Raw genomic sequence first — 135724 nt, 5'->3', positions numbered from 1 at the left:
CAAAACTAAAGGAAAGGTGACGGTGAAGGATGGAGCTCGATAGGTTCCCAGCTACCACCCGTCAGCTGCATTGCAGTACATGACTGTGCACCAACTTCTAGCCTAGCCCAGTGGTGAAGCCAAACCCCAGGTAGGTTAGTGCTCATCTCTGAAATGAGGATGAGCTAGAGCATGCACACAAGCAGCTGCTGTCTGACTGGAGGTAACTTTGTGTATCATGGTAACTGCATTGGTAACTGGATTCCTCTCAAACATGCCTGTCTTCTTGAGATGGAATCAAAATCACTTCAGTTATGAATATGAGTTTAACCTTTCTCCATAAGGCTAAATGTGCTTTAAATCATTCTAAATTTGCATTGTTAGTTCTTTATGATCAACATTTTTAAACTTCTCTGCAGTTTAAAGGAAACCCAGGAGAGGGAAAGTCCCACTAGTTCATGTATCGGAAAGGAGTGTCTTCTGTTGAACATAGGTGTTTTTTTTTTTAACATGTAGTTTAATATTTTGTTGTCTGTTGCTACTCTGAGCTTATTGATAGGGACAAAATATAACATGAAGAAAATAAGGAAGAAAACCAGTAGAATATTTTGGGTCTTCCATACAGCAGGCTGAGATTTGGGCTTGTCTGGGTCCTGTATAAACCTGATAGCTGGTTCTCGTTTTAGCTGGGGTTTACAAGCCAGCTCTGGATTCTGCCTCTCCCACTGTGGGCTCTATCAATGTGAGTACAGTCGAGTTTGACATTCCCAGAGCTGTCACCTCTGCAAAGCAGCTGCCTCAGCCCCAAGCTGTTTGATGCTGGGCTGCTGCCAGTGCCATTCCGCAGTATGTGTGGAGCACTCTGCGGAATGGTAATTTGGGCAACGCTCTCATCCTCCTTCTCTGACAGTCCAGGGAGCAGTCTCGGAGCTGCCCCTCTCTACACGGGAGCTAATCTTTCCCTGCTAAATTCCAGAAATGCCATCTACTTGGAGCTTGTGGTTTTACCTCAGTAGAAAATTACAACAACTCTCAGGGCCGCATTAGTTACAGTGAATTCGCTTTGGTAACACTACTAGAGAAACACTCACTCACACAGATGTGGAGGGAGGTTAGCTGCCACTCGCCGACTAAATCGGGATGGAGCGTCGTGTGGATTCCCAGCTCTCCGTGCAGTAACAGAGGGTCTTGTTTCAGCTCAGGCACCTGCAGTGCTTGGGCTGATCCAATAAAAGGCATTATTCACAATGGAAAATTATGGTGCAGTCAACTCAGTAATATTTGAAGGAAAGGAATTGAAAACTGGAAGAGTAGGTCTCTGTCTCTTTTGCAGCAATATATAGGAGCTCATTTTGAGCTATTACGAAATGTGTCAGTCAGGAAGAGTGCGTGGCACAAGCTGTGTTGAGCCATATCATCTTTCTGTTAAGAAATGCCATCTAGCATTTGTTAAGCAGTGCCTCAATGGCATAGACATGTCCCTGCCGCAGGAGATTGCTGAGGGTGTGATTGAGACCATCTTCTGGTAACGTGGGTTCCCATCAACTCTCCGTCAAGCTTTCCAAGTATTAGGGAGGCTTTAGTCTTTATTAGTCTTGTATGCTGAATGGTTCCAAACATATGCTTATGCCTTGCTTACCAAGAAGTTTAGAACTGAAAAAAAAGCTTTACAAAGGTGGATTGAATTGATACCACAAGCATTTGGGAGCCAGGACAGTCATTTCCGCTTGTCTTTGCAGCATAATTTTCTTATGTCTCCAGGCAGTGCCATAATAAATACAATTAATAACATCAGGAGAGGCAGGCAGAGCTAGAGCACAGGTGCTGCCTTGGGTCAGCACTGAGGGGCAGCAGCAGAGCTAGGAAGAAAAAACTTTCCTTGCTTGAATAACCGTCTGATGTGTGTTTGTTACTTAGTCCTGTAGAGAAATAGTACATTAAATATCATTGATACCACTGAGTCAAAGCCACTGTGCTTGAAACTGAATGCTAAATGCCAAACATAATTTTGTGTCTAGAACCTAAGGTGCTGTATACACATGTCAAAAGAAATGACTCTAATGAAATTGTCCCCAAGAGCGTAATTCATAATTCAGTATTCATTAACCTCGTTGCTTTTATGATTACACCAGTCCAAAGGAGGAGGCAGGAAAAGAAGGCTGAAGTAATCTTAGAAGAGACTGCAAGTGGTCCTTAATGAAAATAATCTTTTATTATTTTGGCCTAAAATGGAACCTAGGTATTAAACACAGCAAACAATCCCAAAGCAAAACTGAAATATAGGCATTTTTTGAATTTGCTCCTTTTTTCCCTTTTAAATCTAACAGTTCCTCTGATACTTTTGTTGCAAATACAGGTACACAAGAAGGGTTCCAAAAAGAGTCTATACTGTTTGATCTCTTGGCACGTTTGGAACAGACAGTGAAGTATAAGGTAATTATACAGTCAAATGCAGAGGCAAATGAGTAGTTTTTTCTATAGGTATGAAGTGTGAAAGGGTTTTGGCCATCAGCTGTTTATGGACACACAGATAATTCTCATCAGTTTCATAACAGCTTAGCAGGAAGAATGCCTGGGCCTGACAGTTCATCCTGGAAAGCTTGTGACATGGCACAAGGCCCCCTCCTGGGATCAGCTGGGATTTAGGGAGCTCAACTAGAGGGAGACTTGGAGCTGGAGGGAGGATTCTGCGAGCATGTTGCAGAATCGAGTTTCCTTCATTAAGCTGCTCTTGCTAATCAGGGTTTTCACAGAAACCTGAGCTGGCCTCCTCGTGTGGGGATGCTGCACACCAACGGGGTTTCATTCTTCTCTCGTTTAAATCACTCCAGGCTCCTAGGTAGGAAACTCATCTTTAAGACTTAAAACAGGCAAGAGCAAATAGCTACAGAAAGTTTACTCAGTGCAGGCTTATTGGAATGTAGCTTGTAAGGGTAGGCAGGAGATGCAACGTCTCCAAAGGGATTTATAGCATTGCCAGTTTTTGTGATTTGGTCAGTAAAAGGCTGTCAATATTTACTGTTTTTTCTTAAGGCTGCATTTGTTGCAGACGTGATTACATGTGAATCTCTACATTGTGTTTCCTTAAAGTATGTTTCTAACCCATGTAGTTAGTGAAGAAAATGGAAAATATGCCTTGCCTGTACCCTGGGGCGAGTGGAAAGAAATCTGAACTCCTTGTTTAAAGATATCCTGTAAGTTTGCCCAAAATATGTCTGACTGATTAATGCCTTTGACACGATGGCATTCGCTGAGCTGTGTGCTGGCTCTGCATCTCCATTTCCCCATCTCCATCATGCCTGTGGCTGATTGGTGTCCTGATAGCACTGTGACTACTAATGTTTATAGTTCTGTAATGGGAATATAATTCATAAACTTCAGAACTTGCAGTTTACTTGTCAGCTATGGTGGGGTAGGGATGCAGCAATGCAATATCCTGCCAGAACCACAACTGCACTTGTGCACAAGCGTGTGCCCTTAGTCCATGTTTCCACTATCTCGTGGCCAAAAAAGGTCCCCTTCCTGGCTGCTACTCCCCAGCCTAGTAGTGTGCTAAGCCACAGATCTTCTCTTACCCTCTGGCAGTCTATCTTCTCTAATGTAATTAAAATGATAATTATTCCCGTCCAGAACATTTCGCTTACTTATGGTGTGTGGAAGTATTAAAGTTGATTAAACACATATGCTGCTGGTAGATAGCTCCTCCAATCACATATGGAGTGATAAAGGGCTAGCTGAGGGAGAACAAAATAAAACACAGTACGGTGCTATGTGAAAGACGGGGTGACTGAAAAGCGCTGAGCCTGGGACAGTGGGAGGGAGACCTGTGCTCCCCCGCAAGACCAACTTGTGGAGACCTTTAGTCTTCAAGGCTTTCAGGACCTTCTTTAAGTAGTACGAAGCCTAATACAAAGCTGAACTGTTTCCTCCTTCACAGATCTGCTAGCCGAGGCAAAAACTGCTGAAGGTGGCCATCTTCACCCCAAACAAATGTATCTTTATGTATCTTAAAAGCATTAGTTAGGCTGTAGAGTGAAAGGGACGGAAATAGCACTTGCTTTCACAGTGTAATTGCCTATATTCCATCTGGGGAAAAAGTGTGAGTTTTCTAATTTGCAGAAGTCGCAATCTAAAGTGCTTTAAAATGTCCTTTTTTTCTTGTCTTTCTGCCTCCCATGGAAAAAGTGCTGAGGTAGGTTTTTCTACCCCCATAAACAGGATGCATTTTATCGTTGTGGTAGGTACAGCAAACCATTACAAAGAAAAGAGGGGGAGTTGGTGAGAGAATGACAAAAGCTTCACAGATTGAATTTTCTCCCCTATACAACAGAGGGAAAGAATAGGAGTGTGTTGGTATGGGATGAGGTCTTTGATCATATGGAAAAGTAGAGGAAGCTGCAGAGGCAAGGGCAGATCTTGAATAACTAGCAGCTAATGAAAAAACCTGTTTAGTGCACACTCTTTGCTCAGAGTTTGTTCCCTCCTAATCGCCACCTCTGCATACTTGCTTTTTTTCCTGCTCCTGTCAGCAGTCTTGCAGAAAACCCAGGTTACTTTTCCTGCTTCCTTGGGGACAAGGACACTTACTCGGTGTATTCTGGAGCATTATCGAGCGCCAAAGGACAGGTTTGGGTTTGCCTACCTTTATCCACATGCTTTCTGTAGGTAAAGCTGTTAGCCTGCTGGTAGCTCAGGGCTGTTTTTAATATATTCCTGCATGGTACTAGTGTAAGGGTTAGGTTTGGGGTCTACAGCTGGGGCTGTGAATAACAGCAGGACCTGACTCGCAGCAATAGCCTACATGAGCGTTCCCTTCTGCAGGGTACTTTGCAGAAAAGCCATGCAAGATGTTTTCCGTAGGGGAGGCCATGGCCATTTGTGAGAAGCGAGCAGTCTAGAGCATAAGGATCCAAGCTCTCCAGCCCTGAGATGTAGATTAGCAGAGAGGGGCTTCTGAGCCAGTCCTGCACCCAGCTGCCCCCTTGGAGGCTTTGCCCATCTGTGACTGCAAATTAACATTCTCCTCTTGGAGACAGCCCCTTCCAGGGCACATGATGCAGCTTTCTGACTCAGCCCTTGGAGAAATGGAAGGCTCTTCATGACCATCTATCTTGTTCCAGTGCACGAATGGATGATGAGTAGACCCTACTGCAGCTCATCCCCCACCCATCCATCATCTGCTCTGCCACCTGCAGTCCTCGTAATGAAGGAAACAGAGAGAGATGAGAGAGGCTAGACAGACAAATGGACAAGAGTGGCAGAGGCATCAACCCTGCGTTTCACAGCATTCCGGCAGTGAATAAGGGATATGCAGAATTGTTCCAGCTAGCTCCCTTTGAGATAAACAAATCCAAATCTGTATTTTTATATATTTTTTCGCTGTCAAATGACTCTGCAGGTAGAGTTAACTTGGGAGTGGTGTCTACACCAAGAGACACATTTTGGAGAAGATGTGGATAAAACTGGAATCATTAGCCAAAACATAGAGGTGTAAATGACTGCGTAGAAGACCACTGTATTTTTGTGTTCTAACAGAATGAGTGGAGGCTCTTAACATTTATCCTGGCTTGGAAAGTTTCAGTAGGAAGCCCAGCTTGTCCCCATCATGTAGCGTCTGGTCTGTTCTCCCGTGGAGTTATTTCAGGTCAGCTCATGCTGAGAGTTCTCTGCTGAAGACTGCTGCTGTCCTCCTCATCACTAATGCATATTGACATGCTGCAGAATCTGCACCCGCATTTAACTTGGCACAGAATATTACTCTGGTGTAAGCACTGCTCAGGCAAGGAGTTTGCCTGTAAGCTCATCCCTTGCCTTCCAAGGGGTGGGAAGGGATCAAGATTCACAGTCTCTGGAGTCTGTTTGCTCAGTGGATTTCTGAATGAGGCAGAGGAGTGATATATTTTCCTTTTGCTCAATCTATTTTTTGTTGGAATAAAGTTACATAACAAATTGAATTACATTACCTGGCAGCACTTTGAATTGGGGTCAAATAACAGCTTAAGGTCACTTTGACAAAATCAAGTCAGATTATGAGGGAAATGCACACCAAGAGAGAACTGGTCAGCTATATTTGACACAAAGGTTATGTTCTAAAACTTATTTCTTTGAAAATAATGGGTTCCTGGAAACAGTGGGGTCTTTTTTTTTTTTCCTTCAATTTTAAACCAGACCAGTTTAGTGAAAACTATTGCATTCAAGCTGTGTTGTGCTCATTACGGAGAGGTTAGTGACTCCTGGGATGGCAGCGAGTGCCCAGTTAGCTTTGGCATGGAGTTGTGCCCCTCTTCAGAGCCCTGGAGTACAACAAAAAGACAGAGGGATCCATAACCAATAATTAATTGCTGTCCTCAGTGGTTTATTAAGGCCTGATTTCTCTGTTCCAAAACTGCCTTTCTTTTTGTCTGCTTACTCAAGCTCTTTCAAGCTTTCGATCCATCAAACCCTTTTCAAGCGGGTTTCTTGGCGATGGCTGCGTTTCCACTCCTGCGTGGCTACCAGTGCTCTAATGAACACAAATTCCTTCCAGCCTGTGATCCCGTCCGGCACAGGAGCCTCCTGAACACTAATTGTTTCCCAGCACGCGTCTCCTGGATGCCGAACACAGGCTGCGATGAACTTACCAGCTTGTTTGGCACCATCCACGTGAAGCAAGGGCTCTGCCAGTTATTCTTGTGTGCCTCCTATGCCAGCAGGCAATTAGACCTGTGTGAGATGGTTCTGGCACCTCACCTGGTGAAGCAGGAGATGGGGGTTATGTTCATTGCAAGATCCATGAACTTTTCAACCTGTTCTGATTCCCTGCTGGTTTTGGTGAGGGTAATGTCTGAGCTGCCTTCTGCTTTATTCTGGTTGTACTGCCACTAGTCGAAGGAGGATTACTCCCATCTTGTAGGGATAAGAACTGAATCATAGATCAAATGACTTATCACAGAGAGTAGGTAGTGCAAGCAGGAAATGAATGTATTCCTTCTGATGCCTATGGACTATTGTGATTATCCTCTCTGAATCTGGCTGCACTGGTATTTTGGTGACCTTTTAGTGGCTTTGCCTCAAAATCAAGTGAACTTGGCAGTTTTCAGTATTTAAAGGTAAAATCAGGTACTATATGTCATTCAGTCCCTTTGTTTAGTCACACAATAGGGCTTTATCAGCATTTAAGGATATTAAATTCCTTGTACATAACGTCCCGTGAACACAGGCAAGGGAAAGAAGCTAATTTCTATTGTCATGAGCTGAATTTCTCTGCCTGCCCATTTCTCAGCAGAAGAGTATTTGAAGAGAATTGAAAGCTTGTTTAGAACAAAAGGAAGCAAGTGTAGATAATGATAGGAAAGGCTGCAGTGATTTAATGCCTTCTTAGGAAGAAGGAAGGAGAAAGGTCTTTCTGGCTCAGCTGAAGGGAGAATGGGCAAAGATAGCTCTCCCCTTCTGTAAACGAACCCAGTTGCAATACTTCCAATTTGATTCCAAATAATATTTGAGATTTGGGATTCAGCAGCAAACTAGCTTTGGGTCTCTAATCCCAGCACCTGATGTTTGGGGATGTTGGGATTTGAAGCTAATTAATTCAGCCACCTGTAATTTTCACTCAGATGTGCTGTCTGCCTCTTCCTTAGATATATCATATGCTTTGGAAGGCTGCACACGATACTGGCCTGAATCCTAATCCCTTTTTCTGCGGGTTTTCACTCAGTCTTTTTTTTTATGCCTGTTTTCACCTTTCTCCTGCTGCCATCTTCCTATTCCAGGTCCTTCCTCAGAAGCAGCGAATCTGGCCCGCGGGCCGCGCGCTCAGGCGGGAACATGACTGTGTTCCCTTCAGGGCTGCCTGCAGGACGGTCCCAGTCTCCCAGCTAGTTCTGTCTCGGCACAAAAGCTTCACCACTGCCTGTGCCTGTTGGGAAGAAGGCTTCAGGTGATAAATATTGCAAGATCTAGAAAACCCAGGAGCTCTGTCCTGATTTCTTTCCCTTGGCAGCAAAAGGATGGGAGAAGAATAGCAAGATAATTAGTTTGGAGTTTTCAGAAATGAAATGGAAAAGGTTAGTTCATTCCCTTCTATTGCCAAGTGAAAGCCTGGACTTAAATTATCCAGGCTGCAAGGTTCTGTAGCCAGGGAATGTGTTGCCTTGCTTGTTCAGAAAACACCCTGTGCTCTTTTGTTCCTGTAGAAATAATGCCTTGCAATAACTGAAGCTGGAGTCGGTTTTCCCGCATCTGTAGAGCCTGGAGCTGTTATTTTTTATGACTGCTTTTCATATTACATTAGCGCCAAGCGAGCCAGGGAGCCTGATTCTACTGGGTGCCGCACGGAGGCAGCTGCAGCCCGAGCAGCTCGGAGCCGCCAGCGAGCGCCGCGCCGGCTCCCCTGGGGTCTGTGCAGGGGCCTAGTGCCTCCCTGGGTGCTGAGGAGGAGGGTGTCCCAGCAGGTCCTGCTGGGCCGGGGGCTGGTGGATGTGTGAAAGGAGGGATGGATGTCAGTGCAGCAGGAACAACATAGTGTTACTGCACTGGTTAATGCATTACCTTTGCCCTCAGTCTGTAGTGGTTAAACAGATGCTCTAAAGCAATAAACAGCACAAGGGTCATCTTTCCCCCTGCCCAGGCAGTGTCAGGATTTGATAGCTTCTAGAGCTGCAGCTTCTGGTCCTGGCAGCTGGTCATTAATGCTGTCACCCACGCTTGGATCTGTCCTGAGAAAATTCAGGAGAAGCATTTGGATGCTGGTCTGGGCAGCCTGCTAATTCCTGGTGCCGCATTTCTCTCAGCATCCTTCTCTTGAAGGTACAGAGAGGCCCTGCAGGTTTTTTCAGTTGAAGGTCAAGGGCCACCTGCAGTGGTGGCAATAAACAGGCCAAATGCCTCTGGAGGGCATGGGCTGGTGCTGTTTGAATGAGATAAAGTTATAACTATATAACATGCCTGGGAGTGAAATTAGAATGATCACATAATCTGCTTAGTCTCTGATGGCCGGTCTGGCATGGGAATATGAATCTTAATTGGTATTTTCTTATCAATACACTCAAGATGAAGGATTAAGGATAAGACACTTAATACAACCTGAATTTTTGGGAGATGCTTATGATTTTAGCGTGATCAAGAAGCATCACTGGCCCAATGAGAGTCTGGAGAGAGGACTTAGGAGCAAGAACTTCAATTTTCAACAAACTCTATATGCATGATCACTGCACTGCTTCACCTAATGCACAGGCTGCGTAAAATGCCTTAATCGCTAAAACAAGCAGGTACAAAATGCAGATGTATTGTCACTTCTCTAGGTAGTTTTCTCAGGCTTTCTATTGTTACGGTGGTGCTTTAAAAGATGTTTTATAAAATAGATACGTGGCCATGTGTGTATATACCCCAAGGAGTCCTGTCTGTTGCTGTATTTTAATTTGCTATTTAAAGTTAAGGGCACGGTTGAAAATTTGACTGACCAGCGTTGTTAAGATGAATCCCATTAATGTCTACCCCACGTTACATTGCAGCCACATATTGCAGCTCCTCTGTCGTCCCCCAGACTCAGCCTCACAACTTGCTGTGCTAATACAGAGCTCTTGCCATCCTCGGAATGAAGAATGGCACATGCAACACCCCGTCAGCCCCCTCGCCCGGCGCCAGCTGCCGCCTTTGTTAGGGAGACCTGAAGCCACAGCAGGAGCTGTGGATCTGTGTATTTTTTCACCCATTAAGCACAAGCTCGGGGCTCCTTGGAGTACATTAGCGTGCTGGAATGTCCTCAGCACGAGCCTGCCTGCCAGCTTGTATCCTGTGTCCATCTTCATTTACAGAGGTTTATACCTTCGCTGCTAGTAAATGGGCAAAGATGACTGTAATAACCCAATCTGCAATTCTTTTCATTTGGGTGAGCCCTTCCTATTTGTTCCCTCACTGTCAGCTCCAAGCTGCATTTCTCACTTGGCTATGTCAGCTGTAACAATATATCTCAACCCTCCTTTCCTGCTAGCCCTTGTTCCTTAGAGCCTTTCTGTAAAGTTCTTGTATTTTGTTCTTAACTGCAGTTATGTCCTCTGCCTGACTCTCAACCTGAGGAGCTGACTGCTTACAAGGGAATGCTGCTGTACGGGGGGCTGCTTCCATCAGTGTCTCTGCAGACCCCTCGCGTGGTCTGGAGACACAGTCCTCTTGTGAGCAGTTCAGAGCCAGGCCTGGCTTAGCAGCAGCGGCAGCTGTGGGCTGCGAAGGAGCAGACGGTATCGGTTTAATCATCATCCCTTGGCGAGTGAGAACTTCTGTGCAGACAATCCGTGAGTACAAAGATGATAAGCCAAGCAGCCCCACTTGTTTTCATTTTTCGTTGCTGTCAAGCAAGAAGATAGCAAGATTTGGCAATTATCTCGTACCATATATGCACAGCGAGGCCGTGTCTTCTCTTTAATCGCTCAGTGTTGAAGGCGGTTAGAGACAGACAGAGCCACAGCCGAGATGGAGGCCTGATCCAATCTGTGCAGTGGGTCCTGCATTAATGTGCATCAGGCCTGAGTTTCTCTCAGATCACTGTATAAAAAGTATTTACAACCTGTGTATTCCTGCCCAGTAAGCAGCTGAAGAGCTGTGTTTTCTTATCTTAGCTTCAGGGGCTGAAAGGTTAGGAAGTGAAGAGAAGATTTTATCCCTGGAACTCGGAGCATTTGCCATTATCCTCGTGTTACAGAGCGGGCTGAGACAGAGGGGCAGGATTGCATATATTAAGGATGTCATATTAGCTCAGTGGCAAAGTGGGAAATTCTTTCCCAACTCCCAAGACCAAACAGTATTAGAGAGCAGATGGCTGGCAGCAGTTTCTGTTGAGTTTTATTTATTAAAATAGATATGTAATTGAGCAAGGAGACCTCTTTTACCTGGAGTGGCCTTCTTCTTGCTCTTTTGGGATTGCTGCATATTTTTGTATAGTTCCTGTTGTTATTTCATTGCCCTGCAGATTAATTACTCTTTCCCAACAAGAACTTTGAAAAAATCCCTCAAAACAAAACCCCTTTTCCAGATAGCCAAAACACACCTTGTTATATTTGCACTGGTATACTGACAATATTCTCAAGGTAACTCATCCTCTGTGCTTCCCACCAGAATAAACACCTTGCAGAAGGCTACAAATACCTCCTTTCCAGGGAGTTACCATCACATCCAACTCGGGCACCACTACTGTTCTTGGCACCATAGTGTCAAGTCTCCTCAAAGTGCCCTGCTGCTTAATCCTTCATGCCTAGCAAAGCATGTTGCATAACTAAATGTACCATTCCCTTTTCCAAGTCAGATTTTAGGCATAAATGGAACCGTTGGCCTCAATGAACGGGCCATTCCGTGTGTGGTTATTGGAGTCAGCTTGTGGCAGAGCTTGCTGTGCTGCGGAGATGGTTATTCTAATGCAGCTGTCAAAGAGGAAGCCCTCGGATCGCCCGGGGCCAGGGTGAGGCTGCCCAGCACGGCTGATGTGCCAGCTGCACTGGAGCATGATGTGGTGGGACCTTGCCTGTTACTAGTGAGGTTAGTAATGAGCCACGTAATAGCACTGTGCAAGTTGCCTGAGACCCGTCGGCCCCCTAGGCTACGCTGTGGTCAACTTGCTTTAAACTAACTTTCCTCTGGGGCAGAGCATCAAACTCCTGATCTTAGGAGCCTCATGATACCTGTTCCTGAGTAGGAAATACCTGGTTTTGGAGCATCACTGACATAAGAGGAGTGTGCAGTTGATGAAACCTGGACATGCATGAACAGAGATCTCTTGTGTCCACAGCTGTAAGTGCTTTGTCCCTGTGCAGGGCCAGCTGGACATGAGCCAGGTCTTGAGTGGAGGCAGTACAGAAGTGCCAGCATGAGGCCAGCGGGCTCTCCAGGAGGTGCTCTCCATTGCAGTGGAACCATTCCACCTCTCCTGGCCCAGAGCTGGCTCCAGGGCTGGGGCTGACCCTTAGACTCTCTCCAAAAGGCATTGTCCACATTCTAGCTTCATGCAGGGTGGCGACTTGCACCCGATGCTGCTGTCCAGCTGCCCTCCCTAAGGTCGCAGGCAGTTAAAAGCTCATCCAGGAAACGGGGTGTATCGGGTTTGCCCGAGCTCAGACGGTATCTGGAGTAGTTCAGTTCAGGAGGCTGCACTTAATTAAAACTGCAAAATGGAGCAATTAGCTGAGGCTGAAAATTTCCTACAGCCTCAACCGAGTGTGACGGGTGTTTTCTAATCTCTCTATTTATCTTATTGTCAATCTGTAGCTATCAATTAAAACAATTCTCAAAACTCTATTTTGATGGGTCCATTTGGAAACTGTTCAGATAACAGTAGAATAATTTAAGTTTTCTTTTGTGAAGCTTAATTTGCCTGCACCGTCTTACTACCGCTTGCCATGACAAAAGGGAGTTTGTGCTCTCACCTGGCCTGAGGATGCAGTTGGGGCTGCTGAGACTGCCTCAAACCGCAGGGGATGCTGCAGTATCTTCCTGTCATGCTCATGTTTTTAGGCAGTTGAGGACAAACATGCGGCAGAATTTTAGGCCAGGAAAAGGCAGTTGAAGCACGGAGCCTTTGAAGTCTGAAAATTGGTTTTCTTCAAAAGGGGAAAAAGCTCCATATCGGGAAGCGGCAGTGGCTTTCTTCTGTAGTCACAGTTCAAATTCAGCCTAAGAGGTAAAGAATAAGAAGTGTGTAATGCGTAGCCAGTCCCAAGGCTTTACTTTAGGTCCTTTTTCCCCTGGTCAGGGTAGGGACCTGTAATTGAATTAGCCCTGGTGAGAAGCTCCTGCCATGCGGGCATCCCAGTTCTGCTGCTGAATGTCACCCTGCCTTGCAGGGAGGCTCTGTAAGGCCTGGAGACCTCAGTCTCCCTGTTCTGTCTTGGATCCCCTGCTTCACTGACCCAAGGCTGGCAGTTCTGGTACATGTGCCTTTTATTTTATTTAATCCAGACCCTGTTCTTTGAGGCTGTTTCACACAAGCTGCTGGGCAGGCAGAAAAAAGCGTGTCCTGTGTGCTGGCCTCGGGCAGCGCTCGGGGCTGTGGTGCGGGGACGGCGGCTCTCCTTCCCTGCCCCTTGTCAGTGCAGTCCTCTGGTTCTGCTGGAACATTTGATTCAATAATCCCGAATAAACTGTGCAAAAAGGCAACCTGTGCAGTGACCTTTCCTGCTCGAGGCCTGTATTCTAGCTGAGAGCTGCATTTCTGTTTTTAGCATGAATTTTAGGCACTCTAATTAAATCAGGGGTCTGGTTTAATAATCCTGGTTGGCTCAGGCAGTCGAGACACTTCGCTCACAGTTGCTTTATTAATGCAACAGTAATCTCCAGGTTGGGAGTTCACCTCCTTACTCATTCATCCAATTCTTTGGGAATGGGAAATGAGCTCGAAAGCAGCAGCTTCACTCCTGTTCCACATGTGCTCTGGCTGTCAGGAGCTGCAGCCCAGTGCACAGAACTGCAGCTCTTAGCCAGAGGGAGGGTGGAGGCAGAAAACAGCCCTGAAATTTTCCACCAGGCTTTTCTGCTATGTCCCTTTTGCATTTCTGCAGCATCCAGCGTAGTCCAGGCTCCTGTCTAAGCTCCTGGCACTGTCCTGCTAAAAACAGTGGGTATTGTCACCTGTCCATAGTTCAGAGTCCATGTGCCTGGAATTACACTGGAAATAACCTGGGCAACTGCAGGAGACCCTTGGACAGAGTGTGAAATTCTGACCCCTTTGGAAACAGACAGAACTCCTGGCCAGGGCTTCCACCTGGGAATGATACTTTTTGGTAAGTCCTAAGTACATCTCTGACTATTTAATGTCCTCTGTGTGGCTTGGCTTATAATTTGTGGTAGTATCTTCCCTGAAAAGCTGATCTGTTCATCGTGTGGCTGATGCCTTCTGAAATCTCAACGGCTGCAGATCAGTGTTGTTGTGTTGACCCAAGCAAAGCTACAGTGATTTGCAGCAACCCACGTTTTAGCTTTTATTCATTATTATGGCCTCAAATTAATTCTTCTGGAGAGAAAAGCTAAAATAAAAACCATTCCCAAGCCACAGAAGTTTGGAAGTTAGGCTAGTTTGTTGTGCGTGTGTGTTCAGTCAAGACAACTTCCCGAAACTCAGATAAAGAAAAACATTCGAATGAGGCAAAGATGAGTAATTGATGATCATAGCTGTGATTATAAGGTATAATTACAATTAGCTGCACAAGAGTGTTAATCATGAAAATAATTACATGTCAGCTTTTTCCAAAATAAAAAGGAATGTAATTAAGTGGCCCAAATGGGTGATGAAACACATATAATTGGAGCGACAGGGATGGTGTTGGCAGAAAGAGGGAGTTATTAGAGGCAAAGTCCGCTCGATAGTTGCTATTGCTTCTCCAAAGTAAGAGAAGCAGCAGGTCAAGTTCTTCCCTCTTGCAAAGGGCTGTTGATTGAGCCAATTTTGAACCATCAGAAAATAAGGAGAAAAGAAATTCCAGGGATACAGCTACTGAATGTCTAGACTTCTGAAGTCAGGACTCTTTATTTGTATTGCAATGGGATTGAAGTCAGACCAGTGCACAGGCCACCTCTCCTCTACTCCACTCCTAGATAAACCAGTTTTCGCTTTGCCCCCCAACATAAGGCTGGGGGAGGCCATATTTTAGAAGGCATGTGTGCAGCCATCTTATCTTTATTTCTCCTGGAAATTTGTTTTTGCTGGCTGCACTGGAAGTCTTTGCCTTTTTTCCAGTGCTCTTCTGCTTTTCCTTGACCATCCCCTGTTGCTGCAGCTGGTGTTGGTGTTGCCGCCTCCGGAGCAGGTCAGTGGGCCACAGGATCTGTCAGAAAATCCACCCGCCTGTTGCCTTGCACACACACCATGAATTATAAAACATTCTCTTCAGGGAGTGAGGGTGGCAGGGTCCTGTAATTTATCTTGCATGAAATGAGCTTGTTTGAATGGACTGGAAAAAAGCAAGCCATTAATTCAGAATAGCTTCTGGACTCTGCAGAGCTGCAATTCCATTCTACACATCCACTGCAGTAAAAGTTATGGGGGCTTAATGCCTTTTCTCTCTCTCTTTCTCTCTCTTTTTTTTTCCTTTTTTTTTTTCTTTTTTCTTTTTTTTTTCCTTTTTTTGGTCCTGCTGTAGGCTCTGTGTTGGATGCTTCTGAATGCTTCTTCACCTCACTGCTGGCGTGTGAATGGTTGAGTAAGTTCACTCAATGTAATTCCTCTTCTTTTAACTTATTAAATTGTGCCTAGCCTCTCCAAGAGCCATTTGACAAATTCCCCTGAGTGGCAAAGTAGTGTTTATTATGATTATTATTACTATTATTATTTTTCTCTCAGCTCCATCTGTAATGTAAACACCATTATGTTTTAATTATCTGTTTGAAAAGGAGATTTAAAATTGAATGCTGCAGGAACCTGGCCAGCATGCACAATAGAAATCCCCCTGAGAATGACTCTGGTAGGTGAGATCTGATGTAGGGAGCATCAAAGATGCCCGAGGAGGAAAGGAGCTTAATGCCACAGTAGTCCTGCACCCCCAGAGTCTTTTGGCCCTCTTTGCACACTTATTCTAAATTCCAGCCCCACAGAAGAGGGACTAAAAGCTGATAGGTGACCCACTCCCAGAGGGTCTTTTCCAGGCCTACTCTCTGCTCTGTGGAGGAAGGAGGCTGCTACCAAAAGGATGGTTTTTCCCTTGGGCAAAGGGATTGGCAGCCATTCAGCAGAGAGAACTGTGGAGCCGAGGAAGCGTCACCGCAGGGACGAGGGCAGTGCGATGGCCTGGGTTGCCCTGGTGCCTCCCCTCCGATGGTGATAACGAGCTCAGGGCTTCCCGGGCCCCACAGGCATCTCCAGCAGGTCCCCTTTGTCCTTCCCTCCTGCAGCAGCTCTGCCCCACCACCTGCCTACCCTGTGAAGGGGTTCCCGATCCTGCATTGGATTTGTATAGGTAGGACTTGGGGGGGACAGGAGAGATACGGTGTTAGGAGTGATGTCCGAATGCAGCTGTGACTCAAAGGTGCTGCCCAAAGGAAAGGCACGCTGAGGGAGTGAGGCCAGCCCCAAGACAAGACAGGAGTGAGTTGCTGCAAAGCCCGTCTCTCTAGCTTGCTTTGGGAAAAGGTCCTGCCACAGCAGGACTCCCATGGGACTCCAGCACTTCACACGCGTTCCCAGACACACAGGAGGGAGGCCCTCCTGTGTCTAGCACATCCACAGAGCTCTTCAGGCTCCTCTGGGAGGAGTGACATTGTGAAGATGTGATATAAGAATATTAACACCTCCAGGGTTACCAAATAAAAAGAAATGATTTTTAATAGCGCTTACAATTTCTTTAGCTTTCATTAGTCTCCTCTTCGGCTTTATAGTGCTGGGCATGAAGAATATGAGGATTTAAAGAATTAACTGAGTTAATGAGGGCTGATTATTAATGTTCAGAGCTCAATAAAAAGAAGAAATAAAACACCCAAAATGGAGCTGAAAATAAGGGTAATCTTTCACTGCTCTAAAATGAGATACACTGAATTATTGCCATACTTATAAGGGTAGGACCAAAGAAATGGAAATAAATACCTCCCATTAGCTATTGGAGGACCTGTGAAATTTGCAGCAAGGAAATAATCCACGTCAGGGGAAGAGGATTAGAGCGGAGCAAACGTAGCCGTGGCTCTGCTGTGCGAGTTGGGTTCCCCCTTGGGCCAGGCTTTGTAAAGAACTTGGCTTCTGCACTGCGGCCTGATCGCCAGGAACCTGGGGCCATTTGTGCCCCTTCCCGAGGATCCTGAGGAGGAATCCTGGGCTCTGGAAAACCTGGCCCTTTATTGGAAGGGGTCTAGGAGCTCTGCTCCTCTAAAGGTTCTGTGAAAGGCCTGTTCTGAGCACCTTGGAATATCCGACCGCTAATTGCTCACCTCTCATGGGCTGCACAGACAGCACCATAAGTTCTTGCATGTGTTTAGGTCACCAGGTCTTCAGGACAGGGGCGGTCTGCGGGCTTGTGAACTCAGCCTGGGCCTGGAGTCGTAAGTGTGGCACAGACATGACCAACAGCAGTCCCTGCCTCCTCCCCAGCCCAGAGTCCTTACCAGCTTTGCCCTTACAAGAAAAGCAAACACTTAATTATCTGCATAGCAAGAACTACAGAATTGACTGCCATGGCTGCCTCTCCATGGGTGGGATCGGCCAGGATTGTCAGGGCTAATGGTAATTGATGTTTCCTTTCACACCTGCTCTCCTTCCTGCTTTATTAAGCCTCTGCAAACACTGCTGTCTCTGGGGAAACAGTGGGAGTGGAGGAGGAAGCCTGTGGAAGAGAACAATTCCGGTTGTTCGGCACAGCGCTTTGCTAAATTGCATTCAGCCTCTTTTGCAGAGTAATAAACTGTTGTCTGAAAGGCAGCATGGAGTTTTAATTTTCTCATTGTCAATGGATGCTGTAATCACGTAATTAACAAAGTGCGGGAGACAGTCATTTAAAGCAAGCTGAGAACAGCAGCGCATGAAGCAGATGCTTGGGGGAGTGGAACAACTTTTATTTGCTCTCTTCTAGATCTGGAGACCTTTTTAGCACTTGAAAGATAGAGGAATCACGTTTGGGTAACAGGAGCGGTTACAAGGAGGAGTGTGCTTTGGTTTGCTGCTTTATCCCTTGTTAACTTTCACATGGGCCCTCCAACTTCCAGCATTTCCTGGCTTCAGTTTTTCCTCTGCAACCTCAGGATTTCTCATACTCCTCCATCTGTGTTTTACAGCCACTGCGTCAGTGTTCCACCAGCAGCGTTTATTACAGCCTGGACAGAGCCCTGACTGCTTAAGTTGTGGTGATGCTGGTGCTTCACTTTGCCGTGCCTTTGTGCTGTTCTCGGAAGTGCTGACTGGACCCAACGGTAGCGGCGTGGAGAGAGGGTGCCGCGTTGTCACAGCAGCCGCGCGGGCACAGCCTGCGCGGGTCGCTCGGAGCCATCCCGAGCCACCAAGAGGCGCCAGGCTGTGCCGCGCAACCAGGAACTGCAGCTGGGCGCTCAGCAAGAGGCAGCTCGTGGCTTTCTCAAAGCAGCTCCAATAACCCGGTGCCCGGACTGCGGGCAGGAGTCCTGCATGGCACAGGCTGGCCTCACGGAGAGGAAAGGTTGGCAGGATCTCCTGTGCCCAGGCCTGCAGCTGGGTTTTCCGGAGCTGCAGAGGTGAGTGCTGTGGTGTCTCCTGCTCCGCACAAGGATGCTGGGTTGGTCCATGCTGAGCATCCCCCCAGCTGAGCTGAATCTCCCTGAGTTTTAGGACTGTTCCATGTCTTTGCAATTTGTACGTACTTTATGGTGAGGTAATACCTGTCTGCAAAGAAAACTCTTCCTCAGCAATTACTGACCAAGAAAAAGACTGTAGGGGAAGGAGAAGAAAGGTGCTATTTTTTTATGCAGGAAATGCCTGCCTTAGTCTGGGAATGCAGTAAACAGTTACAGCAGTGGAAGGATCCTGGAGTTTTAGAGATGGAAGAGTGCTGACAAAGGCTACATTTGACCCATTTATCTCTCAGCCCCTCTTGGCATATTTAGCAGCAGTTAAGAAGCACCTTGCAAAAATGAAACCAGTGAATTTAAATGATGGCCTCTTCTGCCTTGGCTTTTTAATTTCACATCCCTTGGATACTGTCCTCCCCACCTCCCTGAATTCTACCATCCTCTTCATCTCCAGTGATGTATTACGCATCCCTCCCCACCTCTGCGCTGCTGAACTGGAAATTGTTTACTTAATGGACGTTACAGCTCTGTTGACTTTAATTAGGAGGAGATACCGGTTTAGGAGTTGGCGGCAGCCAATGCAGACGTTGGGAGGAGGTGGCCTTTGCAGGGTGCTTTATGGACCAAAGGGAGCTCAAGGAAATGTTCCACATAATCAAAGGTCACAGTGTTCTTGCAGGTGTCTCTTGCTGTAAAGCTCTTTGGGATCTCAGGTGCCTTTTAAAGCACTTGTTGGCTTCACACCTCATTAGCTGAGGAAGAAGTCACCTAACAGAGCACATAATTTTGTGCTCCTGGCCTGTCAGTGCACCGTGTTTATATGGCTATGAGGGAAGCATCAAGATTTGCAGTAGTATCTGTAGAATAATGCAGTATTTTACAGAAAGATGTGTGAGGTGCAAGCTAATGGGTTTAAAAGTTGAGGGGACAGCCTGCAAGGTCGCACAGGAGGACAGTGCTGGAGAGCAGTTCAGGCCTGACATCTGCAGTCTCCCTTTGGAAGGGAGCAGAGGAAACTTCCCTGGTAGGGGCCCTGCTGGCAGCAGTACCAGGCTTGTCTCGTCTGCAGGTCCCTGCTCACGCAGTCCGCAGCCACCCACAACAGCAAATTACTCACAGCTCTTTACATTCTTTTGTACTTCTCTACTGCCATCTTAAATCACTCCATCAGTCGTGACAGTTTATGAGAGCTGATGTGGCTCATTCTCTGGAACAGATAAGCTGTGCATAGGAGTGATTATTCCATAAACTTCATTTTATTTTTCACCTTGCATCTTCCTTGATCTTTGAGCCGTTAAATCTCAACTATTTTTTTTTCTTCCCCCGAGCATCTCTTGTCAACAGAGCTGGAGCCCAAGTTATTTTTGTATAACACCCCAGTGTGTGTTCACAGCTGCACTACTCCCCCACAAATGACAAGCCGCATGCTGTGCCAGGGAAAGGTAAATTAAGTGCATTTACTTTTGTTAACGCAGTAGTCGACACGGAGCCGTCTCCTGTTTGAGCTGCCAGGCGTCCACATGATTTTTAAGCAGCTATCACTTGGGTACCTTGGAAGGATAAACTGCACTCTGAAAACTCTAAGGTACAGGGAAAGGTGCTTGCTTATGTAGCTCCTGTGAAATAATGAGCCCTATTAATTAATCACTCCCCTTCCAGGATAGATGTCGGAATGAGACAAAAGCCAATCAGTAAACATGGGAGAAGGAGGGTCGTGCAGAACGGGGCTGGCAGCAGCAGGAGGCACTGCGAGGAGCAGCCCGAGGTGGAGGAGCGCTGGGACTGCTGCTGTCACCCCTGCAGATGGGCAAGTTGACCAGGGCCTCACAGGTAAGTGGTAACCACTGTCTTTTATGTGTCTACAGTTTTACCAGCTGTCTAGGTCAAGGGAGGGACTCAAAAATCCCTGGGCCATTTTATAGTCTAATTTAATTTCTCAAGTGTGTCACTCTGTGGGTCATATAGCCCCTGACATATGTATTTGCCCAAAATCTAGAAATGAGAGTATGTGGGTGGCTGAATTAACTGTGGATGAGACAGGAATATAGACTCTGTCAGCAGAATAAAACCTTTATTGGTTTGAATTGCTTACCTGTACTTTCCTGTGGAGTCAGATCTCTACCTGGTGTATATCAGCTGAAGGATCTTTCCCATTGCAGCGTTATCAAGGAAGCAGAAACTCTTTCCATATGTGTATTAATCATCCAGGAGGAAATGTTTGCAGCTACATGCACGGTTGAGTTGTGTCAGCTTGGTCTCCATTTAATATGGGAGCTGTATCAGCACAGCCAAAGGCAGATTCATGGCAGCATGGTTTGGAATAGCAAACTAGCAAAACCGAGGTGTCAGTGAGGCCAGTTCCCGCTCTCACATTCAGAACCAGCCAGGGTGAGTCTGCATTTTGTTTGATGCCATCATTGCTTTTAGATGCACAGAGATAATTCCAGGCTTTGAGTTAAGGGCTAGAGTCCCCTTCTGACCCAGACAGCAGCTGGTATGAGGCCACCCAAGTTCCTGGGGAGAGAAATGAAGCTGCAAGGTGGCTAGGGAGGTCATGTCATACCATGAAAGCAGTAATTTTCCTGCAATTGATTTCCTGAAGATGACTCGTGCTTTGTGTGCAGTGAAAGCTAATTTAAACAAGAAAGATGAGTCTCTCCAACACACCTTGATTGGCAATTGTGATAAATTCCTATAATTACTATTGACTCCGCAGAAGGTTTTCATTTGTTAAAAATGTTGCTGAAGTGACAGCCCAGAAATGTAATGCAGCAGGCAAAGGGGAAAGTTGCACAGAATGCCTGTCTTTGCAGAGTTCTCTGTGCAGATCAGTGCTCAGCCACCAGACCTTCTTCCTTCCTCAACAGCATCTTGCTTCTCATAGTCAGATAATGCATATTGAGGAAGTTTTCAGTATGTTCATTTATTATTCACTCCTTGTACTAGAACATGCTGCAGTGTATGCATAAATCACATGGGCTTTAGTCATAGGAATAAAATATTTACAGATTTGAACCATTTTGCAAGTCTCTGTGGCCTCTCCCAAGCCTTGAGAAATTATGAATCCCATCCAGAAATATCTTGATTTTTTTTTTTAAGTCACAAGTTTAACAGTGCTATAATACATCACGTTTCACTTCTGATCTGTGATTCTTCTCATCACTTTTATTCCATCTTTTCAAGCTTTTGTCATTCAGTCTTTTTGTAAGGAAAGTTGAAATTATGATGTTCTTGCCATGATTCAGCTACTGAAATTTTAAGAAAAACATCACAGCTGAGCTCCGTGATAAAATAGCAAAATGAGGCACTACTGCTGCACCACCCCAGATTAATTTAGAAGTTTTGCAAAGCCCCAATCTCCAAGGAGTCTGGCCAGCTCAGTTTGAAAGTTTTTCTTTCCTCACTGCGTCCAGGACCAGAAGAACAAGGCAAAACTGCGGATGCATTCGGAGTTAACTCAGCAGTGGCTGCGAGGAGGCCTGGGTTCTGATCCAGTGACTTCAGTGGGAATTGGAACAAGCCCATGAGGGAAAGAGCTCCAGAGCTGTTTTGTTCCCATTAAGGAATCAAAGAGACCAGGTCACTAAAGAGCTCACGTTGGTTACTGAGCTGCTTTAACAACCAGATCACACGTCCTTTAACTTGATTATTCCCTTCTCTACTCTTTGAAGACAGCCCAGAGCCCACGCTGTTTTGTAACCCCTCAAGGATTAAGAAACACAGGCCTGTAGTTACAAAGAATGCTAGTCTGCCTGACCAAACCCAAAGGGGTTGGAGATTTTTTCTCCTCTGAAAAGAAAATTCTATGTTTACATCAGCCATTTGTTTCCAAAAGAAAAATGGCTAATGACAGGCAGAGGCCTTGTCTTCCATTTGAAGTGCTCAAAAGCAGGCAGGATCGTACTGGCGACGCATAAAACAGCCTCTCTGCATATAAATTGTCATACCCTAAATTTGGCCAATTGTGTGGGTGTAGAGAACTCAGCCAGAAACACTGTTTCTGTAGTGAAGAAGTGAGTGAATACAAAGCATCAGAAAGGGGAAAGAACAGCAGGTAAAATGAGTGCCTTGCAGGAGACCTCCTTTTGTTACGGCAATGATCATTTGGCTCGTGTGCTTTTGCTGTGGGATTTTGTTGTTGTTGTTATCATTTTCTCTCTCTCCTTGGAGATAGAACACTTAAAAACAAAATACTGCCTTTTTTAAAGCAGAGCTAATACTTAACAGCTGCAAAGCAACTGGTTTACACTAGAGCCAGCTTCTTAAGTGTAGAAGGAAGGGGGAGAATGTTAAGGGCATAGCAAGTGCTGCAGCTTCTGGCTCTTACCTGTGTTTAAGGGCAGTTTTATAAATTGTTCATGCCCAGGTACATAGACAAACTGTTACCCAGTGCTACATACTCGTAACTGGCTGTGTGTACATGCAAAACATTGCTGAGCTGTCAGACAAAAGGAAAATTCAAGTACCCATGAAAATGTATGATGTGACTCTGGAAAATTTTGAGGCAGAAAAGTTACTGCTGTGTTGTGTTATGTAGGAAGTCAGTTAGCAGTGAAGGAGTGATCTGCTGGCACTAAGGGGTGTTTCTGAATCAGCTCTTCCCAGAGTTGCTGGGATGGATGGACACCTCCACGCAGGTATTTCACCCACTGAGTTTTTGCAGTGGCTTCCTGTTAACCCGGGCTCAGTACAGGTCTGTGTTTCAGCACTGCAACCTCTCTGCTGGCCAGCAGAAGGAAGCAGTTGTTCATTTGGCTTCTCTCTGGTTTCAGTGCGAATCTGGCAACCACAAAGGACAGTGGAGGCAGAACCAGGCCTTGGAACTTGCCTTGCCCACTGCCAGCGAAGAGGCAGGCTCCGATTTCAGAGAGGTGCCTTGACTGTATATTGTCAAATTGTCTGTCATCGGGGAAGCTGCTCTGAACTTGCTTCCAGCAGAGTGTTTTAGAAACAAGCCCACAAGAAAGCTCAAACAGGAATCTGTGTTAGTGAGAGAGATGTAGGTGGAAAAATGGGTCCTGCATCTGTGCTGAGGAGAGGCAGGTCCCAGCAGGTCCCGAGTCTGGCGCTGTTCATTTCTGGGTAGCACCTCAGCTGTTCCCGGTTCTTTCTTCCAGCACCCCCACGCCAGCGCAGCCCCGCGAGGCCCAACACTTCCTTTGCAGACACCCTCCCACAGAACAGCAGGGTTTGACCTGCCTTGGTGCTGAGACTAAACCTGCCTTTCCTTTCCGTCGTTCTTATGCAGTTACAACAGCTCACTGCTACTGTGAGACATATATTATTGGCTTAATTCCCCTCCTTCCCTGGAATTCCAGGAATATATATGCATTCCAGATATATTCTGAGTTCTAGCCAGAGCTTGGCAAGTGCAATATGTTTATCACACCGGTTACTGTTCGAGCATGAGTAATTTTAGGGAGGAGGAAAGCAAGGGAGTAGAAAAAGAAAAAGCTTCTGCAAATCCTTCAGCTCTTCACTTGGACACTGTGAATGAGGTATTTAAATACGTTGCCGTGGAAACAGTCAAAGAGGGGGCCCGTGTGTGTGTTTTAGTAATCCCAAAGGGGGGATTTAATTGGAATCAACCACAGCTTTTTAACTGTGTTTTAAATTGGAGAGAAAGAAAAAGAAGAAGCTGCCAGAAAAGGAACATAAAATAAAAAGGAAAAAAGAAACAAGATGGGGGGAGAAAAAGAAATCAAAAGAATAAATTTACTGTAACCACCCAAGGATTCATTAGGGTTACAACAAAGCTCTGCTCAATTTCCCTCCTATTGACATTAACAGGTTTGATGTAGGTCCAGCCTGAAAGGCGGCGGGCCTCGTCCTGGGGCCCAGGCAGCTGCCTGGGAATGGCTCCGCGTTGGGGAACGATGTTCCTCTCTTCTCTCCTCTCCTCTCCTCTCCTGTCCTTTCCTGCTGGCAGTTTGCTCTGTCCAGCCCTGCCCTAGGAACCTGCCCCACCACTTCGCACTCGTTCCTGTGTCTCTCCACCCTGCTGGACTCTTGGACAGCCTGCTTTATTGCAGATGAACCTGAAGATGTTATTTATTACCATTCCCCTGCTTAAAGACTTTGGGCTATTGCCAGGGTTATATTTGATCCCTCAACAGCCCCTCTGAGCTCATAATTAACCGTTATTGTTAGTGTTTGCATTGAAGATGCTATTTAACCTAAAGGACACGTTTAGTACAAATGTGTATAACCTCACCGTGAATAAACTTAGGCTGGAAATTGGAGAGATTTCTAACCCTTGAAAAGACTAATCCTGGGCTAGTGGCACAGGGAGAGAAAGCCTAATAGAGAATAGAGCCTAAGAGAGAATTTGATAAGGATAGGGATATTTTTTCCTCAAAAGAGCTGAACTGCCTGGTCCACAAGGCCTCTTTTAGTCTCTTCCTTCCATTTCATTCTTATTGTATTAAAATGAGATGTCAAAAGGTCTGGATTGCAATGCACTGTGTATGCAGTCATGCACACACAGAGAGGAGCCAGTTCCTGACCCTTGTGTAAAGAGACAAGATTTCATTTGAGATTAATTCTACACGGATGGAGGTGCCAGTCCTCGCACATTAAAGAAGGGGCATTGATCCCAGATGCCACAATCAGGATCTGATGTTCTGTTCCAGGCGGAGACAGCACAAGATTAGCTCACGAGGCTGGCTGGGAGGCTGCCAGAGGCACAGCAAAAGGAACAGCTGATTCAAGGTCCAGTTTCAGTGTTATTTTGGGTATAGCACATTTTCACCACTCTGGAGAGAAGCTGGGAGAAAGCTGTGATGCTACTGCCTTTTGTAAAGGACTCAGCGCTCTGCTGACACATGAAGTTACCCTTTTTGTCATTATTAAGAAGCACCTATTGGACTCACCAGTGCTGTAACTAGGTTCTGGGAATGTGCAGGGAAATCAGGGATTCAGCAGTACCCAGTTAATTCAGCTTCAAGCTGGTGGATCCTTGCAGACTCACTCTGTACACCGAGATCTCTAGTTTTCACCCAAAAAAGCTCCCATCATCCAAATGCAGAAACCTCCACTTGCTTCTGTCTCCTTTTTGCCATAAACCAAACCTCTCCTGCCACCCTCTCCCGCTCCATTCCTCCCGCTCTCTGCAACCAGCACCTTGCTTGAAGAGGAATAGCAAGAAAGAAAATGTATAGCTGTAATAGATTTTCCCCACTGGAGTGTACATTAAATTTAAAGCTTCGCTGTGGACACTGAATGGTTGGTCATTAACGCGCCTCGAATCAGCAGCATAAAACAATCCTCATAAGTGCTACCATGAAAAATGGTGGCAGAGATCAGAAGTGATCAGAATGCAGACGGGAGCTGCAGCTCTCGGCGTAAAAATGATTAATGAAAAATCCCTTTCTCCTCCTTGCAAGGGAGGAAGCGAGCGAGCTTGACAGGAACAGCCGCTCCTCGTGTGAGGAGGATAATAGCAGGAATGATCTGTCTCCAGGAGATTCCCAAGGCCATGTGCGCATATTATAAATTGCCCTTGTCACTTTGGGGAAACTTATGAAGAAAGATCACCAAAGCCAGCAAAAGCAGCAAGGAAAAAGAACAAAAGATTCACCCAAAAGGAGTTTGGCTGGGGCGATGCACTGGCGCTGCCCACCCTTGCCTGCATCTGCTCAGCAAAGGGGTTTTGCAGTGAGCAGGAGCTGGATGCCCGGGCTCGTGGAACAGCCCCGTGGAGGTGGCAGCAGGAAAGGGGACGGGGCTGCATGGGGACCCGGCTCACCGGGGCGTCTTGGCAGGGACGGGCTTCGCTGTGGGACAGCAGCTTCTCCCTTAATTCTGCTGGATTTCTGATGTGGACTCTGCAGATCTTGTAATCTCTTCATGTCTGAGTTCCCTGCCTGCAAGACAGAAATGCTGCTTTTCTCTTCTCTCCTGCCTACCAAATGTGGCAGGGCTCAGGATGCTGCAGGTCAGGGGGGATGTGTGTGTCTGTGTGTGTAAAATCCTTCCTTATCCCGTGCAAAGCAGCTGCACAGAGCTGGAGACAAGGGACAGTGCTGCAAACAGCAGCACTGAGTTACCTTCATCCCTGCCAGCCTGGGTGAGCCACCGGTGGAGTGAAAAGGGATTCACAGATTGGCTTGCACTGGGAAATCTACTTTAATTTCCCCTTCTGTCTCATGCTTCTCCGTGACGGTGTGATTGAAAGCGCGCAGCACGAGGGGAGGTGGACATTGCAGTGCTCGACTGGCAGGGCCCAGCGTGCCCAGGAACCATCCGGGGAGGCCCTCGTGGGCGCTGCCCCTCGGGATCACCCGGGAGCACTTGGATCCTGCACGCGGTCCTTGTGGCGCTGCCCCTGGGGTCTCCGTTCCTTGCAGAGGGCAGCCCCTGGCCTCGGCTCCCAGCCCCGGGCGCTGCAGCTGCTTCCAGGCCTTTTCCTTGCAGCCAGCAGCAGGGTCGGTCGTTCGGCCTTTCATGCTACAACGTGATGGACGAGGATGCTGCGGAACTGCTGCCCCTGGGGGAAAGGCTGGCGTTGGTGCTTAGCTCTCAGCTGTGACTGTACGAGCTGTCTTCCTGCTCACCTGCTTCGTGAATAAGCTGCTAAGGACTTCTGGGGCTCCCGATGTGCCCGGGGTTGGAGCCTGGGGATTGCCTGCTCCTCTGCTGTAAATGAAAGTGAGTTTCTTGCCTGTGCTTGCAGTCAGGTCTGCACGGCGAGGCCTGCCGTGGAGCCCCGCGGCTGCCCCGCTGGGAATGCCAGGGATTCTCCTTGCGGCTGCGTCGGATCTTCGGGGGTTTTGCAGCCCATTAAGAGCCCAATCCCTTGACATTCCCCAGCTCCCAAGGCACTCGGCTCCCCAAAGGCTCAGAGCTGCTGCAAGGGATCCGAGCTCCCAAATCCTGCAGGAAAAAAAGGCAGACGAGGAAAATGGGGAAGGATCTTCAGCACTTAAAAGTTAAGGAAAAACGAAGGCAGGACAGGTTTGGGAGTGGTGCACAGGGGTTGGAGCATGGGGCTTCCTTCTGCTCCAGTTTTCTGCACGACTTTGCAGCAGTCACTGTGCGAAAGTCTGTGCTTTAATCTTCTCTCTCATTCCTCAGCGTATTTTCCATTATTTTGTCTTGTCTATGCAAGACAGAACTCGGAATAGATTTAGATACCTGCATTCTGTGACTGTACATTTCCTAGTGCCATGGGACACTGATTTCATTGGGTTTCTAATTTATTTCACAATACTGTGGAATAATTAGAATTATTAAAACCAAAACTGTTCTTTGCTGCCTGTTTCCATTAGGCAAAGCAGCTCAGACTGTCAGGTCTTTTGGGAGAGAGGAGGAGACTTGTTTCTTACCACCTCCCAGTCTTTTGTCCTTCATGACCTTAGTTCTCTTGCTAAAATTAACATTTATAAAAGAAAAACAAAGGTGGAAATTGGACCCTCTTCCCATTTCATCAAACATTCCTGCAAGAGAAAGGTTATTCCATTCATAGCCTTCCTATATGGCATATCAGAGGGTATGACCTGTCCTTTCTCAGTCTAAGTTATCAGCTCTGATGTTTTCCTCCTTTCATTATTACTATCCTCTCCTTGAACCATGAGTATTTTCCATGTCGACGATAACGTTGTTGTCTCTGTTGGGAGCAGGTGGAAAGCCAAGCTGGAGGTACAAGTCCTGTCCCCATTGCAGCCAGCAGCACAACGGAATGGTTTCCAGCATAACCTTCAGGACGTGGAGGGAGCTGCCCTGCACGTACAGGAGCTAAACGTCATGATCACATCTTTGTGATGGTGAGAGTTTTACGGCTGGCTTTGAGAGAACTGGATTGTCTTTCTGTTGGAGTAAATCAGAACTTGGGGGGGGCCCTTTCTCCCTGGTGCCGAATCCCGCTCCCCACGAGCCTCCTCGTTTCCGTTCAAGGAGCCGCCGGCGCCTTTGTGCTCCGCACGCCCAGCAGCCACCGCTGCCGCTCCGTCCCCGGCAAAGAGAAACCGTATCCTTTGATGGACACATACAGCGCATTCTCTGTGACATTTAAATCTCTCTTTGTAGCCAACTCGGATATTTTTGCTGTTAAAATAAGACCATATAGACGGGTGATTTCATTACTGCAAATGTTATTACACTGAAAGCCTGTTTAAGACATAATGTCACTGAAGGGAAAATATGATCTAGCAGCAAGTGTGGTCTGGTAGAGGGTGCTGGGATTCATCACAGGCTGAAAGAAACCTCTCAAACATCAGACCTGCTAATGGAACAGCTCTTTTCCTTCATCAGATCAAACCAGTCACTTCCTCAAAGCCCTAAGGCTAGGAATTACAAAGAAGATTGAAAGGAATTAGGCACCCAACTCTCGTTGACTTTGTATTTGAGCTCCTGAACTGCTCTTGGTGCTTTGGAAATTATAGGCGTGCTGTTGGGGTGCTTAGTGAATGCGAATGGAAGTGTATTGTGTTAATAGTAGTTACAGGCAATGCTGCTGCCTGTCCACATTGGTAATGATTGGTTCTTGGTCCAGAAATACTGAGGAAGAGAAATAATCGCAGACATGTCCTGTCGTCTCTAACTCAGTGCAAATTTGCTTGTGATCTGGCCCCAGCTCCTACCGTGATGCAGATGTAATCCCTTTTTATTTTTTTTCTTTCCCCAAAACAGATTTTTTTAAGGATTTGGGATCTGCAAGAGTGAAGTTCATGAGCATCTGGAGGCAGAAGTGTCCCACAGCTCAGCAGTCCTCAGTCCTTCACATGTGTGGCTTTGAGGTTAGTTGTAGCAGAGGGACCTACCTTTTGTTCCCAACCCTCTGCCTTTGAGGTACTGGTTTCTGGTGTGGGTTAGCTCTTTTCCGAGGATCATTTGCTCTCCAAGATAGACCTGCCCTTCATCTTAAAATATTAGCCTTTAAAATGTGCAAGTAGCTCAGGTTGTCTGCTAATGGGGATGGTGAATGTCCTAGCGCTGCTCCTCTCCAGAGGTGGGAAGTTCTCTCCCCTTTGACATCTTTCTGAGTGTTTAAACTCAGTGAGCACCAGGTCCACAGCAAGCCTCCCACCGGCCTCAGGAAGCTTTGGGCTGTGCCACAGCCTGCTCTGCTAACAACATGTGACAAACTGAAGTGAACAGCTAGACAGAAAGCATCAGGATTTCACAGCATATTTTGCCAGGAACTTGTTTTTTTCAGCTTTTTTTTTCTGTGCATGTGTGTGGTTTTGGGTTTTTTTGTTGTTGGTTTTTTCCCTCCTAGCACTCTAGCAACTCAAATCTCTCCCAGGCTTCTCCTGACATTATCAAGACAGTGGATGACAGGCAAAACGTGTCCACAAGCGATTCAGCCTCTCCCCGCTAAGCAATCATAAACACTGCAAGGCTGCAGCGACGCGGGCAGCTGTCTCTCTGTCTCCACAAGGCTGCTGCCTCACAAACAGGGGCTCTGCAGGTTTTACAGCTGTCGGACGATGACTCTCGTGGCTGTTTTCTCCTTCTGTCTCTCTCTCTCTTTTGTTTTTTCCTCCCTTCTTTTCTTTCTTTTAATGGAAAATGTCTCAGCGTTGCCAGGACTGAAGTGCCCCCCTCCAGCAGCCGATCAATACAGCCAAGTGACTGGGCTGCAGCTCCTCTTCAGGCTGATGCTTCTGGGCTTGGCACAGAGAGGTTGTGTTACCCTCACATCCTCCTTGCCAAGGGTTTATTACCTTCGATCACATTTCTTACAGGAAAGCACTGTTTTATCTGGGAGGCAAGGGGAAGGATTTAGTAGCCCCAAACTCAGACGCAGAGGTGTTGAGAACAGAGAGGCAAGGGAGCGTGGGCTGGATTTGGGAGAGCTCCAGGGATGGTGGTAACCTTGAGCTTTGTGGTTTCCTTCCAGACTGCTAGAACGTGTGTGGAGCCCCAGCAGAAACTTCATCCCTGACCAAAATATGGGTAAGAGGAGAGTGACGATTAGTGTGTTACTTCACTCTGATAGAGCTGGTGCTGCCTTGGCTTGCCTTGCCCCGGGAGCACCTAGGAGCCTTTCAGGTCTCTTTTCTATGATACTTCCTGAGGCTGCAGCAGATGCCCCCTCTGCAAAGACAGCTTCAGGCTGTGGTTGGAGAGGCACCTGCAACGCGGCCTGAGGGTGAATTTCCCTCCCGACAGCTGCAGTTACTGCCCCTCAGCAACATGTTGCTCCCAGGCTGTTTCAGTGCCATGGAAATGGTGTTTCTCAAATCTCTTTTTCTGTGCTGCCAAAATACTGCTCTTTGACCATGCTGTGAAGCTGCCTGCTTCGACAGTGCCACCTTCTCACCCTGCTCTTAACATAGAGCAAGTTTAATTTTACCTTGCTCTGCTACAGCCATCTGTGCCCTCTGCACTCCCTTCCTGTGTGACCCTCCTCTTCAGTGGGTCCATCGAACAGCACATGTTGGATGAAAGACATAAATTCTTTCTGTTTTGACTGAGTATAATAAAGTCTGGCAACTGTGCAGCCCAGGTGGCTTTTGGACATGCAGCATTTAGTGCACAAAGTGATTGATCTCTGATCTTTAAAATGGGGCTGTGAAAGCCATGGTGAATTTGCATGCATGTGGAGTGCTAAGCTAGGAAATAGCAACTCTGAAACTCTGTAGCCCCTGCCCTTTATTTCCTTGTGTGGAGCTTTCCATGTTTGGCAATGCAGAATAGTGATTTATGTATAACCAGAGCAGCCTCCAGTGGTTGCATCTGTGAACTCTTCCAGGCTGCCCTTTGTCTGGGCTCACTTCTGGGTTTCACAGCCCCCTGGTGCTGATTCCCACCTGCTCTGAGCTCCCTTTGGGAGAAGGCAGGAGAGCCGGGAGCAGCGCGTTCCCTGGTGCTGCTGCAGCAGGTTCTGTTGCCAATGGAGCTGCTGGGCATGGGGGAGCTGGAACAGACTGTGGAGGGGAAGATGCCGTGGGGCCCGGAGGCCTCTTCTCATCCACGGGACGGGCATCAGTGGCTGCTCCTGGCTGCAGGGCAGGATTTCCTGGGGGCAGGAGCGTTGGGAGCCCACGGCAGGAGGTGGGAAGGTGGCTCCTGGCCAAGAGCCTCCCATTTAGCTACATTTAGGTCCCATTTAGGACCTCGTCCTCCCATTGAGCCACACTCCACAGTGCTGGGACGGGCTGTGAGCTATTGAGAAGGTTGTGCTCGAGGGATCTGTGCTGTCCATGGCATGTGTTGAAAATGCCCATGGAAATGGCGTTGCATGTATGTACTCATGTGTGCATCTCCTCATGTATATCCTCAGGGAGAGAGAGGGTGGGTGTTTGGGAATGCTGAGTTCATCCTTCCAGCTTCTGGGGGTGCATCCATGGCTGGTCAACATTGAGCTGAGATAAAACAGGCCGGCTGCACAATCTTTAGTCGAAGAGGAGGGAGGGAAGGAATGCCACAAATGTCATTTTGGGTCTCCTTAGGATTTGTTGTTTGCCCTGGCACAGGAGGTTTGGATTCTTCCTCAGTTATTATCACCGTTGCACACTCCTTCCTAATGGGTGTCAAACTTCTGAAGTGAAAGACAGCACTTCAAAGGGAAAAGGGAAAAATGCTGCCTGGAAAATATTTAACCGAAATATTTCAGCTTTTCTGAAATAAATGGTGTCATTTAGAATACGTCAAAACAAAAAGCTCCGGTCTTTTGAGCATTTCCTCTTTTTCTTTCCAGGTAAAAGTATTCCCTTCAACATACATTGGTGAGTGGTATTACATCCCCCCTGCTCCTCACAAAGGCATACTAGCAAACGATGAAGAAAATACCATCAAACCGTGGCTCTGCCAGACAGGCCCTAGCAAGGGGGCTGGACAAGGTCAACTGTAAAAAAAGAAATGAAGGAGCATCCTCTAGAGACAGCTGCAGACCTGTGAGACAGGTAACGGTGTTACCAGAACCACTTCATTGGCTTTTTCTGGTCTCTCTCTGCGTGCCTGTGGCTTCTGTTTTGTTGGGGGAGGAGGAGTGAGAGCAAATCTGGCAGGAGAATTTTGTTGTTGAATTTTGTGGAATCTTGTTTATTTGTCTGCACAGTAACGTGAATTTGTGTGTGTGTCTGCGCGTGCCTGCCTGCGATCGCTGCATTTGTGTCCCTCTCCGTCCCCCCGCGTCTCTCCGTGCGCGGCATGATATAAACAAACCTGCCTCTGGACATGCCATGGCTTAAAATAGATGTTCATACATCAGCCTGGCGGCGGCGGCGGCAAGACATGGCCGACTGGATGTGACTGCAGCCCTGAGCCGGAGCCGGGCGCCGCGGCCCGCGCGCAGGTAGTGGGACGGGGCGGCTCCTTCCCGCGCGTCCGGCGGCGGCGCGGGGCGGTGCGGGGCTGGCGCGGCGGCCTCGGCCCCGCGCTGCCCTCCCAGCGCTGCCCCGGGGGCTCCGGGGCCGGTGCACGGGGCCGTTTCGTGGCCCTCGCAGCGCTGTGGGGGCAGCTTGGTGGCCGGGGTGCCGCAGCGGCAGCCGGGCTGCGTGTGCTCACTGCTGTGCCGGCAGCGCGGGGCCCTGCTCTCCCCATTCGCCGGTCCTCAGCCCCGGTGCTGCTGCCTCCCGGCGCTGCCCCGGGCGCTGCTGGCGTGGGGCTGGGCGGCCACCAAGGTCACCCCGCTTTGAGGGCCTGTCCCCGCGCAGGGCCCCGGCGCTCGGCCGCGCTCCGTGCCCTTTCCAGGTGCCTCTGCCAGGCCTTAATTCCCAGCATTAAGGAGCGCAGAGCTCCTGCGGGCAGGGCAGCGTGTTGAGGGCGGCGGCAGCTGGTGGCCCTGCTGGGGATGCTTGTGTCACGCAGTGCCACTGCCACCTGTCCTGGCAGGGCAGCGGTGTCCTGTGGGGGCCTCTGCGCGCCCCCCCGCCTCCCCCATGCCCTGGCCACATTTCCCTTGGTGTGCGCTGCCAGGAAGGTGCCCGGAGGCTGCTGCCTCCTGCGCTCCTGGCCGCTGCCGCAGGCAGAACGGCAGAGCAGAGGGAGCAGCGCTCTGATCCTGCCCAAGGTCAGCGCTTTCCTCTTGCCCAGCGCCCGGACAAGCGGCTCGTGCCGAGATGCTGCCAAGGACAGGGCCCCTCTGCGCTGCTTCCCAGCCCTCCTGGGGCTCCGTGTGGCTCCAAGGAGAATTGTGTCCTGGCAGGGGGGCAGCAAGCGAGCAAACAGGCGCTGCCGTGCCTGGTGTTTGCCTGCAGGGCCGTGGGACTGTCCAGGGAGGGTTTCTGTGCAGGGCTGACGAGCATCAGGATGATCCAAGCGTTGGAGAGCTGCAGCCTAAAGAACCTGCTCTGTAAAAGGAGTTTTCTCATCCCCTGAAATTAACTCTTCCCAGCCCGCTGATGTAGTCCCAGATGTCCAAAGGCAGCAGGAGGGCTGCTGGACTGGGGGTGAATCCAGCTTCTGTGCTGGGTCCTGCCCAGGCTGCTCGTGGAGCCGGCTGGGATCCCGCAGCCACCGGGGCTCTCTCCTCCCCGCCGTGCTGCTGGTGCCTTGCCCGGAGCCCTGGCCGCCTCTCGCCGCTCGTGGCGGCAGCTTGGCAGCCCTGGAGCTGGCTCTGCCTCGCTGGCAGGCAGAGCCCGCGCCGGCCCAGCAGGAAGGTGCTCCTGGGTAGGGCTGCTTTTGCCAACGTGGCCTCCACCCAAACACACGAGGCTGGAGCAGTAGCTCAGCCCACGGAGACGCAGCGGGCTGGCTGCTCGCCAGGTTGACTCACCGGCCCTGGCATCGGGTACTGCTTGGAGGGGAGGACAGGGGATACTCTGTTTCACGCTGCGATGGTTGGGTGGTGGCTTTACACGGCCGCCTCCCCGAGATCAGCACTGGCCGCTTTGGGCCAGCGTTTCTACACAGAGGATGGAGCGCGAGGTCCCCAGCCCTTCTAACGGCATCTCCCCTGCTTCTGTGACAGGACCGTGGGTGGCAGCAGCAGCAGAAGCGACCTGCAGGCCGCGCTCCGGCCTCCCCGGACCCAGCGGTATGCCGTGTGGGTCTCGGCAGCTCCCATGGCTTTCCTGTCCAGGTTCTCCAGGAATGGCACCAGGTCGCCGAGCCGGGGCGCGCGGGACGAGCGCGGCCACCAGCCCATCCTCAGCGTCTTCGAGCTCGAAAGGCTGCTGTACACGGGAAAGACGGCCTGTAACCACGCCGATGAGGTCTGGCCAGGCCTCTACCTGGGAGACCAGTAGGTAGCGGCCGGCCCTGAGAACGTGGGGCTAGGGAATGTGGGAGAGGAGGGACGGGAAGTGTGAGCGGGGGAAAGGGTGTGAGGGGGCTCCTGGACGTGACGGGTTCGATGTGGAGAGGAGGATGAGGATGGAGCACTGGGAGTGCCTCTTGGTAGGGTGAGTGGAGGTGGTGCATCTGAGAGACAGACCTGGAGACTGAATTCAAAGGCAAGAATCTCTGCCATAAATATTTGCCCAGGACAGCCCTTCCAGTCATTGGAAACATTTCTTTAATGAAACCAAGTTTCTTGCACGATAACTGGATTTTTCCATAGCTTTGTCTGTTGTTGAAGCAGTGCCAGTGCCACTGTGCAGTACAAGGGGTCCCTGGCGCGCCAGCAGGTAAAGCAGGAGCCTGTCTGCTGTGCTTAGGCCTTTAGTTTTCCTCTCTTGCTCCTCGGTGGCAGGGATATAGCAGCGAACCGCCGCGAGCTGGCACACCTGCGCATCACCCACGTGCTCAACGCCTCGCACAGCAAGTGGAGAGGCGGCGCCGAGTACTACGAGGGCACCGGCATCCGCTACCTGGGCATCGAGGCCCACGACTCGCCCTCCTTCGACATGAGCCCCTACTTCTACCCTGCTGCTGACTTCATCCACCAGGCGCTCCATGAAGGTTGGTGCAGGGAGGGCCAGGAGAGACGTGCGGAGCAGGGAGGGCAGGGACTCAGCAGCTGGGAGGCTGCTTTGGGACCCTGCTGTGAGAATCCCTTAGAAAAAGGGGGTTCTGTCTTGGGTGGTGTTTCCTGCACAGGATCAGCCCTTCCAAAGAGGAATTGGGCTGGGTCAGGTTGCCGTCCCTGCCAGTGTCCTTGGCTGTGACTGCCCCGTTCAGGTCGTTTTGGGAGGCAGTGATGCTGTGATACCCCATGCCGAGGTAGGGACCTCAGCGCATCACAGAGCCAGTCTCACCAAGGCCCAGTGTTTAGGCCAGGAGGGCAGCACCCCTGGGCCCCAGCTCCACCATGCACCACAGCAAATAGTCGGGTTCTTAGTATTTTTTGTTTTCACTGGGACATTTGGCCTGCCATGACAGCCGCTGTGCTTCCCTCCGCCCCAGGAAGGATCCTGGTGCACTGTGCCGTCGGGGTGAGCAGGTCGGCCACCTTGGTGCTCGCCTACCTCATGATCCGCCACCACATGCCCCTGGTCGAAGCCATAAAGACGGTCAAGGACCACCGCGGGATCATCCCCAATCGGGGCTTCCTGCGCCAGCTGGTCGCGCTGGACAACGCGCTGAGGCTGAAGAGGAGCATGTGAAGGAGGGCGAGCGGCTGTGCAGGTGCTTGGCAGCTAATGGGTTAAACGTGCAGTGGCCTCCCGCCTCCCCAGCTAAGAGGTGTCCCAGACCCATGAGCTGTTCCTCGGTGTAAAACAGAAACCCTCAACCTGTGATCTTGCCACCTCGGTAGGCCTAACATGAGCTCCCTCCCAGCCCGCTCGCGCAAAGACATATTCAGAGGGGATATCTTAGACCCACGTTCCAGGTTGTTCCCTAGCCCTGCTGGCTCTGCGCAGCCTTCGAGGGCTGGTTCTCCCACCAGGTCTGTCCCATCCCTCTCTCCAGGCAACCCAAGCTCTGCCTGTTCCTTGTTTTCCATTTGTTCTTCGGTCCGCGTGTGCCTGTGTCCAACAGGCCTTTTGTCGTGGTGTTTGGGTGTCCTCAGTGCCTAGTGTTAACGTGTAAGAATAAAGACACTGCTCAAGAAAAAAATCCGGCCGTATCTCCTCTGCTTCGAGACACAATCCGGGTTTCCCAGCCGCAGGTGCCTGCTCCAGTGGCTCGAGGGCAAGATGTGTCCCATGTGCAACAAGGCTATGGCGGGTGGCACGGAGCCATCGCTCTCCCCCTGCCTTTCTCTGTAAATTGTATTTTTGTACACAATTTGTGTACAGAATATTCCCTGCATGTTCTGAGGCTCCTGACATGCCTGTCACAGTGGAGGATGTGCAGTTTTGTGTAAAACACGGATGAAACGGAAGATTTCCTCACCCCGTGGCAGCGTTTGGAGAAAACGCGAAAAGTGACGTGGAAATTGCTCTCCCTGCGGGGAGCCACAGGGTGGCTTTCGAAAGTGCCCAAAATGGCCTCAAATAGCCCCAAGGGGGAAATGGCGACGCCCCCCTATTCATAAATAGCTTTTTTCGCAATAAAAAAAAACGCGCGTGACGCGGGGGCAGACCCGCCCCCCACTCGCAGCGCTGTAACGCGGCGCCGCGCGCTCCCGCCGGCCGTTCAGAAGGGGCTGTGCCCTGTCGTAACCAGGTCGGCACATTTCACGCATGCGCGTGACGCTCCCATTCATCATTCGCAATGAACCGGAAGGATCGCCGCGCGCCGCCCCGCGCGCCCCTCACCCCGCCGCGCCGCCCGCCTTGCGCTCACGGCGAGGAGGGACCCCCGGCCCCGCCGAACCCACCGAATGCGCCGACACCCCCCGCGCCGTCCCGGTGCCGCAGCGCCCCCGCCATCCCCGCGCTGCCCCCGCGCCGCCGGCGAGACCGCCCTTATTAAGCATGCTAATGTATGCAGCGGACGCCACGCCCCGCAGCGCGCTCCGCCCTCGGCGCGTTCCCGCCGCGGCGATGGCGGAGCCCGCGGCCGCCCCGGCGCTGGCGGCGCTGCTGGAGCCGCTGCTCGCGGAGGGCCCGGGCCCGGCCGCGCGGGACGCGGCGCTGCGGGCGCTGCTCGAGCGCCTCGAGGCGGCCGAGGAGGCCGAGGCCGCCGCGTTCCTGGGCGCCGCCACGCGGCTCCTGCGGCCCGAGCTCACGAGGTGCGCGCGCCCGCCGCCCCCCGCGGCGCGGAGCTGCCCCCGCGCCCGTGCTGACCCGGCCGCCCCGCAGGGACGCGTGGAAGCGGCGCCCGGCCACCAAGCTCGTGTTCTCCCGCGCGCTGCTCCGCGTCGGGCGGCCCGCGCTCGGCCCGCACCTCGAGGCCGTCCTGCCCGCGGCGCTGCTCTTCTCGGACGACCACGAGGAGCAGAACAAGCTGCTGGGCGTGCGCTGCCTGCACCACATCGTCCGCAACGTGGTGAGCGCGGCCGGGCGAGCCGCGAGGGCTGCGCTGCGGCGTGCGGCGCGTTCGAATAGCATTGCGGTGCACGCGAATAACCGCGTGTCCTTGCAGCCGGCCGCTGACCTGTGCCAGTACAACCGGGCGCAGGTGGTGTTCCATGCCCTCTACAACCACCTGTACTCGCGCGAGGCCCCGCTCATCGAGGTAAGCCCTGCTCCAGCGAGGTCCGTGCCGGCCCTGCCGCTTGCGGAGAGATGGGATAACTAGATCCTGCAGGCGTCCCGGGGGAGGGAGGATCGCTCACGTTTGAGGCGGAGGCCGCAGGCCCTCGCGGCGGGGCTGGCGCTGCCCTGGTCCCGTCCGAAGCAGGCGGTGCTGCTCTGCCTGCTGGACCTGCTGCCCGTGCTGGAGGGCGCCCGGCGGCGGCAGCGGGAGGCCCGGCCGCCCGCGCCCTGCGACGAGGTCCTGCGCCTGCTGCTCACGCACATGGAGGCCGAGCACCGGCTGCCGCTGCGGCGCGTCTACGCGCGCGCCCTGCCCGCCTTCGTTGGCAGGTGAGTTGCCAGGCCTTCCTCCTCCTCCTCGTCCTGGGCGCGCGCCCTCCTCACGCTGCCGCCGGCGCTCCAGGCTGGGCATCCACGTGTGCCGCCACCTCAAGAGGCTCGAGCGGGTCATCCTGGGCTACCTGGAGGTCTGCGACGGCCCCCGCGAGGAGGCTCGGCTGGCCATCCTGGAGACGCTGCGCTGTGCCATAGAGCACGCCTGGCCCAGGTACCGCCCGGGGGCAAAACTGGGAAGCAGGAAGCCCTGGGCCGAGGAGCAGGCAGCCCCGGCCGCGCTCCATGAGCCAGGATGTTCCCAGCGAGGCTGGGCCTTCCCCAGCTTGCAGAGCACTAAACTAAGGAGCACCCGGCTTTTCCCCATGCAGGATGCCCTGCAGGCTCCCCGTGCTCCTCCCGGCGCTGCTGAAGATGCTCTGGGACGTCCACACGGACCAGGGCCCGACCCCGGAGCCCGTGAGAACCGCCCTGCTGCAGGGAGCCACCGAGTGCCTCGTGCTGCTCGACCGGTGCTCCGAGGGGCGGGTGAAGGTGAGCGCTGACCCCAGCAGCGCCCCTCAAGCTGCTGCCCTCCCTGTGGGGCACGCGGGAGCCCAGCTGCTCCCTCAGCCCAACACCGTTCCCGAAGCGGCGCTCCCAGCCACGACTGTACTTGACACCTACCCCGTCCCCTACCAGCAGATACTGTGTTCTGTATCGTTCTCCTGCAACGCGCAGTGGGGAGGAGGAAACTTCCTCAACCTGCCTGTGCCCAGGCGCTGCGAGCCGCCGCTCTCCCTGTTTCAGGTGCTGCTGGAAGGGGTGTACGAGAGCTGCGAGGAGGGCCGCGTTCGGGAGTGCATCAGGAAGGTGCGGGAGGACACGTGAGGCAGGGCTGCGCCCACGCTCTCCTGCTCTTGTACAGTAAAATACTTTTTTATTTAAAGGTGACATCTTTGTCCTCCTCTCTGTTAGCCCTGTACCCCCACAAACAGGGTACCTGTGTATCCCTCATCACACCCGGGCCTTCCCAGCATTAGAGTAAAGCACTGGTGTCCCCTGTCCAGGTTCCTTCTAGGCTCAGCCTCATGGAGCTGCAGATGGGTCGTCGTCTTCACCGAACTGCAGCTCAGGCAGGAGCTGCACAAACTCACTGCAGTTTCCCAGGGGTGGGACAGAAACTCTTCTCATCTTGGAGACAGTTTTTAATCTCATGGGGGTAGCTGTTTTTTGCTCAGACAGGGGGAAGCTGGAGTGATTTTAGTGACAGAGCTGGGGGTCTTGTCGTTCAGTACAAAATGCAAGTCCAGGAAAGAATCAGGTCGTTTTTGTTTTAGCAGCTGGCTCTGTTTCTTCTTCATACTCTATTTCAATGTAGGGTCGTTTTTTCCTGGCTGGACCTTTCAAAGGAGTTTTCCCTTTGGATTTGGAGCGAGCGGCTTTCTTCTCTCTCTCCTTCTCCTCTTCCTCGCTTGAGGACTTGTCTTCCTGCTCTTCCTCACTGCTTGTCTCCAACTTATCCATGTCCTGAGTGAGCAAGAGAAGAGATTTAATGTTTGTGGTAGGGTCAAAAGCAGGGAATGTGCCTAAACCTCCGCTCTGTGCAATGCGACGGGTGCAGCCAGCTCCGTTGCTTGGTTCCTGGCTCCCAGCAATGTGGCCACCAGTATCACTGATATATATGATATATATATATCACCAGTGTCGCTGATATATATATAATGGCCTCGAAGGCCATTGCACTGGCTCTGAGCCCATCACCAGACACCAGCCTGGTGAAGGCTCCTTCCACGTAGCTTATGGGGGATACCCAGTGCTTCCCCTACCTCGAAATCACTCAGCTCGCTGTCATCGGCTTCCACAAACTCCCTCTTATCCGCGTCCTGCAAGAAATAATCAGAAGGGAGGGGGTTTGCACTGAACACACGACGCTGTCGGTACCCACCGAGGAATTAGGGTTAAGAGAGAATTACGGGGCATAAACGCTCCCAATACGTGAGCACGAGGGTCTCTGCTCCTGACCACGCACCCGCCAGCAGGAGCCGCGCGCAGGGACAGGGACACTCGTCATTCCCTGGCACACGGGCGCTTTTCCGCAGTTCACATCCCCAACCCGCTGCTCTCGGCCTGGCCTCCCGGCACACGAAGGGGCTGCACGAGGCCGGGAACGCCGGGAACGTTACCTCCTCTTCCTCCTCTTCCTTCTCCACGTCGGAGTCGCTCTCTGCGTCCTGTTGCTGCAGAGCTTTGTCGAAAGCGTGGATGGGGAAGTTGTAGATGTCTCCGTACTGCAAAGGAAAACGTGGATCAGGTCATGCCAGACGAGCAGCTGTGGGTAACAGGACTATCTAAAGCCCTGCGCGGAGGCAGCATTGGACCACGCTGAACTTGTGCCCCAGCCCCTTCCCTAATTCCCCAGCACGTGCTCCCATGGATGGTAGAGCAGGGCAGTGATCCTTACGGTAGCCTGTTTCAGCCTCTCCAGCAATTCCTTTTCGATGGCGTTGTCCAGCTGAGCAGCTACCAGGGCTTTCTCCTGGCAAACCAAAGAGGAGCCGGGTCAGTTGTTTTAGAGACACAGGGGCCACCGGAGAGCCCACATGGAAGAACCGCGTTACCTCTCTCCTCTTCTCCCGCCTTTCAATCTTCCTGCTCAAAGGAACGAGCTTCCTCCTGCAGGGAACAACGCGGGCGGTTAACGGAGCGTCCGGCCTCGCGCGACCCGGCGCTCCCTCGGGACAACAACCGGCCTCGCGGAAGCGGCTGCATCCTTAGAAGAGCGAGTGCCACTAGTTCAAGTCCATCTGCGTATCCTGGGTTCATTACCAGGACCACCAAAGCTTCCCACCACGAGGAAAACCGCTAGAGCAAATTCCTGCAGTCGGGAAGGGTTTGAACACAGCCAGCGACTGCAGCTCAGCAGAGGGGCAGGGGCTTGGGAAGCCGAACGGACACGACCGCATCCCCCGGAGCGCCGGGAAGCAGAGGGGGGAAAGGTGTCGCTCACTGTCGCTTGAGCGTCAGCTTGCGGATGCGGATGAGGTACTGCGTGATCTTGGTGAAGCGCTGCTTGCACTTGTGCCGGATGAAGCGCGGCCAGTAGATGAGGTTCTCGTCGATCTCCTCCAGCGCCTTCTCGTAGTTCCTGCTCAGCAGCACCTGCGGGGGCCGGGATGGGGCTCGCGCTGCCGAGGGCGGCGGGACAGCGCCCGCCCCGGAGCCCCCGCGGCCCCGGAGCCCCCGCAGCCCCGGAGCCCCCGCGGCCCTGGAGCCCCCGCCGCCGACTCACCCGCTCCCAGAGGCGCCGCGGAAAGGCCGCGCGCTCGATGGTCTTCATGTACAGGTAGCAGCGGCCTGCGGAGAGGGCGCCGTGAGCGCGGCGGGGCCGCCCGCGCGCTGCCGCCGTCGGGACGGGCCCGCGCGGCGCCGCGGCCGCTCACCCTTCTCCTCGCGCACGGTCGCGTACTGGCTGTTGGCCAGCGGGCAGGACGAGCGGTTGCACAGCCCCGTGATGTTGTACTCATTGCGGCAGAAGCTCTGCGTTTTCGTCCTGCAAAGGGGAGCTGGAGCCGGAGCCCGCGGAGCCCCGTCGGAGCCGCCCCAGCCCCGGCCCCGCCACTCACCTGATCTTGTAGGAGCAGAACTGCCTGTTGCCGAGCGTGCTCCACACCACCTGCGAGCGCAGGGCCTGGCACCGCAGCCCCCGCCTCCCACCCGGGATAGCGCACGGGATCACCCCCCGCGTGCATCCCCCCCACTCCAATATTCACTTTTCTCCCACACATAATACCCCTCCCCGGGCACATCTGCCCCCTCCCGGGCTATATTTGCCCCCTATCCCATTTCAAAGCCCCCCCCCAGGTCTATTTACCCCTAGATCCCAGTGCAGTCCCACCTCCCCCCGGGTACTTTTGCCCCAAATCCCACTTCGATTCCCCTCGCCCTGGGTATATTTGCTCCGTACCCCATTTCAAAGCCTCCCACGCATATTTGTCCCCAGTCCCATGTCAAAGCCCCCTCCCAGGTGTATTTGCCCCTAGCCGGGGTTCAGCCCCGCCCTCCTGGGTAAATTTGCCCCCCCTCCCCGGGTAAATTTGCGATTTGCCCCCCCGGGTTCATTTGTGCCCCCCCGGGTTCATTTGTGCCCCCCGGGCTCTCGCCGCCCCCACGTGGGTGTCCCCGGAGGGGCGGGGGGGGAGCGCCCCGGCCGGACGCAACCGACTCAAGGCCGGCGCGGGCTCCCATTGGCTGCGACGCAGCCGGCGGCCCGCGGCGGACGCGACCGAAACAACCCGGCGCCACTCACGTCGTCCGAGTGCATGGCGAGACCCGCGCCTCAGCGCGCCGCCATCACCGGAAGGGGCGGGGCGAGGCGGCTCTCGCGAGAGCGCGGCGGGCGCGACAACATGGCGGCCGCGCCGCCCCGGGGGGGCGCGGGTGGGAGGCGCCTGTGACGCGGCGGTAGTTTGGGTCAAATAACGGCAAAACGGCGATTAAACCACCGAGCAACGGCGTGTTAATTAATGAATGATGTTAATGAATCAATTTATTGAATGGTAGAGGAGACGCCCACCATAAACAGCCTGTGAATGGCAGCGCGCACCCAGCGGTTTTCGTTTTTTCCCTTTTTCTCCCCAGTGCTCGGGTGCACACGGAGCACCTTAGCGCTGTACGGACATGTTTGTTGGCAGGCTGGTGGCGGCGGAGACGGGTGGTTGTTGCAGGCAGGGTTCATGCGGGGGATTAGCAGCGTCCCGGGGATGAAGCCCTCAAAGCCGCTGGGTCTGCGGTGGTTTTTTCCAGTGCTTTTCTTCTAAGAGCAGGTAGCAGTTTAAAGAGGTTAAGAAATGTCACAGAGACCCCCTGGGAGAGATGCTGATGTTATCCCTTAGGATGCAGCTGGGAAGATGCCCTCCCGGGGCTTTTCCCGTCTCTGTCACACAGCAAATGACAGGCAGGGTAACCCCGTGGAGCTCCCAAATCCCGGCGCTTTTTCCCTTAATCTTCCCGGATCGCGTGGCCAAGAGGTGACGGACGCAGCCGGGGTTCCTGCGGCCGCAGGTTCCGTGCTGAGCGCCAGGGCACTCGGCTTCGCGCTCCCTATTCTGCGTTTCCTGCCTCCCCGTCGCTGCCGTCGGTGAGAGGGAAATCCCTCCGCGTGGGGTGACTTTTGGTTCGCATGGGGCATTCCTGGCTTAAAATTGCCTATGCAAAGGAGAGAAAAAGCCTGCTTTAGTAAAAGCGGTAGTTAATAATTCATGTGGACGTTGCCACGGAAATCCAAAGCAGTCAACACTTTTTGCCCAGGGAATACAGCCTGGAAGGACCACAGCGCCAAGCCGTTCTGTGTGGTCCAAATGTTCTGTCCCCTTGTTGAGGGCAGAGTAGACCCCAAAAGGGGAAGGACAAGGACAATCCCAGGCAAATTTGTTCTAGTTCCACACACACACACACACAGAAAGGAGGATTCCCTGTGCTTTACACTCACAATCTTCTCCTCTTTAGCCGGAGGGCTGCGCAGGCACCAGCACAGAGGCGCGTAGGTGATGTTGATGACTCCTATGATGACCATCAGCCAAGGAAATCCAATAGCGCGGACAATCGCACCTCCTGCAGACGGACCTGCATTTTTGGGAATTAAAAACAGCTCCGATGACGGAGCGAAAGGCGCCTTTGGAGCCCGCTGTGATCCCTGGCTCAGCGCTCGTCGCTTCCCGAGGACGCGGCGTGGAGGAGAAGGAGGGAAGGAGTGAGGGACCCTGCATGGATCGTGGTAGGGGTCAGGATCACCCGTACCGAGCGCGAAGCCGACGCAGAAGGCGACGTCGGCGATGGCGTAGACACTGCCGTACACCGACGTGTGGCGCAGGTCCACCAGGTAGCCCATGATGGGCATCATGGAGGAGTCCACCATTCCTGCCGGAGCGAGAGCGGCCTCGTGAGCCGGCGCCTGCCCCGCGGGCTGTGTCCAATCCATGTTGGATCCGCGCTTGATCCGCGTCTGCTCCACGTCCGATCCGCGTTCAATCCGCGCTCGACCCGCGCTCTGCCACTCACCTATGGCGAAGCCGAGCCCGCCATTGGGGGCAATCAGCCCGTAGATGGTCGTGGCCAGAGGCACCTTTGGGAGGAGAGAGGGCAGGTGGGGATGAGGGCGGAAGCCCTGGGTTTCAGCAAGGCCTGTGAGTGCCACACGGACCCGGGAGGCACAGAGCAGCCCTGGGCATCGGCTTGGGATCAGCCTCGCGGCGCCGTCAGGAGCTGCAAGGGGAAGGTTTCCCTGCTCCTAGCCGCTGCCTTCCCGCGTGGCGCTGTGAGGGATCTAGGGAGGCACCGCGGAGCATTTCGTTTAGCTGAATGTGTTAACCATAAAACCTGTATCCTGTGTCAGGTGCCAGGGAGCAGGAAAAGGGAACCCCCCAAGCACCCCAACTGCTGTAAACACAGGACGTTCATAAACGCTTCGTAAACTGTCCTGTCCGCCCGCCGGCCCCTGCCCTCCTGGTGTCCTCACGACTTACGCAGAGGAGGCTGATTCCCACCAGCACCATCCCGACGAGGGCGCAGAGCCACCTGCGGAGCCAGCACAGGGCGGTCAGCACAGCAGGCGCAGGGGACCGCGCGGACACACGCGGCTGGCCCGCGGCTTTCCCCTTACCGCCCCATCCTGTGCGCCAGGGCCCCAAAGAGGTTGGTGCCGATGAGGTAGGATACGCTGGCAGGAAGGAACGCCATCCCTGAGGCGGGAGAAAGCAGTGCACAGTCCCTCCACACTGATGCACACTCCATATCTCCTCAAGCAGATACAGGAGATCATCAAGAATGAGGTGGGACAAGCAGCAACTAAAGGCAGAACTTTTTGTTCCCGCTGCTTTGATCAGCTCGTCCTTCTCTTGTGGCAGATTCTTCCCCTTCCACCTTTCTCCCCTTGTCTTCATCTTTGCTCCCAGAATTGAGGGATAACATTGGTGCTGAAATAAAACGCTTAGGGATCCTCATGTAGTCAAAATTAAATATTTGAACTGCCTGCTAATTTACCAGTTGTTTATTTTTAATATGCTCTCCCAGAGACTATAAATAAAGCTGATTAGCTCTGTTTCACTAAGGCAACTTCCTTATTGAACCACGCTAATTTATGTTTAGTTTTCTTTCCTCTCTTTAACAGCTACAAAACACAGTTAATCTTGAGGGTTTAGTCCGAGCTCTTTTGGTTTCTTCCAGAGTTATGGCAGCAGGCAAACCGAAGCATGGAAATAAAGAAGCCCCTTGAGCTTATAATTGTTCTTTAGGTTGGTGACTTTTGCTTGAGTTTTATAAATCCAAGTTATTCCCAGATCAGAGCTACCTAATGAGCAAATTTATCTGTTTTTTCCCGTATCTAAACGGCGGCTCCTGCCTGCCTGAGCAGTAACTCCATTAGTTGCCTTCTCAGCCTTGCTGCTCCCTGCTTGCAATTCAATTTGGGGACTAAGTGTGGCCCAGGGCATCCCCCAGGCCATTCCTCAGCCAATTGGATTTTAGAGCAATTAGTTTGATTATCCCTGCAAACACAACGCAATCTCCACAGCGCATTTCCCAGGCAGCTGGCGATCAGCGTGTGCCGTCCTGCCCTCCGCGGGACTCTCCAAATGGCCTCCTTTTCCTGCGAGCTGCCCCTGCAGAATCCGTGCACGGCTCCTCCCCGGCACAGCACGCCTATCTGCCCTGCAGGGCACGGGGTCCAACAGGCCCGGCGTGGAGCAGACTTTCCTCCTCCGTTATTGCTGTCGTGGGGAGGCAGATCCTACGCAATTTTCGCAATAACGGAGGGAAAGCACATTGCATAGCACCTGCTGAGGACATTTCCGCTGGAATTGGAGCAATATGCAGCCTGGGAGCGCATATTTCCTTTTAGAAACAGAGCAAATGGGCCTGGGGAGATCATTTAATGCCCCTGGTGCTGCCAAAGCAGGACGTGGACAGAGCCGGGCGCTGCTGGACGCGGCGCGGCGCGCGGCGCGGGGCACGTACCGAGCTGCCACCTCGGGGAGCACATGCTCTGCATCATCCAGATGGGCAGCGTGGGCTCCAGCATGGCCACCCCCGCGTTGGCGAAGCACAGGGCTCCTGGCGGGAGCACATGGAGAAGTGTCACCCCTTCCTCCCCGCGCGGCGGATGCCACGAGCGGGTGTCCCCACGCGGCGACGCCGGGAGGAGCGGGCGCAGACGCCCCACGTACCTGCGGCCACCAGGATGTAGGGGTCCCGCAGCAGGGTGAGCAGCGGGGTGCCCCTGCTGCTCTGTGGGACAAGGGCACGTTGACAAGGGCACTTGTCCTCCCTCTGCACAGGGAGTCCAGGCCTGCTCCGTTCGCAGGATCGCCTGGATTCCTACTCACCTCGGGGGAGACCCGGGAGGGCTGCAGTATGCACAGCTGTAAAGCTACAAGGAAAAAAACACTGTTATTTACTTATTCCTTAAGGCGGCAGCGCTTGGATCCACGTTTCCCTTCAGCAGGACCCCATTCCCCGACGGAGCCCTCAGGGATGCAGTAACTGCCTGTGGGACATCATCCCAACGGGCAGGGAGGGAGCCGGGTCCCTGCGCTGCTTCCACGGAGGTTTGCAGCAAAATTCCCGTTGACTTCAGTGGAAGCAGGAGCCGGCGACTGTGCAGGAGGCGCTTCGGCAAGGCAGGAGGTGGCCAAGAGGCAAACGTTGCTGCTGGTGCCTGCCAGGGAGCCACGGCCGGAGCAGGACGGGAATTACATGTGGGAAACAATGCGGGGGAAACTGCGCTGCCCTTTCCAAAGGCTCTTACCTGCTTCACTAAAGATGTCGTACACTGCGTCCAGGCAAAGATACTAACTTGGACTATAGTTCAATTAGCTTAATAATTCCCTCTAAAAATACACATTCCCGCTATCTGTAAAGTTGGTACTACATGCTGAAAGCCGTCATGACCTGTGTTTGTAAAACAGCAATCTAGGAGTGAACAAAACCCACCATTTACCCCGGCAAAGCCCAATTCATACGTGGCTACGGCAAAGAGATTACACCCTGTGAGAAGGGTGCTTTTGTGCAGAATATGCAGTTCAAAGAGCTTTACTGCACATGCTATTCAGCCTTACTTAAAGCAATCAAGTCATTTATTAAGTAATGAGGGACTTATTCCCAGTATGTTGCTGTGTCATGCCTCTGGTGATGGAAAAAATGTAATTTAGCAATAACAGTTGGAATAACTGATAATGATGGTATCACCCGTTTCGCATTAATCTGCCTCTTCCTTCACACAAGCCCTGCCCCTCGGACAGACATATTTAATCTTTTCATGGGCATTTTCTTTTCAGGTGGATTAGAGCATTTGGCTTCTCACCTCCGTCCAGCAGGGCTAAGAATGCCAGGATCAGAAAGGGGGACGATTTCCCGACGAATTCGTACATGACGCTGCCGAAGGGGGCCCCGACTGCAAGGGAGAGAAGAGCTTTGTCACAGGGCAGTGGTGCTGGGCACTGCCGTCAGCACCCACGGGCATCGATATCCTGGGTTTTATGAACCCCCCGATTGCACAAAACGCTGAATCACGTTCAGGCCGGGACAGTCCCAGGAGAAGGTGCCGGGAGCAGCGGGATGAGGCTGTGGAGCGCGAGCTGAGCGTACGGAAAGCAGCGGGTCATGGCCAGCCAGGAGCTGGAGATGCTCCTGCTGTAAATGCCCTGGTGAAACACATCTACTCACTGAGCACGCCCAAGGCCAGGCCTCCCAGGGCGATGCCCATGGCGTTGCCGCGCTCCGCGTCCTCCGTGTACACGCTGGCCAGCATGCCCAGGCCTGGCACAGACACAACGGGGCTCTGTGGGCATGGGGCACCTCTCGGAAACCCTCCCGGGTGTTTCTTGTCGTTTATGTGCTCGAGGGCTCAGCGCGCTCTGCCCCTGCTCGTGAGGCAAGGCAGGAGCGGAGACTGAACGTGTCATCGTGCAGCGAGCTCCAACGCCCACCTGCAACCGATGAAAACGATGAACCGATGCCCTGGAGCGCCCGAGAAATGAACAGCAAGGTGTAGGTGCCCGAGAAAGCAAACACTGAGGAGAGAAACAGAGCGTCAGGCAGACCCACGCGTGTAGGATGGAGTTAAACCCTCAGTTACCTGCTCACTCGTGGCTGCCATGAAGGGCAGAGCAGAGGGAAATACTCACTGACAGTGGAGAGGAACATGGTGAGGAAGCCGGTGAACATGGGGATGTGGTATCCTATCCTGGAGAGGGGGAAAAAGGGCATGGACTCAAAGAAGATTCCTCAGTTTAGGTCAAGATCTGGATGTTGCTACCTGGCCTTAGCGCACATGTTGCTGTGGGCACGTCCTGATGGGCACAACCTGCGTGCAGTTAAGTGTGCTCACAGGGTGCTTGGGTCAGTCGGTGCCTTGCTGTTGTGCTTAAGTTATAGTTGCACATAGAAACACGAGTGACTGCAGCGAGGACGTACCTGAGCGTTCTCCAAACCCCGGTACAAAGGTACGAAGGTGGCCGGGCTAAGCCGGTCTCCGACATACCTGTTGGTCAGGGGGCCCACGAAGGGGTTCACCATGAGCTGCACGAGCGCCTTGGAGGCGAAGAGCAGCCCCACGCGCACGTTCTCCTCGGCGAGGAACTCGTTGCCCTGTGGGCAGCCGCTCCGCGGCGCCGAGCCGTTCCCCGGGGCGCCGGGCCGGCTGCTCCTCCCCGTCGCCTCCGCCCGCTCCCCGGTGCCGTTGGCGGCACCGTCCAGGACGGTCAAGGTTGTGTTGTCAAAATAGGAGAACAGGGAGGAGAAAGGGGGAGCCTTGGAGGGCACAGGAGCAGCCTCCACGGGATCCGGGGTAGCAGAGCCGTTAGCACCTTCGTATTCCGTTGCATAAAGGAAGGTGGGGACGATCGGTACTAGGAAAAAGAAAGAAAGAACGGGATTTGTTAGTGGTTTTTTTGTCAGTTTAGGGGCTTGGTGCACAATTGAGCTGAGCGTTCCACCTCCCGCGGGAACATCCCAATGGGCCCGAGTCATTTCCAGTCTTACAGGGACATGGGAAAGGCACCGCATACCCATGGCCGTGAGCAGGGACACAGGAAAGGCCCCACGTACCCACGGCCATGAGCAGGGACACGGGAAGGCCCCACGGCCGTGAGCAGGGACACAGGAAACATGTCACATACCCACGGCCGTGAGCAGGGACACGAGAAAGGCCCCACGCACCCACGGCCGTGAGCAGGGACACGGGAAGGCCCCACGTACCCATGGCCGTGAGCAGGGACACAGGAAAGGCCCCACGCACCCACGGCCATGAGCAGGGACACGGGAAAGGTCCCACGTACCCACGGCCGTGAGCAGGGACACAGGAAACATGTCACATACCCACGGCCGTGAGCAGGGACACGGAAAGGCCCCGCGTACCCACGGCCGTGAGCAGGGACACGGGAAACATGTCACATACCCATGGCCGTGAGCAGGGACACGAGAAAGGCCCCACGCACCCACGGCCGTGAGCAGGGACATGGGAAAGGCCCCACGCACCCACGGCCGTGAGCAGGGACACGGGAAGGCCCCACGTACCCACGGCCATGAGCAGGGACACGGGAAAGGCCCCACGTACCCACGGCCGTGAGCAGGGACATGGGAAACACGTCACATACCCACGACCGTGAGCAGCATGTTGTCCAGCAGCAGCGCCACGAACACCACCACGAGCACCAGCGCCCGGGACTCCCTGCGCTCCCGCAGCCAGCGCCACGAGACCTTCTCCACGGGCCAGGGCATGGCTGCAGCTCCGGCCCTTCCTGCTGCTCGAGGCCGACGATCCCTGGTAGCCTTTAAAGAACACGGTCTGCAGAAACGTCCACTGGGAAACACAGGTAACGGGAATCTTCCCATTTCCTCCACAGGCTTTGGTCTTTAATGGGCTTTGAGTCTTATTTCAGAGGCTCTTTGGCCAGGGTAAGGGAGCAGGGGAAGACAGGAAACTCACCGCAGGATCCCCAAAGTTTTATATGAGTTATGACCTCCCACAGCCCGGGCTTCTCCCTTGGGAAAGCAGCTCTCGAGGTCGATTTGCTGCCAAAGAGGGTAGTTTTGTCAGCCCTGCACTTGAAAAAGTAGTCAGGAGATGGAGTGCTCTATAACCCGTTTCCAGTCTCCTGAGACATCTGCTCCCTGCTTCAAGGCATCGTTTAAGTCTTCTTGCGAGGACTCAAAGCACAAATCAAGCCAGTAGCTTATCTATAGTAATCTCTAGATCTGTTACTCCATGTTTGTTCTTTGGAGATTAAATTAGGTCTCAAAGGAAATTCATTTACTTTACCTGTCTTTTCATTTGACCTAATTGAAACGTCATGGCCAGATACAGGACTTAAAAGCCTAACATATGTGATGAAGAGAGGCTAAGAAAAGGATTTCTTGCTAAGTTACACTGAAAATATCAGTCACAAATTTGTTAAATTAGCCCTTTACATTCCAACAGCCCACAGGTATCCCAGAGACTGGGGCAGGAGGAAATAAGCTGAGTCCAAACTGTCACTTTCTCCTGTACTCCTGGTTTTCCGAAAGCCTTAGGGGAGGATATATTGATGGTATAGAAAACAAACAAACAAAACAACCCCACAGCCCTCCCAAACCCCCCGTCCTCTAACATGAGTGCCATAGAAGCCACTGAGCTGGGAAACGGGTGGCTTCCCACTGCACCACCAAGTCCCAGCCAAGACATTCCAAATAACGTAACTGATGCAAGAGAATATATAAAGATACATGTATACACATATAGATTGCCTTCACAGCGATAGTGATAAGAGAGAAAGTAGCATTTAAAACAAAAAGAGTAGATGAAGGTCATGTTTAAATCCCAAGCCGCGCTGCCCCCGTCTCAGTGCAAACCCGTTGCAGAGAGCAGAGCGAAATGAACTCTTACCCCAGCGCTCGTGCAGGGCGAGGAGCCGGCGGCTGCTGCGGGCGGCTGCGGCGCTGCGCTCTGAACCGGCTGCTCCGAGGGGATTTATTATTGCCTTTTATCAGCGGAGGATATGAATGTTCCGCGGAGATTTAATTGGAACCTCAAACAAGGCTCGCCCGGGCCGGCCGCTGCCCTGCGTCAGCGGCACGGCGGCGAGGATGCAGGTTTACCTGCGCCCGTCGCCAGGCTTTTATCAACGCATCTTCCTCCAAGCACCTCTGGGCTTCATCCTCTCCCGCATGGTTTGCAGCTCTGCTTGACCCCAGTGCCTGGGAGTTTATGAGTAACAGCCAGTCGGTCACGGAAAATGGATCTTTAAAATAAGTAATAGTCTGGATCTTGGGCTACTCTGCAGTGGCTGGTGGCCAGTCTTATCTGATGGCTACTCCAGTGCCCTTTCAGAAGTGCCTGGTAATTCTCAGAAGGAAAAGAACATGAGCAGCTCTGCCTCCAAAGGAATACGAAATATTTATGTCACAGATTCACAAACTGAGGTCTGTCCTCAAGGCCCTGGCAAAACTGCCTTTACCTCATCCACGATGCAGGTCAGGTTTTTAGGTTTTCCAGAGTTAAAAGTGGGCTGTCGTGCGTCTGGATAAAAAATTATATCCATGCATGATCAAGGAACTGCAAATGCTGCTGAAAATATCATCTCTTTTAGTCACTAACTTCTGCTTTCTTAAACTTTTGGCACGAAGCTCCCTTTCTTTTACACCAAACTTGATACTATCTCTCATTCAGGATGCAGAGTTTTACTGCATAGAGAGAAAATAAACCCTGACCATATTCACCTTTTCTCTGCTGACAGGTCGATCTGCTGGTGAGGCCATTTATCTGACTTCTGCACAGCCAGGAACTGTTGTCACTGACGCCAGATGAGCACGTCCTACCTCAGAATTCCCTGGTTGCGCGATACAGCGCGAGTAGAAGCCTTTGGACAGGGTTTTGGAGCTGGGATCGCGCGTGCAGGCCCGGACGTGGCTTTGTGGCGCTGCGGAGCACGGTGCAGCACCACCACCATCTGCCGCGCGAGCCCAGAACTGCTCCTGGCACCCGGCCGCCCTGCAGGAAACCAGGACACCCGAGTGTCCCATACAGACCCCATAGAGATCCCATAGAGCCTCCCTGGAATCCCCCTATAAACCCCTAGGACCCCATAGAGACCCTTAGAGATCCCCTAGGACCTCCTGTTGGACCCCATTGACCCCTTAGAGAACACATAGGGCCTCACAGGACTCCACAGAGACTCCACAGAGACCACCCCTGTACCCACAGGCCATGCAGAGACCCCACAGAGACCACACAGGGCCCCATGGGGCCCAATAGGACTATCCAGGACCCCCTACACACCCCTATAGGACCCCCTACGACCCCATAGAGGCCCCCAAGGACCCCCTAGAAACCCCCTAGAGACCCCTTAGACCCACACAAGTCCCCCTAGGACCACATAGTGACCTATAGAGACCCCCTAGGACCCTCTATAACCTTCTAGGGCACCCTAGAAACCCCCTAGTACCTCTTAGGACCTGATAGAGACCTATAGAGATCCCCTAGGACTCCCTAGAAACCCCATAGAGACCCCATAGGCCCCCACAGAGACTCATAGAGACCCCATAGAATCCCCTATAACCGTCTAGGACTCCAGAGGCCCCATAGAGACTCCATAGAGATCCATAGAGACCCACAGGACCCCACAGAGACTGCACTGGACCCCATTTAGACCCCATAGGACCCAACAGAGACCCATAGGGCTTTCTTTGCCCCATAGAGACCCCACAGAGACACATAGGACAACACAGGACTCCACAAAGACCCCCTATAATCCCCTAGCTCCCTATAGGGCCCTCTAGGACCCCCTAGAAAGCCCACAGGATCCCCTAGGGCCCCATAGAGAGTCCCTAGGACCCCCTATAACCTCCTTGGACCCCATGGGACCCATAGAGACTCAACAGAGACCCCCTAGGGCCCCATAGAGATGCCATAGCTACCCCATAGAGCCCCATAGGACTCCACAAAGACCCCATAGAGAACCCTAGGACGCCATAGGGTGCCTCTAGGACCCCCTAGAAATCCCATAGAACCCCCTAACACCCTATAAAGATGCCATAGAGACCCCATAGGTCCCCCTAGCAGTCCATAAAGACCCATAGAGACCCCCTACGACATCCTATAATCCCCTAGGACTCCATACAGATTTTCTAGGACCCCCTATAACCTCCTAGGACCCTATAGGCCCCATACAGATCCAATAAGGAACAGCTAGGAGCCCCTAGAAACCCCATAGAGACCCCATAGACCCCCATAGGATGCCATAAGACCCTGTAGAGACCTGTAGAGACCCCCTAGGGCCCCCTATAGCCCCCTAGGACTCTATACGGATCTCCTCCATCCAGATCCCCTCTCCTTCCTGAATGTTTTTCTGACTTTAACAACTATCCCTCTATGTGTGTCCCAAACTAACCCAGTTCTGGGCTTGGGCAACACACAGCCCTTCTGCCAAGTGCTCCTTGGGGACATTTAGGAAATTCCATGCTAGGAATTTGGTTCTCCTGACTGCCTTGATTTTTACTAAGCAACAGGTAATATTGCAGTATGTAGGCCTTATTTTGGGACAGTTTTTGTCCATATCTTTGTTCTGACTGCAATTAAGCAACTGCAGCTGAAAATATCATTCTTCTCTTTGTCTAAAGACAATGAGTCTAAACGTGGCGCCCCGCCAGCCAGCACTGCTCAAAAATGACTCGTCAGAAGCACCCAGGAGTTAAACCCCAGGCACTGCTGCTTTCCTCAAGTGGGCTGCAATTTTCCTTCTCTGATGCCAAGTGGGGAACGCAATCAAGATGGGTGAGTAGCAAATGCTAAATACAACTCGGGGAGCCAGAGGCGAAGGGAAAGAGACGGCAGCTTCTGGATGGCTGAGGAACTTGAATGCAAAAACCTAAAGCTGAACTGCCACCAAACTGGAATTTTATTATACGTGTGCTGTATAAAACAGTACTTATTTGATTGCTTGAAAAAAATGATTGCTGCTTAGATAAGGAAGTAATAGCAACTGTTTAATAATGCAACACAGCAGAACCGCTTTCCTGGGAGAGAGGATGGAATTTAGCAGGCAGCAGGAGTCACCCTGTGAAAAGGGTCGCCGCCTGTATCTCGTTTGCTATGGCGCTGGGATTAGCAGTGCTTTCCTAAAGGAAACCAAGCTGTCTATAAGTAAACATTAGCGGAACCTTAGAGAGAAATGACCAGAAATAGGAGGCTGTGGTGGATCCCTTCTCACCCCCCAGCTTTGAGCGTGTGCTTCCATGTAAGTCGTGGCCAAGGCGAGATCCTCCCTTAGCTGCAAGGGGGAGGATGCCTAGATGATCTCTAAAGGTCCCTTCCAACCTTAAGGATTCTGTGAAGCCTCGAGTGTGATTTCTAGGAATGTTTCTGTCCACAGGGCGTCTGCCTCGGCATGGGTGACCCGAGCCCTCCAAGAGCTCGTGGTCTGGGCCTCTGCTGGGCTTTAGTGCCTCCTGGCACCGAACACCCTCTGGTTGTGTGTCCGGCAGCTTGGGTCCCACATCTTTGCATCCTGCACACAGGATATGGAGAGGAATGTTCCTGCCGGCGCGAGGGACGATGCACATCCACGCGTTCCTGCACACATCGAGGCCATGGCCTGTGTGACAGGGCCCTGGGCTGCCTGGGGAATCACCCACCCTCCTCCTCCTCCTATGAGATCCCGAGGAGCCGGGGAGCTGGTTTAGCACTTGGGAAAACCACCTCCACGTTTCAGCCCCGGACACTGCCCATTGGAGCCGTCAGGAACCCTTGTGCGTCTCCCCATCCGGCTCCGTTCAACAGGAACGTCTCTCCTTGCCCACCCCATGCTTTAATTAGCTCAAATCCGTGTCCGGTTGTGGTAGGGGCAGCAAGCGAGCGGCCCTGGCTCCAGGAGGGCACTTGGACGGGCGCACGGTTAATCCTGCAGCATTCCCGGAGCCGGAGTGTTTCTGGAGCAGCTGCTGCTCCCAGTGCCACCTCACGTGTTGGCGGGAGGCCGCTGTGACCCGTTTGCTTTGACATCGCTGCACCATTTGTGGCAATTTCTGCACTAAAAGCTGGGGGTTGCCACGTGTGCCCGCAGGGCTGCTGCTTTGGGGGCTGCAGGAGTCGGGATCCCCTTTTTTGTCCAAGCACCGTCCTGATTTCCCCCGGTTTGGGCTCATTTGACGCTGCAGCGCGGCCCGGGGCCTTGCAAGGAGCTCGCAGGGAGGTGGCAGCTCCGCAGGGAAGGACAAGGGGGTCCCTGGGACCCCGGGCAGAGAGGGGAATTTCTGTCCTGGTCGGGGCTGCAGGAGGACTCAGGGCCCGGGCCCTGCCGGTCGGATCCTCCTATTGGGGGAGAAAAGGAAAAAAAAAAAAATCACGTTTATTTTTTTCCCTTTCCGCCCGCCCGCGGCTCCTTCCGCCCCCGCCCGCCGCGGCTGCGCGGCGCCGCCCGGGCCTGGCGCGGGGGAACCGGGACCAGCAGCGGGACCAGCAGCGGGACCAGCAGCGGGGCGGAGCTGCGCGGCGGCACCAGGTGCGCGGGGGACACGGGGGGATTCGGGGGTGCAATGGGGGGTGCAGGGGGGTGCACGGGGTGCGGTGAAGGTGCAGCGGGTGCAATGGGGGTGCAGCGGGTGCAGTGGGGGTGCAGCGGGTGCAATGGGTGAAGTGGGGCGTGCAGCGGGGGTGCACGCGGTGCAGTGGAGGTTTGTGGGGTGCAATGGGGTGCAGTGAAGGTGCAGCGGGTGCAGGGGGGTGCAGGGGGTGCGTGGGCGGGTGCACGGGGTGCGTGGGCGGGTGCACGGGGCTGCCGGGCGCGCTGGGGGCGCGCGGAGCCGCACGCGGCGCTCGCGGGACGCGGGGAGGCCCCGCGCGGCCCCGGCACCCACGCGGCGCCGCCGCCCCGCAGGTTCCCGCCCGCCGCCGCCCTGGCGCTGCGCGGCCCCGGCGGCCCCTTCCTGTCGCCCAACGAGGATGACTTCGTGGGCCGCATCGCGGCCGAGCTGGAGCACTTCGCGCTGCGGGGGCAGCAGCGCAGGTGAGCGCGGCCCCGGTGGCCCCGGTGGCCCCGGCGGCTCCCGGGCCTCCCCCGCGGATCCCCGTGTGCGGCCCCTGCTGCTGCGTCCCACCCGAGCGCGGCCCTCGCCTGGAAACTCCTGAAACGGCCCAAAACGGGAGCGGGGCAGAGCTGCCGACTGTAGCTGCTCTGCCCTCTTCTAGTGAACTCCAATATTTACTTTATTACTGCTTTGCACTTAAACGCGAAGGAAAAGCATCAGGGTCGCGTTAAAATGCGTCTGTGCGGAGGCACCGCGTGCGTCCCGGGGGCGGTTGGCCCCCAGGTTTGGGGTCCCGGGACGGGGCGCCCCGGCCCGCGCTGCCCCCCGCGCTCTCCCTTGCAGGGTGCTCCTGTTCCCGCCGCTGTCCAGCCGCCTGCGCTACCTGATCCACCGCACCGTGGAGGACGCGGCCGCGCTGAGCAGCTTCTCGGTCGGCGAAGGATGGAGGAGGAGGACGGTCATCTGCCACTCGGCCATAAGGTACGGAGCAGCCACGTCCCGCTTCTCCCTCTGGGGTTTTTGCAAAAGCGCAAGGTGCCCTTGGCCAGGAGGGGTGTCCGCTCTGAGGAGCAGCCTCCGCTGAGGACAGAGGCTCCTTCCTTCCCATCCGCTGCCCTCTGCCCACCTCAGCCCTGTTTTGCTGCTCTCCTTTGGCACCTCCTCTCCTCTCTTGCTCCTAGGCTGCCCGAGGAGGCTGGCGAGCAAAACGCGGGCGCCGCGAGGCCGCCGCGGCCGCCCCCGACGCGGGGCTGGGGAGGCCGAGCCCCCGGGCCGCGCGCGGGCGCCGAGGGGCCCGGCGACGCGTCCCGCGCCTGCGTGGGCTCCGGGCGGATCCGGCGGCCGCCGCGCAGGAAGCCGGACAAGGCGCTCTACGTGCCCAAGGCCATGCGCAGGAGAGCGGAGCGGGGCTGGGGCCCGAGGCCGCAGCTCTGCCCTGAAGCCCCGGGAGAAGCGGGCGAGCGCGAGGGCAGCGCGGAGGCCGACGCAGCGGCCGGTGGCGTCTCCTCGGCCCTTGGCAAAGAGCAGGAGCCCGGAGAAGCTGGTGAAGAGCCCGTTTCGGAGGAGAACGGGGCTGGAAATGCCGAGCGTCCTGCCTGCTGCGTGGATGCCTCAGTGCCAGCCGATGGCACCAACATCCCCGGGCAGGAAGGTCCGCCTGGAGACTGCCCTGAAGCCCTTGATTCCAGACACGATGAGAGCCCGAGCGGAGCAGAAGAGGAGCCCAAGAGCTGTGACAATCCCCTTGAGCTGGAAGGGGACGAAGCCCCGGGCCAGCCGCAAGCTCCAGACCAAAGCAGCAGCACTGGCACCAAGGACACGTCCCCGTCACGCGGCAGCGGCGGCAGCACCGACATCTCCGCAGCAGAGCCCGGGGCGGCCTTGCTGGCACTGGAAGCCCAAGATAAGAGCTGCGCCGATGCCGAGATACTGGAGAGCGGCGAGAACCCGGCAGCGCCCGAGGAGCAGAGCCAGGACGCGAGCGCCGGCGCGGCGGAGCGCAGCCCGAGTCCTTCCGCACGGGAAGCCCAAGGGCGAGACTGCGCCCGGGTCTCCCCACACGAGCAAACCCTGGAAGCCCAGGAGCTGAGCGCGCCCGATGCTGTCCACAATGAGGACCCGTCCGCTCCCGACACCCAGAGCCAGACGGATGCCCCCGTGCCGAGCCCGGAGAGAAGGGGATCCGCGCTGGAAGAGGGGCACGAGGAGCGCTCGGGCTTGGCCGACGCGCTGTGGCGCGAGCTGCGGGTGTCCGCGGGCGACACCGGCGAGGAGAGCGCGGCCGGGCACGAGCAGGAGGACGGCTTCGAGGACGACTGCACCGCCGAGCTCTTGGAAGAGGTACTGCTTCGCCGCGGCGCTCCCGCAGGGAACGGCTTTGTGGGAAAGAGGGATTGGCCCTAAAAAATTGGTCTGTGGGAGGAGAGTCTGCGTCTGGCCGGAGCAGGGGCCAGAGCGCGGCACAGGAGGGGCACGGAGGGGATGGAATGGGGCCTGGGTCTCTATGTGAAGTGAGTCCCTGCCTGTGCTGCAATGTTCAGAACAGGAGCCCTTATAAACCCTGTTGTGTCCCAATCTTCCCAGATTGCAGCTCATTTAACTGTGAAGGACATAAGCGTTGAGAAGATCAGTTTTGATTATTCCAGTTACGGAGAAGCGCAGCTCAGCGAAGGCGACTTCAGCCACGTAGTAGAAATCTATGACTTCTCCCCATCGCTGAAAACGGAGCACCTGATGGAAATATTCTCCGACTTCCAGTAAGTGTCTCTCTGAGCCCAAGCACATTGGGGAAAGTGAGCAGAATGTGGGTTGTAAATCGATGCATCTAATTGAAGCAGTCAATTTTATTTATTTTCTGTACTGCAGGAAAATCTTCAAATTCCCTGCTCCCAAACTCACATTTGCCACTGGTGGGTTATCAGATTTTTATTTTTTTCTCCACAGAGGAAGGTTTGACTTGAGATTTGACTTTGGCTAAGAGTTTCTGAAGAGGACAAACAGTTCTTGAGGAGGACAGGAGGATCACAGATTATGACTTTGAAAAGGGCACATTTAACTTCTGTTTCTTTTTCTTTCTCCTCATGTGAAATGGGTGTAATGCATTGAAAAGCGTAGGCGGCTTAGAGGTTTTCTTGTGTGACCTTTTCCTCCTGTTGATAAATACTGTTCTCTCCTGTTTTTAGCGAGAGCGGGTTCAAAATCCAGTGGGTTGATGACACGCACGCCCTGGGCATCTTCTGCAGCGTGACAGCAGGTAGGGAGCCCTGGCAGCGGCCGCGTGCGCTTCGAGCCTCGAGTGCTTTTAGGACCCGTGAAGCTGGAATTGCTGCGTGCAAGCTCTGCTTTGCAAGAACAGCAGGTTTTTAATTGGCGTGGGTAATAAAGAGGACGCTTTCCATAGGAAGAGCCACTCTGATTTATGCTGCCTGCTTAGAAGTTAATCTGTATTATGCTCCTTTGTAATGAGAGAAGCATCCTGTGAGCATACAGCAAATGCAGGGGTGCTTGTGGCCTCCCGGGGACGCCGAGTGCCGATGCCGCTCGGATCGGGGCATTCCCAAAAGAACTTTGTGCAGCAGCCTGTGAGTGTGCGGAGGCTGAAGGCACATGCTCCGTTCTGCATCTTTGGTCAATAATGCATAATTTTGAAAACTTGTTAATATTCTGCTGGGCCTCTTTTCCTGTGCAAGGAATGCACAATGTAACCCTGAGGTGACCAGACTAAATTAATCTGGTTTAGTACTGATTAAGCTCAATTTATTTGGTGTTATGTCTCCTGTACTGATTTTTATATGGTTAAAGCTACCGCAGTTCAGCCTGTTAACTTCAATAATCTTTGTTCTTTAAAGCTTGTCAAGCCCTGGGACGAAGATACCCGTCTTTAAAGATCCGACCATTGATCCATGCCACAAGGCAGTCTAAAACTAAGGCCCTTCAGCGACCAAGTAAGAGAACTGTTTGTTTTTTTCCTCTTTTCTTCCTCTCAGTTTTGCCTATTTTCTGTATCCCAGGCAGTTACGATGGCTAGTTAAATGGAGAAATACATATTAAGGAGCATTATTACTTCATTTTAAATAGCTTTATTAGCACTGCGGATCAGTGCGCTGTTGTCATTTGTGCAGTTCAAGAAGAGCCTGCTGGTGCTTATTTTTTTTAACAGTAGGTTCAGCCACTCCATAGCAGCAGTGTGTTGGAACGGACTTACCTGTAATGTTGCATTCTGCACTGACAGCAAGAAATAACTGTTTGCAGCAGGCAGGAATACCTGGTGTAGCTAAATCTGATGACAGACAGAGTTGTAGAGTGAGATTACATTATAGATTAGTTGGTTTTTGCTATGGCGCTATCTTGTGTAAAGTCTAAGTGAAATGAGTAAAGGCAGAGACATCTCAAAGACCCTAGACCAGCCCAGCAAAAGGTCCTCTGCTCTGTTACCCTGCACTAATAATAGATGAACCAAAATCAATAGCAGTTGCATTTGGTGGCTGATAATAGTTTTGATTCAGTGTCAGATGAAGGAGGAAAAAAAAACTGTTAAGCTTAGCCATTAACATTGTTTTATTTCTTTTATTACCTTGAAAAATCATACTGTAATCAGTTATACGTGCCACAGTAAAGAAATGCCATGAGTCTTGTAGCAGTAGAGACTTTGCTAAACATACAACGATACTGTTCTGTCTACAGTACATTGCAATTGAAACAGATTTCAGTATTATGATTTAAAGGGACACTGTCACAGTTAGAATTTCCTGAGTTTTTAAGATTGCTAGATTTCAATGGAATGTGGAGAAACTGAGGAATTGCTTTTGCACTGCTTCACATCTGTTTTCAGTCAATATCTCACTTCCTGATTCTCTTGCTGTAGCCTGCTGGCACATTCACGAATCAGGGTGCAAACTTCTCCTGGGGAAACCTATATATAAATTTGTTTGAATCCAGTTAAAATAGCACATTTTTCCTAAACACAAATTTGGATCTTAATTAGCTGACAGTGTCTCTTCTTTAAGAGCTTTGTCAAGAAAGATTGGCAGTTTAATTTTCCAAGCTGTGGATGCTTCGAGTTTGTTCCTTTTTCTTTAAGCTGCTGATGGGCTGCCTTTAGTAATAAATCTTCTGAAAAAGCAAGCAAAGCCCAAATTGCTAAATGGATAATAAATTTGCAAACAGTTGCTGATACATGAGTATATAGTAGCCAAATCCAGACTGTTTGGGATTCTGTAAAGTTTTGGAAAGTGGCTTGCTTGTAAGACGAAGTTGTACCAAGCCAGATGATTACCAGAAAACGGAGGTTATTGGTCACTCCTGGGAAAGGGCTTCCCAAAAGCATCTGATAGATTTAGCCATTTTTTTTTTTTTTAAAAAGCAGTTTTTTTTCTATTGCTGCTTTCAACCAATGAGCCGGCGCTGAGGGCGCACGTGGCAGAGCCGAGGGCGCCGCTGCCTTCGCTTGCTCCCGGCGCCTGGACTTGCTGCGAGTGGTTCCGAAGCTGCTCCCGAGCGCCCCGCGGGATTGTTCCCATCTAGGACAGGCCTGGAGCGCGTTCCTACCCAAGTCCATGTGTAACTGTCCCTGCTGCGTGAGGTTTTCTGGGGAAGATGCAATCTGAGCTGTACAGAAATCCAAAGACGGCTTTGGGGAGGGAGGTGATCTGTGGTGATTCCGGGCTGCTTTGGTAAAGACAACAGGAGAGCCAGCCCTTCTGCCGCGGTGCAGGCGCAGCCCCAGCGAGCTCTAACCTCCTGGTGTCTCCCGCTTCTCCCTAGAGCTGCTCCAGCTGGCCAAGGAGAGGCCGCAGACGGACACGGCCGTGGCCAGGAGGCTGGTGACCAGGGCGCTGGGGCTGAAGCACCGGCGGCAGCGCGGCCCGGAGCCGGCGCCGGAGCCGGACAGCGCCGAGCTGGAAGAGGCGCCCGCGCCGGCCCCCGCGGAGCCGCAGGGGAGCCCATAAACTGCACGAGGAGCAGCGATGGCCACGGGGGTGTTCGCTTAGGGCTTTAGTGCTGGCCTTGCTCCCCGGGGGGGCGAGGGGACAACGTTGAGGGAGATGTTGAGCGGGAGCCCCGGGCCCTGCTCCTGTTACAGACCCTTACGGAGCTCAGGGTGGCTCTTGCAGGAGCCAGGGCTGCTCACAAGAAGAAAACTGCTTTAAAAAAGGTTTAAAAATGCACTAGGATAAGGGAGTTGTATGTTGTTGGCCAAAGTTCAGCTGTAAGCGAGAACCGAGCATTGTTTAATGCTTACTTTGTTGTAATGTTTTTGTTAAAGTTTCCCACAAAACTGACTACCATCAAATACAAGCGAATTTCAGGGTTTTCTTTTTCTTATTTACCTACTGATAAAGCGCCTGGCTTGCTGTGGTGTACGGGTAGTAAGGAGAGTTGTCATCCACTGATTAGGAAAAGAAAACTAGAACTTGGCAGGTGCTTGATTTGCACAGAGCCTGTGTTAAGAGATGCTGCAAGGCGCCTCGTTGCAGCAGCAACGGAGCATCCGCCGCGTCTCCGACTCCTCTTCACTGCACAGTCCTGCATCATGAGAACAGAATGGAGTTTTCCAACTTACAGTAGGCTAAAAACCTTTGCAAGGTGCTACCATCTGGGCCACTGGATAAATCACAGAAATACTCTGACAGACATGAGCAAAAGACTTCTGCATTCTTTAAGCCTCACAACATCCCTGTGAGGTAGGTTGTGGAGAGAACAAGTTAGACACAGCTGGTTTCAAGCCCCCCTATAGATTAAAATGGTCAGCTATAATTAATTTAATTTTAGCTGCTTGTACAAGTCTTATGTAAAGGGTAAAAACAGCTTTAGTGCCAGGAAAGTGACCAAGGCCCTCAGCTGTCATGGACTGGACATACACAAATGGCATAAAAAAAAACCAAAACATTTTTCTGGGTAAAATGGGTCTTATTCAAGTATGTGTGTCTGAAACTCTGTAGCAATGCGTGTCCTCAAACAAACAGAGGAGCACACGTAGCACCATTGCAAATGAACCAAGTGTAGAAATCCTTTTAAAGGCAATTTACACAGGCGGTGTGACAGCATGGGTCCGATCCCTGACGATGAAAGCCACGAAGATACCTCTGCAAGGTACCATGGCTGATAAAATGCCTTAACTCTGTTCATCCCTTAAAGAAAAGACAGAGCGAATATCCAGCTTAAAAGGTAGAAGTTAGATGTACGTACAGTTGTGGGGTGAATAGCTTACTGTATAAAGGAATTCACAGTCCAGGGGACTCATCACCAGGAGATGTGCTAAGTCTTCTAGATGTTACAACGCAGCTGTATAGATGGTCTAAGGGAGTTGTAGCTTCGTGGAGCTCTAATGCGCTCGTAGAAACCAGTTCTGCTCCATTTAAGAGGTTGTGCTGGGAGTGGAATATTGAATAGAAAAGTTTCACTGCAGCATTAAATTACGTGTTAGACTGTTCTGCTCAGAAAAAGCTGCCCCCATGTTGTTCCTTTCCTGTATTTATTTGCTAAAATGGAGCAATCGCGTGGCAGTTTTGAGGAATAGCTGTTTTCAAGAAGCAGTGTCACAAATGGAGGCGTTTGCGTCCATGGTACGTTCAAGCCTGAGTCAAAGAGCTTAAAGATACCAGGAATAAGGCCTTGAAGAAAGTGAATGGTAAAGACATATTGAGGTTGCTGGTACCCAAACAAAGCCAAACGTCCTGCAGCCTGGACCTACATGCGGGAATAAAGGCGGCGCTGCAAAGTGAAGGGAGGAATCGCTACGGCGGAGGCTGGAACGGTGACGACCTGGAGCCGAGCAGAGCTGAGCCTGCCCCAAGCTGCCTCAGGAGCAGGGCCTTGAGTTACGAGAGACACACGGTGGTCCGAGCACCTACAAGTGGAGGGAAGGCATCTTTGGAAAATAATTTACCTTGCTAATTTGGCGCTTTGATTGTTTGCTTGATTCTGTTGTTGTGCAGTGGTTAAGGAGATCACAACGCAGGAAACCTCGCTTCGTTAAATAGTGGGAGGGAGGCCACGCCGCTCTATCGGGTGGACACCTTGTTATTTGTGAGTCCGCTGAAGTGGTCGAACTTCTGCTCCGTCTCCTCGCTGAAGGAGCCACCTGGGGAGGTGACAGAGCCCGCGTCAGCGTCGCGGCGGCACAGAGCGAGGGTTAGCACGAGCTAACGCGAGTGTTAATGAAAAATGGCATAACGGGATGAGCCGAGAGGCCGCAGGAGTCCTGGGTACGGGAGCAGGCGCTCCTTGATCTCCCTGCTAAGCCATAAAAGTTACCGTGTTTACCACCAGCGACACTGAAACGGTTTCGCCCTCGGCACGATGGTGGTAGGTGGGTTCTGTTACTCTGCTCTTAACCAGGACCCTGCCCTTACTTGGTGGGGAGACCATAAAAGCTAAACACAGTGTGTTTGAAGGAGGGTTATTTTCTAGGTCGGCTAGAGCGTCAGTCCAGCGCTCGCTCATCCAACTGAAGCGGGTTTGGCGCTCCTGAACTAGGTCACAAAGCTCTAGCGTGACACATAAGACAAGTATTTTTTTGAGAAAAGCAACAAGCTAATGAGAAAAAGCAGTGGTTACGTGGACCTTTTTTTTTCAGGAAAAACACTTCTTGAAGAACTTCAGCCAGGTCTGGAGATTGTCCTTATGGCTTTAACAGCAGCTATCTACCTACATCCTAATAATTTATTTTCCTTATTGAAAATAGTTCCTCTTCAAAAACCCCAAATGTATTCTCATTTTAAACTGCTCCTGACAATTGACTGTTAAACATGAGTCTTGGCTTTGAAAGCTCTAAGGCAAAGTAACCCAGATAAGATTTAGATATATTCAAGAAAATAATAATTCAGCTGTTTTCCGTCCTATCCAAGTAACAGCAGAGCCCTTTAATTTCTGGCTTGAGCAGAGGGCTCTTCTGCAGAGGTCTGCTTTGCATATCACTATCCTTGTCTGCTTTTCAAGGAAAGAGAAGAAGCTTTTGGGCCTTAAGAGGTCGCTCCCAGGTTGGTCATAAGTCGTGTGTGAGAGCTCGAGGCTTGGTGCCTGCCTGGACTTGACTCAGGCACCCAAAAAAGCTCTGGGATTGCACTGGAAAAGCTCTAGTGGTGCCTGACACCAGGGGAAAGGCTCTGTTCTTGCAGAACACGAGCTGCACGGCTGGAACACCCGTCGCCCCCGCTCTGCCCTGCCTGACCCAGAGGGATTCCTCCCGGGTCGTGCTCGGAGGCTCCTTCACCGCTGCGTTGCGCTTGCGGCCGCGGCAGCACCCGCTGCGTTAAGCGACGAGCCGGTCCGCGACCCACGCAGCACCGGCACAGCAGCCCTCGCGCCCTCCAGCAGCCAAATCTGCCCCTCTTTTCCAAGTGCATGCAAAGTGGGAGACAGCATCAAAGCAGCTCGTTCCCAGAGGCCCCGGATTCCTCGGGGAAACGCGGCGGTTGGATCCGTGCGCAGGCTGTGGCTGCCCCAGGCAGTCGGTTCTCTCACCTATGTGGCAGCTGTACATCCAGATGCGCTGCCCGTCGTACCGGCACCTGCATTTCATCACGTTGTTGGAATAGTCGGATTCAGCAACTTCGTAGTTTGGGTTGATGACGACCTTGGGGATGATGGAGAAACACCATGGGGAGTTACTTAAAAGGGGACTGGAGATGCCACTTACGAGGCAGACACAGTGTTTCACTTGCATTAGGAAAAAAGCCCTTTGCAAGTAGGCAGGAGCTACTTGATTGAAGCTAAATCATGATGGCACCTTTCCTCCCATTAAAAAAACTTACCTACATTTCACAAGATAGCAGAGAAGATGAAAATAATTCTCCTTCCTCTCACTCTCTGCTGTTTAGGTGGCGGTTTCTAGAAGCAGAGAATTCCCCCCGCGCCTCCCCTTTGCACAGACTGTAGCACAGTCCTGATTTCTCAAGCAAACAGCCCAAGAGCAACACTGATTAATCCCCGAGTGAAGGCAGCATTGCTACAAACAGCTAAAACGCTTAGGACCAGCCAAGAGCAGGATGCTGTGCACGTATATAATGGAACGTGTAATGTGTTATTAGTACTAGCTGCACCTGCATTCCTTAAGGCTCTCGTGTTTGAACTGTGGTTATTGGCCATGAATTTGCACTCGAGGAAGTATGATATCTGGTAACACGTTGTTGTCCTGTTAGGTAATCATTTATCCACTAGGGATCCAGGGACTCTAACCCCTTTATAAGCAGTGGTTTATGGCACAGATAAACCAGTTGGCTGCATTCCTGCCGACCCGAGCAGCTAAGGGAAGAGCAATGGCCGTGTCTCGTGGCCTCTGCTTGCTCCCTCACCTGGAAGAGGTAGTCGCCGGGCGGGATGTCGGTGATGTCGATCCACTGGCAGTCGATGTCGTGGCGGTACACGTCCCAGCACCCGACCGTGATGCCTTGCTCCCCAAAGTTGGCACATTCGTACTGTTTTTGCACATCTGAATAAGAAGAGCCACAAGCACAAAGTATGAGATCCTCAGCAAGCAGGGCTGGTGAGTTCCCGTGTGGGTGACACCTCAGGGGACGGACAAGCTGTGCCCCTGCTCCCATGGGCAGGAGCGGCTCAGCGTGACAGCTCTGCCTGCCACAACACCCTGGTTAAATGCACGGGAATTGCTGCTGTCTATCACATCTCACTACCCAGCTGCAAGCGTGGAAATTCCTCACTTTATAGGGAATAGAAAATACACCCAGGCTTCCAAAGCAGCTCGCAGGAATAGTGTCCCTGAGTGCTGTCACCTGCATGGGGACAACACTGAGTTGCCAGCACGGAGGCCGCGGTGAACGTACCTGCTTCGCACTCCGTGTCCTCCAGGCAGAAGCTGGCCTTGTGCCCCTCGGCTATCTTGGTGCCGTTGAGGTTCAGGAGGTCGTAGTGGGTGAAAACCTCCATGCTGTGGTAATGCCTGCGGGACACAGCGGGACAGGCGGGTTTAGGAAATCGGCCGCCACTTGGGGTGGCCAGAGCACAAGGACTTGGATTCCAGCAGCCCAGACCTTGCTCCAGCCCTCGGATGTGGCACCATCACCCCCGCTGCCTTCATGCTGGCTCCCAGCCTGGGTATTTGCTTGGATAGCAGGTCCTGGAGAGCGCCCTGCTCCCGCCTGTGTGCAGCTACAGCAGCGTTTGGTACCAGCACGGGAAGGGAGGAATCAAGGCAGCATTTCCGTGACTTTGTCATCTTCCAATAAATATTTCATCTGCTCTTTAACAACAGGTGCAAATCAGCAGGAGTTACCTGGACTAGCAACCTGGCTGGAGGAAGAGCTGTTTTTTTTTCTTTTCTTTTAAGATGCAGAATGCAAATTTATTGGCAAAAAAAGCACCATCAGATGGATCAGCCTCTCTGTAAAAATAATCGTGGCTTAAAAACTTCCGACAGCCACGATTGCTGCCCTGCTCCACACAGGTATCTGCAGATAAAGGCAGGCGGGGGGCAGGAATTTCTCCCTCCGGAGAGCAGGTTTCTTTCTACCTCCCACTGCCTTTTTCCTAACCCAAAAATAAATTGCCGCCTGCCAGAAGTTAATCACTTCTCACTCCCTGCAAAGGGTCTTTCCCATTTTTGCTCTGCTTCCACATCAAAAACCTACTGAACAGAAGCTCCCAGCGATGGGGTGAGTGGTGAGGAGGGAAGTGACTTTGGCTTTGAAACTGTCTAATTTGGCTGCCTGCGATGAAAGTTGAGTCTGACTCAGATTCTGAAATATGTCTGAATCATTAGAGGAGGTGTTTACATTCTGATGTTTACAGACTGGAAAGATTGAAGAGGAATTGAGTTCATCCTCCTCCGTACAAACAGCATCCAGCCTGGAGCACACAGATGGCTCCTGGCCCCTTCCCAGTGCTCTCCCCGTCTCACCTCGCTTGAGCAGTTGCTCCCAGTGCCCTCCTTTTCAACCAGCCGGCTAAATCCTTGCGGGACCACACGCTCCCAAAGCCCCTTCCCTCCCCGGTTTACTTTGGCTGAAGCCGTTAGCTACCCCCTGAAAAAGAAGGTATTTTGGGGGTTAACTCTGCAATCTGCCAAAAATAAACACAGAACCAGCTCCCAGCTGCCTGGGCTGTAAGTGGAGCTGAGATGCGCTGTAGAAAGATGCAGGGTTGATGGTGGGTTCCCAAGTCCCTCCCCAGGTGAGGGGGGTCGCATCAGTCCTATGCACATGGGGACAACATGGCCATGTTCATCCATGGAATCATTATGGCTGGAAAAGACCTTCCAGATCGAGTCCAACGGTAAGCCCTTCAACCATCCACGCATCCATCCAATCCACACATCCACGCGTGCATCCGTCCATGCATTCCATCCATGCATTCCATCCATGCATTCCATCCATGCATTCCATCCATGCATCCGTGCGCTGGTGCCCACCTGTGGCAGTCGTGCCAGACCCAGGCGTGGCGGCCGTTCTTGGGGCGGAAATCGGACTGCCCGTTGTTGTGGATCTGGGAGGAGAAGCGCAGCAGGCGCCGGTAGCCCGACGTGAGGGACGTGTTGGCGGCCGAGCTGGCCAGGCAGTTCTCCTCGAGCGCGCACTGCAGCATGAACATGGGCCGGTCCTCCAGGTAGGCCGTCTGCTCCACCAGCTCCGCGTTGAGCACCAGGTCCGGGGCGGCTGCCAGCGGGAGGGAAGGGTTCACATGGACCGATGGCCAGCAAAAAACACCCCAAAGAGAGGGGGGTTTGCAGAGAGGGAGGCCATCGTGCCGCGCTTGTGACCCGTCCTCGGCATGGGCCACTCCATTCCTCCTGCGCGCCACTTTGGGCACTATTGCCCAGAGGAAACGGGAGGTACTCACTCTCCGAGCAGGACACGCCGGCACCAAAACGGCCGCCTCCGCGGGGGCAGGAGACGTCGGCCCCGTCGTGGCGGCAGTGTGCCAGCGACATCTCCGTCCCCGAGCACTTGACGCCGCTCATGACCACGCTGTCGGCAGTGATGTCTCCGTGCCAGTACCAGGTTTCCTGGCCAGAAGGGCAGAAAGAGGCATTTCACACACCGGGAGCCGGCTCCTAGGGGAACATTCCTGCCCGTGGGACTTGTGTTCATGCTCCGGAGCAGACTGAGGCACCAGCCTGTGCTACCAAGGAAAAGCATCCTGCCAAGGGTGCCGGTACCCGTGTTAACCCTTGTTAATCCTGCACTGCTCACACCGGACTGGTGTAGGTCAGGCCTTTAGGGGAGATGCCCAGCAACTAAACCGGATTGGCCCTGTGACGGACAACAGGGAACGGACTCTGCTGTCTCTGCAACTCCAGGAGGCCTCATGCTCAAAAATGAGACTCGAGCCCTGAATACGTGGGGGATTTGGAAGCCCACAAAGTGCCAAGGTAGCCCACTAACACCCTGACAAAGCTGCAGAGTGTGGGAGAAGGGACGGGAAGGAGGAAAAAAAAAAAATACTCTCCTCTCTGTGCGCTAGTGTGCCCAGTGACATTTCCAGGAAAAGCAAACCCATCTGTGCCGCCGCTCGCAGCGCAACAGGCTGTTTGTTAGCGCCGCTGCCGCTCTCCCCGCGCACGCACACAGGCTGCCCTGTTCTGCACAGAGCAGCTTTATGCTCGCGGGCACACGCATAAGGGCCTTTTCTGTTCCCAACACCCGGCTGAAGGAAAAAACGTCTTGTCCCTCGCCGGGCTCGGGGCTGTGTCAATAGAGCCGGGCGGCTGGACGGGCCGTGGCGCTCGGTTGCGCGCGCTGCCCGGCCGGAGCGGCCGCAGGGCCCGCGTGGGCGCAGGAGGGAGCTCCTTGGCCGGCCTGTAACCCCCCGGTTCCCCGCGCGGCCCCGCGCGCTCCGCCGTGCCCACCTGGAAGGCATGGCTGGCGAAGCCCAGGCCCAGCTGCCGACACACCACCATGGCCTCCACGGTGCTCCAGCCCTCGCTGCACACCGTGCCCCAGCGCAGCGTCCCGTTGCGCTCGGCCAGCACCTCCACGCGGCCCTCGTAGGGGTTGCGCCCGCCGCTCAGGCGCAGCTGCGGGCGAAGGAGCACACGGGTCAGCAGCCGCCCCAAGGGGCTCGCGGGGGACATCGGGCACGCGGCACCCACGGCCTCGTCTGCCCAGGAGCCTCACCTGGTTCTGGAAACCCATCGCCGGGACGTTGCATCTCACGGCGGCGTCTTCCTCGTGGTTGCAGCCCTGCGACTCCGTGTTGAACTTGCAGTCCGTGACCGACTTCTCAAAGCCTGTGCAGTCAATCTCGTTCAGATGAATTGGACCCATACCTTGAAGAAAGAGCAAAAACAAGGAAACGGCCTTTAATTTCTGCCTATACTGCTGTGCATACACTGTGCATACTGCACAAGAGGCAAAGAAATATCTGATAACAGTTTATTAATACCCTGCAGACATCTCATTATCTTTTAGCATTCAAAATGCTGAAAAAAATCCCATGTTTTCTTGCAAAAAATAGAAATTACAAGATTATTAGCGTTATTAACTTTACCATTAAGAAATTCTTTCCAGTAGTCTCTGGGACTCAAACACACCAGCAAGCAAGAAAAAAGCCAAGTTTCCACTGTTGCATCATTTACAAACCTCAGCTGCAGGGATTTTCAAATTATGACCTTTTGGCTGGCTCTGTATGGCAGGAATCTGCTCTCGATCAAGGCCTGACATTGAAACGGGACACACGTGTTCAGTGGGACAGCGCAGGGAAACCCACGTGCGGATGCGTACGGCCGAGAGCGGCCTCAAGGCTGGGCACATCTCAAACGCTGGGCACAGCGAGCACGGATGCAGGGATGTGCTGGTCTAGAGAAATGTCCCCCTTTCATTTAGATCCACAACGTGGGTTTCAGTCTGGTGACATTTTCCTTAGGGATTGTGGCCATGGGAGCAAGGCCTGTGGGCCAGGAGGAGGCTTGAGTGGAAGTTTGTTAGGCTGAGGGATTAACAGTTGCCATTTACCAGGGTTTGGCATTGCAACCAGCTGCCAAACACAGGAAATCCAAACCAAAACCAGGCTATAAACTGTCCAAATGGCCCTTCTATTTACTACTTACTACCTAAGCTAAATTAATGTTTTGGACTTAAATTGGAGAGAGTTTGAAAACTGGATGCAGACCCTTTTTTTGCCAGGAACCTTCTAGTAATGCATTACACCACAATGCACATCTAGAAAACTTTTAAATTGGAGAATCTGAGTGCAGAGGACGTGATAGCAAACAAGTAACTGCTCTAACAGCTGTTTGGGGGGAAGGAAGGTTAAACTCATCATCATTAGACAACTTCCAGTGAAGACCGAACATCTGCCCAAGTCGTCCTAGTTCAGCCTCAAGCTCCTGGACTGAAGAGACCCAATAAGAGCAGAGAATAAATCCCGGGTCCCCAAACACACAACCCAGTCCCAGCACGTTCGCTGCCCCAAATCACGAAGGGTTTTTCAGAGGGGGACAAGGCACCAAGAGGCCCCGTTGCGGCGCTCACCTTGCCCGAGCCTGGCTCCCGTTATGGCCTCCTTGGCGCTGCCGAAGCCCAGCTCCCGGCACACCACGCTCGCCGACACCAGGTTCCAGTTGTCGTCGCACACCGTCCCCCACTCGCCGTTTTTCAGCACCTCGACTCGCCCTTCGCCCGTGTTGGCACCTCCTTTCAGCCTCACCAGCGGCTGCTGCAGGACGCGGAGGGAAGCGACGTTACCGCTCGGGCACCGGCCTGGAGAGCACGTCCTGCAAACAGGGGTGCTCCAGCCAGGCAAAAACCCCTCTGCCCTCTGCAATCATCACTGGCAGAATGAGTGAAAATGCAGAGCTGGGTGGCAGGTTCAGCTCCATTATTATATTTCTATTTTATTATGATTCTGCTGGTCACTACTGCTTCTCTACAGCTTTTCCCTGGCCGGCAGCCACGGCTGCATCCAGGCTGTGCTGGGAGCTGTCCCTTGGGAATGGGAACGCAGCACGGCTTGTGCGGCCGCGCGGGGCAGGGACATTCCCTGCCGAAGCTGGAAGCGTGCACAGTTCTGCAGCAGGGTTACACGAAGGCCGTCCAAAGACTACATGAAGGCTCAAGGAATTACGTGGCAGCTCGCATGGATCACAAGATGCGTTAGGATTTACAGGACCTTTCGCCTCCGAGACCAAGACCCGGCGAGCTCTCGTGCACAGAAAGGACTGCACTCCAGCAAACAGGACCCCAGTTGAAATCATCTTTGCTGCACGCTAAATCTTAGCATTTTAATGCTAGTACTCAGGCCTCTCTTTGCTAGACTAAGCAAACAGCCTCTTCAGCCTTTCCTGCAGTTTTCCCAGCCTCTTGGGGCATTTCTTTGGGACGTTTCTCTGCAGAATGCACAGAAATAGTAGAAATACCAGCCTCCTTCCATTGCACCGCTGCAGGAGACACAGCCCAGCAGTGTTTAAGTAGCAGCGAAGCCCAGCAGTAGCTGCACGTGCATTCAACGGGCTTGAGCAAAACAGCCCAAATAGAAATGCGACAAACGGATTTTTTTTGCCCCAAATCTGAGCTTTGCCTCCTTGCCAGGGCAAGCTCCCCCCTCACCTCCTGCCTGAAGGCTTTTCGGAAGCCGCTGTGGCTGCTGGGGGCGAAGGCCCGGCCGGGGACGCAGCTGACCACGGCCGGCATCCCGTTGTCGCAGGTCGCGTTCTTCTCCGCGTCCACGTTGAGGTGGTTGCCCAGTTTGCAGCTGGAGACGTGGGCCTCGTTGCCGCTGCAGTCCATGGAGTAGGCCCAGTAGTGCTGCTTCCTTCTGCTGGCAAACATCCTTTGGGGAATCAAAGAGAGAAGTGAGCAAAATCCCCCAGAGAGTGGTCAAGAGGGGAGAGCCCGTCCTGTACACAAGCTCTGTTCTTGCCAGAGCCCATCAGCAGCGATGGGAGGCTGGGAGGAAGCCCCGGGTCTCCCGATTCCCCAGCGCTGCAGCGTTAAGAACCGTGTGCCCGAAGCCCTTCCCGAGAGCGCGAGCGATTCCCCCGGGATCCGGCTTGGCTGCCGCTCCTCCTTCCTGCTCCCAAGCCGGAGCGCCTGCTTGGAGCTGCTCCAGTGACTAAGGGGGAAGGGGCGCACACGATAAACTGGAAAGAAAATAATCCGACTTCATCGTCAAGCTGCCAGACAACCGCACTGGAGCTAAATTAATGAAAAGGAAACAGAAATGCGTGCCTGGGTGTTGGGGAAGACTTTCCTCTGCCCTTGTGCTGGCCAAGCCTCGCGCCACGCTCCGGCTCATCCACACTCCTGTGCCTTGCAGCCACAAACTGGTCCTCAATGGAACCAAGTTGAGGGTCAAGTACAACCAGGTCTGAGCTAGAGCTGATTCTGCAGCACGTAATGGGGAGCAAACACCCCTGGGAAGGACGAGGACGCGGCAGGTCCAGCCCTGAGCTCCAGCTCGTGGAGCAGCCAACCTGTCCATCCCGGTGGCAAAATGCTGCCCATTGAATCCCATATCCGTCAAGTTGGAGCTGTCAGGAACTCTCTATCAGTGGAAAGTAACGGGGATGGGATGAGAGGAATTAAAGATGAAGAAAAATGAGTGAGGATGCAGGCAGGAGGAGTCTCAGCCCCCTCTCATGGAGAACGTCGGGTTCTGGGGAGCTGCTCGATCCCTGCAGCGGGGCCTCCTCACACGAGTGTCCGGAGCGCCGGGAGCGCCGCGCGCGGCGGGAAGCGCAGCGGGAAGCGCGGCCTGCGCGGAGCCGCTGCGAGGGGGATGCCTTGCACGAGCAGTGACCTCATCCCGGAACGCTCCGCAGGCATCAGCATCTGGTTGACATTAACAGCCCTGGGTAGGCTAAGAAGAGTCCCAGAAAAGCCCTCCTCCTTTCCCACATGATGTCTCCAGACAGAAATGCAGTAAAACCTTGTTGGATTTTTAACACAAAGTGTGCACCCCCCCTCTCTGAGCTGGGCCTGAGCCAAGAGCAGTTCTGCTCAGAGGCATCCGTCAGAACCTGAGGGCTTTTTGCTGATCAGGACTGATGGATCTTCACCATATCGGCTCTTGGAGAGACGCAGCTTAAGCACAGGGCCTTGGAGAAGGGTCTCAAGGTCCAGCTAAGCAGCCTTGCTAGGGTAAATCATTGCGCATTTACATTGGGAAAACACATCCGTGCCACCCTGGGGAATTCCCTTTGGGCACGTGGACATGCATGCATCCATGCATCCATCCATGCATGCATCATAGCTGGTGCTAGGGGAAGATGCAGGAGCTGCAGAGTCCGAGCGCTCGTGGCTGGAGCTGCAGGGAGCCCTAAGGAGGCACCAGGCCCCTCTGTGCCTGGGCAGCCCGGGGAGACCCGCGCTCCGCGCGCGGCCGAGCGGGGCTTTGCAGGGGGAATCAGCCAGCAGCGCTTATATAAGAGCAGCTTTGAAGAGCGAACAAGAGCATGGAAACAGCTCTGAGCTGCTGCGTTTCCTAACATAAATCGTGCTGTCAACTGCCGAGTCTAAGTTACGCTCCGGATAAAGCCCTGGCGCGGGGCCAGCAATGAACTAAGTTGTTTTCTTTCGAGCGGGATCCATCTGCAAACCATTTGGTGCCGCAGCGCAGCCCAAGAGCGGGCACCTCTGTGCATGAATCCGCAGCGTGGGGACGGGGAACGCGGCTACGGAAGGGGCACGAGAGCCCACGGGGAGCTACAAGGCTGCCCCTCGGACCGAGTTGTGCTTGGGAGAGGTGCACACACAAGCTCAAACTCTCCTCCCTCCAGTAAAATGACATCCTGTCTCGTTCCGGCCTGGGAAAATTTCCACGTGTTTTCCAGAGCACCGAGGAACGTGGAGCTCGAGGGCAGCGGTGGGGGAGGCACCGTGACACCGGGGCACCCCGGGGACACCCGGCTTTGGCGCGGACACCCGGTGAGCGCGGTGCTGCCCAAGGGGCTGGCGGCGCCGCTGCCTCTCGGGCTCCGGAGTTTTTCCATCCTCCCTGCGCTGCTCTGAGATACAGGACAATCACCAAGTACCCTTTCACTCGAGGCAGATGGCTCCAGCTGCACAAGTTAATGCTTTTCTTGGAAACACCACAGCTGAGGAGGAAGCAGCAGTATCTACTTTGGCTTCCGAGGGGTAGTTTATTCTGCCTTCTTGCTCTGATGCACGGATGGGAATCTCAGAGCCGGGTTTGCGGGAGATGTGCTGCATGGATGGATGGATGGGGCAACGCTCCTCTAATGGGCATCCAGGGCAAGCTCTGAGCCTCCCTGGTAGCAATTATTAGGTCAGGGCTCGTCTCCGTGGGATGCCTGAAGACAGAATTCCAGTTCGGTTATTTATTTTATATTCTTTGTGCTGCTAAGTGGCTTTCCACTATTCCAACCTAAGGACCTCTTCAATTGATCACAATCTCACTAATGAAAGGAATGAAACACAGCCAGTTGGTTGCAAGGGGAGCTTTCCAAAATAGCAATTGCAGGGGCCAAAAGGAGCAGGCAGGAAAACCACAACCCCTCCCTGGAGGATTCAGTTCTCCCCCGACCAGTTGACACTTTTCCACTCTGTAGGTTGCACAGTACAGAAACAAGACAGATTTTAACCTAAACTATTTTGCATCTGCTCTAGGGTGTTGTTTCTAGGGAAACGTGTAGGAAGAAACACGTCTGAGCCGAAGGCTGGTGACAGAAAGCTGAAACAATGACGGCAGAAAGACCAGAGCTCCTGGCTCTTCAGAAACATCAGGAGAGCAGCTTTAACGTGCATGAGCTGCACGAACCCCCAAAAGACACGGTGTTCTCCCCAGGGAGAAGTTTCCTTCATTTAATGATTATTTTTCATGTGTTTTCAGAATATATCAGACTGATGCCACAGCTGGCGCTCTGCAGAGAGCTGGGGTAACCACCTAGAATCGCCTGCAGCTCACGAGTTTATGGGCCATGGAGGCAGTTTGGGCACATCCATACACCCCGCACACCCCACGGAACCAAAGCCCTCCCTGGTGAAGGAAATGACTATTCACTGCTAGAAAAAAAATAAATATATATGTGTATATATATATGTCTATATATATATTTCTCAGGCTGAATGTCCCCATCTCCTACTACAGACCTACCCAATGTTAAAATTGATATTGCACTTATTAAAATGGATACTGTGCCTTCATCCAGAAGGTGAGGATGAAGCCGTTCCCCTGCCTGCACAGGGAAATGCTTGACATTTCAAATATTTACACAGAAGGAAAATGTGATCTGAAGGAATGAAGCTGTTGACGGAGGCTTTTCTACCTTAAGGTCTCCAGGGTCATTTGACAATTTGCATTTTCGAACAAGGCCCCGAGTGTTCAAAGCAACATGCCTTGCACAAAGCCCTGCTCTTACTTGTAGACCTTGGCGTTGTATTTCCTCTCGCTCGGGAAGCCGAACATGCCGCAGACCACGCGGGAGTTTTTCATGGTCCAGTGCTTGTCACAGATCTGCTTCCAGGTGCCCCCTTCCTTCACCTCCACGTAACCTTCGGTGACGGGCACCCGCTTGCGGTAGGTGGCCAGGATGGCGCGGATCCGGATGTCCTCCACCTGGATGTTCATGTTCTGCGAGCAAAGACAGACAGAGGATGGGGCTTGCAAGGGGACCGGGTGACTTTGCTTGGAGATGGGGAGCAGAAATCAGGACACCGGGGTTAGGGCTGGACAGAGAGAGGGAGCAAGAGCAGCTCTTTAGAAAAAGTCCCAGCAGGGAGGTGAGGAAACCCTTCCTCCTGCAACAGACTGTGTTCTTCCTCATTAAAAAAGCAGCATTATTTAACAAGTCACTATGCAACCTATGTCCTTGTTGCTTAAATCCACTGAAAGGGTTTCAGGCCTCGGTCTCAGCTATTAGGGCAGTGAACGAAGAGCAGTTTGGGTCGCTTGGCACCGAAACGGGGCTCGTCTCACCCAGGCATCCCCGGGACCGTTGAATGGATTTCGCATTTGGAGCCTACGTGAGGACGCGGCGCAAACAAACCTTGCAGGGAGCCGAGCCCAGAGCAAAGGCGGACTGGAAAATATCTGCTGTGGCAAGCAATTACAAAAGAGCTACTGAAAATTTTGTAACTTGCTTCCAAGAGAGCTTTTCTAGGCAAAAATATATAGAGCCACGTGGTTTCCCCGGCAGTTACATCAGAACAGAGGAATTCTCCCCTCTCCTCCCTCAAATTCAATCACTTGGAAAAGGGAAAGAAGCCCAGAGCTTTAAAGACACACGGGCCTCTGCGGAGCACTCCGAGCGGTGGCAGGGAAGGGTGTTAAAGTTTGGGAGGTCACACGGGGATTTGCAGAGCCCTGCAGAGACGTGGCACATCCCGTCCCCAGACACGTCACCGACGCTGCCACAACCCAAGACCCAACTGAAATCCAGTGCAAACTCCAACGGAGCGGTCAGAGCCGGCGCGATCCCGAGGACACTCCAGGCACCGGTGCGGGGCTCCCACGACTCTTCTCTTCCCCAGAAACGCTGACAAAGAAACCCTGCTCCCACCCGGCACTCTGCACGAATCCAACCCTTACGTCCTACTTTTTTGTCTGTATTTGCCAAGAAAAAAAAAATGAGCAAGCTAGCAAGAAATAAGTTATCATTCCGTTCCCTCGAGGGTACTTCAATCTTCAGATAGTTATAGCAGACCAGCACACACTGACATTTTCATGATCTGCCTGAGAACAAAACCAACCCACATCCACTCCCCTTTCTGCTTGCAGAGAAAAGGGCTAGAGCAGAGTTATTGATACAGAAACTCAAGGGTTTGTGCTGAGAAGAAACAGCAAAATGTCTGTGAGAAGAACCCAAAGGACTGTGGACCTTGGCTTTAGAGGGGGTGATTATAGAACAAAGGAGTCAAAAACAGGATAACATAAAAAAAGGATAATGTGGGTTTCCCAAAGAGAAGGGATCCCTCAAAGCTTTCTCACAGTTGCCCTTTGCCGATTGCTGTCACTGCATGGGGGGCTGCTCAATGACACAAATACAGGCAGAAAAGTTTTACCTTCCACAGTGCAGAGTGGCAGGGTAATGATAAAACCAGGCATAAAAATCAGAAATAACAACATTTAATAGCTGAAGCAGACTTTTTGTTTAAATTGCCCTGCCTGTAGTTTGTGTGCACATGGAGAGAAATGCCTGCAACCAGCCCTCGTGTCAGCAGGAAGAGTTTCCTGCCCGAAAGGCTCTGCTTGCTCTCACTGACTGCACGCAGAAGCAACAGGGCACAGACCCGGGACTCGCTCCTCCATGCAACCAACTGCCCCGTGCAAAAAGCAGCGCTGGGAATTCCCACCCGTGCAGCACGGGGGGAGGATGAACCCCCCAGAGCTGGTGCTCGTGACGGTCCTGCCCTTCCGAGGCAGCTTTGTGCAATTTCCACCCGTTTAGGCCAGAGCTGTGGGGATGTGGGTGCCAGCCACCCCATTGCTTCTTTCTTTTCTTAAAACTCCAAATCTTGGAGTTCAGCTGCAAGCCTAATTCAGACCTGGATCTCCAACCTCTCCTTTGCTTTTGAAACGATCCCACCCGCATATTTGAGGCTGAATCAGCTCTTGCCTTTATATCCTGCTCTCCAGAAGGCTCCGTGCTCAGGAAGGCTCGTGCTGGCGAGCGGGTCCCGCTCCACCAAAAATACCAGCCTGGTTCCTCTGGCTGCAGCTTTGCTTTCACTGGGGACTTGTGTACGTCCAGCTCAGATTAGCTCCATTGAGGATACAAGCATGCAACAACAAGAAATCCTAAGAATTTTTTCTCCTGCTCAAGTTAAATCTCCTGAGCCCTGAGAGGTGTGAAGAAACCACAAGGCAAGACAGAGAAACAAGCAGGGTATGGGCAGCAGGGAGGAAAACACAGTGGGGCTGCAGAGACATCCACAGCTCCGGCGTCCACATCAACTTGCTGCTCCCCAGAGCCACCTGCCTGCACAGAGCGACACACAAACGAGGCCGAAGCTGAAATAACTTTGTGGTCTGGGCACGACGAGCCCCTGCTCAGCCCCACACAGCGATCCCAGCCCTGCAAACTCGCAGCCCCGGCTCCTCCGTTGGCTCAGGCCTCTCGCTCGAGTCTCCCTTTCTCCCTTCCCCTCAGCAGCGCTGAGGCCGCCTCACCTCATCTCACTGATGAGGCTGCTGCAGCAAGGGCTGCACTTCTGCATTTGTCCAAGTCCTGCCACAGCAGATATGCGATTTTGGTTGGGACTCCCTGCATTATTACTACAATAAAAAATACTGAGAAAATGGAAGAAAAGAAAAAAAAAAGAGTCAAACTGTCCTGGGTTGGGGTGATATTCTTCCCCTTGCGGCTCCCTCCTGCCTCCTCGCATCCAGGACCCACACTGCATTTCCCTGCTGACGCGCTCCGGAGCCGGACACAAAAGGCCACGGCGAGCCAGCACCATGTCTGGAGTTACGAAACCCACGGATCTCGGCGTCGGAAAGCTGGGGCCTGCCTGGGGACGGCAGAGAGAAAGGGGGTTGGTTTTGAGCTTTCACAAAGGGCTTCCTGGCTCCGGGAGCTTTTGCAGGAGCCTCGGCAGCTTTTGTTTCCACCCTCTGGAGCAGCCGCTTCCCCGTGGCCTCGGAGCTGATTGCAAAAACGGACCCAGCTTTCGGAACAGGCCTTCACCTTTCGTCATCTGTTTCGCGTTGATGGATGATGGTGGCCGTGACGGGACCGCTTGTGTCCTCTGAAGAGACTCGCTGTGATCTGGAAACAGCCCCGCGGGGCAGCGAGGCAGAGGGGAGATCCCGTTCCTGGAAATCCGAGGGCTGCTCCGTGTCTGCAGCACCGGCGGGATGCAGCAACGGGGCCTCCCTTTCTGAGGAGGAGCTCCAGGAAAGACGTTCCCTTTAGGATGTGCTCCCGTTAGGACGTGCTCCCTTTAGGACACACACTCGGAGGGGGCATTAGCTAGGAAAGCCCGTGGGACAGAGAGATCCAAGAGCTGTGGCTAAAGATCCCAAGGGACGTTGTGGTACCCTTGGCCACCTGCAAGAAACCTGCACGATACAGTCGGAGCCTCCTTGAGCCTGGCACAACCAGACCCTTTGGGCCACGGGGCTTTGAAGGGAGATTCTTCAGCTCCACACAGGCCCCGAAGGGGAAGGACAGGAATAGCCGCCCATCCCGGGATGTTTAGCCAGGCCCCAGTCTGCCCGCAGTCTCGTCTCAGGTACCAGAGCTATTTGGGAACACCAACTTTGATATATTTAGAGCACGTCCTATTTGAAGCGCGTGTGTGCGCGCACACAGAGGAAGAGGGTGGACAGCAAATATTTTGTGAAGGATGTTTTGTGGGATAAGTTAAAAGACTTGAGTTAAAAGACACCATGCATTTAGCAGAGGAATATGCTAAAAGTAGGAGCTAGTTGCTGTGGCCTCAGCGCTGCTGGCCGAGGCGGCGGCGCAGTCGCAGGTGGGCTCGCGCGGTGTTTGCACAGCGCAAAGTGGCTGCACGCCCTGTTTGAGGAGCAGGGTCTGCATTCCCGCTGCCGGCTCTGCGGACGCTCATTAAATCGTTCCCATCTCGGAGGCGCCGGCATCCGGCAAAGCCTTAGGAAAACACTGGGGACTGTGCACACATTTCCTCTGCAGCCGCGGCTCCGTGCGGAGGAGCCTGGGGTCAGCGGGAATGATGTCCAGCAGCTCTGTGGGATCCCACCCTGCGCCTCGTCCCGTGCGCCGCGCTGCATCAGCAGGAGCAGGACTGCAGCTCAGAGGCAGCACGAGCAGCTTCTGCTCCCTCCTTTCATGCATTTCAGTGTGCTTTGAGGTGAGTTAGCTCCCGGTCCTGCACCTTGGCAGCTCCCCTGCTTCATCTGCTGATCAGCTAAGGCATTTATGGGGGCAGGAGCTCCCATGGGTGCCTGCCACGTGCTCATCGGTCTCTGGTTAAAGCAGCAGGTTCCATTTGTCATGCCTCACAGAGCTTGGTATCTTGCCGGTCCATGTACATTTTTAGGAGTCATTGCCTGTCCCTCTCACACTCAACAGTAGGGCCAGCAAGCAGAGAGCTTCCCTGTTCCCAGATACGCTCCAAGCCCTTCAAAGCAAGGCCCTGCTCTCTCCATTAGCTCTCTAAAACGCCTCTATGCCATTACAGCCCCCATGCAAACCAAGCAAATACTGCTTTTCTTGCTTAGAAAAGGTGAGAAACCTCTGGTGTTTGCACAGCCCCTGAGCAAAAGGGAATGGGCTAATCCCGCCAGGCAGCGGCCCATGAAGGGGCTGCCCTGCCACGCGCATTCATCTCCCTCCAAGAAATAATCCTCCCCACAAAGCCCAGGGCTAAAAGCCGCGCGGGCTGCAGAAAACATCAGGCAAAAATGATGGGAGTTTCTTTGCCCTTTAGCAAGAGACTGATGGATTTCAGAGCTGCCCTAACCCCCGTCCTGCTAGCAGAGTTAACCTCCTCCTGCCTGATTTCTGTCTTCCCACCACTAAGTCATCAGGCGCCCCAGGCTGCAGCCTTTCAACCTGGCACCGTCTGGCGCAGGAGCAAGGGGGTCAAGGCCCCTTCCCATGGGAGCAGGGATCGGAAAGGCACAGGGACAGGAGGAGATGTGATGTAACCCCCAAGCCGTGAGCTGTGCCGGGAAGAGGCCTGTCTGAGCACACACGCGTGAGCCAAGCGGTTTATGGTGCTGGAAAAACTTCATCCTATACTGCTTATCTACAGCATTTCCAAACTGGGAAATAGAGGTATGCACATCGTCCAGTAAAAATAAACTCTGCTCGAGGGGTATCATGTTCCTTTTGAAAGAGTGTGAACTCTCTGCCTGTCGGATTTTAGGAAGCAAGGCCAGGCTGAGTGAATGTCAATTTGCACAGCCCCTCGGAGCTGCTGAAATGAAGTCAGATGTTTTCTTATACCTGCTGGCTTTGAGCATTAAATCCTGGCAGCACTCGGCAGGCCCAGAGAATCTAGCACTGAAGGGTCTTTAAGCCACTTTCTAAGTGATGCATGTAAGATGCTCTGCCTGTCCTCAGCAATAGGAAGGCAGAGAGCTCTCTATTAGGGGAAATCTAGGCGGAACGGCACGTCTTGGCAGTGCATTAACCGGGCTGCACGAAGCAGGCGTCGCGCTGGGCGCTGCAGCGGGGATGCGGGACAAGGTGCTGCTCCCGCTGCAGGTTACAGCCCGGCACCCCAGTGTGCTCCCAGGGCAGCACTTGCTGCTGGTGGCCTTGCTGGCTGTAAAATCCATCAGGTCCATTCGGGAATTGTCACTAATCACTGTGGGAATGTGGCTTTAAAAGGTGCAATTTGGTGTATAAGCTTTGTGAATCATTTTAAACCGGGTCTATTCTGAGTAAAGTCTGGGTTTAGAAGCACTGTAGGGGCGGACTGAAATGTCTCCCTTTGGAAATCTCAGTGGGAGATTTGTACTGCTTCAGCTTCGTCAGTTTAATAGCTGAAGCCAGTGGAACTGGTGGAGAAACCTAACCACAGCATTGCTATTCAGTAAAAAATTCCAGGCCACTCAATCCTTGATCTCATTCCAATGAGAAAACATCAGTCGGACAAGCTGTGGGCTACCCAGAAGCTTACAAATCCATGATGTTTCCTCTGGTGAATGCGAAGTATGACATCCACAATTCCCAGGCATGCCGAGAGGGCGAAGGCTTTCAGCTCGCTTTCACACAAGCCTTTTGACCCCCCTGTTTTGATGACCCTCCGAGCAACCCTTCTCATCATCTTTGACCCGAACTATGTCACACCAGCTGCTAATGAGATAAGGCAGGATTAGGAAGAGGAGGAAAGTTGAGCGAAGGGGAGGCTAGAAGCATTTGACAGCTAGCTGTGACCGAAAAATACTCCACAATGGCATTTTAAAAATTTACAGCACCTTTAGCCTTAACCCTGCTGCAATAAAACTAGTAGAAAGAAAGAAGCTTTCAGCTCCTGTTTACCTTCAAGGTACAGAAGAATAAGCTGTTGGGCTCTGTAAAAGTAGAGGCAACCGCATGGTCCTGTCCAAGTGATTCGGAAGCCCCAAATGGCAATGGGGCAGGGAGGGCAATGCCATGGGGATGCTTTCATCCATACCCAGCTCCCAAGAGCTGCCAGGACACGAGGAATACAGCTCATCCCTCACTGTCTCCAGGGCTGCTGGTGACTCATGCTCCTGCCCTGCGAACGGCTGCAATCTCCTGATTCACTTTGCTCTTCGTACACCACGTCTGGACGCCCACACAGCGTCAGCACCAGCTAGCCCTCAATTTCCCAATGTGCTCGATTCATTAGGCAAACTCCGGTGCTGAGCTAACGGAAAAGCAGAGCCCTCCGAAGCGTTCATGATTCATATCTGAAGCATCTCCGAGTTCCGTGTCCCCTGTCTAGACTAAAGCATCGTTTCTTCCAGCCCTCAGCCCTGAGGTCTCGCGGTGGCCGCGGGGAAGCCGGCACCTGCCAAAGCCGGCGCTGCTGCTCCGCGATGTCGCCCCGCGGCCGCACAAGGGGAGCATTGACCCAGGCAGGGCTCTTCCCAACGCCTCATCGGGGTGATGAAGGACACGCAAAGATCCTTTACAAGCTGCTGGCTATGGGGTAGCTACTTGAATAATTTTGCTTTCAGGATCCTTTGTATCAGGTCGTGAACAAAGCCAGCGTTCAGCCGTGGAAACCACACTGCGGTGTGCGATACAGCCTGCATTCCCTTGCTGCTTAAAATAAGACTGCTCTGTGGTTAGCGGGTAGGATCTTCTGGTGAAATTTTAACCAAGGGCAACCACTGAATTTGCACAGTGAAACACCATCGCATCCGAAACAAGGGAGATTTTAGCCGAGTCACCACAAATACTTTCCACCTGAAAGCTGAAGGAACAAACACATTTTTTCCTCTGAAGGCTTCAAGCACAGCGTCTTTCCGTCTAGCATTCCCCCTGGATCCCGACTCTGCTGCAATCCAGCAGGTCTGGCTGGAAAGCGACTCCAGCACCTCCAGCTCCTGCCGTTTCCCCAGGAGGCCGAATCCTCGTCCGGTAGTTTGAGCTCCCAGCGCGGAGCCTTTCCCCAGTGACCACATTCCCCTTTGTCCCGTTGCAATGACTCATTTCCAGCCTATCCCCCATTCCCTTGGATATTCCCACTGAGGTATCACAGCCATTTCACACCACTCGGCTAAACTCTGCAGAAGTCTCTTTATGTCTTCCCTATAAATCTATCCGTTTCAGCCGTGATTCGCCTCCAAATCCAACCCTAGTTGCTGGCCCAGAACTTCTCAAATTGCTTCCTGCACCCAAGGGAAAGCATCCGGGGAAACAGAAGGCAGTAATTCCCTACTAGAAAACCAACAAAAACACCTCGGTCTTAGGTCTACAAATGCCAGCTACGTTCTGATTGTCCAAATTCACTCTTCAAAATATTAAACCAGTTTTCAATTCTGCTAATTTGTTGTGAAAAAGTGATGCATTTTCTCCTTACTGATTCCCATGCTATAAAAAAAAAAAAAAAAAAAAACCTTTACATTTTTACTAGATAAATAATGCTGTGAAAAACTGAAATTCAGATCCGAAAGTCTTGTCTTTAGCCAGCATCTAAAGGTGTTGTGAGGAGTTTCTTTTAACCACAGTGCACAGCTGAGCTAACTCTCTCGGCTTGCCCGCTCCTGGGTTAGCTGCTTGTGATTTTAACCGCATTTACCTCTATTTGGTTGAGCAGCGAGTTGTCGAACTTGAAGCCGGGGATCCTCTTTTCGCTGCAGACCACCCCGACGTCCTCCGTGTGCTTGCAGTCCGTCACCCCCCAGCCGTTGGACGTGCAGGCTGCCAGGGTGCTCTCCTTGCCGCTGCAGTGCACGTTGTCCATCCAAATTCTCCCTGAAGAGCAAAGAAAGCAAAACGGAGATTCGCAGGGATCCCGATTACGCTGATAACTGGTAGCAAAGCCATGGTGCTGTTGGCCTAATTAATTGCTTCCCTTTGCGTCTTTGTAGGGTAACGTGTTTTGGGTGCAGAGGGCTGCCTGGCCTTCAGATCCGTCGCTCCAAGAACACTTGGAGCTGTTTCCCTTGGCTGCGGCGGCTCATACGAGCGATGTTAACGCGTGGGGTTGGTTAATCACCCAGCCATGGATTAACCTGGCCAGCCCTTCCCGGGCTCCCCAGCCGGCAGGGCAGCAGGAACGGCTGCCAAGGCCGGCTCTGCCGCTGGGGAGGACGCGATTCCCCACGCGGGGAGCACTCACTCCCGTTAAACCCCGCGCCAGCGTTCCTGATTCGTTTTCAAGCGTCACAGCCTCCAGAAATCTCCTCCTCTACCCCAAGCGCCAAAATCCACAGCCTGGGACAACATTCAAGGTTTCACGTTTCAGTCGAGTCAACGTTAAGGTCTGCTTGCTCTTTTATGGGCAGTTTTATAGGTGTGAGCACTAACGAGCGGTGCTAAGTAACAGAAAAGCAACACATTTACTCCTGCTGTAGTGGAATTAATCAGTCGTGGGTTACATCAGCAGCGCGCCAGTCTAATCTCTGAAGAAAAATTCCCGGTAGGAAAACATTTAACCAACAGCAGATCAAGACAGACAATTAAATGCATCTACTGAGGTCAGGAAGTACATGCTCCCACAGAGCTATTCCACACAAGGCAATATGACTTCAACTATTCAGCGCTACCTGTAGCAAACATTCAGCTTTCCAAGTCTTTGTTCAACACACGTTTGGGCACAGGATGTGCTGAGGTATCGCCTGTGCTCACCCACATGACTGTCACGGACAATTTCACGGGCCAGGAAAGCAAGGACATCCCTGTGGCGTTCCCTTACCTTCTCCTTTGCCGTACTTGGAGCTCGGCAGCCAGGACACGGCCTCCACGTAGCCCAGCTCCCGGCAGACCACGTGCGCCGCGTGGATGGAGAAGTCGTCGTCGCACACCGTGCCCCACTCGCCGCCGTAGAACACCTCCACGCGCCCCTCGTTGTGCTTCCTCTTCTGCCCCGCCAGCCGCAGCTGGATCCTGGGCACGTTGGCGGGGCGCTGCGGGGCCTGGTACACCTGCGGCGGCGGCTCGGGGTAGCCGGGGAGGTAGGGCCAGTGTTCGTACTGGGCAAGGCCCAGCGGGCTCAGGGAGGCCAGGAAGAACAGCGCCATGAAACAGTGGTTGTGGTCAAAACCCGGGGATCTTTCCATTTCCAGTGCTCACAGTTCTCAGAGCCGAACCCTCTGCTAGCAGCTGGTCAGTGCAGGTAGGTGCTGTGTCCTGCAATGGGAAGAAGGTTTGGGTCAGCCTTGGTAGCGACACGCGCTTCTTACCTCTTGCTTCAGCAGACGATAAAGCTATGGAAGAGACCGCGTCCAATGCTGCCTGTAGAAAGACAAGGCCAAGTAAACTATATTTTGTGGAGTGGAAGAACAAACTAAACAAAAAACAATACCCACAAAAACCATTTGCAAGTTGGGCCAACTTGCCAAGCAGTTTTGCCTGGAAAGTATTTCTTTCCAGGGCAAATCTCCACCGGTCGCAAGTGCCAGCAGCAGGATTTTCCTGCTCCCCTGAAAATCCAGTAGTCCAGGGCCTCTTTGGCCAACAGAGGTTCCAGTCCTACCAGGACAGGGCTGAACCTCGTTTCTCCCGCTCTGACAAGGGAGCCAAATTCCTTATGTAAACAATGCAAAAGCCAAAGGAAAAGGAAACGTCTTCTAATGTGGCCAGAAACAGGGTAGATGTGGAAGTCCATTGTCCCGGGATGCTGGTGGGTTCCCAGCCCGTGGAGTGGTCAGGTTGCACGTGGTGGGGTGGAGCTGAATAGTTTCCAAATGAAGCAATGCCAGAGCGCAGCGGGAAAAAGCTCCCCGGCTCTTTAAAGCTCTTTAAAAGTCCATTATTTCCTGGCAACCACCAAAGGGGAGGTGGGAAGAGAGATTTGGCTCTGAAAACAGATGTCTAGAAGCAAAAATCCTCCAGTATTTTTGCTAGGTCTTAGCTATCCTGAAGAAGCGGCGAGACGATGACATACATGCATGAAGGCAAGTAGTGAAATGCATTGAGCAGCTTTTTAAGGTAGAGAAGAGCTGCATCAAACCCCAGGCGATTCATCTGAAATGCAGGAGACGGCGGGTCAAAGCACAGCTCTGATGTCCATGTGCTGCACGCATGAAACAGAAGCCTGTGCGTTAAGAGTCTACCATTGCTATGTCACTTACAGGAAAAGTAAGGTGAGATTCAACGGGAGATCAAACTACACCAAGGTAGGAAAGAAGAAAAATATGGGCAGAAGTAAAAATAAAAAGGTTCCAAGGAGCCAGGAGGAGCCAAGGACTCTCCCAGCAGTTTCACCAGGTGGAGATTTGGAGGTTTTCATGAAGCACTAAGAAATCCTAGCATGAAAACAAGAGTATTTTTAGAAAATCTGCAGGTCAAAGAGTTGGAGGGAAGAGAGGAAGGAGGTCTGGTTGCTTTCGCTAGGCTGCTCTGTAAAAATTAAAGGCTCCTGAGCAAAGACAAATTCATGCTCATCGCACATACCTGGCTGCAATGCCTACCAGCATGGATTCTTTCCCCAAATACCTCCCAGCAAGTAATCTTTCTCCAAAAACGAAGATGAGGAGTAGCAGGGCCCTGCTTTAGCAGAAAGCTGCACCATCCGGGTTTCCAGATAAACCATTCCAGCTTTCCCAAGGCCCTTGCACACATACAAGAACGCCGTGTCCTGTGTTTACAGATTGCTGGGCCTTTCCAAAGGGTCTGGATGGTCTTGCTGTGCAGCAGGCAGCCCTAGGATGGACATTTCAAGAGGCAAAGCCAGATAATCTGCAGTGAGCGGCCTTGAAGTCTAGATTGGAAGACCTCTAGCTCCCAAGGGATGAGACAGAACATCACCAGAATTAGCAGAATGGGGCCAAATCCCCTCTCTGGTTTTGTTTTGCCTACGATACTCCAGCAAGCTCAATAATAAGCTAAACGGGACTACTCTGCAGAAGGAAAGGACCAGCCAATAGTCGGTAACCGGCAGGTCAGCACCCTTTACTCATCCCTCTCGCGCCAAGGCAAACACGGCCCCGCGCTAACGCTGCTGTCCGGGTTAAGAGGGGTCTCCCACCACCCAGGCGAGGAGGAGCTGGAAGCAGCACAGCTCCAGGGCTGCTGTTTCTCCAGACCAAAGTTCTTGGGTCATTTTACTGAAGGGTTTCAGCCAAAAGACACAAGGATCTGGGGAAACCGTTCAGAGGCAGGATGTAATAGCTACCAGCTGAGCACGGCGTTCCCTGAGGTGCTAATTAATAAAGCAGCCCGACCACTGCGAGATGCCAGAGCCTAAAAAGCAATGGAAAACGCCAGATCAGGCAGCCCAGGAGCCCCGTGCTCCCAACAGCAGCTTTGCTTTTGATCCCTCAAAGATTGGTGACTTGGAGAGTTGAGTGAGAGCAGGAAAAATTACATTTACTCCAGGGCTTAATGAAGAGTGGGTGAGGGAGGAGAACATTCCCGGAGAGCCCGTTGCTTGGCACGGGGAAGCTGCACTGGCAAGAGGTGTTTTAAGAGCCCATTCGAGCTCTGCCCTGAACGTTACCCATGGAAAACGACCCTTTCCCTATCTGGTAATAGAGTGTCCTGCCTCTCCTCCTCTGTCAGGATCCACCAGGGATCCCTTAAGGCTCCTAAAGGGTCTCCAGAAAAGGGAGTGGAAAAATATCCACGATTCCGTGGATCGTGTCCCCCTGGACATGTTTTTCCCCCAGGTCTCAGAGGGAGCTGCACATGCTGAGCTGCTAAAACAAATCGAAGCTTATATTTACAAGGCATTTCATTTATGCCCTTTATTTTAGGGCTCATTCTTCCCCTTGTGCCCTTTCACTAATGGCCTCTGGACTTGCTACTGACGTAAGCCCAGGAGCACATATTGTGGTCGCTCCATTCAAGAGAATCCAGGACAAAACTTTAAAAACTGATTCAGTAAATTCACTTCAAGCCAGGAAAATACTGCAGGTCTCCTGGCTCTATCCCGTGCCTCAGGCTATAAGATTACTCCCCATCTTTGCATTAACTTGTAATTTAAGGCATGCTCCTGCAAGCTGCTGACTCAGCCCTCTGCTCCAGACGCAGATGGGCTCAAAGGGGAATGCGCAACGATCCAGCTCCAAAATAACATGGAGCTTTTATCTCTTCAGAGAAGTCACTAGGTGAAACTAATACGGCATCCACCTCCCCGTATCAAAAGCTTGCTCCTACCAGCAAGGATTCCCTTTTTAATTTTACCAAATCACCCAGACAAAAGATCAACTCAGACAAGACGCAAAACACCAGCTTTCCGGCTCCCCTCCTTCTCCGGCAACAAAAGGAAAGGCTGGAGCGGTTGGTGTGAGCCCTTTGTGCCTGCACAGCCAGCAAGGCACTGCTCGGCTTGCCTGACACGGGGCATCCATCCATCCATCCGTCCATCCATCTGTCCATCCGGAGGAGGAAATCATTAGCACTCGGCAGCACTTTCCTGCTTGCTTTCTGTTGCACCCATCTCCTGCAAGAAGCAGGTACCTGCAGGGGATACACAATGCGGAGCATCACAAGCGTTTCCCCTCCAGGCAGGATGGATCCGTGTTGCAAGGGACACGGAACGACGCCTTAAGTTTCAGGAATCAATACTATGGATATTGTCTATTGCTTCATGCGAAGCTACACTTAGGAAAGATATGCTGGGCTCTTCCCACAGGCAAGTGAAACACTACATGCTGACACGTGGAAGATTTCCATGTACAACTCCCGTGTAAAACATGGGACTGCTTTGCATGCGGATTCACCAGTTCACACTCGGCCACACGCGGGAGCATTGCCTGGAACAACAGCCTCCCAGGTGAGAACTGGCATTCACCTCTGCAACCCGGAGCTGCAGCATGGTGAAAAACACACCCAGAACAGCTCATTCAGGAGCTGCAAACTTGGAGTCACTGAGGAAGCTGAAACGCTGCTGGGGGCATCCAAACCTTAAACCAAGGCTTGTTCAGTAGGATGTTGTATGGGAGTCAAAGGAAAGAAAGCTCCTAGAAAGCTACTACCTTACTGAAATATGTACGACATGGAACAGAAGACGGTTCAGAGCAGTTGCCAGCTGAGATGGAGATAAACGTGTTCTGCTAAACAGAAAGTGCTGTGGAGAGCCAAGAAAAAGGATGCGCGTAGCCCAGGAATTCCTACTGCCTGCCATTACCTGCTGAGGAAACTATAATCAAGAAGAGCACCTCCAAGAGGCTAAAGATGCTAGTTAGGAAAGGGGGAAAGAAAAGGCGCTTCGGTTTTGTTTTTCAGAACTGCTAAGAACTATTTCAACTGAAGCAACTGACGTTTGCTTGCAGTTCTAGCCCTTCGAGGCACTGATTTACCTTAGAAAGATAAAACTTGCCCATGGATCACATGGACACACGCGGTGTCTTCTCTCCATGTCATAGTTCCAATGCAAATATATTTAATTTTGGCATAGGATCCTAATTTGCCTTATCTCCTCCTGTTGCCCAGCGATGGAGAACGGAGACAAATAGAGAGGTGAATCATGACAACTCTCAGGCTCCTGGCCAGCACCAGCTGGCTTTTGCACAGCCCTTGTGCTGCACTCTTAATAGGAAACAGACTTTATTTCCAAATTTACTTCCAAGACAATTAAGCAGAAAAACAAAAGATTTTTTGGAACTCGGTAGAATTCAGTTCTTGAATTTACAGCTAGTGGATGCAGTTACGATGAACAAAAGCAGCAGTGGCATCTGCAGCTTCAAGACTCGATTCCTCTTCTCCATAAGCACACAAAATCAGATCCTGAGTAAAGACCCTACAGAAAGGCACAAATCCACAGCGACACACACAGATTAATAGCGCTGGAACACACGTGTGTGCAGGCCAGGTTTGGAGAGCACTAGCACAGAGTGGATACCTGCTAAGAAAAAAACCCCTTGCAATACCCCTGCTAGCCATAAAGGGTCTTAAAACAGCCTGACCCAGCGGGGTGCAGAGGCAGGATGGGGGTAACAACCCGCTCCTCCAAGTCAACCCGTGTCCACATTATCCTCAGTGAAGTCAACTAAATTTGGAGTCAGATTATTGAAAGGAATCTGAAAGGAATCTTACTAAGCGGGTGCTCTCACATCTCGGCTTAACCTGCAAGGAATAGCACTTTCAGCAAAACGCGTGTTTTTTCCATTAAATCACCCGTGGACAAGAACGGCATTGTCCTCTCCTGAGTCATCAAGACTCCCTTCAGTTCTGGTGGTTTATCCAAACTCCTAAATTATCTTGAGGATTTCTCTGAAGACCTCATCCCTGCAATCCACCCCAGCCCTCAGAAAACCCCGCACTGGGCTCAGCTGCTTAGCAGACAACTTTGAGAGTTGTCCTGAGCCTTAGCAGCACCTGAATGAAGAATTAAACTTCATATTAACGAGCCCTTTTGGGGATGCACTCCAGCACCACCAGGAACTCCAACCCAAGCTCGCATGACACTCGTTTCTGCAGCAGGAGCCATGCAGCACAGGTCAGTAAAGATGTTGTTTCCCCCCGTGTGCTCCACTACTGCAGTAACAGGCTCATTTTTTATTTCATGTTTTCTAAGTGCTCTCTAGCTTCCAAAGGAGGAAATTCCAGCATGAATTGGGGGTGGTTCTATATAGATGCAATAGATAGATATAGATACCGGCAAGTAGGAACCCTAAAGCAAGTTATTTTCAGGCCCTGTTAGGCACACGTTTGAAAGCAAGGCAATGTCATCTTAATAAGCAGATTGTAGGGATGCTAATTAGGTCTTTTACCTAATACTTTACTTTACACCACAATACTTGTCCAAAGCTAAAGAGCAACAGTTAGTCTTAAAGGTGGTAGTTACCTATAGCAATGCTATAGAATTAGAACTTGGCCGGGGCTGCCTTCATTGCAGAAAGCAGCAGTCCCACGTTGCAGAACTGCAACTTCTTCAGCAGATCCTGCTGCATCTCCTGCATCCACCCCGAGCCCTCCTGCAATCCTGTGCGATCCAGCAGCCGAGCTAAGGAAAACTGCCCTTGGGCTGCAGACTGCTCTGCAAAAGGGCAGAGCATCGCTTCAGATCCAAGAGAGCTGAAGCATCGTCACAGAAAGCAGTTCTTAACCAGGATCTCTCTTACACTTTCTGCCGATGGGAAACATCTGCTCTGAAGCCTTTTCCTCTGAAGGAGCACTTTTCTGCAGGGAGGATAATTTAAACTGCTTGGGGATCTTAGCTGGTAACATTCACACAGTGTTTGCAGCATGTGCTGCAGCTCGCTGGTCTAAATGGAGCGCGTTCTGATGAACTCGGAGCACACACTGCCTCAGCCTGCAGCGGTTTGCAACACGTCCCCTCTGCTCCGTTAGTACGGGGCTGACGGCAAGCAAAGGGAGAAAAAACCCTTTAAACACATCGTGACATCTTTGCAAAGTGACACTGCACATCTGTGCCATCCCGTCCCGCCAAACCAGCCCTCCAGGGAGGGGGAAAAATACGAGAATCATCTACTGCCCTCTCAGTCCAAATCATGCCTAAATCCAGATGCTGGGGGTAGAGAAGGGAAGGATGTTGAAAGAGAAGAGGAAAAAGCAGGATCGAACTTTCAGCCCTGGAGCAGGAGCGGGTTAGGGAGCTGCAGCTCTCGGAGCCCCTTTTCCCGGGCAGGACCCGGCTGCTGCCCCGCGGCAGGACCGCGTTACCTTGGGGTTAGTGGTGCTGGGAGCCGGGGGTGGCCGCGGTCCTGCTGCGCTTCATGAAGCTCCTTGTCCCGGGCCGTCCGAGGGGTCCCCTCCGCGCTGGAAAAGCCCCCGCGGGCCGAGACATTCGCTGCGCTGCGAGAGGCTGCTGCGCCCTGGCAAATTTCACTAGGGTTCGCCCGCAAACCCCTCCCCAGACCCGGCCCCTTCGGCCTGGAGCGGGTGATATCACGGGCTCCTCTGTAACCCGAGCAGAAGCAGCGCGAAAACAACGGGGGGAAAGCGGGGCCGGCGGCTCGTGGAGGTCCCACACGACAGCTATGCAGAACTGCAGCCCCTCGCGGGGAGCCCGCAGCGGCCCCGGCGCGTTTGGGTACCCCGACTTGGCGCCCGGCCTCATAACCAGGGCGTCTTCGGGTTCCCGGGGCTCGTGCTCAAGTTTGCAGAGTGCTGTCTGGAGCAGATCGCATCCAGCTTAACCCTTCAGCACCCAGCAGCTGCCCTTGCAACTGCACCTTGAAACACACCACCAGAGCAGATCAAACCAAGGCAGACCCCTAAAAGAATCCCAGATATTCCTCTCTTTCCACCCAGTGTGTTCTTGGCGCTTAAAAGAAGAGGTTTTGCAACACGAGACATTTGGAGGTTTATGAAATGGTCTAGGCAAGGCCCTCAGATCTCAGCCTAAACCACAAGAACGGAGCAAATCGAGAGCATCTGCAGTGTGAACAGCAAGCAGTGAAATAGTAACGTGGTTCTGGGCTAATTCAAACAGTTTTTCATCAAAGTAAACAGATCAGACCCTATTCTGCAATGAGTGTAAACTTCTGCAATATTGCAAGTAACAGGGGCTTTGTGCTTTTTAACTGCCAATTTTTCATTTAGACTTTTATGACATAAGTGTTCTATTTGTGTTTTCTTTAACAGTGAACTTACCAAAAAAAAAAAAAAGAAAAAGTCTGCAATTCCCATTCCAGAGAACACCTTGCAATTTTGTTTTCCAGGCGCGATGTCCCTGCGAGCAGCAGGTTCTGCAGCCTGCGCCAGCCCCGAATGCTGCTGTCAGCGGAGCTCCACCTGGCGGGTCCGGCCCTCCCGGGGCCGCTCCGGGATGGATTTTGGGGAAAAAGCAGCAGAATCCGCACGGAGCAGAGCCCCTTCAGCCTGGCAGGAAGCTGGAGGCCGGAATGTGTGTGCTGGTGAGGGCAGGACCATGACGGGCTGCAGCAGGAATGCAGCTGCATGGCCGGGTAGCGCGGGAGAGGTCGGGTGAGGATACGGGCAGCAAATGCCGTGCGGGTTTCGAGTTGATGGGGCTGCACGAAGCAGAGCGCCCGCAGGAACCCGCGGAGCTTGCAGCCCAACGCGCCACAGCCGGGGAAGGTTCCTGCAAAGACGAGCGCAGGAGGAGAAAACACAAAAAAAGAAAAACCGAGGAACCTTACACTCAATGCTACATTCTCTGCGGGGAAAAATGCTGCATAGAGGGGTTTGCATCATCTGTCACGTAAACAAGGGAGCAGGAAAACCGCTTGGCAGGCAACGGCCCATCTTGGCATCTTTCAGCCTGTTTAATCATCACCTCGCGGCTCTTTGGGTTCTGTTCCTGCACACTCTCTTTTGGAGACTGCTGCCCCTCGCCAGGCAGGCACAGACCTACCCCGTCCCTTACCCTCTTCCCAGCAGTAACCTGAAAGAAAAGGGACAGGGATGCAGCCGTGTGTGCGGCACGGCCACGGCTGCCAGCAGGCACCGCTTCCCCGTGCTTGGGGACTCCACATAAGCTGGGTATTTCCATGCCAAATACTGGAACAAGTAGCAGCTGCGGCTGAATCCGTCTCCTGGCCGTGCACGCAGCAACCACAACCCCTATCGGATCCGTCACCGCAGCCTCCGCGTCTGCCCGAACACACACCGTGCCCTACGGACGCACCGAGCGGTCACGGTCCGTGCTTCCCAAAATTAGCTACGCGCTATTAGGTTCTCTAATCTCCTCCAATCTGCAGCTCTGTCCAAAGGGCAGGCTCGTTGCCTACCCGAGCCTCGTGTTTTCACCCTGTAGACTCTCTGGAGCCGCAGGTCCAGGTCTCACCCAGGTCGACTTGGCCTTTCCGATTCACAAAGCCGAGCTCCACGGAGGTTGCTCTGCACGGAGATGATCCAGGTGATGCCCAAGGAGCTGAAGGACCTGGCTGCTCTGGGGAGGGTGTTAAAGACACGTGGCAATTTTCACACCGGTTGGCCCTAGTGAAGAACTCCTACAATTGGAGGGCTGCATATCTGCTCTTGAGCTCACAGGATGGCTAATAAACACCAGAGCTTCTGAAGAAGGAGGCCTAGAGACCCCTCAAAAGAGACATAGACTGTGTTGGTTTATAGAACACCTTAACCCCTACCAGAACTGCTTAGACTTTTGCATAAGGAGCTGGGCAGTGGCTGTGAGCGGCTCTCCCGGATCCGACACTCCTGTTCGCTGCTGTTTGGTCACTGCTCTGCCCTAACCAGACCCACGTGGTGAAACCCCTCAATGAAGCCCCAGCACAGGGTTGGCTCCTGGTTTACGACGCTTACAGGACAGCAGCTGTTGCTTCTCAGTCCCAGGCAACTTGAAGAACAGAGACAGCAAATACATCTTTCTTGCAGTTCTGTCCTTAACCTTTTAAGGAAGAGGGGGAAAGAAAGGCCAGTTAACACTGAAGTCTTCCAACTGGAATGCAAGCTTCCTGTTTTTCCAGGCCAGGGAGGACGCAGGCACTGCAAGCTCTTTCCATCCCCGGTCCATGACAACGATTACTCAGAGCTCCCAGCTGTCCTGGGGCAGGGGGGCAGCCACAGCCTCCCCCGGCACGGCAGGGTGACGGAACGCAGGCAGGACGCGCGTCCGTCCCGCTCCCGATGGGATCCCGCTGCGTGACCCAGGCGTCCAGGAGGAGACGAGCAAAGGAGGGCTTGAACACACACCTTTGCCACTGGAAAATAAATAAACAACAGAAAAAGAATGAGGTTTCTAGAAAGCAGAGTTTGAAAAATCGGGCCTCACTGATGTGACTTGGGACCCACGGCCCTGAGCAGACAGGACCAGCCTCCCTCCTGCCCAGGCTGCAGCAGGATCCGCAGCAGGACCAGGGAAAGGGGCAGCAGAGGAGAACGGAGATGAGAGGATAAAGGCTCTGGAGGTGGAAGGATGCTCAGAAGCACCAGGGCTGATCTGTGTTACCCAGACGAATGCCACCCCAAAGCAGCAAATTCCCCTCTCACCCTTGAAAGCCATTATAGAAACATCTGGTGGAAAGTCCTGGGTGCTGATTCACTGCAACGGGCCAGAGGACGTGTCCCAACAAGGACAGTCTCTACCAGAAACCTCTGCAGAAACCTGAGCAATTAGCTCAAGGACAGAGGCTCCGGCTGCTGGTGTAGTTTGCAGGAGGACTGAAGCGAGGGCAGGACGCGGGTGTGGAGGGGACACATCCAGGCAGGAGACGCGTTACACACCCTTGGAAACGCTCCGCTTCCTTAACATCCCCGATCTCTATCTGCTTCTGAAGGAGCCAGGTATTCTCAGGTTTATGGCATGCCCAGGGCTGGCAGGGTGCCCGCCACAGCCCACCCGAGGGGCAGGAGTCCCAGCATGGGCGACGTCCGCACGGCAAGAAGGGCCCGCGGGGCAGCGGAGCCGGAGCACGGGGCCTGGCGGAGGAAACAGCTGGAGCTGGAGACTCGAGTCCTGCCGGCTTTGGCACGCAGGGAATCCGGAGGCGGGAGCTTGCAGGACCCTGGAAAGCAGAAGCGGTTTAGGAGGATTCGGGGTGTCTGAATGGCCCGTGTGTTTGCACCTCGTGCGTATTTGCGTGCTGCCCCGTGCAGCAACCGCGTTTCGAAGCTCGGGGTCCTAAAAACCTCCTGCAGTTCAGCCACGGGATAGCGGCACCGCTGCTCAACCCCGTCCCAAGAGCCTTCCCAGCGCTGCTTCCCACCAGCCCAAAGGCCACGGAGCACGTGAGGAAGTCGGCACCGTCCTCCTGTTCTCCGAACACGGGGAGGGTGACCTGGAAAAGCAGGCGGGTCGGAGCAGGTCCCACGGGGGCGGGTGCCCAGGCAGAGGGACACGCAAGTCCCCGCTGCAGCTTTCAATGCGTTTCATGCGTTATTTAGTAGCAACAATGGCAGGAACAATGGGACGAGAAGGACAAGGTGCCCGCGGCCAGGCCTAGCATGGTCCCCTTCGCCAGGGCTCCAGGACAGAAACCTCTTTGGTTTCCGTGCGCGGCCGCGGGGCCTCCGGATGGACAGGGCTCCTGGAGCAGCCTCCGACGCCTCCTCTCCCTTCTGGGCATTTTCCACACACAAAAACTCAGCAATGAAGAGAGGAGCGACACGCTCAGGAGGCCGCCAAGCCCCAGGCTTTGGTGTCACTTCTCTGTCCACCCCAGGTCACCGGGAAGGCCAAAGCACAGGGCCCTGCACTGGCTTTTACGCTTCTCTTGCACGTCTTACCTGTCCTTAACGGAGATGGAGAAAGGATGGAGCAAACGGGGGAAGCAGGAGGAAAATGAAGCCTGTTAATGCACAAACACAGCATTCGAGGAGAGTCGATTTTCTGATAATTCCTACATCTGCACCGCAGTCCCAGACCTCAAAAGCAAGAGGAGCATCATCTTTCTGTACTCGCTTAGGTGAATTTTGCCAGTTGGATACCAGCAGTCAAAGCAGAAATGATTTGTATTGTGCAATAAAAATATCCACCCACAGTTCATATAAATCCCACTTTTAATCATGGACAAAATATTTTCAAGTAAAATAGCTTTAAATAAAATATAAATTAACAAATCAGAATACTCAGAAACAATAAAAGAAGTCACTGTGCATGTCTACTCTAGCAGAAACAAAAGCCTAGACATATTCCAGTTTTTTCACCTTCTTGCTGCTTCAGGGAGATCTTTGAAGGATTAGGAAACAGAAATAAGAATTAAAAATAGTGACTTTTGTCACCATATGGATATAGCTTCCAAGACAGAGGTGAAACTCTCACAAATAAACAAAACTGATTGAAGCAATTTTATGGAAGCACAGCACTGGGTGCGATAGCTTTTTCTTCTACATCACAGTACCTATTTCAGGATTGAAAACAGAAAATCTGTCCTAACAGGATGGTTTTTGCTGCTTTTGAAAACCCTGTGCTTGCTTTTTTTTTTTGCTGGGGACAGTGAGAATTGAGAAGCCAAATACCAAGCATAGATCAGGAAAAAGAAGAAAATCCTCACTCATCCTAATAACATTTCACAATCCCACCCAAAGGATGAGGATTTGCACTCATTCTCTTGCCATACATTGCTTAAGCTACTCATTTACTGGCATCAAATCTTCACTCTTCCATTACACACAAAAGTGCATTATTAAAAAAAATAAATTTGGCGGATAATGTCTGAAGAGGCTAAGCCAAATTGACCCCGTTTTCCCACATTTCCGAAGCTGAATTCCGCACTTGGGGCGATCTGATTCTTCCGTGATTTAAAGGGACGAAAAGGAGAAACCCTGAGGCAAAAATGGCTTTTTCTGTAGGAAGTCCCATAGCAGCTCTCCACACCGAGCAGCTCACAAGGCTCCTGGGATCTTCTGTGGCGGGAGGCCTTCCTCCATCCATAGGGAAGGGGAGGAGGCGCTGCGCTGCATCCGCCTGTGGATCCGCCTGAGCCGCAGCAGGTAGAGCAGGATGGAGAGCAGCACGATCAGAAAACAGACAAAAAACAGGTAGTGATTGTAAACAAAGGAGAAGCTTCTCCAGTGGGAGTGACTTCCGCGGAAGTTTTCTTGCTGGATGTCTCTGAAAAGTCAAAGGGAAAGACATAAATTACAAAGACATAAATTAGGTAAATTATCCAAGAAAAGGCAGCCTGTCTTATCAAAAAGCAGCAGAGCTGCCTGGCACATGCACTCAGATATGGGCACTTTATATCAACGACTAGAAACAACATTTTGTCTCCCCCTGTCTGCCACCGCGGTGCTGTGTCTCATCCCATCCACCCAAACACTAATTTTGAGGTGTTTAAGAAAACGAGTGGTACCTTAAAGGTAAAAACCGTGTTCGGTAAAGAATGGCTCCCAGTGTCCATTGCACCTCCTTGTCATAAACCTGCAGAGCTGTTTTCAAATTGCTGTAACTCACAGGAAAAGAGAAGCCACTGTGAAATACTTCATACATCCAGGCAGACTTAAAGCACTGGTACCTATAGAAAAAGTAGCAGAGAGTCAGGCATCCAGTTTCTCAGGAGTTACAGAGTCCCAAAGGACTGTGGAGCACATTTAGATTACATTGTTATCAGTAATTATTTACGGCTGATGCAATATTTAAGGTTATATTCACACTTGCAATGATTTCATTAAGTGGATCATTTGGACATGACCTCTCCTTGGCAACTCTGCATGATTGAATTTGCTCGAGCAACGCAAATACTCACTTCAATCTGTGGAGATCAGCATGCGAGGCATAAAGACCACGGTCGAAACGTTCCCGTAAGATGGACCACTTAGTGGCACAATAATCCTTAAAAACAAAACAAATAAACACCTCAATGTTGCTTCTGCAATTTCACTAGGAGTCCTGTTCCCTCTTGAGTCAATTCTGTTATTGTGTCTTAAAACAAGCATTTTAAAAGAAAACCCAAATGAGGCAAAGAGATGCCCTGTGCTAATTCCATACAGGGCGAAAGCAATTTTGCTGCAAGAGTCTCAGAACAAAACGCTTTTCTGGGTAGCTTTTCAAGCTTGGAATAAAGGGTTTCTTTCCAGAATACTTGCCTTTGCAGCCTTAACAAACTTGGCAGCGTCGTAATCCCCCCCCATGCGCAGCACGTCCTCGGTGCAGTAGTAGAACTCGGAGAAGCCGTAGAACTCGCTGTTGTGGAAGTGCACGGCGGGCTGGTAGACGCCGTTCAGCGACGTCTGCGTCTCGTTGGTCTTGTTCATGAAGGGCTGGATAACCTCACGGCACAGGTTAAAGTCTCCTGTTCCACGCAAATACATTTTCTGTCCGTTTTGCTTAATCTCATCCTGAGCCTCCAGGGGCAGGCAAGGATCTAGGTAGGGTGAATCAGAAGTCACACCAATCTGTTTGCCCAGCAGCCTGTATACGAGAGCACGCACAGCTGTAACAACTGCAGATCAGAGGCATCAAACCGAGATATTTCAGCACACGAACAGAAACACAACCTCGCTGAAAGGGGGCTCAGCATTTCAAGCTGTGGAATCCGAGCTCCCCTCCAAGACTCTTCCTACATATATCCAAGCAGAGCCTGCTGAGCCTGGTGCTGCACGGAACCCACCTCCCGGGCTCCTGCAGCCGGTTACCTGTTCCTGAGCCCGGCGCTGGCAAACAGACTTTCCTCGTATCTCTGGCGAGCTGCATTCCCTCCGAAGCCCAGGAACGTTGCCACGTAGACCCTGTACACGTGCTCGGTCTGGTGCGCGTCGCAGCCCAGGTTGAACTCTGCTAGCAGGTTTTTGGCTACCTCCTCCTGCAAAACACGAGCACCACGATTAGCCATGAACAGCACGAACCCAGAGGCCGGCCCGCCGCACAACCAGATGCCTCAGGATCTTCGGGCCTCATTCCTTACTCATCTCTTTTGCTTTCCACGGGGCCATATGACCTTCTATTTTAGAAGGAGAGCAGAGCAGCCTATGTGCAGGGACTCTATCAGTGCTACTGATACCCAAGGAACTGAAAAGGCAGGAGCTTGAAACCATGACTATTGGCACTGCAGTATTCCTAGGAAAAAAGGTTTCTCTTCTCTGGTAAGCTCCGTGATGCTACTACTGACTTCCCAGTGCCACAGACTGCGGAAAGACTGTGGAAACAGGTCAGCTCTGCTGGCCAGCAGTCACTCTGGCTTAGTTTTCCAGTTCAGAGATCTCAAGATTTTCAGGAGACCTCTGTCAGTCTCCAACTTCTCTTCACATTTCATACGCCAGTGGGTTGAAGCAGCTTATAAAACATTTTAAGAGATGCACAGCAGCAGCACCTCATGCAGAAGGTGCTCAGGAAAGTGGCAAAACATTGCAGGGCTTCCAACAAACTCGGGAAATGAGGAACAGAAAAAGGACCCTAGAGGAGCACGGCCGGTTGATGCCCACTCTCTGTCAGGTTAAAACACCAAATTCTTCAGGTTGAAAATAGCATTGTTTAAATGAACTTATCCTCAGACAGGGTCATATAGCAGCCATCATCAATTGTTTCCTACTCTTACTTCCAAATTCACATTTGACTGTGACAATCTGCTCAGAACCTGAACACGTGGCTGTTTTGGATTAGCAGCGTTTGCTATGGCATGTGTCTGAAATAGGCAGAGCAGTTATTAAAATATGCAGTAATGGAAAAGAAATGCTAGTTTTGGTCTCTATACTCCACAATACTCTTAAGCAAAACGTGCAGTTAGATAAAATGTATATGCATTTATGTACAAAGAATGCACATTCAAGAAAACTTAAAAATTGCTGATGAGTTACACTGATTTAAAATCAACTTTCTGAACGAACAAAATACAAATGAAATGCTTAGCTCATGAAGGACTCGTATCTGTCATCGTCTCTTGCCATGTTGGGATGTGATGTAATGAAGAACAAGACTCAAAACAAAGGAAAAAGAAAAAAAAAGAACACATATGCATTAAAATAAACCAAAAAGAAAAGAAGAAAGTTGCACAGATAATAACCTGCTGTGAAGAGGCAAAGCTTACAGTTTTAGGGACTTCATATGCTATCTGAGTCGACACTCCGCCCATGTCTAGAATACCCACTGTCCTCTTACGGAAGATGCTCTCCTTGTTCTCACTGCCTGGCACGTGGACCTCCACGACGGCTTCATCCTCTGCAGAAAACAACAAAAATCCTTTGAGAAACATCACGGGGATGAACCCAAAGCAGCGCTGTCCTCAGAGCACCCCCCAGTTTCTGTAGCAACAAAGATCATTGAAGCTTCCCATAAAAACCGGGCTGGTATCAGCATTTGCACCGATGGGTCCATCCGAAAACATCCCAACGACGCTGAAAGCAGAGCAGTAACAAATCCAAAGTCCTTCCCACAATCCACTTCACATTTGAGATACTTACCATCATCTGTGTGCTCAAATCTTCCAAGAACAAAGTTGATGCCAATCCACGCATATACTCCTACATACACAAGGGGAGAAAAGAAGGAGCGTTTCAGAAGTGCCTCATATTTTGCATTTGACTTGCTCTCCCATACCCACTGCTCCGATGTGTTGTTTACCGCTAATTAGAAAACATTTAGACAAGGTCAAAGATTACAGAAGAAGGTGATCTGCACACAGCACCATCTACTGTTATTGAGGAACAGATTTCTCAACTGAATTCAAGTTTTAAAAAGTAATCAAAAAATTATTCAAGCTGTAGCAGGAAAAGAATAAACATGTCAAAGAATTTTCTGATGTTAACTTACCTTCCTGTTTCCCAGAAATAACTTCTGCATGAGAGTCTGAGAACAGAAAATCAAAATGCACAGGGATGTCAGTGAGCAGATCCTCCAGTATTGCCTTCTGCTGGCTGCAAAACAGCATTTTTGAACAGTTAGGATTAGTCAGAATAGTGATCCTGGTGTCTAAATGCTAAAAATGGGATGACCGATAACCTTTCTGGCAGAATCCTCATTCCTGCAGTGCAGAGAATATACAGAGGAGTCTCTTTGTGCTTGGCACGGGGCACGTGCTCAGCAGCAAAGCTCAGAAGTGGAGAGATGTAGTCGCTGACCTTCTCAGGAGAGCTGGCGAACTCGGAAATACCTAGTGAAAAAATAAGCATGAAAGTGAAGCAACTCAGGCCTCAGGTAGTTCCTGCCTCACAGCTTGATAACCAGCACACTCAACAGGAACAAACAACCCAGAGCCAAGCACAGGGAGTCAACACGAACAAAGAAAAGGATAAAACTAACAGTGATTCATCTCTAAACATTAAACAGAAACTTGTATTACTGTTTTACATAGTTACTTATTTGTACAATTGGCTCAGATGGCTTTTTAAAAAGCTGATTATTTATTAACGTACTGAGAACTAAACTGAGCACCGAACTGGCAGCTTTTTGTGTGTACAAAGAAGCCCTCTTCGTCCTGCTCGTCAGTGCCACGTTTCAGCCCTAAAGCTGAACAACATTTTGTGCAAGTCAAACGCAGAGAAACCCAAGGATGCCGCTCAAGTTTCCTTTACCCAGACATTTTAAATACAGCTTCTGAAAAAGCATAGTTGAGAGGGGCAACTATTTAGAAAAAAACTCTAAGAATTAGCTTCTTTCTGGTACCTGGCTTAATTTTCATGACCACTGGCTTTCTGTCCTTGTCCCTCATCTGTTTGATGTCCAGCAGATCGTGCGGGTTCCCGTTGTGCCGGGGCCAGCAGTACACGAAGATCCTGGAGCCGCTGCTGCCGCAATCCACAACGATCCCATAGTTCAGGTTGGGGTTGTTCGTGTCGGTAGCTTCAGTATCCGTCACCCGGGCAAGATACCTAGGAGAAAACGAGGCAATTCAAATTCTGCATCAGGTTTTTCTTAATAGTAGATTAAAAACACCCTAACAGGAGGATTGCCCAATAATCAGCATTTTACACTGGTGAAGGGTGGGAAGTGCTGCTTCAAAGGAGCAAATTTTCAAAAAAAATCTGAAAGTCCTTTCCAGAATAAGGTCTTACACACTCAAACTGCCCTATTTTTGTTGTGCTATGGAGCCTGTCCCACCTGCAAGCAGCCTCACACGAATCTGTGGAATGGAAACCAAACCCCTCCTCTGGGGCAGAGCATCCTTCCTCACCTGTGGAACCTCTTATCCCTGTAGGCACGTCCGTACTTGTTGCGGAGGACGAGCACGGAGTAGTAGAGCAGGGAGGCGGCGGCGGCGAGGACCCCAACGACCAGGAGCTGCCGCAGGGAGGTGTTGAGGACCCGCGGACACCCCACGGGAGAGATGCTGAAGTGCCAGGAGGCAGGGAGCAGACACGAGATGTTGATCCTGGAGTTCAGAGAGGGCAATCTAGTTTCAAAACCGACTCTAATAAAACAAATTGCAGAATATTCTTTTAAAAAACGCAGGAGAGATTTTCCAGGATTTTTTTTTACACCAGGCTGCACTCTGCTGGCACAACCTTTTTTTGTGGCCTCGGGATATGCAATTCGCAGTGAATTCGCAACCAGGCCCCGCGCAGCCCTCCGAGGGCACCGCAATTCCGTGTCCCCGCGCTCCCGCAGATCCTCACCTCCCCATGTCGGCCCGGGCAGCACCAGGCGGCCGAGCCCCGCCGGCTCCGGGCATGGGCCGGTCACCTCAGCCCGGGGGGTCGCGCGCCGCCTCTCAAGGCCATCGCGGCTCCGCTCCTGGGGGCACGAAAGGACACAAACCCCCACATTTAGCACTAAACCCGCTTCCCCCCGCCCCGATCCCCCCGGGGAGGGGTCCCGGCATCCGGCTCTCACCTCGCGACCGGCCGCGCTGCCGCGTAGCAACGGCCACCGCGCCGCTTCCGGCTCCCGCCGCCGGACGTGACGCACGCGCACAGCTACGGCGGCAGCGCGGGGTGGCAACGCGTCCCTCAGGAGGGGGCGTGGCCTCGAGAGATGGGGCGTGGCCTCGAGTGGGAGGCGGTGCGTTGAGACATTGGGGGCGTGGTCTGGCGTGGCGGGGGCGTGGTCACACGGGGGGCGTGGCGGGGGCGTGGCCGGCGCTGAGGCAGCCTGGCGGGCGGGGCAGCGCGCGGGAGCGCCGTGCTGTGGCGGCCGGGAGCGCCGGTCACGGCGCTTTAAAGCTTAAATAAATGGGTAAATAACGGAATATGAGAATCCATAAGTAAAATAACGGAGTAATAATGATGATTTGGGAGCGTTGAGGGCCGGCATCCCTTCCTCCGGGGATCCTCACGGCAGCGTTTCCCAGCGGAGGCGCCTCTGTGTCCGGCCCAGGACGCAGAACTCCCGTCGTTCCCAAACGTGGGATCGCGTCTGCGTCACTGCGGTTTAATAATAACCTGGAACCTGCACGTGGGCTTGGCATGCAATCGCTTCACTCGCTGCCCTTTTGGGTTCCACTTCTCCAAAACAGCCCGTTCCGGTGCGTGGCTGCTCCGAGCGTTGCTCCGGGCGCGTTATTAATCCCTACGTGCCCGGGCACGGGGCTTGGGAGCGTCACACGACGCTCCCGCGGCCCGGCCGGGATGGCGGCTCCTCCAGGAGCCAGGGCCCGGGCGGGAATCCAGGCGGTTTCGTAACGCCGGCCGCGGCGCGTTGGCCGTGGCGGCGCAAGCCCTCCGAGCTCGCTCTTCCGCCGCGACCTTTCAGTGCCGGTTACAAAACGAGACGTGAACCGTCCCGTTCTGCACCTCCTTGCACGGGGCTGCTGCGTTTTGGGTGTCCCAGCTGGAAACTCCACACTGGGGCTTTGCTTTTCTCCGTGTGCTGCCCCTTCCTTCCATCCCGCTCCACACCAAGTTGTCCATGTCCCTGTTGCCGCGTCCGGCATGAGGGTTTCCATCCCCGCGCGGCCCTGGGCAAGGGAGCGGGCGCTGAATGGGTGGAAAATTACATGGGGGTAATGGCAGGATCTCCAGGGACGGGAGCTATTAGACCCCTCCTGGTTTTCAAGGGAAACGGGAGGCCCCAGGGTGGGAATTGGGAATTGTGAGCCTGGTGTTTTCCCTGCTTTAGCGGTGCTGCTGGGAACCTCCTGAGCTGCTATCACAGGCTGTGTTAGGTGCTAAAAATACGGAAGGGGATGCGGAGGCAGAGAGCTCGGATAAAGCCCAGGCCCAAGAGGGATGTGCCCAGTGTTTCCAGGATTTCCAGGCCGCGACAGAGCAGCTCCTCCTTGGTGTGAATATCCCCCCTTGCAGCGCTATCAGCGTGGGAGGGAAGGCTCCGCCGCCGGCTGCGTTCCCGGTGTTCGGCATGCAGGGCAGCCGGAGCCGGGCGCCCGATCCCGCTCCACGCGGGAATGTCCTGCACGGAGCTGCACCGGGAGCAGCGGTACCATGTGCTGTGTCCCTGTCTGCACTATCTGCACGGACACGGAGCCTCCCGAGCAGCCGGGGCCGACGGACGGAGGGCCCTCCCGGCCGGGTTTGCTGCAGCTTCTCGCACTTTTTGCATTAAAACACCCCGTTTCCAGGCCGGGCAGGCGTCCCCGCAGCCTGGCGTGCTCGCTCCGGGGTAAATCCCGCTGGTTTTCTCCACTCGTGCGCTGCACTGGGCAGCGCGAGCCCGAGCGGCCGGTTCCTCCCCGGGGCTGCAAACCAGAAAGGCGAGTTGCAGCAGCGCCCGGCCGGGCAGCGGTGCAGGAGGCGGCCCTGTCACCCGCCCCGCGCGCCGCCTCTCCCTGCCGCGCTAATCCCTGGAGCCGCTGGAGCAATTAGGTCAGATCAGGTGAGAAAAATACAGGGTGAAATAAAACCCACAGGCCAAGCTCCTCGCGCCCGCCGCTCACACGGAGGCTGGTGGTGCCGGGGCCGTGCTCAGGTTTTGGCTCTTTCGGGGTCGGAATCACCCCGTGCCCAAACGCAGGAGGGATCCACGTGCTGCCCGGGGGATCCAGCCAGTGCATCGGGGTGTCTCGGGCATAAAAATGGGGAACGATTTGAAAAAATGGGGCAGTCCCTCCCAGAGACCGAGCAAAACCAGCTCGCCGTTTCTGCCGTGTTCGGTGCTGTAACAGTGAGGGGTAACGGGAGCCCATGCGATGTCCCGGGGACGGGTCCTCGCCGTGCTCTGTCTGCACGTAACGCACGGCTGCGATGCCCTGCTTCCCACAGCAACAGGGATAATTAACAACGTGCTGGGAACGCAGGAGATAACAACGCGGGCGCTGCTCCGCGCGCGGCGCTCCTGCAGGGCCGGTGGCTCCGCAGTTTCGGGGCCTGCCCCGCTTTCCCTCCCCGATCCGCTGCGATAGGCCGGGCGCTCCCCGCGCCGCGGCCGCAGATAACGGCGGCGCGAGGGCGAGGATAAAACCACCCCGCAAGCAGGTGCTGCTCAGCCCGCGGGGACCCTGTGGGCGCGCGATGGGGAGGAGGAGCGCCCTGGACGCTGCCGATAACGCGGCGTCCCCGCGGCGCGCGCAAGGTGCGGCCTCCACGCGGGCCCTCCCGCCTTATCGGGCCGCGCAGCCGGCGCGTCCTGCGCCTCCCGCCGCGATAAGGGGCAGAGCCGCCTAATCGGGGGGCCTGCCCTGGCAACGGGAGAGGGGCACCTCGCTGCACAGCCCCAATATTCAGCAATAGAGCCTGTTTCTGCCCTCTCCCTCCAATGTGGGTTGTGTTCGCGCTGGGTGAGCGCTCGTGGGCCCCGACCCGCCGCGCTGGTTCACCCGCTCGTTTGGCAGCGCGGGCGCAGGCTGCGGCCCTCCGCGCTGCACCGGCGCGTAACCGAGCGGCCTCCCTCCGAGCGCAGCCCGAGAGGGAGCTGGGAGCCATTCCAGCAAGTGGGAGCACGGGAAGCCCCGGGCGGAGGCAGCGCTTTGCCCTCGTCCTGCCACGGGGAGCGATGGCTCCTGTGGACTCGCTCCGGAGTGGAAATGCGGGTGAGCTCCCTGGAGCGCGGCCGGGAAGCGGCCCATTCCCGCGGTGCTTCCCGGCAGCCGCGCTCCGGTGCATGCAGGCTGCCGATGTGGGCGCCGGCACCGCGGGGAGCAGATGCCAGCGCCGCGCATTGCGCAAGGGCTGCCCGGCAGCCGCGGCTCCGGGCAAAACCCTCCTTTCCGGGCTCTGCTCCCAGGCCGCGCGGAGCGAGCAGGGCTCTCCAGGAAGGACGGACGGGTGCCGGGGCACCCTGCAAGAGCCGGCCCCGGGGCGCACGGGGAGCTTGCACGGGGAGCACACAATGCACGAGGGCCGTGCCCTGGCACAGGGACACGCACGAGGGCTGCACCTTTGCACAAGGGACACACACGAGGGCTGCACCTTTGCACAAGGGACACGCATGAGTGCTGCGTCCTTGCGCAAGGGACACACACGAGTGCTGCACCCTCGCACAAGGGACAGGCACAAGGGGGGCACCTTTGCACAAGGGACACGCACAAGTGCTGCACTCTCGCACAAGGGACACACACGAGTGCTGCACTCTTGCACAAGGGACAGGCATGAGGGCTGCACCCTCGCACAAGGGACAGGCACAAGGGCTGCACCTTTGCACAGGGGACACACACGAGTGCTGCACCTTTGCACAAGGGACAGGCACGAGGACTGTGCCCTGGCACAGGGGACACGCACGAGTGCTGCACCTTTGCACAAGGGACACGCGCCAGGGCTGTGCCCTGGCACAGGGACGCACACGAGGGCTGTGCCCTGGCACAGGGCCGTGCACTCGCCTCACCCCGCGCAGACCCTTGCGCAACGCTCTCCTCCGAGCCGCTGGCTGCTCGCGCCGGGGTCACGCACTCGCGTGCCCGGGAGTACCCGCTGGCACCGGCCTGGCCGCGCGCACGGGCGCCCTGCGCGGGCACGGGGGGCTCCCCGGCCCCGCGGTGGGTGCCCAGGGCCCGTGGCTGCCCCGGCCAGGGCACCGAGAACGGGCACAAGGGGCGCGAACGGGCGCGGGGGCGCGCGCCGCGACTCCCCCCTGCCGCGCGCGCGTTCCCGCGCCCCCAGCCCGCGCCCGCCCGCCGGCCGCGCGGCAGCCAATGGGGCGCCCGCTCCCCCTCCGCGCCGCCCGCCATTGGCCGAGGGCGCTGCCAATCCGCCGCCGCCCCGCGCTCCTGCGACGTCAGCGCGCGCGCGCCCCCCGCCCCGGCGGCGGCGGCGGGGGCCAACCGGCGCGCGGCGGGCGGCGGCGGCGCCTCCCCATTGGCTGCGGCGCGCGGCGCGGGGCGGGGCCGGGGGCGCGGCTTTAAAGCGGCGCCGGCTCCGCGCGCACCGGCCCCCAACGCCCCGCCCCCTCCCGCCGCCGCCGCCGCCGCCGCCGCCGCCGCCGCCGCCGCCGCCGCCGCCGCCGCCGCCGCCGCCGCCGCCGCCGCCGCCGCCGCCGCGCATGGAGCTGAGCTGCGCAGTCGGGGGCAGCGCGGCGGCGCCGCCGGGGCCCGGCCCCCCCCCGCCCGCCGCCGCCGCCGCCGCGCCGGGGCCGCCCGCGGAGGCTGAGGACTACGAGAGCCTGCCGAGCGGCGCGTCGCTGCGCACGCACATGGCGGCCGGCGCCGTGGCGGGCATCATGGAGCACACGGTCATGTACCCGGTGGACTCGGTCAAGGTGCGCGGCGGGAGCGCGCGGGGCACCGGCTGCCGCCCCCTCGGGCCGCTCCGGATGCGGCGCCCGCGGGTTCCCCCGCCCCGTGCCCGGTTGCAGCGGGGCGGGTGCCCGGACGGCGGGGCCTTTCCCGCGGGGAAATGGGCAGGGAGGCAGAAAGCGAAAGCGGCGCCCGGTGCCGCCGCTGCCCCGGCCCCGTGCGGCTCCGAGCGGGTCCACGTCCCGCCTGGAAAACCGCCGGTGCCCGGTGCTGCACCGGGACGGGACGCGGTGCCGCTAGGGATCGTGTGCGGGAGCAACGCGCCCCGCTGCTCCCCGGACCGAGCCGTCGGCAGGTGGCATTCCCGCCGGGAAGCGGCATTCCGGGCTGCTAAGTGGAAACCCGTTTTGCTCCAGAGAGTCGTTTCCTCCCAAAGAGAAACCGAAAACGCAGCGGGTTGGGGGATTGCTCCATGCCTCGGAGCGGCGGATCCGCCTGCGGGGCGTCCAGGAGCTGCCCAGGGTGTCCAGGACCTGCCCAGGGTGCCCAGGAGCTGCCTGGCTCTCCGCTCATCCCGGCATTCCCTCGAGGAGCGGCGCCCGTTCGAGCTTTATGGGCACAGCGCGTGCGTCCCGGTGCTGCCGCGCTGTGCACGGTGGCACTGCCGTGTCCAGCGGGCTCCGCTCCGCGCTGCTCCCGTGGCTGCTCCCGCTCCGGCACGGCCGTGCGCAGGCGCGGGGAGCCCGCGGTCAGCGCGCCCCGCTGCACCGCGCGGGCGTCCCGGCCCCTAGCGCGGGCGGCTGCGCAGGGGCTTTGCCGGTGTCCCCTGCGCGGGGCGTCCCGTGCTCCGCTCCGCGTCCATCCCGCAGCAGCTCCCGCCTCGGGATGCGGAGACGCGTGCGGGGAGGGGAACCCTCCCGCGTGCCGGCTGCGAGCACGGAGCCCGCTCCGAGGCTGCCTCGAAGCGCATCCCGCCGGGCTCCGCGCGGCTCTTCCCGGCTTTGGGCTCTATTTCCAGCGCCGCCGGTGGCTGCGGCGCGCTCCGAAACAGGAAGCTTCGCTCCGGGCAGACGAACGCCCTGTTTCTAATCTGAGCTCCCTGGCACAGAGGGAAAGTGGCCTTGGAGCCCGCGGCGCTCTCCGTCCCGGCTTCCCTGCCGTGTTTCCGTGGGCAGGTGGAGCGGCCGGTGGCCCTTGTGCTCGGGTGGTGGGACATTCCCGGGAAACGTGAGTCAGGAGCTGTGCCAGGAGCTGCGGAGCGGTGGGTCCGGAGCTCGCGTTGAGCCAGGTGCTGAGTCGTGGTGACTTAGCAAGGGCAATTCCCCTCCTGTTTCAGGAGCCGTGCTGCAAGCGCGATAACGTTTTGTGTCCTGCTTCACTCCAGTAGCTGCTTTTATTGCACCGGGTTAAAGTCCTGGGTTCAGGCTGGGCACTCGGTGCCAGCGCGGCCGCTCCGCGGAGCGGTTCCGCTTCCAGGAGCTCGGCACGCTCCAGGCGCCAGCCCCGAGCGTTTTATTGCCGCGGGGGGCCGGGAGCTCCGCGGCTGCCGGTTCCTCCCTCGCTGCCGGTTACTCGGCTGCACCCGCCTCCCGCGCGGAGGAGCCGGTGCCGCCGCTCCGAGGACGGGAGCGGAGTCGCTGCTGCCTCCGTGCCAGCCCTCCCTGCCCCTCCGCTGGCCCAGGACGATGCTCCCGGCAGGTGCCGGCTCCGCGGGAAGCCGCTTCCCGCGCTCCCCCTTCTAGGAATCTCGCCGCTCAAGCACTCGAGCGTCGGAGGCGGCGGAGCGGCCGCGGTGGGAACAAGCCGGGGCAGGGAGCGAGGCTTGCAGCAAGGGCCGGCTGAGCCCCGACCTGCATCTCCTCGCGTGCTCCTTGGAACGGCTCTTAGCTCCGTTCCCCGCTTCCCGTGCACGAACAGGGCCAGAGGTTGCGCTTCCCCGAGCAAGCTCGTCCTGCTTTGGTGTTGCAATAGAGCGTGGACTTAATCCTGCAGGTATCCCCAGAGGATCTTGGCAGGATCCCGGGCATCCAGCGGGCGGCTCGCGTGAGGCTCGGGCTCCCTCGTGCCCCGTAACCGCGGCCGCTCTCCCTGTGCTCTGTTGCAGACGAGGATGCAGAGCCTGCAGCCAGACCCCAAGGCCCAGTACCGGAGCGTGTACGAAGCCCTCAAGAAAATGGTCCTGACGGAGGGTTTCTGGAGGCCGTTACGCGGGATCAACGTCACCATGCTGGGCGCCGGCCCTGCCCACGCAATGTACTTTGCCTGCTACGAGAAGATGAAAAAGACTCTAAGTGACACTATCCAGCACGGAGGGAACAGCCACTTGGCCAACGGTACTCTTTCTTTGCGCACACGCAGCTTGCCGTTAGCAGCCTCTCCCTTGCTTGCTTCACGCTTAGCCCGGCCTCCCTGGCTGCGCTGCGCTCCCGAAGACCCGCCGCAGGCACCGCTTCCAGCCCCGCGCGGAGCGCGACGCGCAGGAGCGCGGGGGGACGCCAGGTACGGCCGCGGGCCCGGCCGCCGCTCCCCGCATCCCGCGGCTCTGCATCCCATCGCTCCCTGCATCCCGCTGCATCCCACAGCTCCCCGCATCCCGCCACTCTGCATCCCGCAGCTCCCCGCATCCCGCGGCTCCGCATCCCGCATCTCCCTGCGTCCTGCCGCATCCCACAGCTCCCCGCATCCCGCAGCTCCCCGCATCCCGCAGCTCCCCGCATCCCGCAGCTCCCCGCATCCCGCAGCTCCCCGCATCCCGCAGCTCCCCGCATCCCGCCGCTCCGCATCCCGCAGCTCGCCGCATCCCACAGCTCCCCGCATCCCGCCGCTCCGTATCCCACAGCTCCCCGCATCCCGCCGCATCCCGTGTCTCGCCGCATCCCGCGTCTCCCCGCATCCCGCCGCTCCGTATCCCGCGTCTCCCCGCATCCCGCCGCTCCGTATCCCGCAGCTCCCCGCATCCCGCCGCTCCGTATCCCACAGCTCCCCGCATCCCGCCGCTCCGTATCCCGCAGCTCCCCGCATCCCGCCGCTCTGCTGGGCGTCGTGCTCGTGCCCGAGCCCGTGGCCGCAGTGGCAGCAGCATCCCTTCTGCCACGCGGAGGGACCCTGGGGCGGCTTCTGCTCAAGTGTGGGTTTGCTTCGAGCGCGCTTTTCCCTTCCACGATGGGGCCAGCTGCCCCCAGCGCCAGCCCGTGGGTGCTGGGGTGGCTTTTGGGGGCACAGTCGCATCGGGGTGGGGATGCTCTAACCCAGGATGGCCCTGTGCCAGAGCACGGTCAGGTCCCGACTCTTGTGCTGGCTCTTTCTTGGAGAAGGAGCTTGCTTTTCTTGACCATTTGGCTCCCACCGAGCAGGCGGCTTTTCTTTTACGTGTTGTCGCCGCAGCAGCTCTCCAGCGCTGTTATAAAGCGTGCTGTGCCCAAGACAGCTCCCGGCCCGTGATGTGTCCGGAGCAGTTTGCAGTGACTTTGCCCGACCCAAGCCAAGGGCTCGGTGCCGTTCTTGCTCGCCGCTCTTTCCCGGTGACGCACTGTTCGTGTTGGCCTTTCAAGCAGCTACAGGCTTTCAGCGCCAGCGGGAAAGGGCTGCAGCAACGAGAGCAGCGACCCGCGGTCGTGTGGGCCCAGCGCTGCAGCTACATCAAAGGCCGAGGTGGGGCTGCGGGGCGGCTCGGGCTCGCTGCCGAACCCGGGCAATTAGCGCCAGAACAGCCTGAGTCAATGGATAAAAATGCGTCATTACGGACGCAGCCAGGCAGCGCTCGGCCTCGCCGGTTGGCCGGGGCGCTCGCGTCGGAGCGGGTCAGCGCCGGTACCGGGACGCCCCGCGGTGAGGGCTGCTCTTGTCTTGCAGGTGTAGCGGGGAGCGTGGCCACGCTGCTGCACGACGCGGTCATGAACCCGGCTGAAGGTAACGCGGCTGCGTCGCAGGAGGAGCACGGCGCAGCGGGCGCACCGCGAAGCGCCTCCCGAGCGCGGGGCAGCCGGCCCGGCTGCGGAGCTGCGTCGTGCTCCAGGGCTGGGCCCAACGCAGGCTTTTTTGGAAGGGAAAGCGCTCCCTTGTTTAAAAACCCCTTCAAATGCCCAGTTTGCTCGAGGGAGCCCGTGCGGGTGCCAGGTTTCCGCGGTGGCTTGGGGCAAGGCTCGGCGTGCGGTGGCGAGGGGTGCCCTAACCAACGCGCTCTTCTCTCCCCGGCACCGGCGCTGGCCTCTCCGGAGCAGTGGTGAAGCAGCGGATGCAGATGTTCAACTCCCCCTACAAGTCGGTCCTGGCGTGCGTGAGGACGGTGCAGAAGACGGAGGGGCTCGGGGCCTTCTACCGCAGCTACACCACGCAGCTCACCATGAACGTGCCCTTCCAGGCCATCCACTTCATCACCTACGAGTTCATGCAGGAGCAGATCAACCCGCACCGCGAGTACCGCCCGCGCTCGCACATCGTGTCCGGCGCCGTGGCGGGCGCCGTGGCCGCCGCCGCCACCACCCCGCTCGACGTGTGCAAGACGCTGCTCAACACGCAGGAGGACGGGGCGCTGAGCTCGGCGCGCGTCCGCGGGCACCTCTCGGGCATGGCCAACGCCTTCAGGACCGTCTACCAGCTCGGGGGCATCCCCGGCTACTTCAAGGGGGTGCAGGCGCGCGTCATCTACCAGATGCCCTCGACGGCCATCGCGTGGTCCGTGTACGAGTTCTTCAAGTACTTCCTCACAAAGCACACGCTGGAGAAACGCGCGTCCTTCTGAAGGGCCCCGCGTCGCTCGCGGCTCCGCTGGGAATCACGCCGGCTCCGCAGCCGGATCCGGCCCCTCCAGGGAAGGAGGGCTCGAGTGGTCCCCGGCCACGTGCTGCCCTTGGTGCCTAAACAATGACATAGCTTATAAAGACTCATAATAATATATATTTAATAACTTTATTTTGGAGAAGTGAAATTGCTAGCTGGTATTTTCCTCTGAAGTGTAGTTTACTTCCTCACCAGAAGGCCTAGGTTATGCAGCCTAGGTTGATTTTTTTTTTCTTTTTTTTTCTTTATCTTTACAGCAAAGAAGCAAAATATCCCATCACAGAACTTTTATACAAAAATAGATGGATAATGTTTATCCTTTATTTTTCTATTATAGACCTTTTTTTTTTTAATACTATTTCAGCTAGATGCTGAGCTGTTGGAAAAGGGCTAAATTCTTCCACAATATATAAAGAAGGCACAAGAGCATTTATTTTTATAGCCAGATTGGCTTCAACGACACAGCATTTGTACCCTGTACAGTGGCCTGGTTTCTCGCATGGATGTCGAGGTACTTGGAAAGCCCTTGAGAAGAGAAGGAGCAGGGGCACCACTTGATCTGGGAAGGCAGGGGATCAAGTGGAGCATCCAAAACACCTGGTCACTTTAGGGTGAAAATGAGGGAACTCCATCAACTCCACTTTTTTTTTTTTTTTTTTCCAAGGAAACTCTTAATGTAGGTTTTACAGACTAGTATTTTTTGCAGACACTTTTAAAGGTACGTTTCTATGGTGTGTGATAGCTGCGTAGGCTTCATCCTCTCTTAATTTATTCATGCTCTTAACGAAGGCTCCGCTCGGGCCCTGCTTGGCCCAGGGTCTCGCTGGGGCCATCGCGCACGCGGGAGCGGAGCCAAATGCTGCAGCCTGGACCAAAACGTCCCCCGCTGCCGCTCGCCTGGCGGGGGCCCATGAGTGACAAATCCGAGGGTTCCAGGGGCCTGGCAAATCCTCATTCTCCCTGGAACTTAAGCTAATCCGGGCGCTTTGTCCCCTCGCTCGGAGCGGCTACGGGGGAGCCCTCCGAGGGCGGAGCGGCAGGTGCCTTATGGAAAATGCCCTTTGCTGCTGTTATCCCGAGATCCCGATCCCGAGATCCTGCTCCCGATCGGCTTCTTGATGCCTTGTTGTTGCTCGGCTCGGAGGAGCCTCTTGCTGTGTGGCCTTAGTCCCACGTGCAGCGCTCGTCCTGCACCGGGACGTCCTTTCCCGTGGACTTTGGAAACTGGAGGCACCCCTGTGCTTATGGCTTGAGTGGAGCTCCCCATTCCCACTGCTGCTCCCTGGGAACAGGGAGCGTGGCCGGGAAGGGGCACCCAGGCTTTCCTGGGCTGGAAGCGGGAGCCCCTGGCCCGGCTCTGCCCTGTTTTAACCTGCTCTCCTTGTGGCCCCGTCTCTGGAACCTCAGCTGTGCCCAAGCCTGGGATTTATCCCATCCCGGTGCATGGAAGGAGCGCGCGGAGCGGCCTGTCTGGGTCGTGCTGTCCGCGCTGGGGCTCTGCCTGCCTTTCCTGGGGTTCGCTGTGTTTTCTGAACCGCTTGTTGAACAGCGCGGGGTGTTTGTGAAATGCTGCTACAGTTGCACCACTGGAGCTGGAGGAAATAAAAGAATTCCGAGGTTTCTCCTCAGGGGTGTGTGTGGTTTCCTGGCCGGCAGCCTGGGACGGGACGCGGCGGGGGGCAGGTGCCTTCGGCCGTCGCATCCCGCCGGAGCCGCCGGCTCCGGAGCCCTGGTGCCTTCTAGCGTCGTCCCTGCGCGTCGCAGCCGCCCTCCCGGCCGGGGGATTCCCGGGGCTCCCGGCTCCACGTTCCCCGGGGAGGGGGTCTCGCCGGTCCCGCGCGGTGTCACTGGGCCCCGTCCCGGTGCCCTGAGCTCCCTCCGGGCGCGCGGCCGCGAGGTGGCTCCTCCGCAGCCCCGGAGCTCGGCCGGATCCTGCTGCAGCCGGAGCAGCACGTTCCTGTCGCCATCCCGGTGCGTTCCGGCCCCTGTCCCCATCCCCAGTGTGTTCCTGTCCCCATCCCGATGTGTTCCCGTCCCCATCCTTGGCCCGTTCCCGTTCCCAGTGCGTTCCCGTCCCCATCCCCGGTGTGTTCCCGTCCCTATCCCCATCCCCGATGTGTTCCTGTCCCCATCCCGGTGTGTTCCCGTCCCCATCCTTGGCCCGTTCCCGTCCCCAGTGCGTTCCTGTCCCCATCCCCGGTGTGTTCCTGCCCCTGTCCCCATCCCCAGGGGATTCCCGTCCCCATCCCGGTGTGTTCCTGTCCCTATCCCCAGTGTGTTCCCGTCCCCATCCTTGGCCCGTTCCCGTTCCCAGTGCGTTCCTGTCCCCATCCCCGATGTGTTCCCGTCCCCATCCCCTGCGCATTCCCATCCCCAATGTGTTCCCATCCCCATCCCAGTGTGCAGGGCTGCCTGTTCAGCGGAGCCTCCTGCCCCACAGAAGCCTCCGGGCAGCAGCCTCTGCCCTGCCGCGTGTTCCCGAGCTCAGGAAAGAATTCCCGAGTTGTTTTTCAGCCAAAGTTTCATCTTTCCCAAGTCTATCCTAAGGGACTTCTGTATCTGAGCCCCCTCCAGCACTGCCCTTCGGATTGGGAATTCTTTTAACCCTTTCCTTCCTTTTCCCCCAGCAAAGGTGCCAGGATCACACAGCCCTGCTGCAACCTCCTGGATTTAGGAGCCCGGGGGCGGCTCCGTCCACCCTGCCGGGGACCCGGAGCTCCTGCCGTCCCCAAAGAGCCATTTGCGCTGCGGAAAGGCCCCCTGTGGCCGCGAGCGCCGGGTGTCCCCGCGCAGGCGCCGCTCCGGCCGTTGGTTGATCCAGGATGCGGCTGTTTGCTCGCCGCCTCGCGCGGCGCCCCACGCCCCGGGCCCTCCTCAAATATTGTCTCTGCTCCAAGGCAGGAGCCGCACGGGGCCTCCCGCCCCGCGGAGGGACGAGGCCCTGGGCGCAGGGTCAGGTCCGGCTGCCCCGCACGGGCGTTTCGGGGTCCTGAGCCCTGTTTGGCACCCGCTGCTCTTCACAGAGTGACACGTTCAGCAGTTCTGCTCCCGCGCGGCCCTGCCGAGCTCTGGGATGCTGCTCCTCGCATCCCCTTTTGCCCCAGAAAGGACAGAAAATGGCCATTTCCCACCCGAAATGCTGTTCATTGCTGGTCACAGCACAATCACAGACCCACAGCTCCAGCTCTTACAGGCGCCGCTACAAGTTTTATTGCAAGGGCCGATGCGCTCGGTAAAACAGTATCAAAACTATGTACAAAACCAGCGGCCGGAGCGTGGGCCCAACCTTGCAGCGGCAGCGCCAGGGGCGCGGGTTGGCGCGGGGGCAGCCGTGGGGTGTTGCATTAGCTGCAAACCCTCGTGGCAGGGCAGGAAAAGGCAAAAACCAAAAGTGGCTGCAGCAGAAGCGTCTCCAGGGGCCCGTGTGACGGCCCCGGGGCCCACGGGCGCCCCGGGTGCGTTTGCGCCCTTGGCGAGCGGCGCCGCGCGCCCCGCGCGGGGGAGCCGCGGGAACCCTTATCTGCCCGGAGCGCGGGCACAAGGAGCGCTTGTTCCCGGCTTGGCACCGTGCCCCCGGCCGGGCCGCGGCGGCACCCGGATGCGCCGAGCCCGTCTGTCACCGCGTATTGTCCCGCGCCGCCGCCGCGGGGATGTGCAACGGCTCCCCGGGCGCCTCCGCGCGCCCAACGCGGCTCCTCCGCGCGCGGCGCTACCAGGCCGGGGGGCTCCATGCGCGCAGGCAGTAGAGGCCGGGCGCGCGGAGGCCGGGGCGCGCGGGCTCGGCGGGCGCGCGGGCCGCGGGGCCGGGCGGCTTGGCCAGGCGCCGCAGCTCGGCCGCCAGCTCCTTCCGCTTGGTCTTGTAGCGGCGGTTCTGGAACCAGATCTTCACCTGGGTCTCGGTGAGCTGCAGGTGCCGCGCCAGGCGGGCCCGCTCGGGCGCCGACAGGTACCGCTGGCGGCTGAACGCGCGCTCCAGCTCCACGACCTGGCCGTGCGAGAAGGCGGCGCGTGCACGACGGGGCGGCCGCCGCGGCGCTGCCAGCGGGACGGCGCCACCGCGCACCGGGGAATCGGCCGCGGCGCCTGCGGGCCAAGAGCGGGAGACCCTCGGGAGTCGCCCCGGCTGCTCCCGCGGGATCGTCCCGTGTGCCCGCAGGACGGCCCGGACACCCTGAAATCCCCTTTCCAGCCTTGGAGCAGCCCAGGCGGCAGTGCTAAGGGTGAATCCCCTCTCCTGCCCACATGGCACTCGTGCCCCCTGCGGCTGTTGAGCCCCTTGGGGCAGGTTATTTGTGCCCTGGCCCCCCGCTGTGCATCGCGCGCCTTGCTGGGGAGCAGCCCCAGGGCTCTTCCTTGGCCCTTTCTTAGGGTCTTTCCTTAAGCTGTGACTCAATGGGCTGGGTCCCGGCCATGCCAGGACGCTGCAATCCCAGCACTGCCTCCACCAGGGCTGCCTGCGCGGCGCCCTTGCACATCCCCGGCCAGGGTGAACACGGGGTCCGGCCGGTCTCCGCTTGGGCCTTGGGTCCCCGGGAGGCACCGGCCGAGCAGGTGCTTCCCAGTGCCAATTCCTTGCGGCACGTTGGTTCTGCCGCAACGTTAGTGACCAGGGCAGCTGGGGGCTGGAAAGGCTCATGGATCGCAGGTGGGATTGCAGGGGACGCGGAGGGCGCTGGGGAGCACCCGGTGGGGCCGGCGTCCCCGGGGCGGGGGGGTCAAAGCGTCGCAAGGGACACGCGGGGCTGCGTCCGGAGCCGCTTCCATGCGCATCCCGGCTCCTACCTGTGCGGGGCGGCGACGCCGCCGCGGGCCGCGGGCTGCAGCCCGGAGCCGGGCGCCCCTCGGGCCCCCCGGCCGCCCCCGGCTGCCCCCGGCCCCGGCTCTCGCCTGGCTCCTGCCGCTCGGCTCCGTCCCGCAGGATGTCCTGGATGAGGAAGGACGTGAGGGGCCGGGAGAGGCCGTGCGGGCCCCGCGGGGGGCGGCTGCCGGGGGGCTGCGCCCCATGGCCGCCGCTCATCCTGCTCCTGCCCCTGCTCCCGCTCCTGCTCCGGCGGTGCTGGCCACGCGCCCGCGGGCGCCGCGTTTATACGGCCGGCGGCCAAACCTCCGGGGCCTGATTGGAGATCCCGTGGGAGCCGCCCGCGGCGCCGCCCGCAGCGCCGGAGCCCACGGGCCGTGCCTGGCCCTGTCCCGCAGCCCCGGCCCATCCCGCATCCCGCATTCCCATTCGTGTCCCGCAGCCCCTGGCCCATCCCGCATCCCGCATTCCCATCCATGCCCTACAGCCCCTGTCCCATTCCGCATTCCCATTCGTGTCCCGCAGCCCCTGGCCCATCCCGCATCCCACATTCCCATTCGTGTCCCGCAGCCCCTGGCCCATCCCGCATCCCGCATTCCCATCCATGCCCTGCAGCCCCTGGCCCATCCTGCATCCCCAGCCGTGTCCTACAGCCCCTGTCCCATCCCGCATTCCCACTCGTGTCCCGCAGCCCCTGGCCCATCCCGTATCCCGTGTCCCCAGCTGTGTCCTGCAGCCCGTGTCCCATCTGCATCCTGCAGGACATGTGTCCTGCACCCACAGAGCTGCGTTTGCAGAGCTGCATCCATGGAGCTGCATCCACAGAGCTGCATTTGCAGAGCTGCATCCGCGGAGCTGCATCCACCCTGCTCAGAGCGCTGCGTGGGTGCCGCGTGGCGCCCGCCGTGGCCGCTGCCCTGCACTGATCCCTGCAGGTCCCACCTTAATTTTGCTGCCCGTAACTTGCACCTGGCACCTCCGTGGGGCTCCACGAGTGCCCTGTTCCCTCCAGGCTCCCGGTGGGACGCGGTCCCCAGCGCCCGGCGCAGCGCGAGGGGACGCGGGCGAGCGCAGAGCGACTCCCTGGCCGGGGGACCGGGGCCAGCCGCGCTCCATCAAAGAGTCACACACCAGAAAAACCTTAAATCTGACATTTTATTTCATTGCAGAAGAAAATCCAACATAGGCCTCATTATGTTATGCATCTTTAATTATAAAAATAAGCAAAGAAAATAACTTGCATCTTTCTTATTACTATGATATGTTTCAAATAACCTTTATATGAACACACTGAGCTTTAAAAATGTAATTTAAACAATAAATAATGACATATACCAGATATGCTCACTGTTTATTCCAGTACTCAGAAAAAAAAAACCCAAAATAAACGAACAAAAAAACACCTCTCGCCCCTCCCCTAGGTATCTTTAAATTATAAATACATAATGCAAATTTATAATGGCACAAAACATGTAAAGTGCAAAGAAATCACGATGAGAATCATGCAGCCGCGCCCCGTCCCCGCTCGGCCTCCCCCTGCGCCCAGCGTTGGGGCTTGGGGCTTCCTTGCTGCTTTTGCAAAGGAAATGTCAGAAACTGGGGACACGGGAGCAGCGACGCTCCCGCTGCAAACGCGTCGCGGGGACCCCGGCACCGGACCGGGGGATCCATTTCCCCCTCCTCTTCCCACCCGTGTTAAGGGAAAATAATAATCAAAAGGTTATATTCCCATTGGAAAAGTCATAGACAACCCAAGGAGAGAGTTTTGGGGCAGCCGCAGCCATCCCGGCTCCGGCCGTGACGGTGGGATGAACCCTGGGATCGCGCGATTCCGGGTGCTCAAACGCAGCAAACCCCGAAAACCTCCCCCGTCAGCAACATTTTTTGCCTCTTGCAATTTTCTGACAGCACTTTTGGGCTACATTTAATGAAGACAGCAATATTAGAAATGCTGCCACTGCATCTGGTTTCAATGTATTAGCAGCAAGTTATTGTTTAAAGGCTTTGTGGTTTACAAAAAACAAACAAACAAAAAAAAACAGAAAGAAAAGGTTATATTGCTTTAGATTTTGCAAAGAAAAAGGAGATCCCTCGGCTACCAGCTCCAGACAGGGACGGCCCCTGCGCCCGCTCCGCCGCTGCCCGGCCGCGCTCAGCTCATTGCACCCATGGGAAGGGAAGCTCCTTTCTGGCCCTGGCTCAACCATTCCTGTCTCTAGACATCCCTCCTCCATTATAAAAAAGGCCACAAAGTAGAAGGTGAACTTGGAATACGACAGAGATTATTTCCAGGAAAGAAAAATAGCTAACTCACTTACAAAACTAGGTTTATGCAATAAAGTTATTATATTCTCCTTCTTTCCAGCAGACTCTCGTGGAATTTATGTACAGTACGTGACAGTTCTTCAAAATTATTTATACCACAGTTAGAGCAAGACCTTTAATACCCTCGTCTCAGGAAGGGGGGTGTGTGTTAGGTTTCTTTAAAGCTTTAGGCAGTTCAGTACAGTACGTAGGTGTCAGCTCTTAAACACAACGCGGGACCGGGGACCCCTCGGAGGGCCCTGCCGCCCCGGGGTGGGACACGGTGGCACCGGGAGGGTGACACTCGCGCTTGTCCATGGCCAGCGCAGAGCGACCATGCGGCCCTGTGGGCGGCGAGGGCAGCGGGGCTGCGAGGACGCGGCCGGGGCCGCCCTGCTGCAGGGCTATGGTTAACACCGGGGTTGTTCGGGGGGAAAGAAAGACATGGAGAGCTGCGGATGGCGGGAAAGCTGAGACACTGAACACAGATCCATGCAAAAGTCTGTCCGAGAGGAACAGCAACCAGCCACGGGCAGCCCGACGCCGCGGTCCCAGCCGCCGCTCGGGCTCGCTGCGGCGCGCGGGGCTCGCTCCGCTACGCGCGCTCGGCCGCGGCGCGCTTGGCCGGGCCCTCACCTCGCAGGGTCCGCAGGTAGAGCTTGAGCTTCTGCGGCTCGCCGGCGCGGCGGCGCGCGAAGTCGGCGCGCGCGGGGCCCTGCGCGCACTGCTCCGGCTGCAGCAGCTGCAGCAGGCCGGCCACGCTGGGGCCCAGCTTCTCCAGCAGGCTCTCCTTGATGGCGCCCACGGTCTCCTCGTCGCACTCCAGCAGGCTCCGCACCAGCTTGGTGTAGTATCTGCGCGAGAGGCGCCGGCCGTCACGCGCGGCGCCCCACGCGGAGCGAAGCCCTTCCCTCCCGCCGGGATCAGGGATAGGGATGGGGATGGGGCCTGCGCATTCCTCGGCCTGGTTGGGATGCAGGAGAGCGGCGCTCCAAGGAGCCCCTGCCCGACCGCGGCCCAGGAAGCGCTTCCTGCCGGGAAGCGGGAAGAGAGGAGAAGCTGCGGGGCCACCGCTGCCTGCGGCTTCTGGGAACTTATTTTAAGGCTTTAAGGTCACCGTGACATTTTTCCATAGGAGCGGAGAGTAACCGGTGGGAGGCGGCGGGGAAGGAAGAGGGAAACGCGCGTTCGCAGCCAGAGCCTTCCCGCCGGCTGGGCCCTCCCGGAGCCGCAGGACGCCGGGGCCCCGGGGCTGGTGCCGGGCAAGCGGGACCGCACGTGGGGTGGACATGGCGGTGCCAAGCGGGGCCGGCTCCGGGCCCCGTCCTGGCTCCGCATGCGGCTCCGCAGCCGGGCTGGGAGCGCCGGCAAAGAGCCCGTCCTAGCGCCGCTCCTGCCGCCGGGTTAAATCACAGGAAGATGCTACGACCTTTAACTACTTCCCCTCGGCGCCGCGGGCCAAGCGGCACATTCCTGTTCCGCGGCTGTGCCGGACAGGGGCTGGGAAAGCCGGATGCTTTCGGAGGCCTTAACGTAAACTATGAGCTGGGAAATCCTGCTGCTTTTGTTACTCAGTGTGTCATAATATCCTCCGGCTTCGACACCAGCGGTGCCGGCCGGGCTCCCGGGGACCGTCCCCATGACGCACGCGCGTCCCCGCGGCGCCGGGGAGGTTTGGGCCACCCTCTCCCTTCCACGGCAGCGGGAAGGGGCAGAGCGGCCCGGCCGGAGCCGCTGCTCCGGGCGCTCGGGCAGCAAGCGGCTCCGCGCGGCGCGGGCGCTGCTGCAAGAGGGTTTTCTGCAATTAGCCCGGGCTGGTCGGGGCTGCAGGCACAGGACTCGGCACCGGCTGTTCCGGATGGAGGCTCTGCCCCACGCGTGGCCGCGCCGCTCCTTGCGCCTTGTCCTCGCGGGACGGGGACAGCGGGGCCGGGCGCTGGGATGGGGACAGCGGGGCCGCCCGTTTCCCCGGGCACCTTTGCTACCGACAAGGGAACGGGGGGCCAGATACTGCCCATGCTGCCGCACGGCCTGGTACGGGCAGCAAAGGGGAGATGCCCCAGGCAGAAGCGGGGAAAGAAGCTGCAACGGCTGGAGCAGCTCTGCAGGAGTCTCTAGCACCGAGACACCGTGCGGGGCTATTTAGCATTATTCTGCATTCAGGTTACAAGAACTATTCTGTTTAAACAAGCTCCAGGCTATCAAGTAGTGCCTGTCTGGTTAATTTTTGGCTTCTTCCCTGTGGTGTTCATAAGAGTATTTACCAGCGAGAAAAGCAGAAGAATGCTGGTAAATCTTAACAAGAATGTGAAGAGGCAGACAGCATTATTCAGGCTAAGCTGTATGAGGGCTCGCAGAAAGTTAAGACAATTCAGTTCTTCTCTTTCTCTGCACTTCACATTTTTGCACGTGACGTTTTGGCTCTGGAGAGCCCCACATACCTGTTTGAGAACTGATGTGGAAGCTGCACGACTTCGGTGATGGCTTCGGGGTTTCGTTTCGCGATGCCGCACATGTCCAGCTTGCTGTAACACTCCTCCTGCACCTCCGAGATCATCCTTTGGAACGTGGAGCACCGCCGGATGGCGAGGAAAACCTTGGACGTAACTCCATTCGCGATGCATTTCAAGCTTTCTTTCACAAAAGCTTTTCCCTGCAAACAGAATGAATAAATAAATTGCAAGGCAGTTCAGAAACCCGTGTGTTATCCGAAGCGCTGCTGCTCTGGGACCTGCTGCAGGCCACGCAGCAGCACCTGCAAACGGCCCCCGGACGCTCGCGTGTGGCTGCGAGCCCAGCTGTGCTCAGCGGTTCCCGTTGGGATGCAGGGAAATCCCAATCCCACAGGGTTTTGGCCATGGAAGGCCGTGTGGGAGCAGCGTCAGCGCCACGGCCGGGCTGGTTCTGCCCAGAGCCGCTCGCAGCGCCTGGCAGGGGTTTCGCTGCTGCCCGGGGCGAGCACACGGGAACAAGGTGCTTGTCCGTGTGGGAAGCCCCGAGGGAAGCGGCAGCGTCCTCCGGAGCTGCCCGCGCTCCGGGACGTGCGGCTGCCGCTGGGGAGGAACGTTCAGGTTCCTCCCGCAGAGGAAACGCGGCTCTGCGCCCCGCGCCGAGTCCGCACTGTATGGAAAACGGGCTGCATGGAAAACGGGCTGCATGGAAAACGGGCTGCATGGAAAACGGGCTGCAGGAAGGATCCCCGAGGGAGGCATCCGTGCCCAGACCTGCACCCCGTGCGCCACGGGAGCGCCCAGGCAGCACAAGGGCTGCAAGGCGCTAAGGGCTGAGGCTGCGCAGCGCAGCCCTGCGCGACGCCGGCTCCCGCTCGGCAGAGCATCCCGCTCCGGTGCCGCCGACGCGAGCGCGGGGAGCGCGGCCCTACCTGCGTGTCGAACTTGGCGGCGCTGTACAGGAAGGACTTGCAGATGTCGTACATGCCGTCCGTGTCGCACGTGGAGTTCTCGAGGCAGGCGAAGGCGCCGCAGCCCACCTGCAGCGCGCCGTTGAGGCAGCGCACCACCTCGGCTGCAACGGGAGCGCCGTGAGCGCGCGGCCCCGCGGCCCCGCGCAGCCCGGAGCGTCCGAGGGGACACGGGGGTATCGGCGACGCGGGGGAGCCAAGCGAGCGGCTGGGAGCATCGCCCGGCCCTGCATCCTGCCGGAGCTTCCTCGGGAAGGGCCGCCCCGCCGGAGCGAGCTGAGGTAACGGAGCTGCCCATGTATAATTAAAGGCAGCGGCGAGGCCGAGCGGGGGGTATCGGGTCATCCCCGCTCCGGGCGAGCGGATCCCGTGCGTTTTAGCGGTGAATCAGCAGTATTGCCGCGCTGCTGCCCCGGGGTTCGCCGGGATTAACCTTTTTTGGTAAGGCGAACATCTGTCCCCGTGCGCGCCCGCGCAGGGCCCGGCGCTACTTTTGCGGCCCGTGTTACGAGACCTTCCCTCGGGGGAAGCGACGGCCGCGCCGCGCGGCGAGGGAGGCTGCGAGCGCGCACCTTGCCGAGCAGCGAGCCGGAGCCTCCAGGCGGATCCGACAACCGGGATCTTTACGGAAAGGGAATAATCCATCCCCCCCGCGCCTCCCCCTGCCAAGCTACTGCTGACGTGCCCGAAGGGGGGGATATTTGGCGAGCTCGGAGCTCGGGGCTCCCGGCGCAGGTTCCGACCCCAACTCTGGCGCTTGCAGCGCTCATTGTTTTAGGCAGGAGCAGGAGGGAGACCCTATGTTTCTATAGCAACCAAATACAAAAGGAGCAGCCACCCCGCTCCAACTGCAGAGCTCGGGAGCTAAAATAAGGCAGCTGCTAACGAGCTCCGAATTAGGGACCTAATATCCTCTCCGTGCACGAGGAGGCAGGTTTTGGATTCCTCCTGCTCGACACAGCGCGGCCAACTTATCCAGGCATCTGTCGCGCGCGGAGCGGAGCCATCCGGCGCGGACTCGCCCGCGATTATTCCGCCCGTGGAAAACGCGAGTTTGGGAAATGCCACCGCCGGATTTTTACGGTGCCAGCGAGGCGAGGGGATTGCGCTGCGGGAAATAAACGCTGGCGGGGGCTCGGCGGAGTTTCCCGGGGTTTTATCAACTTCCGAGGGGGGAAAAGCGCCGGGAGCGGCGCTGCGCGCGGGATGCGGCGCCCGCCTCCCCCCCGGCCCCGCGGTAGCGGGGCCGGGGGGGAGGCGGGCGCCGCATCCCGCGCGCAGCGCCCGGTGCCCGCGGAGCGCGGCCCGGGGACCCCCCTCACCTGAGCTCTGCGCCGCTCCGCGCGCCTTGCGCGGGCTCACGGAGTCGTTGTGCTCGGTGTCGTAGGCGGTGGCGGCGCCGAGAAGCAGCAGCAGCAGCAGCAGCCCGCACGGCTGGAGCATTCTCCGCCCGCGGCCGCCGCCGCCGCTCCGCGCTCCGCGTAGGGAACGAGCGCGCCGGGCCGCGGACGGGGGGGGAAGCGCTCGGCCCCGCTCCGCTCCGCCGGCCTCGCTGCGGGACCGGCCGCCGGCGCGGGGCTTTTATAGCCGGCCTTATCGGTCCCTCCGCGGCCGCGGAGCCAATCCGCAGGCGCCGGGCACAGCCAATGGCAGCCGCCACTCATTCAAGCCCCAGAAAACTGCAACTTCGCAGGAAGAATATTTTCCAGGCAATTAAAAGTACCTGCCAAGTACGGCGAGCGGGAGCCCCGGTGCTCCGCTCGACGGGCGCCGCGGGAGGCAAAGGCTCCGCAGCAGGACGGCTGCGCGGAGCAGGAAGGTGCAGGGAGCAATAGGGTTTGCAGGTAAAAAGTCGTGAATTCCCACGGTTTAGGACAAGCCAGACTCCTCTATCACATCCTGCTGAGCACAGAGTGCAGATTCCCCTAGGACCTCAAGCACCTCTCTAATTCTGGTCCGAGCTATCACCCCTATCTTTTCTATAGGAAAAACGTGATCGTCCCCGCGAAGCGAGGTGAGGAAACGAAGCTCGAGCAGACTCGGACATCTGCCTGAACCAGTTCTTAGAGATGGGGTTGAAGCGAGGAGCATCTCCCCAGCGCACGTTCATTTGGGTTTATGAGTGGCCGAGTTTAAAACAACAATCAGCAAGGAAGCAATTTAAAGCACGACAGAAGTAGCCTCTTCCTTAGCAGGTCTCCAGCGACCGCGTGCGCTGGTTTCTCTCCGCGGGGCCTCCCGTGCCAGCTCTGCGGCCGGAGCGCGCGCCCGCGGGGCCGCGTGTGAAACACCCGACCTGCAAAGGGCTCCCCAGGTTCCCTGCTTGACAGGGCTGCTCCCGTTCGCAAGGGGGAGCGATCCCATAGGGGTTGATCCCGATGGGAATCCAAACCGGCTCTGGCGTGGCCTTGGCTGCTCCACCACGTTGTCCCTCACCTGGGGGAGGACACAGCAAGGGGACAGGAGCGGAGCTGCCCCGAGGGCCCTTTCCCTTCCCAAGGGGTCCGTTATAGCAGCCCTGCACCCAGGTACCCCGTTCAACGCCCGCCCCGCGGCCGCCCCGCGCCGCCCTCGAGCGGCGCCAGCGCAGACAAAACCAAGGGACACGACTGCTCCCGCACCGTTCATCCCCTCCGCACAATCGGATTTATTTTAATAAAAGCAATTATGCTGTTCGGTGTATTTCTGCTGGGCTGCCCTTGTAGCTTGTAAAGGCAATGCCTGATGAAAAGCGATTATTAATAATAGCCCGGTGTTATTTGAAATCCAATGCTCTAAATCCTGAGCGCCTGCTCCAACGGGCTCTTGATCGAGACCAAATGTGCACCACACATCAAACGCACAGGGAGCTCCCGCCCTCGCGCGGGCGCTGCGCCCGGCGGCTCCCTGCGACCCTCGTCCGGGAAGGTAAAAACCTGCGACGATCGCGAGGTTTTACCCCATAAAACCATCCTGAGGGAAGTGCAAGGCCCAGCACCAGGCACCCTGATGCTCAGTGGGCTCGTGCAGCCCACAGGCCCCTTTCCAGCAGCTCCCTGGGGCGGACAACCCCAAACCGCTCCTTTGAGCCACATAAAAGTGGCACCAAACCCTGATTTCGAGGGGCTTTGGGCAAGACCTTCACTCGGCGACCACTGTATCGCCCTGAGACTCCCCTTGCAACCGTTTCTGACCCAGAAGCAAGAGAGAACAACAAAAAAACCCACTTGCAGAAAATAATTCCCTCCCCCTGCTCCAGAGGCTGATGACACCAGCAAATATCTAAATAGTTTCTTGCAAAGGCTTGCCTTAACCAGAAAGAGGATCTCTCATTAAAGCATAAAATTAAACACTTCAGAACAAAGCTATTGGCACATTAATATGGAGATTCTGCCTCCCCCCACCTTCATCAAAATGCATTAGCCCTTCATGTGCAATTTGCATTGGAAAGCGTAGGAGCCACATAGCATTAACAGCTGTGAAATTGGTGTCATTCTTAAAGGTTAAAATAAACCCAGCTATTCTCTAAAGCTGCCAAGCATTTCTTTGCAAGATGTATGGCCAGAGCCTCCATGAATCATGAATTTGCTTTTTTTGTGCGCTGTGGAAGAATCCTGTGCCGCGTACAGGAGGCCAGAGCGTTCCTCTCGCAGGAGCCTCCGCACGGCCCATGCACGGAGGCGGCCAGGAATTATCCAGCAATCCGCGCTTTAATGTGCACAGCAGCCCATTAAGCAGGGAACGGGTATGGCAGCCTCCCCACTTCGCTCCTGAGAAAAGTCTCTTGAAACTTCTCTCGCCAACGGTTACTGGAATTTGTTTTGCAAGAGCGTCGTTTTGTATTTTTTCTTTTCATTGCTATAACAAGGCACGGATCCTAAAGTTAGTATATGAAACACTCTGGTTACTACTGTCCAGAACATTTAACATAAGAATCATTCTTTCCCCGGGATTTTTTCAGAAGCTAAAGAGATTATTCTCATGGAAAATCTATTAATTGCCAAGCCTTAAATAACAGTGTCCTGTTAAATAAGAGGAGTGAAGCGAGTGGGGCGCAATTGAAAATGTATTGATGCAAATGGAAAGGTCCCTGCCCCCTGGTCGGAGGCAGAGGAAGGGGAGGCAGAATTACTTCGAATTAGAGCCTCGACATCGGATTGCTTCACACGACGGACACATATACGGGTATTTGTAAAAGAAGACGGGAACATTTTCCACATTTCCACCCTGGAGGAGGTTCCACACCTCTCTTCCAGGCCGACTTTCTCCCTAGAGGGATCCTGACCAAACTGTCCCAGCAATGTCGGAAGGGAAGGTGCCCCCAGGCCCCGCGGCCGCCCGCGACTGCCCCGCACGGGCTGCGCGGGGCCGGATCGGACACCGGGATCGCGCAGGGCTGGATCGGACACCGGGATCGCGCGGGGCCGGATCGGACACCGGGATCGCGCGGGGCTGGTTTGCAGCACACGCTTGGCTCATGCGGGAGTGGTTTGGATGCTCAGGTCACATAGGCCTGGTTTGGACACCGGGCTCACATAGGGCTGGTTTGATGCTCACCTCAGGCAGGCCTGGTTTGATGCTCGGCTCACGTGGGGCCAGTTTGATGTTCTGCTCGCACAGGCCTGGTTTGGATGCTCGGCTCATGCAGGCCTGGTTTGATGCTCGGCTCACATAGGCCTGGTTTGATGCTCAGCTCACATAGGGCCGGTTTGGTGCTTAGCTCGCACAGCGCTGGTTTGGATGCTCGGCTCACATAGGCCTGGTTTGGATGCTCGGCTTGCACATAGGGCTGGTTTGATGCTCAGCTCATGCAGGCCTGGTTTGATGCTCGGCTCATGCAGGGCTGGTTTGGATGCTCGGCTCACACAGGCCTGGTTTGATGCTCAGCTCATGCAGGCCTGGTTTGGATGCTCAGCTCACACACGGCTGGTTTGGATGCTCAGCTCACATACATTGGCCTGGTTTGGATGCTCAGCTCACATAGGGCTGGTTTGGATGCTCGGCTCACACAGGCCTGGTTTGATGCTCAGCTCACACAGGCCTGGTTTGGATGCTCAGCTCACACAGGCCTGGTTTTATGCTCAGCTCATGCAGGTCTGGTTTGGATGCTCAGCTCACAGACGGCTGGTTTGGATGCTCAGCTCACATACATAGGGCCGGTTTGGTGCTCCCCTCGCACGCGGCTGCTCCGGGAACGGCTGCCGCCGTCCGCGCTGCTCCGCGCTCACCCCGCTCAGCCGCCGCTTTCCGCCCCTGCCCCTCGCGCCTCCTTCGAAGCCGGCAGCTCCGCACGGGGTACCGCGGTTTCCAGGCTCGCTCCCCCCTCGCCGCGTTTTATGATCAAAAGTGAACTTAAAATAGAAGAGGAAAAGGGCTTGCATAAATCTCTGACAGCTGCTCTGAGCTTTCTTGCTAGCGCAGGAGCAGGCAGGAGGGCACGGAATGTGACTTTTACCTTTGTCAGAAGACCCATTTCGGCCCATTTATTAGGTTAGGAGACAGGAGAGGTGTTAGCAGGGCTGGCAACAACCAGAGTCCAGGCAGATGAGTGCCTAAAACGAGGGCTCTGGGGAGATGGGCCCTGGAGGGAGCGTTAACGTCCCCTCATGGTGACATCCTCAACGGAGCAGCTCACTGTGAACCATCCCCGAGAAAGGGACGTCGCTGAACGGGACTATCAACTTCCACGGAAGATACGAGCCCTGGCCAGCGCGCGTTGTCTTCCCAAGAACAATCCCTTTGCAGTCCCAGGTTAAGATTTGTCTCCCAGATTGCAGTCACGTCAGATGGAAACTCAAACCAGAGCAGCCCCAGATTGATTGTCTCTTTTAATTGCCACTTATCTGGTGCTCAGCCATAAGAACCAGCATCTTCGAGGCCTTATTGGAACCAGGGATTTGCCCTAGTTGTGGTTGGTGGGTTTAGAGACGAGGCTGGGGATGCTCCAAGGATCCTCCTTGGCAGCGTTGCCCATTGCAAACATTGGGATTCCGGGACACGCCAGGATTCCGGGACACGTCACTGCCCTGCGTCGCTGGTTTAGGGGTAAATAGAAGCAAGGAAATCCCTCAGCTCGTATAAAGCTTGGAGGGCGATATAGAGACTTTAACGCCTGGTGCAGCCCCATGAAAGAACCAACTTCCCAGCTGGACCATTAGCAAAATCAGGACTTTGGGCTGCTCTGCCTTGGCAAAACAAGCCAGGATGAAGCTCTCCACCCCGATCCTGGATCGCTGCAGTTTAATCCTTGCTTTTTACGCAGAAACTCAAGACGAGGCGCGACATAAAACCCGAGCGCGTCCATCGTGGAGCAGCCAAGGAAAGCAACCGCCTCGCGGCTCGCGGTGCCAACCCCGGCCTATCAATCCCAGCGCTTTTTTCTAAAGACAGAATAGAAATTTTTTGGATGCTTTTCTTTTCTCTGGGAAAAGTGATCCCAGCGAGTGGAAAAGCGAGGATTTGAGAATCCTCTCAAATACATTAGGAAAAAGAGAACATACACATTTGAGTGCACGTGCATTTGGGGTGGTTTTAATCCCCTGAGCACCTTGGGCTGCATTTGATGGAGCAAGGCAGACGTGAGGGCCTCCTCCAGCTGCAGCCAGGACGGGCAGCAGGGCAGGGGGCGAAGGAAGACGAGGAATCGGGGCAGGAAGCGGGTGCGAACGCTCGGGCTCTAAAAATAGCGCCGCGTTTTTGGTTATTTCTGTGCGCGATGCCACCAGGCAGGCAGCTCGCGCAGCAAAATCTGCAGACTCATTCCCCTCGCACCAGCGCTGCGCTTCAGCGCGGCTTCCGGGAATAAAAGTGCAAATTTGGGCAAGGATGCAAAGAATGCAGCGTTGCTCAGACACCCTGCCTGCGAGCAGCAGCGCGAGGCCCTAATACAGGCACAGAAGCGCATCTAAATATACAGGCAGAACTGAGAATAGCCCGTGCTCCCCGGCCCCGCTGGCTCCCGCGGAGCCTCCCGCGACGCCGGCGGCCGTGGGAAGCGGGGTGGCTTTGTTCCCATGGAATAAAGTCCCGGGTTGGACCCCAAACCGCCGCTGTGCCCGCGGTGGGACCAGGGCTGCTTGGGGACGAGAGGAGCAGCGGGACCTCGTGCAGCACCGGGACGTTCCTCTTGCCGTTACCTACGATTTGGTGGTGGCTGCAGCCCCCTTGGAGGCTCCTCCAGGCTCGTGCGGCCTCTCTGAGCTCCCACGAGCGCGGCCGAGCGCTCCTGCCCCTGCACCAAGAGGCATCAGCTCGTTTGTGGGTGCTGCCTGCAGCCCAGCAGCAGTTAAACCCCTGCAAACGCCTGCACGCGGGATGCCTTGCGCTGAGTTTTCCTTGCAACATGCTGCATAGCTGCCCGGAGTCGCTACGGGTTATATTAGAGCCCCGGACAGTTGTCCGACAAATTCCTGGTAAACAAAGAAGACAAAGCTGGAACTCGAGCTATGTGCGAGTCTATTTATGCTTGTTGGTTGCAAGTGATTTCTTTAGTAAACGTTTCCTGTGTAAGAAACGCGGAGCATTTCAGCCCTGCAGCTGAACGCCCTCGTCCCCAGCGAGCAGGTTACGCCGCTCACTCGTGCCCTTCTTGCTCAGGAGAGGAGCGAAGGCTCCGTCCAGACCTTGCAATAGAGGAGGCTGCACTAATGCCCTTCCGGGATATGGAGTCCTCCGCGCCGCGGAGCTCCGGGGCTCTTCCACGTCAGTTCTTAGGTGAATACGCAGCTCTGTGGACGGCAGCTACTCAGATAGAGCAGCCGTGCTGCAGCACGGGAGTGGCAGGAGGCCTTTCCCCTTCCCTGCGCGCAGGAGGGCGGCCGCGGATCCCGGGAGCAGCCGGACATCCCGGGAGCAGCCGCGGATCCCGGGAGCAGCCGGACAGCCCGTGTTCCCCATCCGCATCCCAGCGCCGCGGGCGCTGCCGGCCGCATGCGGGAGCGGAGGCAGCGGATGCTCCGGGCCACGCAGGGATGCACTGGGCCACGCAGGGATGCTCCTGCCACCACGGCCGCCTGTCCCCCTGCAAGTGAAGTCACTGGTGCCCGCAAGGCCGAGCGGAAAAGGCTCCCTGCGGAGGCACAAGCGACGAGCCCGGCTCCCGCGTACACGCGGGGTCCCAAGCGATCCTGCCCCCGTGCTACCTGCTGCACCCCGGGCCGATCCAGGGCGCCAGGAGCGCTCGGATTACAGCGGGACAGCGAGGAGCAGAGCGCTCCGCGGAAACCCGATCGGCGCCGGCAGGGCCGCCGGGGCAGCACGTGCCGCACGTGCCGCACGGCCGCGTCCGCAGGGATGCGCCGGGCATCATCCCGGCTTCCCGGTGCTCCCGCCATCCGGCCCCTTCGCTGCAGCGGGAGCCGGGGGCAGAGCGGGTGCCCGGGCCACGACAACCCGCGTGGGCCCAGGAGAGCCCGTCCCAACTCATCCCGGAGCAGCCGGCACCAGGAGCCCAGAAGCGGGCCGCGTCCTCCGATAGATGGCAGCAATGCCTGGAGCCTGCGCGCTTCCCGGCGCTCCGCGCGCTTCCCGGCGCTCCGCACGCTGCCAGGTGAGCGCCGGGCAGCGCAGCCGGACACGGCACCGGCTCCCGGGCCGCCCGGCCTGGCCGCCGGGTCACGGTGCCCGGATGGCGGCCGCCCCGTCGCCTCCCGCCGCGCCGCTCCGCTGCTTTTGTTCCTCTTAAATGCCGGCCGGGAAGGGGCCGGCGCAGCGAGCGGGAGCACGGGCTGTTCCCGCGCGCAGCCCTCTCAATGCAGCCCCGTTCTGCTGCTGCGTGTCCCTGATCGAACTCTTCGGGACTTAATCACGCGTTTGGCAGCGGCCTGAGAGCCCAGCCATGAATCAAGTTATTGTATTTCCTGGAGTTTACTCCGCTATTGTAGTGTGCGACCCCAGTGAAGATGCCGATTCCACTTCTTCGCCCGGGTTAATTCCTCCTGCCCGGCCAAAAAGGGCTTTTTGGGGAAAAAAGTAGTTTCGCTAGTGCTGAGCGGAGGATAATGGCCTGAAAACCTCCTCGAGGATGGCAAAGCTCCGCGGAGGGGACAGGGAGAGGGCAGAAAGGGAGCACAGAAAGGGCTGAGACAAGGCGGGAGCCGGAAAACCAGCGAAAGAAAGAGCAGCGAGCACTGCTTTACAAGGACAGGCCTCCTACGCTGTCAACGCACTTAAGTGATGGTAATTGCAGAGCACTGCAGGATAAAGAGGCATTTGTAATTGATTAATCTATGTTTGCCATTTTCTAATTAAAGAGAAAAGAAACCCTAATTATTCCACTCTGTACCAGGCAGCGGAACAGTCATTAGGGGATCTGCGTTTCCCGTCCTCGGAGCCGCTTCCCTGCTCTCCCGCGTTGCGTAAAGCCCGGGAGCCCCCGGCGAAGCCTCGGCACAAACCTCGCAGCGGACGGAACAGGCTGGAGCTTGGGAAGCGGGGCTGGACGGGGAGAAAGGCCAGCCCGGAGCTGCAGACCCAGCTCTGCTGCTGGGACGGAGGCCGGAGGGGCAACAGGCTCCCTGTCCCGGCCCCACTGGGCAATTCCTCTGCGATTGGAAGACAACGCAGCCCCTGCTGGAAAACTGCCCGGAGAAACTGGGAAAACTACCCCCTCCGTTGCTACCTGGGCTCCGGAGCAGCAGCTCGGGCAGGCCACGCGATTCCCGGCCACGCGATTCCCACCACATCCACGCGGCCGGCGCTGCCTCCGCGGCTCCGGCATCACCAAGGAGCAGCCGGGGACGGGGGGCTGCACCCTCCCCTCTTCCACCTCTCTGGAGTTGGAGGGAAAAAAGAGCTGGGAGAGGAAACAGTGTTTCCTAATTAGACAGTGGGACTCATTATTCCGAGATCTTGTTGAAGACACGTAGGAGGATTTTTCAAAAGGGCTTAGACATGAATAAAGATAAAGACAATGCAGTTTTAAGCCAGGCAAGGTTTAGAAGGGAACACAAATCCCTCATGCTTAAATCTGAGACCCATTCCAATAATTGGGGGTAGCAGGGAGTATTATTTTCTGCTAAGCACCAGTGTCCTCCTTGCTGGTACCTCTTAGCTGGTAGATGAAAGGAGGTCTCCATTGAGCACAGAGTCATCATCTCAAAGGGACTCGGTGCAATTGCCAAAACAGCAGGAAGGCCGGAGAGCAGAGCGAGCAGGGCTTTAGGGCAAGGGCCTTCAGGCTTTTAGGAGTATTAAAGGTTTCACCCTTCAGGGTAGGTGAAGGAAATGTGGTGAGACCAAGTGTCTGCCCCTGTCCAAAACAGGTCCTGAAAAAGATCCTTGGGGTCCTCCAAGGTGGAATTGCACCGTGAGGATCAACCAGCACAGGGCAAATACTCACTTATTCCTGACCATCGGTAGCAGAGGCCCCGGCTGCTCCCAGGGCTGTCGGGCTGCTGCAGTGCAACCCCCTGGGTGCTGCTGCAAGAACATTTTGCTATTTGCAATATAGACGAGTTACAGGAGCGTAGGAGGTGCTGTTGTCTCCAAGTTAGAAGTGGACAACTCGGGCACAGATTGAAGATCCAATTCCCCATATCCATACATGTGTGCTTAATTTCAAGCATGAGTAATCCTTTAAATCACAGGCTTTAAGGAACCACTCAGGCTTGAAATTAAGCACACATGTGAGCGCCTGCAGGGCCCGGCCCGCACCATCATCTGCCTCAGTTTCCACCTGTTAGCAGGGAGGAGACTCTTCCCGCTGCCATTTTCCTGCTTGCAGCCGGATGTGATGGATGGGCCGGGATGCAGGAGCGCTGTTAGCGGGTCCTGCCGGCCGAGGGCTTCACCAGGACCTCCGGTGTCCCCTGCGCCAGCCGGCCGGGCCGCTGCGTCCTGCATCTTCAGGATGCTCCCGCGGCGGGACGGATGTATCCCATAACCCAGGCACACTCTTATCCTGGCCAGTGCAGGTGTCTGAAGAGCAGCCAACCCGTCAGCAGTACATTTATGGTTAACTAAAGTCAGATAAAGGAATTATTTGAACTGAAAATTGAATTTTATTTGTTCTCAAACCCAGCCAGAAACAAAATATCCTGTAAATGATACACTGGAATATTTGCGCTGCAAGAGCCGTGGCTGGATCCACACTAGGCAACAGTCACAAGACTATAAATATTCATAAAATTCACAACCACTGTTTCAAAGCAAGACACAAGACAATTCGCAGGCATTAACCTGGGAAGTGCAGGGACCCACAGCCCATTCCCAGCTGTGCTGCACAACCTTGCCCAGATTCTATCGCTTCTTCGTGCCTCTCCCTTGCCCTCCTTTCCTTTATCTGCCTCACCCATGCGCATGTTGGGAACAAAAAGGGAACTATGAGGTTTCCTGGAGGAGCCACCTGAGCGGTCAGAGCTACCCGGGGAAACGCAACCCAGGCTGAAAGAGAAGGCGGAAAGACAAACAGCAAAGGGAGAAATCCAAAACTTGGCAGATTGTCATTTCCCTGCACCTCGTGAGAGGATAAACTACCACCGCGGTGCTGACATGCGAACGTGGCCGCCGTCCCCGTGGGAAGGGCTGAGCCGCGCGGCCCCGCGCAGGCCCACGGGCCCCGTCCGCCTCGTGGCGGCCGCGCTGCAACCCGGCGAAACGCCGCGGAGAGCTGGGAAGCGGAGCCGGACACGGCAGGATACGGGACATCCATCCATCCATCCATCCATCCATCCATCCATCCATCCATCCATCCATCCATCCATCCCCGCTCCATGCCCGGCTCGGGCTCGGCGTTGTGCGGACCGTAGGAGACCCGCCGCGGGCCCCTGCCTCCTCCCCGCGCTGCAGATAAGGGGATGCAGGAAAGCGGACGGAAAAACACCAGGACTAATAGCGTTTTAATGATGTGGAGAAAGATTTAAACTGTCGAAATCCTCCCATTGTCACCCAGGTGATTCATCCCTTACCCACCAGCACACGGAGCCGCGGGAGGATTTTTCCCTCCCTGCCCTTGCGCTCGACGCGGGGACACGAGCGCCCAGCGGGATCTGTCCGTGGATCTGCGCTTCCTAGCACTGACCTGTCACCAGAACACAGCGCTCTGTGCAGGGAACTAAGTGAGGGAAACCACCAAGAATTTGGCTCCGCATTATCACCAAATCACCAGTAAATTATCTACTTTGTTATAAGAAAGGAGGACTTGGAGCAAAGAAAGACAGGGAAGTTCATCCAAACCCCTTGATCTGAATCCCCTTTGGGCACAATAAAAATATGTTCTGGCTTTCTATT

At 54.9% G+C, this 135724-nt stretch overlaps 10 protein-coding genes and 1 non-coding gene across 11 annotated transcripts; 4 read left to right on the top strand and 7 right to left on the bottom strand.

Annotated features, from left to right (window-relative positions):
- The first annotated feature begins 34015 nt into the window (after positions 1–34015).
- DUSP26 (dual specificity phosphatase 26) lies at positions 34016–35624 on the top strand. Its single transcript, XM_010222067.2, has 3 exons — positions 34016–34309; positions 34760–34968; positions 35413–35624. Exons 1-3 carry the CDS (start codon positions 34131–34133, stop codon positions 35610–35612), a joined length of 588 nt encoding a protein of 195 aa, XP_010220369.1. The 5' UTR covers positions 34016–34130; the 3' UTR covers positions 35613–35624.
- Positions 35625–36586: 962 nt separating this feature from the next.
- LOC148595294 (small nucleolar RNA U13) lies at positions 36587–36681 on the bottom strand. Its single transcript, XR_015913193.1, has one exon. It is a non-coding gene; the product is annotated as a small nucleolar RNA U13 (small nucleolar RNA).
- A 257-nt stretch (positions 36682–36938) lies between these two features.
- TTI2 (TELO2 interacting protein 2) lies at positions 36939–38809 on the top strand. The gene is made up of 7 exons (XM_088521497.1): positions 36939–37126; positions 37197–37383; positions 37480–37572; positions 37738–37922; positions 37996–38139; positions 38297–38459; positions 38715–38809. Exons 1-7 carry the CDS (start codon positions 36939–36941, stop codon positions 38793–38795), a joined length of 1041 nt encoding a protein of 346 aa, XP_088377623.1. The 3' UTR covers positions 38796–38809.
- Positions 38810–39215: 406 nt separating this feature from the next.
- On the bottom strand, positions 39216–42259 carry MAK16 (MAK16 homolog). The gene is made up of 10 exons (XM_088521422.1): positions 42214–42259; positions 41531–41580; positions 41348–41457; positions 41197–41261; positions 40915–41066; positions 40526–40580; positions 40369–40443; positions 40091–40195; positions 39734–39790; positions 39216–39434 (listed from the first exon to the last, which is right to left on the bottom strand). The coding sequence occupies exons 1-10, from the start codon at positions 42226–42228 to the stop codon at positions 39225–39227; spliced, it is 894 nt and encodes a 297-aa protein (XP_088377548.1). The 5' UTR covers positions 42229–42259; the 3' UTR covers positions 39216–39224.
- Positions 42260–43007: 748 nt separating this feature from the next.
- On the bottom strand, positions 43008–49679 carry SLC18A1 (solute carrier family 18 member A1). Its single transcript, XM_088521403.1, has 15 exons — positions 49556–49679; positions 48442–48808; positions 48086–48144; positions 47888–47971; positions 47625–47717; positions 47263–47352; positions 46286–46329; positions 46127–46187; positions 45918–46013; positions 44566–44644; positions 44429–44480; positions 43965–44028; positions 43704–43823; positions 43396–43529; positions 43008–43112 (listed from the first exon to the last, which is right to left on the bottom strand). Exons 1-15 carry the CDS (start codon positions 49677–49679, stop codon positions 43008–43010), a joined length of 1572 nt encoding a protein of 523 aa, XP_088377529.1.
- Positions 49680–55560: 5881 nt separating this feature from the next.
- On the top strand, positions 55561–61408 carry R3HCC1 (R3H domain and coiled-coil containing 1). The gene is made up of 8 exons (XM_088521496.1): positions 55561–55607; positions 55811–55939; positions 56304–56441; positions 56642–57800; positions 58044–58216; positions 58643–58713; positions 59309–59404; positions 61224–61408. The coding sequence occupies exons 1-8, from the start codon at positions 55561–55563 to the stop codon at positions 61406–61408; spliced, it is 1998 nt and encodes a 665-aa protein (XP_088377622.1).
- A 1994-nt stretch (positions 61409–63402) lies between these two features.
- LOXL2 (lysyl oxidase like 2) lies at positions 63403–85505 on the bottom strand. The gene is made up of 13 exons (XM_088521421.1): positions 85142–85505; positions 84023–84198; positions 75736–75947; positions 71963–72185; positions 70889–71072; positions 69533–69684; positions 69265–69432; positions 68256–68421; positions 67828–68071; positions 66245–66360; positions 65756–65892; positions 64926–65037; positions 63403–63543 (listed from the first exon to the last, which is right to left on the bottom strand). The coding sequence occupies exons 1-13, from the start codon at positions 85503–85505 to the stop codon at positions 63464–63466; spliced, it is 2334 nt and encodes a 777-aa protein (XP_088377547.1). The 3' UTR covers positions 63403–63463.
- Positions 85506–96762: 11257 nt separating this feature from the next.
- ENTPD4 (ectonucleoside triphosphate diphosphohydrolase 4) lies at positions 96763–103277 on the bottom strand. Its single transcript, XM_088521495.1, has 12 exons — positions 103270–103277; positions 102828–103025; positions 102320–102525; positions 101657–101807; positions 101468–101571; positions 101119–101178; positions 100746–100876; positions 99358–99524; positions 98809–99133; positions 98469–98554; positions 98076–98237; positions 96763–97834 (listed from the first exon to the last, which is right to left on the bottom strand). The coding sequence occupies exons 1-12, from the start codon at positions 103275–103277 to the stop codon at positions 97606–97608; spliced, it is 1827 nt and encodes a 608-aa protein (XP_088377621.1). The 3' UTR covers positions 96763–97605.
- Positions 103278–108022: 4745 nt separating this feature from the next.
- On the top strand, positions 108023–112963 carry SLC25A37 (solute carrier family 25 member 37). Its single transcript, XM_088521402.1, has 4 exons — positions 108023–108238; positions 110320–110548; positions 112068–112124; positions 112436–112963. The coding sequence occupies exons 1-4, from the start codon at positions 108023–108025 to the stop codon at positions 112954–112956; spliced, it is 1023 nt and encodes a 340-aa protein (XP_088377528.1). The 3' UTR covers positions 112957–112963.
- Positions 112964–116510: 3547 nt separating this feature from the next.
- NKX3-1 (NK3 homeobox 1) lies at positions 116511–118011 on the bottom strand. Its single transcript, XM_088521494.1, has 3 exons — positions 117777–118011; positions 116804–117077; positions 116511–116514 (listed from the first exon to the last, which is right to left on the bottom strand). The coding sequence occupies exons 1-3, from the start codon at positions 118009–118011 to the stop codon at positions 116511–116513; spliced, it is 513 nt and encodes a 170-aa protein (XP_088377620.1).
- A 2680-nt stretch (positions 118012–120691) lies between these two features.
- On the bottom strand, positions 120692–124960 carry STC1 (stanniocalcin 1). The gene is made up of 4 exons (XM_088521401.1): positions 124840–124960; positions 123479–123621; positions 122538–122749; positions 120692–120950 (listed from the first exon to the last, which is right to left on the bottom strand). Exons 1-4 carry the CDS (start codon positions 124958–124960, stop codon positions 120692–120694), a joined length of 735 nt encoding a protein of 244 aa, XP_088377527.1.
- Positions 124961–135724: the final 10764 nt, after the last annotated feature.

This window comes from Tinamus guttatus, unplaced genomic scaffold (assembly GCF_059628265.1).
Source record: "Tinamus guttatus ecotype Peru unplaced genomic scaffold, ASM5962826v1 Tinamus_guttatus_pri_ptg000123l, whole genome shotgun sequence".
NCBI lineage: Eukaryota > Metazoa > Chordata > Aves > Tinamiformes > Tinamidae > Tinamus > Tinamus guttatus.
Note: the sequence above shows the minus strand (reverse complement) of the source record. Positions and strands in the feature narration are given on the sequence as shown.

Bases quoted from the DNA above. Each gene is read 5' to 3' on its own strand.
- DUSP26 (XM_010222067.2), top strand. From the start codon at position 34,131: ATGGCTTTCCTGTCCAGGTTCTCCAGGAATGGCACCAGGTCGCCGAGC. The intron at 34,310-34,759 runs GTAGGTAGCGGC...CCTCGGTGGCAG, and splicing joins GGCCTCTACCTGGGAGACCA to GGATATAGCAGCGAACCGCC. The intron at 34,969-35,412 runs GTTGGTGCAGGG...CCTCCGCCCCAG, and splicing joins CCACCAGGCGCTCCATGAAG to GAAGGATCCTGGTGCACTGT.
- TTI2 (XM_088521497.1), top strand. From the start codon at position 36,939: ATGGCGGAGCCCGCGGCCGCCCCGGCGCTGGCGGCGCTGCTGGAGCCG. The intron at 37,127-37,196 runs GTGCGCGCGCCC...GCCGCCCCGCAG, and splicing joins CTGCGGCCCGAGCTCACGAG to GGACGCGTGGAAGCGGCGCC. The intron at 37,923-37,995 runs GTGAGTTGCCAG...CCGGCGCTCCAG, and splicing joins CTGCCCGCCTTCGTTGGCAG to GCTGGGCATCCACGTGTGCC.
- MAK16 (XM_088521422.1), bottom strand. The intron at 41,262-41,347 runs GTGAGCGGCCGC...CCCTCTCCGCAG, and splicing joins GACCGTGCGCGAGGAGAAGG to GCCGCTGCTACCTGTACATG. The intron at 39,435-39,733 runs GTAGGGGAAGCA...TTGCTCACTCAG, and splicing joins GCGAGCTGAGTGATTTCGAG to GACATGGATAAGTTGGAGAC.
- SLC18A1 (XM_088521403.1), bottom strand. From the start codon at position 49,679: ATGCCCTGGCCCGTGGAGAAGGTCTCGTGGCGCTGGCTGCGGGAGCGC. The intron at 47,353-47,624 runs GTGAGTAGATGT...TCTCCCTTGCAG, and splicing joins CCTGGCCTTGGGCGTGCTCA to TCGGGGCCCCCTTCGGCAGC. The intron at 44,645-45,917 runs GTACGTGCCCCG...CTCCCGCCTCAG, and splicing joins CTCCCCGAGGTGGCAGCTCG to GGATGGCGTTCCTTCCTGCC.
- R3HCC1 (XM_088521496.1), top strand. From the start codon at position 55,561: ATGGGTGAAGTGGGGCGTGCAGCGGGGGTGCACGCGGTGCAGTGGAG. The intron at 55,940-56,303 runs GTGAGCGCGGCC...TCTCCCTTGCAG, and splicing joins CTGCGGGGGCAGCAGCGCAG to GGTGCTCCTGTTCCCGCCGC. The intron at 57,801-58,043 runs GTACTGCTTCGC...CAATCTTCCCAG, and splicing joins CCGCCGAGCTCTTGGAAGAG to ATTGCAGCTCATTTAACTGT.
- LOXL2 (XM_088521421.1), bottom strand. From the start codon at position 85,505: ATGGAAAGATCCCCGGGTTTTGACCACAACCACTGTTTCATGGCGCTG. The intron at 84,199-85,141 runs GTAAGGGAACGC...TTTGCTCTTCAG, and splicing joins CAAGTACGGCAAAGGAGAAG to GGAGAATTTGGATGGACAAC. The intron at 72,186-75,735 runs GTAAGAGCAGGG...GATTCCCCAAAG, and splicing joins TACAACGCCAAGGTCTACAA to GATGTTTGCCAGCAGAAGGA.
- ENTPD4 (XM_088521495.1), bottom strand. The intron at 102,526-102,827 runs GTGAGGAAGGAT...GTTTTCTCCTAG, and splicing joins AGGGATAAGAGGTTCCACAG to GTATCTTGCCCGGGTGACGG. The intron at 98,238-98,468 runs GTGAGTATTTGC...CTTTTTCTATAG, and splicing joins GCTGATCTCCACAGATTGAA to GTACCAGTGCTTTAAGTCTG.
- SLC25A37 (XM_088521402.1), top strand. From the start codon at position 108,023: ATGGAGCTGAGCTGCGCAGTCGGGGGCAGCGCGGCGGCGCCGCCGGGG. The intron at 108,239-110,319 runs GTGCGCGGCGGG...GCTCTGTTGCAG, and splicing joins ACCCGGTGGACTCGGTCAAG to ACGAGGATGCAGAGCCTGCA. The intron at 112,125-112,435 runs GTAACGCGGCTG...TCTCCGGAGCAG, and splicing joins GGTCATGAACCCGGCTGAAG to TGGTGAAGCAGCGGATGCAG.
- NKX3-1 (XM_088521494.1), bottom strand. From the start codon at position 118,011: ATGAGCGGCGGCCATGGGGCGCAGCCCCCCGGCAGCCGCCCCCCGCGG. The intron at 117,078-117,776 runs GTAGGAGCCGGG...CTTGGCCCGCAG, and splicing joins GGCGTCGCCGCCCCGCACAG to GCGCCGCGGCCGATTCCCCG.
- STC1 (XM_088521401.1), bottom strand. From the start codon at position 124,960: ATGCTCCAGCCGTGCGGGCTGCTGCTGCTGCTGCTGCTTCTCGGCGCC. The intron at 123,622-124,839 runs GTGAGGGGGGTC...CTCCCGTTGCAG, and splicing joins CGGAGCGGCGCAGAGCTCAG to CCGAGGTGGTGCGCTGCCTC. The intron at 122,750-123,478 runs GTAGGGCCGCGC...TTCTGTTTGCAG, and splicing joins CCGCCAAGTTCGACACGCAG to GGAAAAGCTTTTGTGAAAGA.